Raw genomic sequence first — 144,179 nt, 5'->3', positions numbered from 1 at the left:
CACTAATAGGTGGACATGGAACAACAGACTGGTTCCAAATAGGAAAAGGAGTACATCAAGGCTGTATATTATCACCCTGCTTATTTAACTTATATGCAGAGTACATCATGAGAAACACTGGGCTGGAATAAGCACAAGCTGGAATCAAGATTGCTGGGAGAAATATCAAAAACCTCAGATATGCAGATGACACCACCCTTATGGCAGAAAGTGAAGAGGAACTAAAAAGCCTCTTGATGAAAGTGAAAGAGGAGAGTGAAAAAGTTGACTTAAAGCTCAACATTCAGAAAAAGAAGATTATGGCATCTGGTCCCAACCCTTCATGGGAAATAGATAGGGAAACAGTGGAAACAGTGTCAGACTTTATTTGGGGGGGCTCCAAAATCACTGCAGATGGTGATTGCAGCCATGAAATTAAAAGAGGCTTACTCCTTGGAAGGAAAGTTATGACCAACCTAGACAGCATATTCAAAAGCAGAGACATTACTTTGCCAACAAAGGTCTGTGTAGTCAAGGCTATGGTCTTTCCAGTAGACATGTATGGATGTTAGAGTTGGACTGTGAAGAAAGCTGAGTCCAAAGAATTGATGCTTTTGAACTGTGGTGTTGGAGAAGACTCTTGAGAGTCCCTTGGCCTGCAAGGAGATCCAACCATTCCATTCTAAAGGAGATCAGTCCTGGGTGTTCTTTGGAAGGAATGATGCCAAAGCTGAAACTCCAGTACTTTGGTCACCTCATGGGAAGAGTTGACTCATTGGATAAGACTCTGATGCTGGGAGGGACTGGGGGCAGGAGGAGAAGGGGACGACAGAGGATGAGATGGCTGGCTGGATGGCATCACCAACTAGATGGACATGAGTTTGAGTGAACTCTGGGATTTGGTGATGGACAGGGAGGCCTGGCGTGCTGCAATTCATGGGGTCGCAAAGAGTCAGACACGACTGAGCAACTGAGCTGAACTGAACTGAGTAGGTGAATATGGATCTCCTTTCAAGTACAACAAAACCACACAAACCAAGTACCTCTTCATAATGTTTTTAAAGACTTAATAGAAATTCATGAGAATTCATAAAATGAAAACAAAATTTGTGCCAAAAATTCCAGATAATGGTTAAGCAATAGCATTATCTACATCCATCAGATTTCCCACAACTTCTCTTACTCTTGTCCAAGGAACCATCAATTCAGATATAGACCATTGCAATAAACCTGCTAAGAGCTCCCCCTACTTCTTCCTTTGCCATCCTTCACAGATTATTTTCAACAGTGCAGCTCAAATAGTATTGTTAAGATATAGAGCAGATGTTGGCTCTCCTCTGCTGAAAGTTTTCAATGTCTTAACACTTAAAAACAAAAGAAACAAATGAAAACAAAACAAAAATAAAAACAGCACTAAAACCACAAAGACTCACAATTTTACATCTCTGAACTGTTTTCCTACTAAATTTCTCCTGCTTTGAATACACTAGACTATTTTGTTTATTTTTAATTTAAATTTATTTATTTTAATTGGAGGCTAATTACTTTACAATATCGTATTGGTTTTGCCTTACATTGACATGAATCCGCCATGTGTGTACATGTGTTCTCCATCCTGAACGCCCTTCCCACCTCCTTCCCCATCCCATCCCTCGGGTCATCCCAGTGGAAAAGCCATAAGCACTCTGTCTCATGCATTGAACCTGGACTGGCAATCCATTTCACATATGATAATATACATGATTCAATGCCATTCTCCCAAATCATCCCACCCTCACCTTCTGCCATAGAGGCCAAAAGACTGTTCTATACACCTGTGTCTCTTTTGCTGTCTTGCACATAGAGTTATCATTACCATCTTTCTAAATTCCATATATATGCGTTAGTATGCATATTGGAATTTTTCTTTCTGGCTTACTTTAATCTGTATAATGGGCTCCAGTTTCAACCACCTCATTAGAACTGATTCAAATGTATTCTTTTTAATGGTTGAGCAATACTCCATTGTGTATACGTACCAAAGCTTTCTTATCCATTCATCTGCTGATGGACATGTAGGTTGCTTCCATGTCCTGGCTATTATAAACAGTGCTGCAATGAACATTGGGGTACACGTGTCTCTTTCAATTCTGGTTTCCTAGGTGTGTATGCCCGTGAGTGGGATTGCTGGGTCATAAGGCAGTTCTATTTTCAGATTTTAAGGAATCTCCACACTGTTCTCCATAGTGGCTGTACTACTTTGCATTCCCACCAACAATGTAAGAGGGTTCCCTTTTCTCCACACCCTCTCCAGCATTTATTGCTTGTAGACTTTTGGATCGCAGCCATTCTGACTGGTGTGAAATGGTACCTCATTGTGGTTTTGATTTGCGTTTCTCTAATAATGAGTGATTTTGAGCATCTTTTCATGTGTTTATTAGCCATCTGTATGTCTTCTTTGGAGAAATGTCTATTTAGTTCTTTGGCCCATTTTTTGATTTTTTTTTTTTTTTCTGGAATTTAGCTGTAGGAGTTGCTTGTATATTTTTGAGATTAGTTCTTTGTCAGTTGCTTCATTTGCTATTATTTTCTCCCATTCTGAAGGCTGTCTTTTCACCTTGCTTATATTTTCCTTTGTTGTGCAGAAGCTTTTAATTTTAATTAGGTCCCATTTGTTTATTTTTGCTTTTATTTCCAATATTCTGGGAAGTGGGTCACAGAGGATCCTGCTGTGATTTATGTCAGAGAGTGTTATTCCTATGTTCTCCTCTAGGAGTTTTATAGTTTCTGGTCTTATGTTTAGATCTTTAATCCATTTTGAGTTTATTTTTGTGTATGATGTTAAAAAGTGTTCTAGTTTCATTCTTTTACAAGTGGTTGACCAATTTTCCCACCACCACTTGTTAAAGAGGTTGTCCTTTCTCCATTGTATATTCTTTTCTCCTTTGTCAAAGATATGGTGTCCATAGATGTGTGGGTTTATCTTTAGGCTTCTTACTTTGTTCCATTGATCTATATTTCTTTCTTTGTACCAGTACCATATTGTCTTGATGACTGTGGCTTTGTAGTAGAGCCTGAAGTCAGGCAGTTTGATTCCTCCAGTTCCATTCTTCTTTCTCAAGATAGCTTTGGCTATTCGAGGTTTTTTGTATTTTCAAACAAATTTTGAAATTATTTGTTCTAGCCCTGTGAAAAATACCATTGGTAGCTTGATAGGGATCGCATTGAATCTATAGATTGTTTTGTGTAGTATACTCATTTTCACTATATTAATTCTTCTGATCCATGAAAACGGTATATTTCTCCATCTATTAGTATCCTCTTTGGTTTCTTTCACCAGTGTTTTATAGTTTTCTATATATAGGTCTTTAGTTTCTTTAGGTAGATATATTCCTAAGTATTTTATTCTTTTTGTTGAAATGGTGAATGGAATTGTTTCCTTAATTTCTCTTTCTATTTTCTCATTATTAGTGTATAAGAATGCAAGGGATTTCTGTGTGTTGATTTTAAATCCTGAAACTTTACTATGTTCAATGATTAGCTCTAGCAATTTTCTGGTGGAGTCTTTAGGGTTTTCTATGTAGAGGATCATGTCATCTTCAAACAGTGAGAGTTTTACTTCTTCTTTTCCAATTTGGATTCCTTTTATTTCTTTTTCTGCTCTACCAGGGTCCAGCCCCGGTTGGATCCAGCGATTCCCTCGGGAGGACGGCGTTGGCAACTGAGAGAAATAGAGAAAGAGATAAGGAAAGAATTTTGCAGTTAAGAAAATAGAGAAGAGAAAAGAGGCTGATATTCCTTGGTTTACACAGAAAGCCAATAAAGCCTCAGCACGGGACTTGCTCTGTTCACGTAGGCCACAGGCGCCCTCTTGAATAACTGAAGGTGCCCCACCTTAGGCACCTTCTCGAGTGGGTCTTAGAAGCCCAGGCAGGAAAGTGAACACAGAGGGCCCCTGCACTCCGGGGAATCAGCCTGAAAAGGAAAAGGAAAGAGAAAGAACGACATGGGGAGAGCAAGCTTCGGTGAGCAAGGTCCACACTTTATTTCCCAAAGTAGTTTTTATATCTTAAGTTGTGCATACAGGATAATGGGGGCAGGGGGGTAAAGTCATGCAAGGTCAGCAGTCCTTGATCCTTATCGAAGCCAGGCTTTCTTTCTGCAAACTTATCATATGCAAAAGCTTTAGGTGATTTACATCATCTTCTGGCCAGGAGGCCTGTTAACATTTTATGACTCTTTCTTCAGAAAACTTATTTTTCTCTAAAGGTGATTATTCTAAAGTCAGGCGCCACCCTCTGAAAGCATTAGATAAAGTTTTATTCCTATAGGGCAAAAGTGTGGTGGGCTATAACAAGAAAAGAATTAACTCAAGGGTCCAAGGTTACAAGCATTAAAGCTACTACTTACATTTCTATATACCAACTATATTAATGCACTCCCAGGGACACAGTAGGTAAGGGATATGGAAACTTGGCAGCAAGCATTAGCTCAACAAAGAAATCCTCTACTAGTTCTATTCTAACAATTTTAACTCTCTGAGAAGCTCTACATTGTTAGAATATCTTAAGCTTCCAGTGCCTCTCGTGGTTGGGAGGCTGTGAATCTGAACAAACCTGTCAGGAAAGCTAGAAAGTCATCAGAGGCGTTTGAAATTGAAACACACCTATCATGCCCAGGAGACTTATTAACTAGAGTTTTAAGTTGATTTTCTTCAGAAAAAGGTGGTCGGGAATAGCCCCCCGTTAATGTCAGAAGAGTTGGTGAAAGTCGTGAAATAGTAAAACAGAGAGATTCTGGTTTTGGGGTAGATGCTCAGGCAGATCCAGGGTGGGGGCCCTTGAGCCCTGATTCGCCTTGCCTGTCAGGGCTCTCCCACATGACCTTGTCATGGGTGGGAAGTCCCGTGCTGGCTCCCGGCACTGCTCTAATTGCTGTGGCCAAAACTTCCAAAACTATGTTGAATAGTAATGGTGAGAGTGGGCACCATTGTCTTGTTCCTGACTTTAGGGGAAATGCTTTCAATTATTCACCACTGAGGATAATGTTTGCTGTGGATTTGTCATATATAGCTTTTATTATGTTAAGGTATGTTGCATCTATTCCTGCTTTCTGGAGAGTTTTTATAATAAATGGATGTTGGATTTTGTCAAAGACTTTCTCTGCATCTATTGAGATGATCATATGGCTTTTATTTTTCAATTTGTTAATGTGGTGTATTACATTGATTGATCTGTGGATATTGAAGAATCCTTGCATCCCTGGGATAAAGCCCACTTGGTCACGGTGTATGATCTTTTTAATGTGTTGTTGAATTCTGATTGCTAGAATTTTCTTAAGGACTTTTGCATCTATGTTCATCAGTGATATTGGCCCATAGTTTTCTTTTTTTGTGGCATCTTTGTCAGGTTTTGGTATTAGGGTGATGGTGGCCTCATAGAATGAGTTTGGAAGTTTACCTTCCTCTGCAATTTTCTGGAAGAGTTTGAGTAGAATAGGTGTTAGCTCTTTCCTAAACTTTTGGTAGAATTCAGCTGTGATGCCATCTGGACCTGGCCTTTTGTTTGCTGGAAGATATCTGATTACAGTTTCCATTCCCATGCTTGTGATGGGTCTGTTAAGATTTTCTATTTCTTCTTGGTTCAGTTTTGGAAAGTTGTACTTTTCTAAGAATTTGTCCATTTCTTCCAAGTTGTCCATTTTATTGGCATATAATTGCTGATAGTAGTCTCTTATGATCCTTTGTATTTCTGTGTTATCTGTTTTGATCATTCAATTTCATTTCTAATTTTATTGATTTGATTTTTCTCTCTTTGTTTCTTGATGAGTCTGGCTAATGGTTTGTCAATTTTATTTATCCTTTCAGAGAACCATCTTTTGGCTTTGTTGATTTTTGCTATGGTCTTTTTGCTTCCTTTGCATTTATTTTTGCAATAATTTTAAAGATTTCTTTCCTTCTACTAACACTGGGGTTCTTCATTTCTTCCTTTTCTAGTTGCTTTAGGTGGAGAGTTAGGTTATTTATTTGACTTTTTTCTTGTTTCTTGAGGTATGCCTGTATTGCTATGAACCTTCCCCTTAGCACTGCTTTTACAGTGTCCCACAGGCTGTGGGTTGTTGTGTTTTCATTTTCATTCTTTTCTATGCATATTTTGATTTCTTCTGTGATTTGTTGGTTATTCAGCAACGTGTAGTTCAGCCTCCATATGTTGGAATTTTTAATAGTTTTTCTCCTCTAATTGAGATCTAATCTTACTGCACTGTGGTCAGAAAAGATGCTTGGAATGATTTCCATTTTTTGAATTTATCAAGGTTAGATTTATGGCCCAGGATGTGATCTATCTTGAAGAAGATTCTATGTGCACTTGAGAAAAAGGTGAAATTCATTGTTTTAGGGTGAAAGTGGAGGTGATGGAATTCCAGTTGAGCTATTCCAAATCCGGAAAGATGATGCTGTGAAAGTGCTGCACTCAATATGCCAGCAAATTTGGAAAACTCAGCAGTGGCCACAGGACTGGAAAAGGTCAGTTTTCATTCCAATCCCAAAGAAAGGCAATGCCAAAGAATGCTCAAACTACCACACAATTACACTCATCTCACACGCTAGTAAGGTAATCCTCAAAATTCTCCAAGCCAGGCTTCAGCAATATGTGAACTGTGAACTTCCAGATGTTCAAGCTGGTTTTAGAAAAGGCAGAGGAACCAGAGATCAAATTGCCAACATCTGCTGGATCATGGAAAAAGCAAGAGAGTTCCAGAAAAACATCTATTTCTACCTTATTGACTATGCTAAAGCCTTTGACTGTGTGGATCACAATAAACTGTGGGAAATTCTTCAAGAGATGGGAATACCAGACCACCTGATCTGCCTCTTGAGAAATTTGTGTGCAGGTCAGGAAGCAACAGTTAGAACTGGACATGGAACAACAGACTGGTTCCAAATAGGAAAAGGAGTTCGTCAAGGCTGTATATTGTCACCCTGTTTATTTAACTTATATGCAGTGTACATAATGAAAAATGCTGAACTGGAAGAAACACAAGCTGGAATCAAGATTGCTGGGAGAAATATCAATAACCTCAGATATGCAGATGACACCACCCTTATGGCAGAAAGTGAAGAGGAACTCAAAAGCCTCTTGATGAAAGTGAAAGTGGAGAGTGAAAAAGTTGGTTTAAAGCTCAACATTCAGAAAACGAAGATCATGGCATCCGGTCCCACCACTTCATGGGGAATAGATGGGGAAACAGTGGAAACAGTGTCAGACTTTATTTTTCTGGGCTCCAAACTCACTGCAGATGGTGACTTCAGCCATGCAATTAAAAGACGCTTACTCCTTGGAAGGAAAGTTATGACCAACCTAGATAGCATATTCAAAAGCAGAGACATTACTTTGCCAACAAAGGTTCGTCCAGTCAAGGCTATGGTTTTTCCTGTGGCCATGTATAGATGTGAGAGTTGGACTGTGAAAAGGGCTGAGCACCGAAGAATTGATGTTTTTGAACTGTGGTGTTGGAGAAGACTCTTCAGAGTCCCTTGGACTGCAAAGAGATCCAGCCAATCCATTCTGAAGGAGATCAGCCCTGGGATTTCTTTGGAAGGAATGATGCTGAAGCTGAAACTCCAGTACTTTGGCCACCTCATGCGAAGAGTTGACTCATTGGAAAAGACTCTGATGCTGGGAGGGATTGGGGGCAGGATGAGAAGAGGAGGACAGAGGATGAGGTGGCTGGATGGCATCACTGACTCGATGGACATGAGTCTCAGTGAACTCCGGGAGTTGGTAATGGACACGGAGGCCTGGCATGCTGCGATTTATGGGGTCGCAAAGAGTTGGACACGACTGAGTGACTGATCTGATCTGATCTGTCCTATAGATATCAATTATGTCTAACCAGTCTATTGTTTCATTTAAAGTTTGTGTTTACTTGTTAATTTTCTGTTTAGTTCATCTATCCATAGCTGTGAGTGGGGTATTAAATCTCCCACTATTATTGTGTTATTGTTAATTTCCCCTTTAATACTTGTGAGCACATGTCTTACATATTATGGTGCTCCTATGTTGGGTGCATATATATATAATTGTTATATCGTCTTCTTGGATTGATCCTTTGATCATTATGTAGTGTCCTTCTTTGTCTCTTTTCACAGCCTTTGTTTTAAAGTCTATTTTATCTGATATTAGTATTGCTACTCCTGCTTACCTTTGGTCTCTATTTGCATGGGATATCTTTTTCCACCCCTTCATTTTCAATCTGTATGTGTCCCTTCTTTTGAGGTGGATCTCTTGTAGAAAATATATATAGAGGTCTTGTTTTTGTATCCATTCAGTCAGTCTTTGTCTTTTGGTTGTTGCATTCAACCCACTTAGGTTTAAGGTAATTATTGATAAGTATGATCCTGTTGCCATTTACTTTATTGTTTGGGGTTCGAATTTATACACCCTTTTTGTGTTTCTTGTCTAGAGAAGATCCTTTAGCATTTGTTGGAGAGCTGGTTTGGTGGTGCTGAATTCTTTCAGCTTTTGTTGTCTGTAAAGCTTTTGATTTCTCCTTCATATTTGAATGAGATCCTTCCTGGGTATAGTAATCTGAGCTGTTGGTTATTTTCTTTCATCACTTTAAGTATGTCCTGCCATTCCCTCTTGGCCTGAAGAGTTTCTATTGAAAGATCAGCTGTTATCCTTATGGGAATCCACTTGTGTGTTATTTGTTGTTTTTCCCTTGCTGCTTTTAATATTTGTTCTTTTTGTTTGATCTTTGTTAATTTGATTAATATGTCTCTTGGGGTGTTTCTCCTTGGGTTTATCCTGTTTGGGACTCTCTGGGTTTCTTGGACTTGGGTGACTATTTCCTTCCCCACAATAGGGAAGTTTTCAACTATTATCTCCTCAAGTATTTTCTCATGGTCTTTCTTTTTGTCTTCTTCTGGGACTCCTATGATTCAAATGTTGGGGTGTTTAACATTGTCCCAGAGGTCTCTGAGATTGTCCTCATTTCTTTTAATTCATTTCTTTTTTTTTTTTTTATTCTTCTCTGATGCACTCATCTCTACCATTCTATCTTTTACTTCACTAATCCTATGTTCTGTCTCTGTTATTCTACTCTTTGTTCCCTCCAGGGTGTTTTTGATCTCATTTATTACATTATTAATTATATATTGCCTCTTTTTTATTTCTTCTAGGTCCTTGTTAGACCTTTCTTGCATCTTCTCAATTCTTGTCTCCAGGCTGTTTATCTGTGTTTCCATTTTGATTTCAAGATTTTGGATTATTTTCATTATCATTATTTGGAATTCTTTCTCAGGTAGATTCCCTATCTCTTCTTCTTTTGTTTGGCTTGGTGCACATTTATTCTCTTCTTTTACTTGCTGGGTACTCCTCTGTCTCTTCATCTTGTTTATATTGCTTTGTTTTGGTGTGGACTTTCTGTATTCTGGCAGTTTGTAGAGCTCTCTTTTTTATAGAGTTTCCTCGCTGTGGGTGGGGGTTGTAAAGGTGGCTTGTCAAGGTTTCCTGGTTAGGGAAGCTTGTGTCTGTGTTCTGTTGGGTGGAGCTGGATTCCTTCTCTCTGGAGGATAATGAAGTGTCCAGTAGTGCATTTTGAGATGTCAGTGGATTTGGTGTGACTTTGAGCAGCCTGTAATTTGAAGCTCAGGCCTATGTTCCTGTGTTCCTAGAGAATTTGCATGGTATGTCTTGCTCTGGAATTTGTTGGCTCTTGGGTTTCAGTGTAGGTATGGAAGCTTTTGTTGAGCTCTTATCGATTAATGTTCCCTGGTGTCAGGAGTTCTCTGGTGTTCTCAGGTTTTGCACTTAAGCCTCCTGCTTCTGTTTTTCAGTCTTATTCTTACATTAGCCTCAAGACTTCTCCATCTGAAGGCTCCAGTGAACGAGGAACCATCTCCATGCTCCCTCACCTGCCCAGTGGCTGGAGGCCTGCATCAGCTCTTTGAACGTGGGTCTCTCCTTGGGACAGGACATGGTAGCTGGCTTCCCTAGCAGCAAGCAAGCACCCAAAAGTCACAGCCTCACTGGATGGCAAAAGACATTAGTCCACAATGATAGGGAAGGATCCTAGAAGCCAACTGCAGTAGCTGAGAGAGTTCCAGCCCAGAGATCTCTACCTGTTGGGGCTGCCCCTTCCCCCAAGGACAGAGAGCTAGCTCAGTACCTCTTTTATTTTTTTATTAATATTCTAAACGTGCTTCTACTCAGAACCTTTGCACTGGCTGTTCCTTCTGCCTATAATACTCTTCCCCCTGATATCCTCATGACTTGCTTCCTTAACAAGTTCTCAGTCTTTACTCAAATGACAGCTTTTCATTGAGGCCTTCCCTCCTGGGCACTCTGCAAAGAAAAAGAAAAAGAAAAAAACTTCCTCCCTCCATCTTCCTCTCCTACTTGTTTTCTAGAGCTTAAAGTTTATAAAATAAATCTCATCTAACACACTATGTATTGTATTTATGTGTTTTCCATCTGTCCTAATCCAGTGTAGGCTTTCCAGGTGGTGCTAGTGGTAAAAACATGCCTGCCAATGCAAGAGATCTAAGACCACGTGTGTTTGATCCCTGGGTGGGGAAGATCCCCTGTGAAGAGGGCATGGCAACCCATTCCAGTATTATTTCCTGGAAAATCCCATGGACGGAGGAACCTTTTGGGCTACAGTTCATGGGGTCGCAAAGTTGGACATGCCTAAAGTGACTGAGCACAGCACACACAATCCAGTGGAAGCTCCATGGGTGTGCAGGATCCATTCTTGTAGCACCTTTTTAAGTGAGTGACTTACCTTATTAAATGACTTACATTTTTGTTGATTAAGTCTCTCTAGTCCTCTTCAGTTTTAATATTCTGAGAACTGCTAATATTATACAAAATTGTCTTATTGAGTGAACCACTGTGTTCTGAATGATTTTAAGTGTATTAATCAGTGGTGTGCTGGTAATGCTCAACAATTCACTTTCTGGGCAGAAATGCCCTGGGTATATAGCATTTGCTAAATTCCATGATGAAAGTAAATACGGACTTTGGGTAAAATGCACACAACTGCCTCTCATGAGCTGGTATAAGCCATAAATAGCACAAAATGTATTAGCACATCTAATGGGCCCAATCACCGGAGGAGACAGGTATTAATTTTGGCCATTTTTCATATGGAGAAACTACTCCACAAAGAGCTTGAGCATGCCTCCAAGGTCACACAGGAAGTGATCTAACTTGCATATGTCTTAAGATTGAGTCCAGAGCTTATGCTGAGACAAATTCAGTTATGTTGCAGGCCTGAGACAAATTACATGAAATAAAAATAAGGTATTAAAATGAGGAAAATTATAACCATCTGTAGTATATGTATTCTATTAAGTGTCAGCCAAGAAGCTACATTAAACTTTGACTTTGAATCTTTAGAAAATATTATACCTCAGTTTCCCACAGAGACAGCCAAGGCTGTGTGCTCTGGTTAGGCTTCTCCTCAGACCCCTGATAATCATTGTTCAGTTGAGAATAATACCAAGCACTTGGCCAGATAATATTCAGCATCCTCGTACCACTTTGAAATATGTTGACAGGAACTGCAAGAAAGAAAAAAAATGCTATTTTCTAAGTTTTCTCATATTTCATTTTAGTATGATTCCTTGGTGAAATCAGAATCTGACTGAACTGGAAATAGAAAAATCTAGACCCTTCCTTAATTTCTTAAAGATAAGATACCTTGTGGAATGCATTGCTATTTTTCAACAGAGTGATAATTCTGAGTTCCGATGCAGAAATTCTGTTAGGTCCTACATGGTTTTTACTGTATAGCCATTATGCAAAAGTGAAAGTCACTCACTCATGTCTGACTCTTTGTGATTCCATGGACTATACAGTTCATGGAATTCTCCAGGCCAGAATACTGGAGTGGGTAGCCTTTCCCTTCTCCAGGGGACTTTCCCAATCCAGGGATCGAATTCAGCTCTTCTGCCTTGCAGGCAGATTCTTTACCAGCAGAACCACCAGGGAAGCCCAAGAATACTGGAATGGGTAGCCTATCCCTTCTCCAGCAGATCTTCCTGACTCAGGAATCGAACCAGGGTCTCCTGCATTGCAGGCAGATTCTTCACCAACTGAGATACTAGGGAAGCCCTTATAGTCAGTACAATCAGCCACTAAATCAATTATTCTCATTAGAAAGTAGTCTTTCTTTTATTACCATTGATTTAACTTGTTTGGAAGTCCTTATTAAGAATTCATGAGTAATATCACAACAGTTACATGGATTAGATAAACTTGCTTAACTGCCTCGAGAGCTGAAACTAGATTTTGTTTATGATACAAGATTAATTAAAAGAAAAATTGAATGCAGTATGATTTTTATTCTTACATCATGAAGCATTGAGTTACTATGCATATTATGTAGTAAAATAAGGTATTTATAATAAGTGTGAAACAAATTATTTAAATGTAAGCAAATCAAACTCAGCATTGAACAGTTAAGCAACTGCCTATTACATTATTTTAGATATTGACCTTTGGAGATTTAAAGCATTTTGAGAAAGAATCAGAGTCACCAAATTTTATTTTCAGAAGAATAAGTACTTCTAGACACCATCTGGTCAACCCATGATATTTAAAGTGAAACAGTGTTTGGAATATTGAAATCAGCCATTGAAATGACACAGAAGAATATGAAATTGTAGCTGGTATACCTTGCAGATGTGCTGTAATTTTGACTATAGTCTACTGCTGTTATAAAAACTCAGGAGTTGCAAATTTTCTTACAAAGTTCTGGACAAGAGAACCAGCTGTAACAGAAATACTGGAATGTATTTCCAGAAACAGATTTCTAGCCCTACTTCAGGTCCATTGAATCCCCATACATAAGCAAGGCCCTCCAAACCTAGGATTCAAGGATTTAAGGAGGCTACTATGAAAATCAATGGAGTAACTAACTCCTTTCACACGATAGGTTAATTTTATTGTTTCAAATGATGTGTGTGATACACATAATACACCTATATGCATGCTAAATCACTTCAGTAGTGTCTGACACTTTTTGACCCCATGGACTGTAGTCCTCCAGGCTTCCTGTCCATGGGATTCTCCAAGCAAGAATACTGGAGTGGGTTGTCATGCCCTCCTCCAGGGGATCTTCATGACCCAGGAATCTAACCTGGTTCTCTTAGGTCTCTTGCATTGGCAGGTGAGTTCTTTACCGCTAGCACCACCTGGGAAGCCCATTATTGCTATTCAGTTGCTCAGTCATGTCCAACTCTTTGTGACCCCATGGACTACAGGATGCCTGGCTTCCCTGTCCATCACCATCTCCTGGATCTTACTCAAACTCATGTCCATTGAGTTGGTGATGCCATCCAACCATCTCATCTTTGTTGTCCCCTTCTCCTCCTGCCTTCAATCTTTCCCAGCATCAGGGTCTTTTCCAATGAGTCAGTTCTTCACATCAGGTAGCCAAAGTATTGGAGTTTCAGTTTCAGCATCAGTCATTCCAATGAATATTCAAGACTGATTTCCTTTAGGATTGTCTGGTTTGATTTCCTTGCTGTCCAAGGGACTCTCATACAATCCCATACACACACATATATATGTCTTTATCGGAATAGAAATAGAATCACAGCAACATTTTAGCACTTTGTGTTTTTATAGAATGGAAAATACTGTGTGGAAAAAAAAAAAAAAAAAACACTAAAAACATTGGTCATGATAGAGAAATGTTAAACCAAAAAACTAATGGGAGCATAGGAGACTCGTTTTTTTGCTTAAAAAGTATTTTTTAAAAATTAAGATGGAGTTGTCTTTACAAATTAAAGTCTGCACAGATGTAGAGGCCTGAACTAAAATTCAAATTCCCAGTCACTCTAATGTCTTTTATGCATGCTGCTGCTGCTGCTAAGTCACTTCAGCCATGTCCAACTCTGTGCGACCCCATAGACAGAAGCACACCAGGCTCCCCCATCCCTGGGATTCTCCAGGCAAGAACACTGGAGTGGGTTGCCATTTCCTTCTCCAATGCATGAAAGTGAAAAGTGAAAGTGAAGTCACTCAGTCATGTCTGACTCATAGCGACCCCATGGACTGCAGCCTACCAGGCTCCTCCATCCATAGGATTTTCCAGGCAAGAGTACTGGAGTGGGTTGCCATTGCTTTTATGCATACTTTATTGAAATTTGAACAATAAGAGACCAACATTTGTGAAAAAAAAAAGTTTGATCAGAGTATTAGAACTCTTTTGGCAGTGTTTGTTTATATATGTCTTGCTTATATTCTAATTGTGGTGAGATCTATGATCAGAAAACAGTATCAGGAGCCACAGCCATCTAGAAGATATGTAATACAGAAAGCAACAAATGTCCACTGGTGGAATGGTATGTAAAATTTCTGATAGAACTTGTCAAATAAGTGAACAAAGGGCCTATGGAGACAGAAAACCAAATGATAGACTCGCTATGAAGCTAAGTGTTAGTGTCACTCGACATTCCAGAGACAGTCTGCAATATGTTCTGAGGCCCTGATTTGACTTTTAATGTGGATAAGAGAGTGAACTAAATTATCATTCATGGAAGTCATTAAAACTAACTTTACCCATAAATTTTTTCAGCCAGAATTTGTTGTAACATTTTCGTTATGGGACAAAACCTCGACATAGAAGAATGATGATTTTTGTCATAAGTTGGCACATTTCCCAGGGGAGAAAATAGAGAACTTGTCTCCTAAGAACTATGTCCTTCTACCCTTATCACAGAGTGAACTAGTCTTAATCCTTCACAGTAAAGGAGTCAGGACAATTTGAATTTGAATCACAGCTCTGGTGAACGTATTTTTAAGTCTGAAAAAGGGGTTTTAATTTCCTGTGCCTCAGTTTCTCTAATTGGAAAGAGAATCGAATTCTGTAATATCCATCCTCCTTAAATAGGGATGGTGAGAATTAGCAAAGATGGGATTGATATGCCCTTCAAATACAGGACACATAAGAGCAGTGTGTTATGACATGAAAACAATAGTTTATGATTAGTGGGCAAAATCATTGTTGCCTTTCTGGCACAAAATGCTTAATTTGAAAATAAAGCCAGAGAGAAAAAATATTATTTGAGTGGAAGATGTTAAAAATTGAAATGTTTTTATATTGGTGTATAAATTAACTAGAATATATGTGCATTGAATTGCTTTAAAATACAGATTGTCTTAGGTCAAAAGGGAAATAATTTTTGTGACTGTGAGAAAAATACCTTCTAACGGTGGATGTCACTCCAAAATCCATCTATTGGCTTTTTTTCCTTTTTGTTCATTAAATTATGTATTATTCTTGGCATTCAGAGACTCCACGCAGCATTATTACCCAGTCTTACCTATACTTCTAACAATATATATTTAAGGACCTTTCTACTGTGATTCCTTAGGACATTTCAGAAAGAATCATGAAAGATGGTATGTATGCCTGCTGGATATGCATATTTGCTGACAATAAGAATTGGTTCACTTAAATTTTTAAGGAGCTAGAACAATCTTAAACGAAATGTAAAATCAATACCTTGTGCATTTTTTATAGCCCATACTAGCTAAGCCAAGTATTAGAGATGAGAATTAGAGATCAAAATAGACTCAGTATATGGTGATTTCACTTTTGGTGTTAGATATCTTTTCCTAAGTGGAAGGGATGTGTTCCAGCCAACTTTTTTGTAAAATGAATTTATGTTAAGTGAATCTTCCCTTGCAATGGGCTTCCAATAGGAAATTAAACATTCATTCTACTGGTTATAAAATAACTCTTATTGACTCCTGGATATATGAAAAATCATCCTGAGGAATGCAGGAGATGTTTGAAAATTTCACTTAGATACAGAATTATTACTTTTTGATAAAAGTGGCTGTGTTGTGCATGTACAGTATCTGAGTTTCTAGGCTGGAGAGAGGTCATTTGAATTTTAATATCTTCCTTTACAATAATATTTACCCTCAAATCTAGTTTACAGTTGTACATACTATGCAAGACAGTAGTAATGCCCCAAATTCAGAATAAGCCTTGAAAAGATAACAATACTAAGATTAAAAATAAAATACAATAAGGTGCCAGTGCTTCTGGTAACATAAGAATCTGTCTCACTGATTGCCGCATTCTCTATGTAATGGCTTGTTAATTGTCTGCTCCTGTGTATATCACTAGGATATTGCAATAAATGGTGTCCCAATATCCTGCACAAGTAATACTTTCAAGACTAACGGTTGCACAGAGCTCTTTCACAGCCCCCACGCCCCACTCCCAGCACCTTAACCATATACTGGAATAGATTGCCATTTCCTGCTGCAGTTAATATCACAATACTGACAATTCTCCCTGCATTCATCCTATTACTTGAATTCCTTGACCTCTTTTAAGGTGTCTCTTGAGATCTTCTATGAGTTTCTACAGTTGGCCTGGAAGAGAGACAGTGGAAGTACTTAAGTGAAAAACTAAAATACTCCCTCCTTGCTGAGCAAGGGAAGTGTTTAAGAAAGTCTGTGCTGAGTCTACTAGTTGCCTGGCAACTGTCTGCTAAACCATTAGCCTATTAGTGGATGAAGCCTGTGTTGACTGCTCTTTTCCCAAAGTAAAGACTTGTTAAGTGGTATCATCATTAGGACACACTAGCAAAATGGTGTTTTTGAGTTTGAAAAAAGATTATCATGATGTTGAAGCTAGCAAAATATTTGAGTACCAGCTCGCTTCAGCAGGTCTGATGTGAAATCAAATTTGTTCATTAGTTAATGCTGCTTTCCGGCAAATTAGTCAAGTTAGATATTTGTCAGTTGTTAATGTATTATTTTAAGTAATGCAACTCACATGGCATATGCCTTTGAGTAATTTTCTAGCGTTTAGTAGTAGCACTGTGAAAGGTAGAATTTGAGACCAAAGTACATACATATAAAATATGTTTGTAATTAGTTTAATACTAATCAGTGTAAATTATGGCCATAATATAAAAAGTCAAAATAGCACTAAAATGCCTATAATGGAAAAGATAAGTTCCATGAACCTCCCCTTCAAAGCAACCACCTTTTCTTTTAACTCTAGATTCTTGTATTTCTTCTACATTTCTGAGTAAGAATTTTGATTGCTCTGTTTTTACTTTTCACTTGTGTATAGTGTCCTATTGACTGTTTTATGGTAGATGAGGATTTTGTTCTCTTACTGTCCTTCACCTTTCTTCTAATTTTATCAGTAGAATGAAATTTCTGTTTTGGTTAAGTTAATATTCAGTAGTTATGTTTGTTGGGATTATGTAAATATTGTTCACAGTTGAGCCACATAAGATCCTGTAATTAATTACATCTGCTTTTTTGTCCAACTTTTTGTTGTGTCACAGTATTAAATTTACATATTCTATTGGCTTAAATCTATTTAATTTTAAGTATGCCAGATCTGTAAACAGCCTTTCAATGCTGTTTCCCCAAACATTAAAACATAGGAACAGATTCAAAATTTTTTTTGCAAGGACTCCTTTCCATGGTCCCTTGTGGTCTGATCCAGGCTGGACTTATAAGGTAGGGTAGCAGCTTTCATGATCACTTCCTTGTCTTCTTATTTCTCCTGTACTGAGGCCCTATGTCTTGATTGTCTACTCTCCTCTTTTCTTAGGTCACTCCCTCGTTTTGTGGAGCTTTTCTGTGGTTGGGAGAATTCTCTGACCCCAAACATTCCTGACTCCTTATCCCCTTTGCCCACCTTGTTACAGTTATTCAATGAAATATTCATCTAGGTACTGCTAGGCAGGAATTTTCCAGATGTAATTATGGATTCAAATTAGTTGACCTGAAGATAGAGGGTAGTGGAAGCAGCTACCACTCAACCAGCTAATCAGTGTCCTGGGCCTGGAATATTCTCTAGCTAGAAGCCAGGTGCCAAAGGCTGTCACTTGGCCCCAGACTCTTCTTCTTTTTAGGAGAAACTGTTCCCCTGGGTATGAATGAACTTTCTTGTATTGCTTAAGCATATATTTCGTATGGCACTCGGCCAGCCCCACCAGGATATCTGGCCCCTATGAGTGGGAAGGGAGCAAGATCTTGGGGTACATGCAGTCCATTACTTGCAGTCACTCTCACAAGCGACCCAGCTGGCCAGTGGAGACCAGCATGCACTCCCAACGCTGCCCTTGCTGCTCTTCTTTTGAGTGTGAGGAAAGCCTCTTCCAACCAAGGCCTTATAAGTTGAGTCCTCCTTAGTGACTCCAAATCTATAGAAAACACAGTGGGCTGATGTCTACATGGACTCCAATTTCCAGTTGTGGGTATGCTTATGATTTTTGCTGTCCTCCATCTGGACAAGTCAGACCTAGTCACAAGAGCCCTTTAATTCAGAAGTTTCTTCAGCTGGTTGTAGAGAAGGGCATGAGAGATAAGAGTCATAAGATGGATTTGCGACAATGCTGTTGGCTTGAAGAGGGAGGGGATCATATGCTAAGGAATGTGAATAGCCTCTAGGAACAGCTCCTGGTGGACAGTGAACAAAAACGGTGGGTATCATACCTATGCAGCTGCAAGAAACTGATTTTTGCCAATAACCTCAATGAGCTTGAAAACAGTTTCTCCCCCAGAGCTTTCAGATCATAGATCAGTCAATCTGGAACCATGAGACCCTAATCAAGAGAACCCAGCTAACCCCAGCCCACTCCTGCTCAGACTTCTCGCCTCCAGAAATTTAAGACAATTAACAGAAGTTTTCAAGTTTCTGAGTTTGTGGTCATGTATTCTGCAACCATATGAAGCTACCAGAATGTCTTTCATCAGTTCCAGAAAAAAAAAAAAATACATCATTTCTTAAATGCCTGAGAAGAAATTTGGTATCATGTTTAATATTTTAATTTTTATTTGTCAACATGTTATATCTGAATATTCAGTTCAGTTCAGTCACTCAGTCGTGTCTGACTCTTTGACCCCATGAATTGCAGCACGCCAGGCCTCCCTGTCCATCACCACTCCTGGAGTTCACTCAGACTCATGTCCATCGAGTCAGTGATGCCATCCAGCCATCTCATCCTCTGTCATCCCCTTCTCCTCCTGCCCCCAATCCCTCCCAGCATCAGAGCCTTTTTCAATGAGTCAACTCTTCCCATGAGGTGGCCAAAGTACTGGAGTTTCAGCTTTAGCATCATTCCTTCCAAAGAAATCCCAGGGCTGATATCCTTCAGAATGGACTGCTTGGATCTCCTTGCAGTCCAAGGGACTCTCAAGAGTCTTCTCCAACACCACAGTTCAAAAGCATCAATTCTTCGGTGCCCAGCCTTCTTCACAGTCCAACTCTCACATCTATACATGACCACAGGGAAAACCATAGCCTTGACTAGACGAACCTTTGTTGGCAAAGTAATGTCTCTGTTTTTTAATATGCTATCTAGGTTGGTCATAACTTTCCTTCCAAGGAGTAAGCGTCTTTTAATTTCATGGCTGCAGTCACCATCTGCAATGATTTTGCAGCCCAAACAAATAAAGTCTGACACTGTTTCTACTGTTTCCCCATCTATTTCCCATGAAGTGATGGGACCAGACGCCATGATCTTCGTTTTCTGAATGTTGAGCTTTAAGCCAACTTTTTCACTCTCCGCTTTCACTTTCATCAAGAGGCTCTTTAGTTTCTCTTCACTTTCAGCCATAAGGGTGGTGTCATCTGCATATCTGAGGTTACTGATATTTCTCCCAGCAATCTTGATTCCAGCTTGTGTTTCTTCCAGCCCAGTGTTTCTCATGATATACTCTGCATATAATTTAAATAAGCAGGGTAGCAATATTAGACTACATCTAATATTTACATTTTATAATGGATTTCTCATATGTGAGATGAATTCTGTTTGTAATCACCTATGATATTACTAGGACACCTAGGCTGCAGTCCATGGGGTTGCTGAGGGTCAGGCACAACTGATCAACTTCACTTTCACTTTTCACTTTCATGCATTGGAGAAGGAAATGGCAACCCACTCCAGTGTTCTTGCCTGGAGAATCCCAGGGATGGGGGAGCCTGGTGTGCTCCTGTCTATGGGGTCACACAGAGTCGGACATGACTGAAGCGACTTAGCAGCAGCAGCAGTAGTAGCAGGATACTGTGATGATGTTTTCACAATGTTGATTCAACCAAAGTAGCATCAAATGTACTAAGTATTAAAACTTAAAAAATGCTAGCAGTAGCCTGCAGACTCTATGCTATGATTTTTGCATAATATAATTAATTTCAATCAATATTTAAAACTACCTGTTATATTCAAGATGCCATACACTGTGCCATGGGGACAAAAAGATGAACAAAAATGACTGTGGACTCTAGTTACTGAAATCTTGCTCTCTTCTCTTTGTTTGAATAATTAAGCAGTGTTTATTCAGAAGAAAGGACATGTGCTATATACATATACCCTTCTTACAAGTAGTTGAACACCAAAGAATCAACTTACTGCTTTAACTTTGTGGTGTTAGAGCACATTGAAGTATTTTTTTACATTACTGAATGACTTTGAGAAAATCTAGCAGTTGTCATGTTGTGGCTTCTATTTTTTAGAAAGAAATGAAAAGTGCATTAGTCCCCAGAATAAGTCAATCTCAGATAACTTTAATACATCTATTGAAAATAAACATCTTTGTGCAGGTTAAAGTTGGAGATGGTATGTGACAAACAAATGTATGAACCTGCTTAGTCAGCCATTACTCTAAGTGGAAAAGTTGTAGACCCACTTCTTTATACTCTCCCCAGTTTCAGATCTGCTCCATGAATGGTAATGCATGTTTTCAAGTATGAGTGAACTTGATTATGCAGCCCAAGATACATAATGAAACAGAAGGCTAAAGCTTAGGCTGATTCTGCCCTAACTAAAATCCATCTGTTTAGTACTCAAGCAGGATGCAATTCTGCTTTGTTTGAGTAGAGCAAGATCTATATTTGAGGCTGTTTTTTCTCCAATAATAGAAAGGCATAGGGAAATATCCTAGTAAGACTTAACGTATGTTATAAAGATGGGATTCCCAGCAAACTCCAAGTACATATTGTCTCTCAAATGTGGTCAACACAGAACTGCTACATGGGATGCTTGCTGATCTTCCCATCAACACTCAGTATATAAGCATGTATATTGAGATCCTGGAGGCACTCAAAGAAAAGCATAGTTGATTTAAAATGTTAATATCTGCTATATAGGTAAGTGATTCAGTTATATACACACACACACACACACACACACACATTCTTTTTCATATACTTTTCCATTACAGTTTATCACAGGAGACTGAATATATTTACCTTTGTTATGCAGTAGAGCCTTGTTGCTTATCCATTCTGTATATACCAGTTTGCATCTGTTAACCCCAAACTCCCAATCCATCCCTTCTCCAGCCCCTTGTCCTTGGCAGGCACCAGTCTGTTCTGTCTATGAGTCTGTTTCTGTTTCATAGATATGTTTATTTATTATATATAATACTTTGCATCTGCTGGCACCTGACTATTGATTTAATGTAAAAAGAATTGAGATTAGCAAAGATGGGCACAATAAAGGACGGAAATGCTATGGACCTAACAGAAGCAGAAGATATTAAGATGAGGTGGCAAGAATACACAGAAGAACTATACGAAAAAGATCTTCACAACTCAGATAATCACGATGGTATGATCACTCACCTAGAGCCAAACAACATGGAATGCAAAGTCAGGTGGCCTTAGGAAGCATCACTGTGAACAAAGCTAGTGGAGATGATGGAATTCCAGTTGAGCTACTTCAAATTCTAAAACATGATGTCACATGTATACCTGTGGTGGATTCATTTTGATATTTGTCAAAACTAATACAATTATGTAAAGTTTAAAAATAAAATAAAATTAAAAAAAAAAAAAAACAAAAACAAAAAAAAAAAAAACAAACAAAAAAAAATAAATAAAAAATAAAAAAATAAAACATGATGTTGTGAAAGTGCTGCACTCAATATGCCAACAAATTTGGAAAACTCAACAGTGGCCACAGGACTGGAAAAGGTCAGTTTTCATTCCAATTCCAAAGAAAGGAAATGCTAAAGAATCTTCAAACTACTGAACAGTTGCACTCATCTCACATGCTAGTAAAGTAATGCTCAAAATTCTTGAAACCAGACTTCAGCAGTAAGTGAACCATGAACTTCCAGATGTTCAAGCTGGACTTAGAAAAGGCAAAGGAACCAGAGATCAAATTGCCAACATCCGTTGGATCATCGAAAAACCAAGACAGTTCCAGAAAAATATTTACTGCTTTATTTACTATGCCAAAACCTTTGACTTTGTGGATCACAACAAACTGTGGATCACAAAAATCTGAAAGAGATGGGAATACCACTTGACCTGGATCCTGAGAAATCTGTATGCAGGTCAAGAAGCAACAGTTAGAACTGGACATAGAACAACAGACTGGGTCCAAATCGGGAAAGGAGTATGTCAAGGCTGTATATTGTCACCCTGCTTATTTAACTTATATGCAGAGTACATCATGAGAAATGTTGGGCTGGATGAAGCATAAGCTGAAATCAAGATTTCTGGGAGAAATATCAATAACCTCAGATATGCGGATGACACCTCCCTTATGGCAGAAAGCGAAGAGCTAAAGAGTCTCTTGATGAAAGTGAAAGAGGCGAGGGGAAAAGTTGGCTTAAAACTCAACATCCAGAAAACTAACATCATGGCATCTAGTCCCATCACTTCATGGCAAATAGATGAGGAAACAATGGAAACATTGACAGACTTTATTTTGGGGGGCTCCAAAATCACTGCAGATGATGATTGCAGCCATGAAATTAAAAGATGCTTGCTCCTTGGAAGAAAAGCTATGACCAATCTAGACAGCATATTAAAAAGCAGAGTCATTTCTTTGCCAACAAAGGTCCATGTAATCAAAGCTATGGTTTTTCCAGTAGTCATATATGGATGTGAGAGTTGGACTATAAAGAAAGCTGAGCACTGAAGAATTGATGCTTTTGAACTGTGGTGTCGGAGAAGTACTCTTGAGAATCCCTTGGACTGCAACGAGATCCAACCAGTCTATTCTAAAGGAAATTAGTCTGGAATATTCATTGGAAGGACTGATGCTGAAGCTGAAACTCCAATACTTTGGATACCTGATGTTAAGAACTGACTCATTTGGAAAGACCCTGATGCTGAGAAAGACTGAAGGGAGGAGAAGGGGATGACACAGGATAAGATGGTTGGATAGCATCACTGACTGGATGGACATGAGTTTGAGTACTCTCTGGGAGTTGGTGACAGACAGGGAAGCCTGGCGTGCTGCAGTCCATGGGTTGCAAAGAGTCGAACATGACTGAGCGACTGAACTGATGGGAAATTTATAGTAGATGTTTATTTAAAGTTCTGCAGTTTATCTTTTTGGATTATTGTGAAAGTGTGAAAAGTAGCTTTGAACATGCTACTTTTGGAAGTATGATTCTGATATAGATGTTATTTTTGAATAGACTGCTGTGTTTTATTATATTTGACATTTGCAAAAGGGTGTTTTGGTTAGCTATGATCACCACATTAGGATTTCCCAACACCCTGCACCAAAAGGCAAATTTATTCTGCCTATACCTACTTCTGCATAAAGTCTAGTCAATTTTGAGATCAAGCTCACTTGTGGAAAACTTCTATAGCTCCTGCTGTTTGCTCTGTATGCCAGAAGCACTTTGCTTAAGTTTCTAATAGAGCAATTGTTTCCTTCTTGCTTCTTTTCATGGTGTACATTTCTCTCAACTCTCTGAGATTGCAGGCTCCTTGAAAGCAGAGATTATGCATTAGCCACATCCAGATCCCTCATGAATGAGTCACACAGTGGAGACTCCATAAATACCCTGTTGAATTGAATCTTAAAAAGTAACCCATTCCTCCCATCAGCAAGGAATTAACAACTTGTATGTCTTGATCGAGGACCATTTGCTTTCTGAAAATGACCTAAGGTAGAAAAATGGAGGAGGCCAAGCCTATTCCTTCAGTTCAGTCACTCAGTCGTATCCGACTCTTTGCGACCCCATGGACTGCAGCATTCCAGGCTTCCTTGTCCATCACCAACTCCCAGAGCTTGTTCAAACTCATGTCCATCGAGTCAGTGATGCCATCCAACCATATCGTCCTCTCTTGTCCCCTCCTCCCGCCTTCAGTCTTTCCTAGCATCAGGGTCTTTTCTAATGAGTCATTTATTCGCATCAGGTGGTCAAAGTTTTGGAGCTTCAGCTTCAGCATCAGTCCTTCCAATGGATATTCAGGACTGATTTCCTTTAGGATGGACTAGTTGGATCTCCTTGCAGTCCAAAGGACTCTCAAGAGTCTTCTCCAACACCACAGTTCAGAAGCATCAGTTCTTCAGTGTGCAGCTTGCTTTACAGTCCAGCTCTCACATCCATACATGACTACTGGAAAACAATATGTTCATTATAGTGTGCTTCCCTGATAGCTCAATTGGTAAAGAATCCACCTGCCATGAAGGAGACCCTGGTTTAATTCCTGGATTGGGAATATCCACTGGAGAAGGGATAAGCTACCTACTCCTGTTTTCTTGGGCTTCCCTTGTGGATCAGCTGGTAACGAGTCCACCTGCAATGCGGGAAACCTGGGTTCGATTCCTGGGTTGGGAAGATCCCCTGAAGAAAGGAAAGGCTACCCACTGCAGTACTCTGGCCTGGGGAATTCCATGAATTGTATAATCCATGGGGTCGTACATGACTGAGCAACTTTCACGTTCACTTTATAGTGTGCTAAATATAGACACAGCCAAGAGATTCATGAGAATAATAAGCAAGCTCTTGAACACTTAGGTGTTTCAAAACACCTATATTTTATATTTCTTTGAATTATGGTATTTAATTGGTATCTTATGTATTACTAACCAGAATGGTATTCATATTCAGGAGTATAATATACAAAATACTTTGCAAAATCCTTAAATTCCATACGAATGAGATCTATCATTATGTCTTTGGAGGATTCGCCTCCTTAAAATCTATGCTGTTTCATGGGAAGAGGGTCCTAAAGAGGCTATTAAAAATCCCCTTAGGGGAAAGACTGTATAAAGATCCATTTGAAATGATGGCGAACAGAACAACTGACTTGGTAATTTAGGATTTTGTTTTCCTGTAACAACATTTTCAGTGAAGTGTTTATTAGCATTTCTCAGTACCTAAAGAGAAGTATCCATAGTTTTAAGAAAATGTCGTCAAAGTCGAGGGTTATAATTGAACTGATGAACTATTCAACTGTGTTGAAATTGTACTCTAATTTGCACCATAACCTTAAGCAGATCTCTTCTGAAAACAAGCAGAAAAATCACTGCACCCCTTTTTGTACAGTGCAGTTACAGTTAAATATGAAATGAAAACCGCTTGACTTATAAGGGGTATATATATTTATAAATAAAATCTGTCCTGATGCACTATTGTTTCTGCATATTTACAAAGCTTAATACATTACTTAATCCACTAAACAAAAATAAATTTAAAGTAGCTTACTATTAGAAATGTATTTCAGGACACTCCTTATAACTTAGAAAACTTAGTCATTTGTGAACTAAGCTAAAAGAAAGTGGTAAAAAATTGTTTAATTTGAAGGGAAGAGCAGCCCATCTGTGAAGATAGGAGACCTGGAAGAAACTGATCTTTATACCAGAGTTGTGCTCAGATGCTGCATTTGTGAGCCAAAGCCTGTTAAAATCACTTCATTATGAAGTGGGATAGTGATTGAAAAGCTACACAAGAGGAGAAAATGGAGCTCTAAACAGCCATGGGCCGTGCTCTACCAGAGGACAGAGGATCAAACCATTTACCAGTCAGCTACTTTTCTTGTATACCCAACTTTATATCAAATTCTAGAGACACCATGGGCTCCAGTCAATGGGGTTGCTAGGGGTCGGGCTTGACTGAGCAACTTCACTTTCACTTTTCACTTTATGCATTGGAGAAGGAAATGACAACCCACTCCAGTATTCTTGCCTGGAGAATCCCAGGGACAGAGGAACCTAGTGGGCTGCCCTCTATGGGGTCGCACAGAGTCGGACACGACTGAAGCGACTTAGCAGCAGCAGAGACACCATTTATACTTTCTTGCATTTAACACATGGAGATGTATCTTGAAAGAAGATACACATGTTGTCTTTTGTCAGGCAAGGAGAATTATACAACAAGGAGAACCTTGCATTTCAGACAGTCCAGGAAAGTCTTGACTTTAAAACTCACTCTATTATCAGATGGTATGTCCCAGTTTTTATTCAGCATATATAATAGATATAACTGAGAGTTTCTCCTTTTTATATCTTAACTGATAAGAAATGCAGAGTGCTCAAATCAGAGCCCAATTATGGTATTTAATCATTTCATATGACTAATAATATCAAGATCATTGCTTCCATTTAATTGATTTTATTCTAGCTTTATTTTTGCTTCTCCTGTTTTGCATTATGGGCAGCTTTGAAAACCACAAATCATTTTTTTGAAAGGCAATAGGGCATCATCATAAATAAATAATTTCCAGAATCCTTTGGAAAATTCTCTCAACTCTTTCCTTCTTCCCTTAGCTTCTTTAATAGGGACTGTGTACTTTAAGAGAATTCATGTTTTGTATTTTAATTTTTGTTCTAGAACTGGCTTTCTCAGACTTCAATTCATGTTTCCTGGGAGAGCTGTGGAAAAAAGAGAACCTGTAAGTTCACAATGTTATTGTTCTCCTATTTGATGTTTTTCTATAAACAAAGAAGTGTTTTCAAAGTTACTCATTTCCACTAAGGTGGGGATAAACTTCTAGATAGAAAGACAATGAAGGGATTTAAAAGTCACTGGGTAGGAAACTTTTGTACAAATATCTGTCATTGTTAAGCCAACATCCTTTTTAAAAATGTAACTGCCCCAATGAGATAGATTATATTTCTAGCCCACATACCTCCTCTGAACTTTGAGGCCATGTTTTAATGGCCTATTTAAAATATCTACATGGATGTGTCCAGAACTGCTTGTGCTTACCATTCTAGTCCATTATCCTCATGTCTCACCTGTTGTAATGCGGCAGCCTCCTAACTACTCAAGCCTCTAATTACTTTCCATACAGCAGCAGGACTGATCTCTTCAAATTGCAAATCTAACCATATCCCATTGTCATCCACAGCCTTCTCCAATTAAATATCTTCACATCATTATTTGGCTAAAAGGAAAAAAAAAAAAAAACTTTATCATGACGTCTTAAATAGCTGAGTCTGTGGCTTCCACTTACCTGTGTGGCTTCATTTTCAACTATGCTCTCCCATGATTTCTGCTGTAGCCATGCTGGCCTCCTCTCACACCCTTTTGACTGGAACAGTCTTTGCTTCACCTTCATATTAGATTTTTAGCTATCAGCTCAGTCATTACACTTCAAAAGTGCACCTTCCCTGAGTTCCAAGATGAGGTCAGATCCACTCATGACGTCAAAGCCTTCTCTTTGTGATTATTTTATCAATAGCTGTCTCTCCCTACTAGATTTTAAGCCATCATGTTGATAACTGTGTCTGTTTTTGCTCACTGTTGTGTTTCCATTGCCAAATCCAGTGCCTGGTACATAGGAGGTGTTCAGCATAACATTTGTTGGCTGAATGAATGAGGACTAATAGAAAGATGTAAACCATTCATTTGGTAATGAAATTTAATGCAATACTCCTGCTTTCTTTCTACAAACCAGCTCTCAAAAATTTGACAGTTAAGATGAAGGGGAAGAACATGCTTTAGAAGTATGGGCTTAACAAGGAAATGTGGGCGAAACATTGTGATAGGAAAGAATGGGCTTTGGATAACTCCAGGAAAATCTGCTGGGTGCTAGGTAACTTGGAGGTAGAAAGATCCAAAAGCACACATCTTTTTACAATCCTTTGGAGATTCAGCTGCTCTATTGAGGCTTGAATTCTAACTGTGTCCTTTAATAACCATATGGAATGTTTAAACTGTTGAGTAATTTGCAGTGGCTTTTTGTGCAAGTTATCGGTCCCAGACGTCAGTGGGTAAGTAAAGAACTATTTGCTTCTGTCTTAAAATGTAATTTTGAAAATGAGATTTCTAGAAACTGAAAGTGTTTTACGAATGCAAATGGAGCCTGGCTGAAGCTCTAAGACAGCAGAATTCTCAATCTCCTTGAAGGGGTATTGTCATTTTCTACAGAGAATCGAAATGCCTGGGATTAAATATGCAATGTCATTGGTGGTTAAAGTAATCTTCAGCAGAAGTCATCAAGGGAATTAACAATTAAAGATGAAACTGACTAAAGCCAGATCCATAACTCTCTGAGTGCTCCTCCTGAGGGTGGTGAAGGTGAAAATAAATTGTGATGGCCAAATATGAGGCTACATAGGCTATATTAAGAAAATGTGAGGGGAATACTTTTAACTAATAGGATCCTTCTAAAATTCATTTCTTAGTGGTGGTTTTACATTATTTTACAGTATTCTGTTTTAATCTGTAATTAGTCCTCAGGTGGCCATTATCATTAATTAAGAGAAATGGCATTGTAGTGTCACCCAGTGGGAATTGTGAAGAATTTGATTATCTTAGAATTAAAAGTAAATATGCACACTCATATTAATTTAATTTTATCATGGTTCTCCTTGAGTTAGTAGCATTTATTATTTCACTGATAAGAAAAAAGGAACTTACAGCATTTAAGTATTCTGAGATTTCTTAAAGATTGTGAATTGTTCTAAAGGTTGGTTCTATTGATAAAGAAGTTGGTAATACATTTGCAACAGACTTTGTAGAAATCGTGCAGAAGAGCAGAAGATTCTAATTAAAATGGGGATATGAAGTTGAGGTATAATTATGAAAATTGCTCTTATTAAAACATTATTATACTTAATACTACACCTTTGTAAAATACGGCTTTAAATGTTGAAGTGGAAATAATTGCTTTTTATCTTGTGAAATATTTTATTTTTCATTTATTCCTCTACACTGAAATAAATATAGCAATTAGATGACACTTGATGCTGTAACATGATGAAAATATTTCCTGTTGTTAATTTGATATTGAAGCTTGCATGGTTTTCAGGTTTTTCAGAAGTGTTTCTCTAACTCTTATTTGTGTAAATATCTGCATAGAAAATAGTGGAGAGTATCTTTGAGAATTATTGAGTATGAGTTGTGAGACATGGTTAGTAAGAGAAGTGAGCATTATAGGCTATCTGATGTGCATGAGACAAGACAACAACAGCAAAAAATAATAGAATCATTTTCAGAATAGGTAGTAATCACTACATTTTAGAATTCATTAAGGAATAATTCCAGTCGATCTCATGTTGACTAATTTTGCTTTTATTTTTGCTAGAGTAGTCAATGCTGCTGCTAGGTGACTAGTTTTCATGCTTTTCCTAGCAGAGGAAAACAAGAGGCCCTGAACATTTTTGGCCACAATAACAGACTCAGGCTACATTGACCGCAGTGGAGCCAGAAACAGGCATAATCATAACCATTTTCTTTTAACATGTACTTTATAGAGACAATGCTTTTCCCCAAGAATCACTTTATTACATACATTACAAATACATTGCAGGCCCATTTGCAGTTACATGTCTTCTCACAGTAAGTTACATTAAGTTTCTTCTCTCTACACTCCATTTCCTTCTATATATAACGTCTCACCTCCTTAGAGAAGACTATCAGTTTATTATAGCACCCTCGGGATTGTAATATATTGATATATGCTAAGATTAACAAATGTAAAGTTTGCTGTATGTTTTCACCCCCAGACAAGTGGTACATAATGATAATTAAGTTTAGCACCCCCTACCACAGACACTAGTTATTTTGCCAGAGCCTTCCTTTATTCAGGGCTCCAGGCAGCTGCTACCAATAAATAGGTGTGACTTGCTTAATAAGATGAAACCCCTTTGCACTTGTGATCTTCTACATCAGTGCTTTTAAACCTCCTTTACTCCATACAGATAAGGCTACTCAGGACTAGAGACAATGAGTCCACAGGTTAGTGGCCGCCTCTCATGCTCATGGGATCAAATAATTTTGAACCTACTTGGGAAGCTCTGATCAAGGTATTTGCATAGTTTATCAACAGGTAGGGACAACAATGGGACGGGCTGGATCTGACATCAAGCATGGTTTTCTTTCTAATATACATGCTGTGGATTTTAGTAGCTGTCTAGCTGTCTCGAATTGTTCAAAACAAGTTTACAGCATTACCAAAAACTTTTCTGAAAGACATAGATCAGATAAAAAGAGATTTTGGAGCTGACTCATCTGATATATTTATGGCAAAGCACTTCTCAAACAAAGGCTTTGTTTTTGAGACACCTGCAGATTCTCTGTTATCATATATTCTTGTCTACTCTCATGCTAATGATCCCATTATTTGCATATATTTGACTGTAAGTTGAAATTAGCTACTGAGAACCATCATCTTAAATCTGGCAGTCATATAAAATGATAGTGGTTTATAGTGATATCCACCTTGGCTTTGGAACAATATCCCTTTCAGCTGCTGTGTCGAGATGATAAGTATATTCTGCGGTTTATTAATTCTTTTTTTTAAATTTTATTTTATTTTTAAACTTTACATAATTGTATTAGTTTTGCCAAATATTAAATTGAATCCGCCACAGGTATACATGTGTCCCCCATCCTGAACCCTCCTCCCTCCTCCCTCCCCATACCATCCCTATGGATCATCCCAGTGCACTAGCCCCAAGCATCCAGTATCGTGCATCGAACCTGGACTGGCAACTCGTTTCTTACATGATATTTTACATGTTTCAATGTCATTCTCCCAAATCTTCCCACCCTCTCCCTCTCCCACAGAGTCCATAAGACTGTTCTATACATCAGTGTCTCTTTTGCTGTCTCGTACACTGGGTTATTGTTACTATCTTTCTAAATTCCATATATATGTGTTAGTATACTGTATTGATGTTTTTCCTTCTGGCTTACTTCACTCTGTATAATAGGCTCCAGTTTCATCCACCTCATTAGAACTGATTCAAATGTTTTTAATTCTGACGTGTTGACTCTCTACCCTTGTAAACAATTATTTGAAGTTAATCTTTGAAATTAATTATTTGAATCTGATACCCAAATTGGTTCAATATTATGTAATATAGGTAATATTTTTCAAATGTGTTGAAGTGCCTTTTTTTTTTTTCATTCTTCCTTGTGTTCAGCCTGCACCTCCAGTAGAGTCACCCATTGCCAGAAAGAACAAGACGTGGTGGTAATGGATTAAGATTATTATGGTAAGAAAGAAAAGAGCCAGTTTTCAGGTTAAGTTCAGTTCAGTCTCTCAGTCGTGTCCGACTCTTTGCTACCCTATGGACTGCAGCACACCAGGCCTCCCTGTCCATCACCAACGCATGGAGCTTACTCAAACTAATGTGCATCGAGTCAGTGATTCCATCCAACCATCTCATCCTCTGTCCCCTTCTCCTCCCACCTTCAATCTTTCCCAGTATCAGAGTCTTTTCAAATGAGTCAGTCCTTCGCATTAGGTGGCCAAAGTATTGGAGTTTCAGCTTCAGCGTCAGTACTTCCAGTGAATATTCAGAACTGATTTCCTTTAGGATGGACTGGTTGGATCTCCTTGCAGTCCAAGAAACTCTTAAGAGTCTTCTCCAACACCACAGTTCAAAAGCATAAATTCTTTGGCGCCCAGCCTTCTTTATGGTCCAACTCTCACATCCATGTATGACTGCTGGAAAAACCATAGCTTTGACTAGACGAACCTTTGTCAGCAAAGCAATGTCTCTTCTTTTCAATATGCTGTCTAGGTTGGTCATACCTTTTCTTCCAAGGAACAAGCATCTCTTAATTTCATGGCTGCAGTCACCATCTGCAATGATTTTGGAGACTAAAATTAAAAAAGTCTGTGACTGTTTCCATTGTTTCCCCATCTATTTGCCATGAAGTGATGGGACTGGATGCCATGAGCTTAGTTTTCTAAATGTTGAGTTTTAAACCAACTTTTTCACTCTCCTCTTTCATTTTCATCAAGAGGCTCTTTAGTTCTTCTTCACTTTCTGCCATAAGAGTGGTGTCATCTGCATATCTGAGGTCATTGATATTTCTCCCAGCAATCTTGATTCTAGCTTGTGCTTCATCCAGCCCAGCGTTTCTCATGATATACACTGCATATAAGTTAAGTAAGCAGGGTGACAATATACAGCCTTGATGTACTCCTTTCCCGATTTGGAAGCAGCCTGTTGTTCCATGTCCAGTTGTAACTGTTGCTTCCTGACCTGCATACAGATTCTCAGGATACAAGTCAAGTGATCTGGTATTCCCATTTCTTTCAGAATTTTCCATAGTTTGATGTGATCTACACAGTCAAAGTTTTTGGTGTAGTCGATAAAGCAGAAGTAGATGTTTTTCTGGAACTCTCTTGCTTTTTCCATGATCCAACGGATGTTGGCAATTTGATCTCTGGCTCTTCTGCCTTTTCTATATCCAGCTTGAACATCTGGAAGTTCTCAGTTCACGTACTGTTGAAGCCTTGCTTGGAGAATTTTGAGCATTACTTTGCTAGTGTGTGAGATGAGTGCAATTGTGTGGTAGGTTGAACATTCTTTGGCATTGCCTTTCTTTGGGATTTAATGAAAACTGACCTTTTCCAGTCCTGTGGCCAATGCTGAGTTTTCATTAGGGTTCCCAAAATAGGGTACAGTGATCCTGCAGGGGTATCTTATTATAGCTTCTTTCTCTGTATAGACACACTGCAGAGGAGAAAGAGTGTGGCATAATTCCCAGGATGGGGCACCTCAGAAAATAGCCTGCAGAAATGTATAGCATCATCAAAATGTCCCTAAACTAGTGACATCTGAGCTGCAAGGTGCCCCACAGGTGTAAGGTTGGACACGCCTGAAAATGATGTCCCAGATCTGGATTTAAGTGCCACCAACCCCACACATCCCAGAGTGAGGAAGAATCCAAGATTTCTCAGGGTCCTTAATGGTTGAGTTAACTGGTGAATTGAAGTTAGCCTGGGGTTGATTAAAATAAGCCATCAAATGCAAACGTCTTGCTGTCATAGGCTATGGACCAGCAGTTCAGGTGTCTGCATGCCGGACAACATACTGCAGGGAGGTAGCAGTCGCATTTAGGCGTGCCAATCACAGGACAGGACCAGAGGTTCCACACTTAACTGGAGACCAGCAAAGGTTCAGAGTATAGCCTACTGTCCGTGGGACCTTTCCCTACTGCTGATATGTAAACTGGATACAAATGTTGAAATAAAGAGAATGTGGTGGGCCTGCTGAGAGCAGGCAAAAGCGTCCTGATAGGGACTTTAAGTGTTAGATTAAATCCAGAACTTCGGATCTACTTCAGACAAAAGTAAAGATTCTCTTCACCTTGAAAGAAACAGACACATTCAGAAAAGAAAAAAGGTTGATTGAGGTATAACTCACATATGATCAAATTATTTTATGTATGCAATTCTTTTTTTATTTTTTTATAAATGTCTAGAGCCGTGCAACCATCATCAAATGCACAGTTGATGAAGTAAGTGTGTGATAGTGGCAGAGAAGCTGATCATTAGAAAGGAATCACCAGTCCAGGTTTGATGCAGGATAGAGAATATTTGAGGCTGATGCACTGGGATGACCCAGAGGGATGGTACGGGGAGGGAGGTGGGAGGGGGGTTCAGGATGGGGAACACATGTACACCCGTGGTGGATTCATGTTGATGTATGGCAAAACCAATACAATATTGTAAAGTAATTAGCCTCCAATTAAAATAAATAAATTTAAATAAAATTAAATTAATTAAAAGTAAAATTTTCCATTAAAAATAAGTCAATTTGGAAACATTTCAATCACTTTGTTTTATATATATATATACATATGGATATATACATAGACATAGTTATATGTACCTAATGTCAGCCATGGAAGACTGCTTCCAGGACCCCTGCAGATATGAAAATCCATGGATGCCCAAGTCCCTTATGTAAAATAGTTTAGTATTCGCACAGCCTATGCACATCCTCCTATATACCTTAAATCCTCTCTTGTTGTTTGGTAGTTACATTGTATCCAATTCTTTGCAATTCCATGGACTGCAGCATGACAGATTTCCCTGGCATACACTATCTGCCAGAATTTGCTCAAAATCATGTCCACTGAGTCAGGTGATTCTATCTAATCATCTCATCCTCTGTCATTCCCTTCTCCTTTTGCCTGCAAACTTTCCCATCATCCAGGTCTTTTCCAATAAGTCAGCTCTTCATATCTGTTGGCCAAAGTATTGGATCTTGAGCATCAGTTCATCCAATAAATATTGAGGGTTGATTTCTTTTAGGATGGACTGATTTGATCTCTTTGCATCCCAAGGGACTCTCAAGATTCTTCAACACCACAGTTCGAAAACATCAATTCTTCAGTGCTCAGCCTTCTTTATGCTCCAAAACTCACATATGTCTGTGACTTCTGGAAAAACCATAGCTTTGATTATATATACCTTTTCTGGCAAAGTGATGTCTCTGCTTTTTAATACACAGTCTAGGTTTGTCATAGATTTTTTCCCAAGGAGCAAGTGTCGTTTAATTTCATGGATATAGTCATTGTAGGCAGTGATTTGGGAGCCCAAGAAAATAAAGTCTGTCACTGTTTCAGCTTTTTCCCTGTCTTTTTGCCATGAAGTTATGGGATTGGATGCCATTATCTTGTTTTATTAATGTTGACTTTCAAGGCAGCTTCCTCATTCTCCTCTTTCACCCTCATCAAAAAGCGCTTTAGTTCCTCTTCTCTTCCTGCCATTAGAGTGATATCAACTGAATATCTGAGGATTTTGATGCTTCTCCCAGCGATCTTCATTCCAGCTTGTGATTCATCCAGCCTGGCATTTCGCATGACGTATTCAGCATATAAGTTAAGTAAGCAGGGTGCACACATCTAACACGCTAATAAAGTAATGCTCAAAATTCTCCAAGGAGCCAGGCTTCAAAAATACGTGAACCATGAACTTTCAGATGTTCAAGCTGGATTTAGAAAAGGCAGAAGAACCAGAGATCAAATCGCCAACATCCACTGGATCATAAAAAAAGCAAGACAATTCCATAAAAACATCCATTTCTGCTTTTTTGACTATGCCAAAGCCTTTGACTGTGTGGATCACAATAAACTGTGGAAAATTCTTCAAGAGATGGGAATACCAGACCACCTGATCTGCCTCTTGAGAAACCTGTATGAAGGTCAGGAAGCAACAGTTAGAACTGGACATGGAACAACAGACTGGTTCCAGATAGGAAAAGGAGTACGTCGAGGCTGTATATTGTCACTCTGCTTACTTAACTTATATGCAGAGTACATCATGAGAAACGCTGGGCTGGATGAAGCACAAGCTAGAATCAAGATTGCTGGGAGAAAAATCAATGACCTCAGATATGCAGATGACACCACTCTTATGGCAGAAAGTGAAGAAGAACTAAAGAGCCTCTTGATGAAAGTGAAAGAGGAGAGTGAATAAGTTGGCTTTAAGCTCAGCATTCAGAAAACAAAGATCATGGCATCCAGTCCCATCACTTCATGGCAAATAGATGGAGAAACAGTGAAAACAGTGGCAGACTTTATTTTGGGGGGCTCCAAAATCACTGCAGATGGTGACTGCAGCCATGAAATTAAAAGATGCTTACTCTTTGGAGAAAAGTGATAACCAACCACTGTTTCAACCCAGCTGAAACAGTTAAAGTGATGACAGCATACTCGGAGAAGGCAATGGCAACCCACTCCAGTACTCTTGCCTGGAAAATTCCATGGACAGAGGAGCCTGGTAGGCTGCAGTCCATGAGGGCGCTGAGTCAGACACGACTGAGCAACTTCACTTGCACTTTTCACTTTCATGCATTGGAGAAGGAAATGGCAACCCACTCCAGTGTTCTTGCCTGGAGAATCCCAGGGACGGGGGAGCCTGGTGGGCTGCTGTCCATGGGGTTGCACAGAGTTGGACACAACTGAAGCGACTTAGCAGCAACAGACAGCATATTAAAAAGCAGAGACGTTACTTTGCCAACAATTGTCTGTCTAGTCAAGGCTATGGTTTCTCCAGTAGTCATGTATGGATGTGAGAGTTGGACTATAAAGAAAGCTGAGCACAGAAGAATTGATGCTTTGGAACTATGGTGTTGGAGAAGACTCTTGAGAGTCCCTTGGACTTGCAAGGAGATCTAACCAGTCTATCTTAAAGGAAATCAGTTCTGAATATACATTGGAAGGACTGATGTTGAAGCTGAAACCCCAATAGTTTGGCTACCTGATGTGAAGAGCTGACTCATTGAAAAGACCCTGATGCTGGGAAAGATTGAGGGCAGGAGGAGAAGGGGATGACAGAGGATAAGATGGTTGGATGGCATCACCAATTCAATGGACATGTGCTGCAGTACATGGAGTCACAAAGAGTTGGACAAGACTGAGCAAATGAACTGAACTGAACCAAACTCTGAGTATAAGTTAAATAAGCAGTATGACAGTATACAGCCTTGACACACTCCTTTCCCAATTTGGAACCAGTCCATTGTTCCATGTCTAGTTCTAATTGTTGCTTCTTGACCTGTGTACAGGTTCTAAAGAGGTAGGTAAGGTGGTCTGCTATTCCCATCTCTTTCAGAATTTTCCACAGTTTTTTGTGATTAACACAGTCAAAGGCTTTAGCATAGTCAATGAAGTAGAAGTAGTTGCTTTTCTGGAATTCCCTTGCTTTCTCTATGATCCAGAGAATGTGGGCAATTCAATCTTTGGTTCCTCTGCCTTTTCTAAACTCAGTTTGTACATCTGGAAGTTCTTGGTTGATGTACTGCTGACAGTTAGCTTGAAAGATTTTGAGCATTACTCTGCTAGCATGTGAAATGAGCACAATTGTAGGCTAGTTTGAACATTCTTTGTCATTGTCCTTTGGGATTAGAATGAAAAGTGACCTTTTCCAGTCCTATCGCCATTGCTGAGTTTTCCAAATCTGCTCACATGTTGAGTGCAGCATTTTAATAGCATCATCTTTTAGGATTTTAAATAGCTCAGCTGGAATTCTATCACCTCCATTAGCTTTGTTCATAGTAATATTTCCTAAGGCCCACTCGACGTGACACTCCAGGATGATTATCTCTAGGTGAGTGGCCACACCATCATGGTTATCCCAGTCATTAAGATCTTTTTTTTTTTTTTTAATACTTCTGTGTATTCTTGCCACCTCTTTTTAGTATCTTTTTGCTTCTTTTAAGTCCATACCATTTCTGTCCTTTATCATGCCCATCCTTGTATGAAATGTTCCCTTGATATCCAGTTTTCTTGAAGAGATCTCTAGTCTTTCCCATTCTTTTGTTTTCCTCTATTTCTTTGCACTGTTCATTCAAGAAGGCCCTCATCTCTCCTTGCTATTCTCTCAAACTCTGTATTCACTTGGGTATATCTTTACCTTTCTCCCTTGCCTTTCATTTCTCTTCTTTCCTCAGCTATTTGTAAAGTCTCCTCAGTCAATCACTTTGCATTCTTGTATTTCTTTTTCTTTGGGATGGTTTTGGTCACTGCCTTCTGTTGTTTTTGATATTGCACCCAAGTACTGCATTTCAGATTCTTTTGTTGACTATGAAGGCTACTCCATTTCTTCTAAAGGGTTCTTATCTATCGTAGTAGATGTAATGGTCCTCTGAATTAAATTCACCCATTCCTGTCCACTTTAGTTCACTGAATCCTAAGATGTTGATATTTTATCTTGCATCCTGCCTGACCACATTCAGTTTATCTAGATTCATGGATCTAAGATTCCAGATTCCTATGCAATATTGTTCTTTACAGCATCAAACTTTACTTTCACCACCAGACACATCCACAACTGCGCATTGTTTCTGCTTTAGCCCAGTTGCTTCATTCTTTCTGGAGCTATTTCTCCACTCTTCTTCAGTAGCATATCAGACACCTTCCCACCTGGAGGACTCATCTTCCCGTGTCATATCTTTTTGCGTTTTTTACTGTCCGTGCGGTTCTCTAGGCAAAACTACTGCCTAGAGAGTAGTTTTGGAGTGGGTGGCCATTTCCTTCTCCAGTGGACCATGTTTTGTCAGAACTCTGTACTCTGACCCATCCATCTTGGGTGCCCCTGTGTGGTGTGGCTCATAGCTTCACTGAGTTACACAAGCCCCTCTGCCACCACAAGGCTGTGATCCATGAAGGGGTAAATCCTCTCTAGATCACATATAACACCTAACACAATGTAAATGAGCTCTGTATATGCTTGTAAATACTGGCACACTGTGGCGATATTGTGGGTTCACTTCCAGACTGCTGCAATAAAGTGAAGGTTAGAATACAGTGAGTCACACATATTTCTTGGTTTCCCAAAGCATGTAAAAGCTATATTTGCACTGTCCTGTAGTCTGTTAAGTATGCAATTGCACTATGCCTAACATGTACATACCATAAATTAAAAATACTAATCATCTGACAGCACAGATTTTCCATAAACCTTCAATTTGTAAAACAAACAAACAAAAAAAACATAGTATCTGTGAAGCACAATAGAATGAGGTCTGTGGGTACAGTGTAAATACTGTGGAAATAGTTGCCAGTGCACGGCCAATTCAAGTTTTGCTTTATGGAGCGTTCTGGAATTCTTTTCCCCAAGTATTTTTTGATCCATTGTTGGTTGCATCCACAAATACAGAATTTGCAGGTACAAAGGGCAAATGTAGTTATAGATATGGATCAATAATATACAATATATAGACTTGTATATGCACACAATAAGTATAGAAATAAATGTCATAATGCTCTTCTATGAGAAATGTATGTTCATTATTCTATGAATTAATTATATCATTACTTAATGATTTTTATATTAAGAGATACTGTGAACACAAAGTAGAATACAATTTTTTTTTGCTTTAAAGATTTCAAAATCTAGTGTGGGAGGCAGCCACATAATGAAATCACATTCTCGTAAGTGCTGTGATAGATGCATACCCTAGAAGGATTTTCTCTCCTTCACTCTATCTACAACCTTATAAGATGAGCCAGGTATTATTAATATTCTCCCTGTATAGATGAAGACCCTGAAGGCCACAGTGGTTACAGTAGCAAACACAGTAGGAGGAAAACCAGAAATTAAATGATTTTAGATACATTTTTTTGATCTTTTGAAAAATACTGCATTTTTTTCTTTTTTTGGTCTTAAGGATAACAGATCTTCTCCAATGGAGTGTAATTCAATAGTTTATAAAATACATGGAGTCATGCTTTACTTTTTCTTGGTAGAATTGTCATTATTGTTCAACCTACAAGAATCTATTAAATACCTACTCTGTGCCAAATGCCATGATGGGCTCATATAGCCTTCAGGATTAGCTCTTTCGCCACTGTCGTTCTTCATGGAGGGGTGTCGCCATGCAAAGATGGGGGGAGGGATTGTCCTCTTTCCTGATTAGAAGATCATTAGGAAATTTTCCAACCTATTGTAAGAAAATGTGGGTAAATGCAAAAAGCTGACTTAGAGAAAGCTTTGCTCAGATTCCAGCTTGGCCACATTCTGGTTGTGTGAAGTTCAGCAATTTGCCTTGGTTCTCTCAGACTGTTTATTGCCTTTACAATGGGTATGAGAATTCCTATTTAGCAGTGATGAATATTCAGTGTGTTGTGAAATAAAAGTGCTTTTTACAGTACCTGCCTTACAGAAAGTTACTTTGAATTATTTTTAAATAATGCAAATCTCCTGTGTTGATACATTATTGAATATTCTCAGCCCTATACCTTGTCTTAATTTAAAAAAAAATGATGATACAGTTCCTGCCTAAAGTTAGTGTACATGTAATAAATTAGGCTGAAGAAACTGAAACATAGGGGTTAAGGAACAAGTGAGCAATTACATAAGCTACTTAGATCTCAAGTTTCTATAGTTTAAAATGATCTGTTGCCGGGTGTAAGGGGGAATAGTGTTTTGGGGTTGTTGTTTTTTTTAAGCTATTTTTTGTAAAGGAGTGAAATTTGCCATCCAAGAATGTCTCTTTGACATGTAGGTTGTTTCAAGCTGCAAACAATCAAGGCCCAAAGGACTCAGGAAGAATCTTTGACCTCCCCACTAACTGCCTAAAGAGTATGGATGGAGGACCTGTTCCAGGAAGGGACCTATTCTCACATATAAGACTGTAGTATGAACTACGTATATAGACAGGGACAGACCTAGCCAAGTCTGCTTGTTAAAATTCCTCTCTGGGTCCCATTGTCTCTGCCTGGCCCAGCAAACATTTATTTACCAAACATTTGCTTTTCCATCTCCTTCTGAATTGCCTTCTCCCATTTTTGGAAGTCTCAAATCACTACCTCTTTTGTCTTTAGCTAAAGATGGTGTTTAAGGTGAGGGTTTCAGCCATTTTTTTGAGTTACTCAGTTCTCCTGGGTCTCTCCCAGGTATACACGTTTTTTAACTTTTGTGTAATTTTTTTTTTCTGTTAATCTGTCTTATGTCAATCTAATTCTTAGACCAGTTAGAAGAACCTAAAAGGGCAGAGGAATATTTCTTCCTTCCCATAGTCTTCCCTGAGATATATGCACTGAAGTCAGGAAATACAAATATCTTCTCTCATGGCTGAAGTAGCTGACTTGACATAAAACAGGCCTCCTATTCCTTCTTGGCAAGTCTAGACCCTGGGCCCTGCACTTGGGAGTAGTTGGAACTGAGATCCCTGTGCCTGGAGGATCCCAGCTGCCTCACAGTGTAGATAGAACTGCAGGTAGAGGGTGCAAGTGAGCACAGATGTTTCATTCATTCTCCCCTCTCACTGGGGAGGTTTGAGTCTGAATCTTACTAACCCATGAGATGACTGGCTCTTCCTCATGCAGAGAGAAGGTTGTGAAGAGATGGAGGAAGAGACGTGACTCCTACCTAAAGGGAGTAATTTTATAGCTGGCTGCTGGTGTGCAGGGAGAGAGAGGGAAAGGTTCACCCTCCAAACATTGAATAGGAATGTGAGGAGCACTACCTGATGGACGAGAACCACTGTGCCACACTGCTGCTCACATTGTAGCCACTGGGTTGGAAGTCTGTTATCTGGAGGGAGAAGGCATTGCTGTGAGCTGCAGAGACTGGGGACGCGTCACAGAGCTGGTCCTGTGAACTGATGAGCTGAAAGTGAAACTCGCTCAGTCGTGTCTGATTCTTTGAGACCCCATAGACTATACAGTCCATGGAATTCTCCAGGCCATAATACTGGAGTGGGTAGCCTTTCCCTTCTCCAGGGGATCTTGCCAACCCAGGGATCGAACCCAGGTCTCCCACACTGCAGGCAGATTGTTTACCAGCTGAGCCACAGAGGAAGCCCCCGATGAGCTGAACCTGGACAAAAATATCAAGAGGCATCTCCTCGCTCCTTCCCTGAGGGAATCAAGGGGCCTTTGGTGTCCCTTTCCAGTGCTAGACTTCAGAGGTTGTGTTGTGCGTTCTCTCGTGACAGTGACAGGACTGGCATACCCCTCATAATGGCAGGTGGCTAGGCCTCCCAGAATAGCTGGTGGTCCTCTCTGCCCAGGCTGCCTTTCAACTCGGGCCAATCCCATGATTAGACAGTCGGAGCTGCTTGTGATCATCGGTGCTAAACTGCTGAGCACTTCTTTCCCTCTCATGTCTTCCTGTCTCCTTTCAGTCCCCTGATCCTTAACTAGAATAGCAGAAGGCTGGGAGGGGAGGCAGGGGGAGGCGGTGCCTCCCTGCCCATTTCTCAGTGCGACAAGTTACAGAGGAGGGCTGGCTGAGACACACAGGGGGCTCTCCTATTGTTTCTGTCCAGGCGATCAGAGCTGGGTCTCAGCTAGGAAACCGAGTGGCAGGCTGGCATGCTCAACCCTTCAAGGTCTGATTCACATCGTGCCTTTCCCAGACTGGGAACAGAAGGGAACTGATGTCGTTTGTTGCTGTTAACTGTTTTCATCTTTTAAAAATAGATATGAAAGAGGTGGGTAAGCATAGCATAAGGATGCTGCTGAATGCCCAGAAAGCAAAACTGTACCAAAGGCCCTAGCACCGTGAAGTGGGGCCTGCTGCACCAGGAGTGTGGCTGATCTGCGATGGGCCTCCGGGTTCTGCAGGTGCATATGTAGATCGTGTCCACATCAGAGTGTCGGCTGCCTAGAGCAGACGCACTGCAGAGAGCTTTCACCTTCTATGCTGGCACATGTGGGAAACTCTGCCTTGAAAGTGCAGATATTACTGGTGCCCTGACAGTTTCTGCTCTTCACTGCTAATTAGGCAATCTGTGTGAATGCTGGAGATGTGACTTTCAGTTCTGCCAGCGCCTGTGCCACTGCCTATACATTCAAATGAAGGAGCAATGCCACTGTCATGGAGGCAGTTTTAAATGCAAGGCCCCAGAAAGATGCATTCCCTACTGATTGCTGCCTGGAAGTCTCTCTCTCCATGGTGCATGAAGCTGTTACTTTAAAGTTGCTTGCTTCCTAGATGAGCATGGCTCCTCATCCTGCATGAAGGGAGAAATTACTATTTTGCTGTTCCTTGCTCACTTCAATGTGAGGTACACAGCCTTTTTTTTTTTTCCATCTCCTCTCAGGAAATGTGTTAAAATATCTAACTCCTTTCCCTCGGCATCCCTCCATAAAAGTATATTTAGCTCTTTGTAATTCATTGCCCATGCTGATGAAGAGATATTTTTTCTTGCAGCATCTCATTCATTGAAGGCAAACCTGCCTTTAGATTCCTGCTATGTTATAAAAATTAGGACTTTCTAATACTTCCAGTAACCCAGAGATCAGTGGGCATCACCAAGACATTGGGTGCATGATAAATGGACATGAACTCTTATGATATATCTTCTTGTCATCTGACACCCTTTCTAAGACTTTTGCCAGTCAGTGGAGAATGTCCCTTCTCATGTGCAGCATTGATGTTGGGATTCTGCTTCTAGGAGTCCTGTCTTTCTATTCCCTCCTAGAATCAACTCAAATGTGACTCATGGATGTTTTTTCCAGCAAAGAAGCCAGAAACTCTTTGAAAAGCTAGTAGACTTGATGCAGAATTTTGAAATTATAGACGTATGGAGGAGGAATTTGCATTTTTAAAGTGTTCACAGTGTCAAGTTCAACAGTAGACATTCCTACTCTGAAAATGTGCCCTGGCCACCCTTCTCTGGGTGTTCATCAACACTCTTCTCCCATGTTGCCTCTAACCTCACACCACTGTGCCACCCCCACCCCTGCTGCTTTCTCCTTCTCTCCCCTCCTACTTCTCACCTCCCCACCTCCATCCATAATTGCTCTGAGAACTTCAGATTCTTACCTTCTCTTATGCAGATTTGTTTGTCTCTCCAGGCTTGATCATCAAGCCTGCATCTCTAAGATCCACAAAAATATTCAGAAGCATAAAATGTATTTCTATTTGATAGGTTCCATCTTCCTGGGAGGGAATTTGTGGTTATAAAGGTTAGATTTTGTTTTTGTTTTGCTATTGTGATCCCTTTAATTCATTCACCAATATTTACTTGATGCTTACTATGTAGCGGATATGAAGGAAGCACTTGTTTCTGTGATAAATTTGCATCTGTAGTTCATTTCAGTCACTCAGTCATGTCCAACTCTTTGAGATCCCGTGGACTGCAGCACGCCAGGCTTCCCTGTCCATTACCAACTCCCAGGGCTTGCTCAAACTCGTGTCCATTGAGTCGGTGATGCCATCCAACCATCTCATCCTCTGTTGTCCCCTTCTCCTCCTGCCTTCAATCTTTCCTGGCATCAAGGTCTTTTCCAATGAGTCAGTTCTTTGCATCAGGTGGCCAAAGTACTGGAGTTTCAGCTTCAGCATCAGTCCTTCCAATGAATATTCAGGACTAATTTCCTTGAGGATTGACTGGTTTGATCTCCTTGCAGTCCAAGGGACTCTCAAGAATCTTCTCCAATACCACAGTTCAAAATCATCTGTAGTAGGAGGCAGTATAACATAGTAGAGGAAAGACTTGGAACCAGAATCAGAGGAACTTGATTCTGGTTCTGATATGTTCATCCCTCTACACTAGATACAGCAGGATATTCAGTACAGGGGATACCGAAATTATTTAGACCTCTGCTCTGCAGATAGTGAAGTGGACAGTCATGGGGATAAAATCCTCTGATTCAATCCTGTGAAAGTTGAGATTCTGCTATATAACAACTGTGGAGCTTCAAGCAATTATCTAGGTCTCCATTTCTCCATCTTAAACTGAAGATCCTGCTAGTGTGTGCTTCAAATGTTGTGAGGATTAAGTGAAAAGGTCAACAGAGCTTGGCACATAAGTGGAAGCTCAGAGAGGGAAAGTGACTTGCTCACAACCACATGCTTGGAAATTCTCATGCAACTTACCAGGTTTTAGGGATAAACAGCATGTGGTGAGAACAGAGGGGGAAAGTGGCATCAAGGATAGCATTACCCTTGAGACAGCATTTACAAGTAAAACTTGGAGAAAAACTGAGAGTTTGTTGGCAGGTGAACCTGAGAACAATGTCCTGGTAAGTTGTCATCCCTAGACTGTAAACTGCAAGGGAGCGCATGGAGCTGAATAAGGTGGGAAAGGCTGATAGTACTGGCTCCACTGTACTAGCAAGGATGCTCCACCTACTTTAACAAAAAATCCTAAAACTTCCATCAGCTTTCTTAATAAAGCTTTCATTCTCACTCATTTTCAAGTCCAGCTGTGTTAGCAGGATTAAGGGTGTGTCCTTCTTTAGGTAGACATTCAAAGATCCAGATTATTCCACACAGACACTAACAACTCCTAGGGCATCAGTGACATTCACTTTAATCTCTGCATCTGGCCAGGAGCTGAAAGTTAAATGAAGGCTTGGAGGATTGTGTGGGAGACTTTAAAGGCCACTGGAAGTTTGCCTGCAATGGAATGAGATCTAACTCCAAGAGAGGTTGGCAAATGTACTTAGCCTCCTGGAAGGAAGCACAAGGACAGTTTGATGAACACCTATTATTATCTTTGCCACACCTCCTTATTTCTGCAGTCTTATTATGTATGTGAACCTCTCCAAGCCTCAGTTTCATCTGAAGATGAGCAGAAGCAAACACATGACCCAGTGTTGCTGGGAGAAGTAGAACATTATCTATGAACATACTTTTAGAATGCCAGTCATTGTGTTGGGTGATTATTGTTATATAAAGGCAGCTGGAAACCAAGGATGATGTTTGCAACAGTATTTCTGAAGAAATTCAGAGTTGGATTTTCTGTTACTGGTTCCTGAAACAGTGGATGAAAGATGAAAGAGTAGCATTCAAATCCTATAGGAAGCTAAGCCAGTGAAGCCCATGTGTATTATGGATTGTAGAGAGAATGAGAGAGATCATTTGCAGTCTTTCTCAATCATGAACATCTCTGCCCAGCTTTTGGCAGGAGAGAAGACAGATCAAGAGTGGGCTTCTTAGGATAAACCAAGAAACAGTTGGCAGTACCAAGGGGGTGATGTGTTAGGAAGGTTTTTCTGAGTTTCTGACTGTCAAAAATACACAAACTAAGTAAAAACTGTCAGTGCAAGGTCAGAAGAGGTCTTTACTTTCTCCTCCCTGACTTACAATCAGATTTCAAGCCCTGAGCATTTCCTGTGTAGAAATTTTGGAGTGCCACTGCAAGGGGCACTGACCCAAGGGAGATGTGTATAACCTAATTTCAAACAGAGGAGTCTGACTGGTAATAAATGGCAGTCAAATTCTTATTTGTTTTCTTTTGTATCAGAGCCTATGTTTACTTTTGACTAGTGAAGAGTTCTACTCAAGTTCAGGTTTTTTCAAATCACATCCACTGGCAGAAATCAAAGCAACAGAGGAAAGTTATTCAGTGGAGGATTTAGTAAAACTGGTGGATATTTACTGTCTGTTGTCAAAAATGGATGGATCGGTTTTATTTTTGTTCACACTCAGTATTTCTTGTTATTAATAAGAAACTGTTGCCACCCCAAATAAATTAAATCAAGATTGAATGTACAGTTTCTTTGCAAACAATAAAATTGTTATTTTAGAAGTTATTAAACCTTTGAAGTCAATGCCATTTTGTCAGGATTTTAACATTGATTAGGAAATAACCTAATGAATCATTTTGAAGAATACTGTTTATTTTTAGCTCTGACTAACAAGAGTGCTTGACAGCAGCAAGTTGAATTAGTGTGGCAAACTGCCACAACTATGTGAATTTATGTTAAATGCTTTCTTTCAGTGTTTTCATATTTGGTGCTAATAAAGAAAATTAAGAATCTGAGTACATTCGGGTTGGCCTCTCAACATGTTGAAAACAGCTTCAGGTTCAAGATGTGTTGGGACTTCAGCAGTCCCTCCAGGGTTATTAAAAACTATTCTGATGGAGGATGATACCGTGAGTCTGAACTCACAAAGGCACACAAAGTTGTCCCAGACACATGAGAACACCTGCTTGTCCAGTGAAATCTCAGTCTGGGTCACCCCCTTTTTCATTGTATGTATGTTTAAAACAAGTTCCCTCAGCCTTCCATCTTAAAGATACTGGGTTGCTTTTTTTTCCAAGTAAAGTTCTGAATTGTTTCCACTGGTACACTCTTTAAAGCTCTCAGCTTGTATTTTTTCCTTTTTTTTTTTTTTTTTTTGGCCACATGTGAGATCTTAGTTCCCTGATTAGGAATCAAACCCAGGCTCTTGGCAATGAGAACATGAAGTCCTAATTATTGGACCGCCAAGGAAATCCCTGTCATTTTTTATAAACTGTGATACTTTTAACTTGTAGATATCAATCTGTCTCTAATACCAACAAGCAACCTTTTAGATACTTTATTTACCCACCTATATACCTATGTGACTTTGCACACTTGTAACTCTCTATAAATGGCTTGTGAATGGAATTTCTATATCTAAGTTAATGCTTTATTATAATCAATATCATGTTTCTCTACTTTCTGGCATGCACGATGCAAATAGGGTGACTGAGTAGATGTGGTCTTAATCTCTCACCTATAGGTAGAAACCAACCTGTTCTTCTAAAGTGACTGCTAAATTGCATGACATGTAGAAAGATAGGATTGCAGGACAGGAAATGTACTATAACTATCAATTCTTTCAGAAGTATAGGACAGGTAAAAGAATAAAAGTTTGTTATTTGTGAATGTCCCTTCAGCATATACGGCATCTTACCTTAATGTCAGATGGTATGGCTATTAGCAGAAGTAGGTATAACTGTGAACATGATTAAGAGCCATTGTCTCTCAGGTCACTGTCAAAGTCTTATAGAGTACATACTTTGGTATTGTGTTTCTTAAAGAAGACCTCTTCAAATGTGTAAATTTTGGGTCCCACAAACCTGAATTCACTTCTGGTAATGAGACCCATTTCACAGATAAGAAAGGATAAAATGTCAGGTTGAATCCAGAATTCTAGAGCATTATAATGAGAAGAAATGGAAATAAAACCCACCCCTGAGGATTCTTGGTTTCTAGGAAAGAGAATCTGTATCAAATCTTTTGGTTCAGAGTTAAATTTAATCTGAAAGCCTATCATGTTCCATTGCCATTGGGACAGTGTAATCTGTTTGGAAAATATATTTTGAAACATTAATAGGTTGCTTAACTGCAAAAATTATTTAAAGCACAATGGGGTGTGCAAAATAATTATAAAAATGTTTAAATGTCCTATGTTTTTTTAAGAAATGTGCTTCATTTTTTTACCTACACACAGAAAAAGAAGACATGAAAATTTCCTGGGTGCCTAGAGAGTCTGATTGTTTTATTTACATATGTATGAATTTAAAAAAAAAAAAACAACAAGGTCCATTTCATCTTATGCAAGCCACTGAACTCAAAAATCTCCTGTGAGAATTTTAATGAGTTAATTTTCTGTAGACAGTTTTGATCTGACTTTTGATTTTCTAGCTTAGACTTTTGAAGACAATTCAGAAAGTTGTTCTAAGTGAAATTCACCATATCTGTGTTAAAGGATAAAGAGTGGAGGGTGGATGTATGGCTGAAAACTTACAAAGACTTTAGTGTTAGTCGTTTCTAGATGCCTCTCCATGTACAGAGAAGCCTGGTAGGCTACAGTCCATGAGATCACAAGAGTCGGAGACAACTTAATGACTAAACCACCACCAACTCTGTGTAACACAGCAACACTGGATAATGATTCATTGTGCTCAGTGACCACTAACATACTCTTCGATTTAACAGTATTTACTTCTTTCACTATTTTGTCAGACTACCACTTAAAGAAGAAGTGCAGTGATCTGAGTAATGAAAATACTAAACTTATAGATGACTTAGTGTCATAAAACTTCTGAAAGAGTACTGGATGTCACTAAATTTGCCTTAAACAAGGAGCCAGCAGACCTGCAGTCAAGGTCAGATTCAGAACCCTCAATATCCTAGGACAAGTCACGTGACTTTTCTGACTTTTCATTCTTCATATTTAAGAACAAGTATATATTATTCCTAACCTTTTATCTTCAAGGCTTTTGTTAATATCAAATGAGTAAAGGAAACGAACAGCACACACAAATGTGAGTTAAAAAATGATGTGGCTGGAGACATTTCAAAAATATGAAAATGTGGATATTTTGAGCATTTTTTTCTAATATTTAAGTTATAAGACATGCATATACTATAGTTCAAATATTAATTGATTGCCCATTTATTCAACTAACATTTATTTAGCACTGGCTGTGGGTTGGGCACCATGCAAAGCATTCAGGGTTCCATGACTCATCTATATCACACATCATCTTTAGTGGAAAGACAGCTAAGGAAGAACATGTGTGAATTGCATATTTATTTTCCAAGAGGAGAATGTGAGCATATGTCCATAATTTTATAATTCATAGCGATGGCTTCTAACAGAAACAATTATCAGTAATTTCTTTGTATTTCCCCATTTTGTATACATACACTTGGTCCTACCTAACTGGGCAAAGGAGTTCTAGATTGTGAGCTCCTTGGGAATGAAGATTTTATTTTAGTATACATATATATGTGTGTGTGTATATATATATTTCACCAAATGTATATACATATATGTGCTGTTCTTAGTCATTCAGTCATGTCCAACTCTTTCAGACCCCATTGACTGTAGTCCACCAGGCTCCTCTGTCCATGGGAATTCTCCAGACAAGAATACTAGAGTGGGTTGCCATACTCTCCTCCAGGGGATTTTCCCAACCAATGTCTCCTACATTGCAGGTGGATTCTTTACCATCTGAGTGCACCAGGAAGTCCAAGAATTGTGGAGTGTGTAGCCTATCCCTTCTCTAAGAGATCTTCCCAACTCAGGAATCGAACCGAGGTCCCCTGCATTGCAGGTGGATTCTTTACCAGCTGAGCTACCGGGGAAGCATATATATAATCAAATGCGCAGAGAAGTCCTAGTAATAATAGTAGTCCAATAAAAAGTCAACTTTCATGTTTAAAAGAACACTTGTTCAGGTAACATGTTATTTTTACATGCTATTATCTTTGCCAGAAAGGTTTAGTCCTTGATATATTTTAGCCAAAGGAGATTTTCTAAAATCTGTTACATTATTCCCATTTCAATCCTATCTAACCATTTCCGAACAGTATGTTTGAGTGTGGTCATTTGTTCTCTGAAGATCTCCAATGTTTCCTGTTTATAGGGATGTGGATGACTTGTTTAGTATAGAATGTGGATGACTTGTTTATTATAGAAGTGAATAGAGAGCATAGAAATCCATGGTGCTTCTATTTAGTAACTCCTGGAGGAGGAAATGACAACCCACTCCAGTATTTTTGCCTAGAGAGGAGCCTGGCAGGCTACAGACCATGGGGTCACAAAAAGTCGGACACGACTGAATGACTAATACTCTATTTAGTAAAAATAGAGAGAGAAGTCATTTCAGGGTTTATTTAGCACTAAATTGCAATGCCTGAATATTTTAATGATAAATAACATGAGATAAAATGAAAGGAATGGAAGGAGGGTAAGAAATGAAGGGAAGGAGGAAGAAAGAGAGAGCAGAGGAAGGAAGGAAGGTGAAGATGTGGAGATATGATACAGTTCCATGAAACTGTAAAAATGTAAAAAATTCTCCTGCCTTTGAATTTTTATACTAGCTCAAAGAGATATTTCCGTGAATTCAGAGAACTTCATATCTAAAAATTAGTCTCAGTTGATTGCTAAATCCTGCTAAGAATAGAGTAGGTTAATAATTTATAAACCATCATCAGGACAGGCCCTTACTATTTATAAATTATTTAAAACTCTATTTGCCTTGTGTGCCTGTTTATTCAATCAATTTAATTCTTACATAGTTCTGCTTAAAACTTACTCAGCCAGTTGACAGTTAATCATTTTCTATCATTCGTCTGAGTTGGAGATTTTTAGTGAGATGCTTTCATTCATTCAACAAATATTTTTGATCACTTGTACTTCTGATTGCTTAGCATATAGAAGAGGAACAAAATTAAAAAAAAAATCCCTGTCCTCATGTGGGTTATTTACTATTGGGGGGAGGCCAATCAGACAGCAAAATGTTTAAAATGTCATATGAAGACAAATGCTGTAGCACAGGTAAAGCAAAAGGAAGGAGATATGGGGAGTTGGTGGCAGGGAGGTGATCTGATTTCATGTAGGATGACCAGCGAAGGCTCCTTTGTTATCACCTTTGAACAGACACTTGATGGAAGTGTGGGATTGATACATGCAAGTATTTTTAGTAAGAATGTTCCAGGTGGAGGGAACAGCAAGGATTAAGACCCTAAAGTGAGAGGGTGCTTGAAATTTTGAAGATAAGAAACAGAGTAGGCCAGTCTGGCTGGAGCTTATTGGCAGGAGGGAGAAGAGAGGACGTGAAGTTGGGGTGGATGGTGTAAATGCTGTGGAAATATTTGCCAGTGCAATAGATTCAAGTTTTACTTTTTTGGAACTTTCTGGAATTTTTTGTTCCCGAATATTTTTGATCCATGGTTGGTTGAATCTGCAGATGCAGAACTTGTGGATACAGAGAGTCAACCGTGGTTATAGATACATATATAGTTTTTATACATATAAGGCTTCAGTCCATGGGGTCGTGAAGCGTCAGACATGACTGAGGAACTTCACTTTGACTTTTCACTTTCATGCATTGGAGAAGGAAATGGCAACCCACTCCAGTGTTCTTGCCTGGAGAATCCCAGGGATGGCAGAGCCTGGTGGGCTGCCATCTATGGGGTCGTACAGAGTCGGACACGACTGAAGTGCCTTAGCAGCAGCAGCAGCAGCAGTAGCAGCAGCAGCATATGTATATATACAGTTATATATGTATATGCATGATAAATGTGTAAACATAATGTTCTATAAGAACAGTGTTCACTTATTATTTTATGAATTATATCACTAATATAGGTCATTGTAAGGGCTTTCTCTTTATTGAATGAAAGGGCAAGCCATCAGAGGGTTTGGAACAAAGGAGTTGTTTGAAACAAAGATAAGATCTGATCAGACCTTACTTTTCACTGGAATGATTCTGGGTGCTTCATTCAGGGAGGCAAGGGTTGATGTAGTGGAGAGGCTATTTCAAGAGATGATGGTGACTTGGACCAGTATGATAGCTGAGAGGGAATGAAAAAAATGTATTCAATATATGAGTTGGAAGTTTTTGCCCTATGGAAATGAAAATATAGTTGCTATCTACTGAAATATGTAAGGAGGACCAGTTTTCTGACATATTGCAGGAGAGTGAGAATGTAAACTGGTAGCCATCATGTTAAGGTTCAAATATCTAAAATTTTATAAATGGATTCTCTATTAATCTTACTATTATGTTCATGCATATGTAATTATGGTTTCAGACCATAATTTTAAATCATTATAACTAGGCGGAAACACACATTTATTAATCAAAATAGGAACCATTATAATTAACACATTTTTTCCAACAAGAAATAAGTTTATTCCTGTAGCATAAAAAATCTGTGCTTTGGAATTTGACAAACTCTTGGAAAGCATTATCTGCCTCCTGCTGGATATGGAAGCATTTTGTCTGCAAAAAGTTGTCAAGATGCTTGAGAAAGTGGTCATTGGTTGTTGAGAGGTCAGGTGAATATGATGAATGAGGCAAAACTCCATAGCCCAATTCATTCAACTTTTAAAGTATTGGTTGCGTGGGTGTTGCCATGGAGAAGAATCAGGCCCTTTCTGTTGACCAATGCCAGCTGCAGGTGTTGCAGTTTTTGGTGCATCTCATCAATTTGCTGAACATATTTCTAAGATGTAATGGTTTCGCTGGGATTCAGAAAGCTTTAGTGGATCAGACAGGCAGCAGACCACCAAACAGTGACCATGACTTTTGGTGCAAGTTCGGCTTTGGGAAGTGCTTTGGAGTTTCTCCAACTACTGAGCTGGTCATTACCAATTGTACAAAATCCACTTTTTGTCATACATCACAATCCGACCAAGAAATGGTTTGTTGTTGTCGCATAGAATAAGAGAAGACACTTCAAAATGACAATTTTTTTGATTTTCCGTCAGCTCATGAGGCACCCACTTATTGAGCTTTTTCATCTTTCCACTTTGCTTCAAATGCCAAATGACCATAAAATGGTTGACGCTGAGTTCTTCAGGAACTTCTCGTGTAGTTGTAAGAGGACCAGCTTAGATGATTGCTCTCAGTTGGTCGTTGTCAACTTCTGAGGGCTGGCCTCTGCACTCCTCATCTTCAAGGCTCTTGTCTCCTTTGCAGATTTCTTGAACCACCACTGCACTGTATGTTCCTTAGTAGTTCCTGGGCCAAATGTGTTGTAGATGTTGCAAGTTGTCTCCATTGCTTTACAGTCCGTCTTGAATTCGAATAAGAAAAATGCTCAAATTTGCTTTTCATCTAACATCAATTCCTTGGCCTAAAATAAATATAAAATACACAGCAAGTAATCAGTCATTAGCAAAAATCATAAAGCAAAAAATGCACGTTAAAATGACATATAATCACATTTATTTAGAAAGTATTCCAATATTAAATGGTAAGTTTCAGCAATGCAAAAGACCGTGATTACTTTTGCACCAACCTAATACAAGTCCTGTATTATGGAACATGAATGTTCTATTAACCTACGAAGATTCAAATCATTATTTCTTCATAATATTAAATGTTTACTATGAAAAGGTTTAGGCCAAATTTTTTATTATATTTGTTTTTCTCCTTTGCATATAGAATTTAAAAAATGTCCTCATTTTAACTTTGGCAGTAATTCTAAAGTGAACGGAGAAGGCAATGGCAACCTGCTCCAGTACTCTTGCCTGAAAAGTCCCATGGATGGAGGAGCCTGGTAGGCTGTAGTCCATGGGGTTGCGAAGAGTCGGACACGACTGAGTGACTTCACTTTTCACTTTCGTGCATTGGAGAAGGAAATGGCAACTCACTCCAGTGTTCTTGCCTGGAGAATCCCAAGGATGGTGGAGCCTGGTGAGCTGCTGTCTATGGAGTCGCACAGAGTCAGACACGACTGAAGTAACTTAGCAGCAGCAGCAGCTACAGTGAAACTAAAATTTGCCCAGTCATGTCTGACTCTTTTGTGACCCATGGACTGTAGCCTACCAGACTCGCCTCTCCATGGAATTCTCCAGACCAGAATACTGGAGTGGGTAGCTTGTCCCTTCTTCAGGGAATCTTCCCAACTCAGGGATCAAATCCAGGTTTCCTGTATTGCAGACGGATTCTTTACCATTTGAGCCACCAGGGAAGCCCAAGAAAACTGGCGTGGGTAGCTTGTCCCTTCTCCAGGGATCAAACCAGGGTCTCCTGCATTGCAGGCAGATTCTTTACCAGCTGAGTTACCAGGGAAGCCAACATAATTCAAAGGATTCTTTCAGTTCTGAAATGGTATAAAACACTCAAACTTCATTTATATTTGTGTTCTTCTTTTTTTTTTTTTTTGCTACTGTATTTACTTTTGCTATTTGCGTTTTATTATCTATCTCAGGAAGTCCCATAAATATGTATTAAAATATTCTCAAGTAATATCACTATGCAGAGGTAACCATTGTTTTCTTTTATATTCTTTCTGATCACTCTATAACTCACTCACAACTCACTCTCATATAGTGTACAGTTATTACATAATAATAACCAGGAACTCTGTGTGTGTGTGTGTGTGTGTGTGTGTGTTAAGTTGCTTCAGTAATGTCTGAGTCTTTGCAACCCCATGGACTGTAGCCTGCCAGGCTCCTCTGTCCATGGGATTCTCCAAACAAGAATACTGGAGTGGGTTGCTATGCCCTCCTTCAGGGGATCTTCCTGAACCCAGGGATGAAACTCTCATCTCTTATGTCTCCTACATTGGCAGGCAGGTTCTTTACAACTCGAACCACCTGGGAAGCCCTAACCAGGAACTGTACTAAGTGCTTTATGTAGGCTGGCTCATTTAAGCCACATAGCAACCTTTAAGGGGTTTCCCTGGTGACTCAGTGATAAAGAAACCACCTGCTGATGCAACAGACATGAGCTTGATCCCTGGGTCAGGAAGACCCCTTGGAGAAGGAAATGGCAACCCACTCCAGTATTCTAACCTGAAAAATCTGATGGACAGAGGAACCTGGTGGACTACAATCCATACAGTTCCAAAAAAGTCAGATGTGACTTAGTGACTAAACAACAACCCTTTATCAGTCAGTGTTTTTACTTGCAAAAAGCAAAGACAAACTACCTAGTTCATATTTTTTAAAAACAGTTTATTAAAGTATGTAAGCTCATTTAACCACTTTTGTTATCATTGACAGGCTTCTCATTTAAGGTAAAATTATTTTTAACACTGCTAAAGATACAGCATAATATTTTGCTAGCAAAATAAATATGACAATAGATTATCTCAGTTAATTTGAAAAATTGAAATCACCCTATTTTTGAACATGTGATGCCTGAATCAACTTGTGATCAAATTCATTTTGTCTGATATTATTACTGTGAACCATCTTATCAAAATAAATTTGATCATGCATTATGTAAAAAAGTATGTAAGCTTAAAGATTCTCCAGAAATGTTAGAGAATCAAATCAGAGTACTGCACAGACAGGGCAAAACCTAAAATTGCAGCATTTGTTTCATCTGGGGAAAACATCAGCCTTGTCCCCAGTAGTCACGGACGATGCATTTTGTACCCCCAGTTTTCCTCCAATGGGCAATTGGTATTACCACTCAAATGTTTGGATCTGCTTTCTGAGGAAACCCATTGATGGTGAACTTTCCCTAAAGACAGGAACTATATCAAGTATTCTGGACAACCAAAAATACAAACTTCTATACCAGTTTACCTCTTAGGGTCTCTGATAACAGCATATTAATTTCTTACACATTTAGAACCCCAGGTAGCAACAACACAAGTGATAGAGACTAACATAATACAACTAGCCCTCAATAAGCCAATAAATGAAAAAGCAAAGCCTGATTCACTCTCTCTCCAAGAGGGTGATCTAAATACTCATCAATTTTTCAAGTTTGGGCTACTGTGCTCTGATCTCTAGGTGATTTTCATTTCCCCTGTGATTTTGTCACAATCTATCTCAATGAACTAAACTGAGAAAGCTCCAGCAACAAACCTTTTTGAAATAGCTAGGAAAAGGGAAAGGATGACTACAAAAAATAATTGATATATCCAAGCACAACAAGACCCTACATGGAATCTGCACTGCCACATGTGGTTGCAACTGCCTCCAGTATTCACGGGCATCAGTTGTTGCTGTTGTTCAGTCACTCAATCAGGTCTGACTCTTTGTGACCCGTGGACTGCAGCAGGCCAGGCTTCCCTGTCCATCACCAAATCCCAGGGCTTGCTCAAACTCATGTCCATCGAGATGGTGATGCCATCCAACCATCTCATTCTCTATTGTCCCCTTCTCCTCCCGCTTTCAATCTTTCCCAGCATCAGGGTCTTTTCCAATGAGGCCATTCTTTGCATCAGGTGGCCAAAGTAGTGGAGTTTCAGCCTCAGCATCAGTGCAACCAATGTATATTCAGGATTGATTTCCTTTAGTATTGACTGAATTGATCTTGCAGTCCAAGGGACTCTCAAGAGTCTTCTCCAACACCATAGTTCAAAAGCATAAATTCTTCCGTGCTCAGCCTTCTTTATGGTCCAACTCACCTATCCATATATCACTACTGGAAAAACGATAGCTTTGACGAGATGGACATTTGTCAGCAAAGTAATGTGTCTGCTTTTTAACACACTGTCTAGGTTTGTCATAGCTTTCCTTCCAAAGAGCAAGAGTCTTTTAATTTCATGGCTGCAGTCACCACCTGCAGGGATTTTGGAGCCCAAGAAAAAGTCTGTCACTGTTCCCATTGTTTCCCCATCTATTTACCATGAAGTAATGGGACCAGATGCCATGATCTTTGTTTTATGAATGTTGAATTTTAAGCCAGCTTTTTCACTGTCTTCTTTCACCTTCATCAAGAGGCTCTTTAGTTCTTCTTTTTCTGCCATAAGGGTGGTGTCATCTGCAAAACCAACTTATGATATTTCCCCCAGCAATCTTGATTCCAGCTTGTGCTTTATCCAGCCCGACATTTCACATGATGTACTCTACTTATAAGTTAAATAAGCAGGGTGACAATATACAGCCTTGACATATTCCTTTCCCAATTTGGAAGCAGTCTGTTGTTCCATGTCTAGTTCTAACAGTTGCTTCTTGACCTGCATACAGGTTTCACAGCAGGGAGGTAAAGTGGTCTCGTATTCCCATCTCCTTCAGAATTTTCCACAGTTTGTTGTGACACACAGTCAAAGGCTTTAATGTAGTCAATGAAGTAGATGGTTTTCTGTAAGTCTCTTGCTTTCTCCATGATCCCATGAATGCTGGCAATCTAATCTCCGATTCCTCTGTCTTTTCTAAATCCAGCTTGAATATCTCGAAGTTCTCAGATCATGTACTGTTGAAGCCTGGCTTGGAGAATTTTGAGCATTATTTTGCTAGCATGTGAAATGAGTACAATTGTGTGGTAGTTTGAACATTCTTTGGCATTGCTCTTCTTTGGGATTGGAATGAAAATTGACCTTTTCCCATCCTATGGCTACTGCTGAGTTCCAAATTTGTTGGCATATTGAGTGCAGCATTTTCACAGCACCATCTTTTAGGATTTGAAATAGCTCAGCTGGAGTCCTATCACCTCCACTAGCTTTGTTCATAGTGAAGCTTTCTAAGGCCCAGTTGACTTCACACTCCAAGATGTCTAGCTCTAGGTGAGTGATCACACCACCATTGTTATCTTGGTCATTTAGATCTTTTCTGTATAGTTCTTCTGTGTATTCTTGCCACCATTTCTTAGTATCTTCTGCTTCTATTAGGTCCATACAATTTCTGTCGTTTATTGTGCTCATCTTTGCATGAAATGTTCCCTTGGGATCTCTAATTTTCTTGAAGAGATCTCTAGTCTTTCCCATTCTGTTGTTTTCCTCTATTTCTTGGCATTGATCACTGAGGAAGACTTTATCTCTTCTTGCTATTCTTTGGGACTCTGCATTCAGATGGGTATATCTTTCCTCTTCTCCTTTTCCCTTTGGCTTCTCTTCTTTTCTCAGCTATTTTTAAGGCCTTCTCAGACAACAATTTACCTCTTTGCATTTCTTTTTCTTGGGGATGATTTTGGTCACTGCCTCCTGTACAATATTACATACCTTCGTCCATTGTTCTTCACGCACTCTATCAGATCTAATCCCTTGAATCTATTTGTCACTTCCACTATATAATCATAAGGGATTTGATTTAGGTCATATCTGAATGACTTAGTGGTTTTCCCTACTTTTTTCAATTTATTTTGCAATCAGGAATTCATGACCTGAACCACAGTCAGCTACCCAGTCTTGTTTTTGCTGACTGTATAGAAATTCTTGATATTTGGCTGCAGAGAGTATAATCAATGCAATTTCGGTATTGACCATCTAGTGATGTTCATGTGTAGAGTCGTCTCTTGTGTTGTTGCAAGAGGGTGTTTGCTATGACCAATGTGTTATCTTGGCAAAACTCTGTTAGCCTTTGTCCTGCTTCATTTTGTACTCCAAGGCCAAAATTGCCTATTACTCCAGGTATCTCTTGACTTCCTACTTTTGCATTCCAGTCCCCTATGATGAATTGAACATTCTTTTTTGGTGTTAGTTCTAGAAAGTCTTGTAGGTCTTCATAGAACGATTCAACTTCAGCTTCTTTGGCATTAATGGTTGGGGCATAGACTTGGGTTACTGTGATATTGAATCGTTTGCCTTGGAAACAAACAGATCTTTCTGTTGTTTTTGAGATTGCACCTAAGTACTCCATTTCAAACTCTTTTGTTGACTATGAGGACTACTCCATTTCTTGTAAGGGATTCTTGCCCACAGTAGTAGATATAATGATCATCTGATTGAAATTCGCCCATTCTGGTCCATTTTAGTTCACTGATTCCTAAAATTTATTAGGTTACTAAACAAATGCCAAAATGAATAAACAGTGTGGTGGAGTGATTGATATTTCTAGCTCTGGGTGTGGCACTTTTTCTATGACCTTGGGTAAATTACTTAATTTTTCTTGATTCTCAGTTTCTTAATTTGTAAAATGGTAATACCACTAATATATCTAGTTCACAGGACTACTGTTGGGATCATATGAGATAACACAGGTGCTCTTTGTACATGTAACTGCTTCTGAGTTAAATTTCAGTATGAGTACATCTGATTATCTGACAGGTTCCAAGGGGGACTGTGGTTGGCTGGTTTTGTTGGTACAAAGGAAATACAAGAGAGGCAGTAGCCAAACCAGCAGTACTGTGGCACAGTCTCAGCAGAGAGCTTGTGATATTTTTTATAGGATACACAACTCAGGATTCCTTCAACAGCAAAAGGAGGCTATGACTATGAAAAATAAGAAAACCAAAGAAAACTAATTTTCTTGTGGAAATGAAAAAGGTGCACTTTATATTTTACCTGTATTGTATTTGTATTGCATGTATTGGTGAAGCAATATGGCAATGGTGACACATTGACATAATATAACCATTGGAATAGTTATGTCTAGAAGTTGCTAAACATCTATTGTGATATAGGTGCTATACTAGAGACTTTACATACATAATTTTCTGTAAATTGTGGAACAGTTTTTGAAGGACATGAAATTGAAGATCAAAAACTCTTTAAGTATTTTGCCCCCAAATACAGGATTTTCAATGGCTGGCTAACTTCTGTATTGTCATGCTAAGTTAGGCACTTGCAGAACAGACAGGTAATCTCTACTTTTTGCCACAGTGCATTCCTATAAACTGCAAAGAAAGCAATTCATTGTAAATTGAGTTATATTTTCCCAAAGGAACAGTGCTGGTATTGGAGGTTGTACTCTTAATCAGTAATTTGCCACTTAATACATCATATATATATATATATATATATATATATATATATATATATGACCAACAGTATCTAAGAACAAAGATACTATGACCATAAAGTTTGCCACGTCTAATAGGTATTAATTATATATGCGATGATCAATGATATTGCTTCTTTTTTTCTGAACCTAGGGTCTTGAAGAATATTTTTAATGACTTTTACTTTGCAAGGAGCTCTCATAGGGTGAAAAACTAAATCCCCTTTTCTCTCTTAATAAAAGTCCCTTTTGTGTCTAGAGTTACTTGGGTTTAATTCCATGGATGATTCTCTTTAAAAATTGCTATCACAGCATTTAGTATTTTTTAATATTCAGTTCAGTTCAGTCGCTCAGTCGTGTCTGAATCTTTGCAACCCCATGAATCACAGCACGCCAGGCCTCCCTGTCCATCACCAACTCCCAGAGTTCACTCAGACTCACATCCATCGAGTCAGTGATGCCATCCAGCCATCTCATCCTGTTGTCCTCTTCTCCTCCTGCCCCCAATCCCTCCCAGCATTAGAGTCTTTTCCAATGAGTCAACTCTTCACATGAGGTGGCCAAAGTACTGGAGTTTCAGCTTTAGCATCATTCCTTCCAAAGAAATCCCAGGGCTGATCTCCTTCGGAATGGACTGGTTGGATCTCCTTGCAGTCCAAGGGACTCTCAAGAGTCATATTAGAGGAACAAAAAAGAAAAAAAAAAAAACTTATCTTTTTAAATTATTTAAATATAGTTAATTTATAATATATTAATTTATGCTGTATAGCAAAGTGATTCGATTATATATATATATATATATATTCATTTTTGTATTTTCCATTACAGCTCATCAAAGCTTATTAAATATAGGTAGTTTTGGGTATGGACATCTTAAAAACATTAAGTAAACACACACATATAATTTTTGAAAAGAGTGCCAGGAACACATAATGAGGAAAAGACAATCTCTTCAAATAAATTAAAAGTGAAAGTGTTAGTCACTCAGTCCTCTCCAACTCTTAGTGACACTATGGACTATAGCCCGTCAGGCTCCTCTGTCCATGGAATTCTCCAGACAAGAATACTGGAGTAGGGGAGGAGCCAAGATGGCGGAGGAGTAGGATGGGGAGAACACTTTCTCCTCCACAAATTCATCAAAAGAGCATTTAAACGTCGAGTAAATTCCACAAAACAACTTCTGAATGCCGGCAGAGGACATCAGGCACCCAGAAAAGCAACCCAACTCTTCGAAAGGAGGTAGGAAAAAATATTAAAGACAAAAAAAAAGAGACAAAAGAGGGAGGGACGGAGTTCCGTCCCAGGAAAGGAATCTTAAAAAGAGAGAAGTTTCCAAACACCAGGAAACCTTCTCACTGCCGAATCTGTGCCGAGCTTTGGAAGCACAGAGGGCAACATAACAGGGAGAAAAAATAAATAAACAATTAAAACTCGCAGATTGCGAGCCCTACGGTAACTCCCCCAGCAGAGAAGCAGCACAGACGCCTGCATCCGCCATTAGCAAGCGGGGGCTGGGCAGGGAGGCGCGGCGTGGGCTGCATCGCTGAGAGTAAGAATCTGGCCTGAATACCCTGAGCGCTATCTGAATGAAATAATTTGGGCTAACAAACCATACTGTGGGATATCTACCACGCGAAAAGCCAGCCCCAACCTAAGACCGCCAGGCCCGCGCACGGAACAAAGGACTGAACAGAGATAGCCGGCTGCAGACCTTCCCCCTCCAGTGACAGGCAGCCAGAGCCGGAAGGGGGCAATCGCAGCCCCAGAGAGACATTATCTATAAAACTGCAAGCAGGCTTCTTTGCTAACTAAAACTTCTTGGGGGTCTGGACGGTCAACATCTGCCTGAGAAGGTGCGCCGGTTTTACACCCAGATAACCGAGTGGCGGGGAGGCGATAAGTCGCAGCATTGGCGCTTGCCAAACACCTCATCACCTGAGCTGCTCGGACCTGGGAAGAGCACAAAACGCAGGCCCAGCTGAGTCTGCGCCTCTGAGGACTACCCGAGTGCCTGAACCTGAGCTGCTTGGACCTGGGAGGTGCATGCTGCCCAGGGCCGGCCTTGGATTGTTCCCGGCGGAACAACCTAGAGTCCGAGCAGTGTGGACAGGGAGGCTACATGCGCCGTGAGCGGAGGCAGACCCAGGGTGGCTGAGGCACTGCGAGCCCACGCCAGTGTTATTTGTTTGCAGTACCCCTCCCTCCCTCCCCACAGCAGGACTGAACAAGTAAGCCTAAAAAAAAAAAAAAAAAGTGTCCTCCACCGTGCCCTTCGTGTCAGGGCGGAAACCAGATACTGAAGAGACTAGCAAACAGAAAAAGATATAACAGAGGGAAACGCCTTGGAAGCTACAGGCAATAGATCAAAACCCTGTGGTTACTACAGACTACATAGGAAGGGGCCTATAGATCTTGAGAAATATAAGTCTGACCAAGGAACTAGCCAAAAATGAACTGAACCCACAACACCCACAAAAAAACCAAGAAAGTCCTAGATATATTTTTATTATTTTTACGATCATTCTTTCTTTTTTTTAATTAAAAAAAAATTTTTTAAGTCCTCTATTGTTCCTTTAATTTTCACTTTTATAACCTATTACTTTGCAAAAAAAAAAAAAAAAAAAAGAACCTATTTTTTTCTTCTCCAGCAAACTTCATATATATATATTTTATAATTTTTGACCTTGCTTTTTTGTTTTTGTTTTTGTTTTTTTCTTCTTTTCTTTAACATTGTATTATTGAAATTCCAAACTCTACTCTAGATTTTTAACTTTCGCTTTTTGGTGTATGTTATCAATTTTGTACCTATAGTTTTTTTTTATATAATTTGTGTGACTTTTTTTTTTTCTTCTTCTCTGTTTCTTTCTCTTCTTCTTTTATATAACATTGTATATATGAAATTCCAAACTCTACTCTAGATTTTTAACTTATGCGTTTTGGCATTTGATAATCAATTTTGTACCTGTATTTTCTTTATAATTTTTGTGACATTGTTTGTATTTGTTTGTTTGTTTTCTCTCTTTATTTTTCTTCTTTTTTTTTTTTAACATTGTATTTTTGAAATTCCAAACTCTACTCTAGATTTTTAATTTTTGCTTTCTGGTATTAGTTATCAATTGTGTACCTGTACTTTCTTTATAATTTTCACGACCTTGTTTGTTTTTGTTTGTTCGTTTTTTTTCTCTTTCTTTTCCTTCTTCTTTTCTTTAACATCGTATTTTTGAAATTCCAAACTCTACTCTAGATTTTTAATTTTTGCTTTTTGGTATTAGTTATCAATTTTGTACCTGTACTTTCTTTATAATTTTCGCGACCTTGTTTGTTTTTGTTTGTTCGTTTTTTCTCTCTTTCTTTTCCTTCTTCTTTTCTTTAACATCGTATTTTTGAAATTCCAAACTCTACTCTAGATTTTTAATTTTTGCTTTTATGTATTTGTTACCAATTTTGTACCTTTAAGGACCCAATCTTCAGGACCCATTTTTCACTAGGGAGCGAGATTACTGGCTTGAGTGCTCTCTCTCGCTTTGGACTCTCCTTTTTCTCCACCAGGTCGCCTGTGTCTCCTCCCTAACCCCTCTCTACTCTACCCAACTCTGTGAATTTCTGTGTGTTCCAGACGGTGGAGAACACTTAGGGAACTGATTACTGGCTGGATCTGTCTCCCTCCTTTTCATTCCCCCCTTTTATCCTTCTGGCCACCTCTGTCACCTTCCTTCTCCTTCTCTTCTCTGTATAACTCCGTGAACATCTCTGAGTGGTCCAGTTGTGGAGTGCACATAAGGAAGTGACTACTGGCTAGCCCACTCTCTCCACTATTGATTCACCTCATCTCATTTGGGTCACCTCTAACTCCCCCCTCCCTCTTCTCTTCTCCATGTAACCCTGTGAACCTCTCTGAGTGACCCTCACCGTAGAGAAAATTTTCATCTTTAATGTAGATGTTTTATCAATGGTGCTGTATAGAAGGAGAAGTTTTGAAACTACTGTAAAAATAAGACCGATAACCGGAAGCAGGAGACTTAAGTCCAAACCCTGACTCCAGGGAACTCCTGACTCCAGGGAACATTAATTGGCAGGAGCTCATCAAATGCCTCCATACCGACACTGAAACCAAGCACCACACAAGGGCCAATAATTTCCAGGGCAAGACATACCAAGCAAATTCTCCAGCAACAAAGGAACACAGCCCTGAGCTTCAAGATACAGGCTGCCCAAAGTCACCCCAAAACTATAGACATCTCATAACTCATTACTGGACATTTCACTGCACTCCAGAGAGAAGAAATACAGCTCCACCCACCAGAACACCGACACAAGCTTCCCTAACCAGGAAACCTTGACAAGCCACCTGTACAAACCCACACACAGTGAGGAAACGCCACAATAAAGAGAACTCCACAAACTGCCAGAATACAGAAAGGACACCCCACACTCAGCAATTTAAACAAGATGAAGAGACAGAGGAATACTCAGCAGATAAAGGAACAGGATAAATGCCCACCAAACCAAACAAAAGAGGAAGAGATAGGGAATCTACCTGATAAAGAATTCTGAATAATAATAGTGAAATTGATCCAAAATCTTGAAGCTAAAATGGAATCACAGATAAATAGCCTGGAGACAAGGATTGAGAAGATGCAAGAAAGGTTTAACAAGGACCTAGAAGAAATAAAAAAAAGTCAATATATAATGAATAATGCAATAAATGAAATTTAAAACACTCTGGAGGCAACAAATAGTAGAATAACAGAGGTAGAAGATAGGATTAGTGAATTAGAAGATAGAATGGTAGAAATAAATGAATCAGAGAGGATAAAAGAAAAATGAATTAAAAGAAATGAGGACAATCTCAGAGACCTCCAGGACAATATTAAACGCTACAACATTCGAATCATAGGGGTTCCAGAAGAAGAAGACAAAAAGAAAGACCATGAGAAAATACTTGAGGAGATAATAGTGGAAAACTTCCCTAAAATGGGGAAGGAAATAATCACCCAAGTCCAAGAAACCCAGAGAGTCCCAAACAGGATAAACCCAAGGAGAAACACCCCAAGACACATATTAATCAAATTCACAAGTTCAAACACAAAGAACAAATATTAAAAGCAGCAAGGGAAAAACAACAAATAACACACAAGGGAATTCCCATAAGGATAACAGCTGATCTTTCAATAGAAACTCTTCAAGCCAGGAGGGAATGGCAAGACATACTTAAAATGATGAAAGAAAATAACCTACAGCCCAGATTATTGTACCCAGCAAGGATCTCATTCAAGTATGAAGGAGAAATCAAAAGCTTTTCAGACAAGCAAAAGCTGAGAGAATTCTGCACCACCAAACCAGCTCTCCAACAAATACTAAAGGATATTCTCTAGACAGGAAACACAAAAACAGTGTATAAACTCGAACCCAAAACAATAAAGTAAATGGCAACGGGATCATACTTATCAGTAATTACCTTAAATGTAAATGGGTTGAATGCCCCAACCAAAAGACAAAGACTGGCTGAATGGATACAAAAACAAGACCCCTACATATGTTGTCTACAAGAGACCCACCTCAAAACAGGGGACACATACAGACTGAAAGTGAAGGGCTGGAAAAAGATTTTCCATGCAAATAGGGACCAAAAGAAATCAGGAGTAGCAATACTCATATCAGATAAAATAGACTTTAAAACAAAGGCTGTGAAAAGAGACAAAGAAGGTCACTACATAATGATCAAAGGATCAATCCAAGAAGAAGATATAACAATTATAAATATATATGCACCCAACACGGGAGCACCACAGTACGTAAGACAAATGCTAACAAGTATGAAAGGAGAAATTAACAATAACACAATAATAGTGGGAGACTTTAATACCCCACTTACACCTATGGATAGATCAACTAAACAGAAAATTAACAAGGAAACACAAACTTTAAATGATACAATAGATCAGTTAGACCTAATTGATATCTATAGGACATTTCATCCCAAAACAATGAATTTCACCTTTTTCTCAAGCGCACATGGAACCTTCTCCAGGATAGATCACATCCTGGGCCATAAAGCTAGCCTTGGTAAATTCAAAAAAAATATAAATCATTCCAAGCATCTTTTCTGACCACAGTGCAGTAAGATTAGATCTCAATTACAGGAGAAAAACTATTAAAAATTCCAATATATGGAGGCTGAACAACACGCTGCTGAATAACCAACAAATCACAGAAGAAATCAAAAAAGAAATCAAAATTTGCATAGACACGAATGACAATGAAAACACAACAACCCAAAACCTGTGGGACATGGTAAAAGCAGTCCTAAGGGGAAAGTTCAGAGCAATACAGGCACACCTCAAGAGACAAGAAAAAAGTCAAATAAATAACCTAACTCTACACCTAAAGCAACTAGAAAAGGAAGAAATGAAGAACCCCAGGGTTAGTAGAAGGAAAGAAATCTTAAAAATTAGAGCAGAAATAAATGCAAAAGAAACAAAAGAGACCATAGCAAAAATCAACAAAACCAAAAGCTGGTTCTTTGAAAGGATAAATAAAATTGACAAACCATTAGCCAGACTCATCAAGAAACAAAGGGAGAAAAATCAAATCAACAAAATTAGAAACGAAAATGGAGAGATCACAACAGACAACACAGAAATACAAAGGATCATAAGAGACTACTATCAACAATTATATGCCAATAAAATGGACAACGTGGAAGAAATGGACAAATTCTTAGAAAAGTACAACTTTCCAAAACTGGACCAGGAAGCAATAGAAAATCTTAACAGACCCATCACAAGCATGGAAATTGAAACTGTAATCAAAAATCTTCCAGCAAACAAAAGCCCCGGTCCAGACGGCTTCACAGCTGAATTCTACCAAAAATTTAGAGAAGAGCTAACACCTATCCTGCTCAAACTCTTCCAGAAAATTGCAGAGGAAGGTAAACTTCCAAACTCATTCTATGAGGCCACCATCACCCTAATACCAAAACCTGACAAAGATCCCACAAAAAAAGAAAACTACAGGCCAATATCACTGATGAACATAGATGCAAAAATCCTTAACAAAATTCTAGCAATCAGAATCCAACAACACATTAAAAAGATCATACACCATGACCAAGTGGGCTTTATCCCAGGGATGCAAGGATTCTTCAATATCCACAAATCAATCAATGTAATACACCACATTAACAAATTGAAAAATAAAAACCATATGATTATCTCAATAGATGCAGAGAAAGCCTTTGACAAAATTCAACATCCATTTATGATAAAAACTCTCCAGAAAGCAGGAATAGAAGGAACATACCTCAACATAATAAAAGCTATATATGACAAACCCACAGCAAACATTATCCTCAATGGTGAAAAATTGAAAGCATTTCCTCTAAAGTCAGGAACAAGACAAGGGTGCCCACTTTCACCATTACTATTCAACATAGTTTTGGAAGTTTTGGCCACAGCAATCAGAGCAGAAAAAGAAATAAAAGGAATCCAAATTGGAAAAGAAGAAGTAAAACTCTCACTATTTGCAGATGACATGATCCTCTACATAGAAAACCCTAAAGACTCCACCAGAAAATTACTAGAAATAATCAATGACTATAGTAAAGTTGCAGGATATAAAATCAACACACAGAAATCCCTTGCATTCCTATACACTAATAATGAGAAAACAGAAAGAGAAATTAAGGAAACAATTCCATTCACCATTGCAACGGAAAGAATAAAATACTTAGGAATATATCTACCTAAAGAAACTAAAGACCTATATATAGAAAACTATAAAACACTGGTGAAAGAAATCAAAGAGGACACTAATAGATGGAGAAATATACCATGTTCATGGATTGGAAGAATCAATATAGTGAAAATGAGTATACTACCCAAAGCAATTTATAGATTCAATGCAATCCCTATCAAGCTACCAACAGTATTCTTCACAGAGCTAGAACAAATAATTTCACAATTTGTATGGAAATACAAAAAACCTCGAATAGCCAAAGCAATCTTGAGAAAGAAGAATGGAACTGGAGGAATCAACCTACCTGACTTCAGGCTCTACTACAAAGCCACAGTTATCAAGACAGTATGGTACAGGCACAAAGACAGAAATATTGATCAATGGAATAAAATAGAAAGCCCAGAGATAAATCCACACACATATGGACACCTTATCTTTGACAAAGGAGGCAAGAATATACAATGGATTAAAGACAATCTCTTTAACAAGTGGTGCTGGGAAATCTGGTCAACCACTTGTACAGATGTATAGAACAGTCTTTTGGACTCTTTGGTGGGGGGATGCTTTGGGAGAATGGCATTAAAACATGTATAATATCATATAAGAAACGAATTGCCAGTTCAGGTTTGATGTAGGATACAGGAAGCTTGAAGCTGGTGCACTGGGATTACCCAGAGGGATGGCCTGGGGAGAGAGGTGGGAGGGGGGTTCAGGATGGGGAACACATGTACACCCGTGGCAGATACATGTTTATGTACGGAAAACCAATACAATATTGCAAAGTAAAAAAAATAATAATAATAATAAATAAATTTAAAAAAAAAGAATGAAACTAGACCACTTTCTAACACCATACACAAAAATAAACTCAAAATGGATTAAAGATCTAAACGTAAGACCAGAAACTATAAAACTCCTAGAGGAGAACATAGGCAAAACACTCTCCGACATACATCACAGCAGGGTCCTCTATGACCCACCTCCCAGAATATTGGAAATAAAAGCAAAAATAAACAAATGGGACCTAATTAACCTTAAAAGCTTCTGCACATCAAAGGAAACTATTAGCAAGGTGAAAAGACAGCCTTCAGAATGGGAGAAAATAATAGCAAATGAAGCAACTGACAAACAACTAATCTCAAAAATATACAAGCAACTCCTACAGCTCAACTCCAGAAAAATAAACGACCCAATCAAAAAATGGGCCAAAGAACTAAATAGACATTTCTCCAAAGAAGACATACAGATGGCTAACAAACACATGAAAAGATGCTCAACATCACTCATTATCAGAGAAATGCAAATCAAAACCACTATGAGGTACCATTTCACACCAGTCAGAATGGCTGTGATCCAAAAGTCTACAAATAATAAATGCTGGAGAGGGTGTGGAGAAAAGGGAACCCTCTTACACTGTTGGTGGGAATGCAAATTAGTACAGCCACTATGGAGAACAGTGTGGAGATTCCTTCAAAAACTGGAAATAGAACTGCCTTATGATCCAGCAATCCCACTGCTGGGCATACACACTGAGGAAACCAGAAGGGAAAGAGACACGTGTACCCCAATGTTCATCGCAGCACTGTTTATAATAGCCAGGACATGGAAGCAACCTAGATGTCCATCAGCAGATGAATGGATAAGAAAACAGTGGTACATATACACAATGGAGTATTATTCAGCCATTAAAAAGAATACATTTGAATCAGTTCTAATGAGGTGGATGAAACTGGAGCCTATTATACAGAGTGAAGTAAGCCAAAAGGAAAAACATAAATACAGTATACTAACACATATATATGGAATTTAGAAAGATGGTAACAATAACCCAGTGTACGAGACAGCAAAAGAGACACTGATGTATAGAACAGTCTTATGGACTCTGTGGGAGAGGGAGAGGGTGGGAAGATTTGGGAGAATGGCATTGAAACATGTAAAATATCATGTAAGAAACGAGTTGCAAGTCCAGGTTCGATGCACGATACTGGATGCTTGGGGCTAGTGCACTGGGACGACCCAGAGGGATGGTATGGGGAGGGAGGAGGGAGGAGGGTTCAGGATGGTGAACACATGTATACCTGTGGCAGATTCATTTTGATATTTGGCAAAACTAATACAATTATGTAAAGTTTAAAAATAAAATAAAATTAGAAAAAAAAAAAAGAATACTGGAGTAGGTTGCTGTTCCCTTCTCCAGGGGATTTTCCAAACCCAGGGATTTAATGCAGGTTTCCTGCATTGCAGGCAGATTCTTTACCATCTGAGCCACCTTCCCCAGTCTTCAAATAAATAGTTTTGGTAAAATTGGATATTTGGATGCAGAAGAAAAATATAGTGGTCCAATTTCCTACACTACTCACAAAAGAAACCTCAAAATAGATTAAAGCCTTATATGTAAGATGTGAAACTAAATCTAGAAGAAAATATAGGGGAAAATCTCCTTGATGTTGGTCTTGGCAATGATTTTTTGGTTGTAGCACCAAAAGCATAAGGAGCAAAAGCAAAAATTAAAAAAAAAAAATGCTACTACATCAAACTAAACATCTTCTGTACAGCAAAGGAAACAACAGAATGAAAAGGCAACCTATGGAATGGGAGGAAATATTTGCAAACAATGTATTGAAAAGGGATTAATATCCAGAATATATAAGGAACTCATACAGCTCCATAGCAAAATAAATAAAAATGAGCAAAGGACCTCAATAGATGTTTTCTCAAATAAGATGAACAAATGGTCAACAAGCATATGAAAAGATGCTTAATATCGCTTATCATTCAGTTCGTTTCAGTTCAGTCACTCAGTTGTGTTCTACTCTTTGCGACCCCATGGACTGCAGTACACCAGGCCTCCCTGTTCATTGCCAACTCCCAAAGTTTACACAAACTCATGTCCTTTGAGTTGATGATGCCACCCAACCATCTCATTCTCTGACATCACCTTCTGCTCCTGCCTTCAATCTTTCCCAGCATCAGGGTCTTTTCCATTGAGTCAGTTCTTCGCATCAGGTGGCCAAGGTATTGGAGCTTCAGCTTCAGCATCAGTCCTTCCAAGGAATATTCAGGACTGGTTTCCTTTAGGATTGACTGGTTTGATCTCCTTGCAGTCCAAGGGACTCCCCAAAATCTTCTCCAACACCACATTTCAAAAGAATCAATACTTTGGCTCTCAGCTTTCTTTACGGTCATGACTACTGGAAAAACCATAGCCTTGACTAGACAGACCTTTGTTGACAAAGCAATGTCTCTGTTTTTTAATATGCTTTCTAGGTTTGTCATAGCTTTTTTCTAAGGAGAACGTGTCTTTTAATTTCATGGCTGCAAGTCACCATCTGCAGGGATTCTGGAGCTCAAAAAATTAAAGCCTGTCCCAGTTTCCACAGTTTCCCCATTTATTTGCCATGAAGTGATAGGACCAGAAGCCGTGAACTTAGTTTTCTGAATGTTGAGCTTTAAGTCAACCTTTTCACTCTCCTCTTTCACTTTCATCAAGAGCCTCTATAGTTCTTCTTCACTTTCTGCCATAAGGGTGTTGTCATCTGCATATCTGAGGTTATTCATATTTCTCCCAGCAATCTTGATTCCAGCTTCTGCTTCATGCACCCCAGAGTTTCTCAGATTGTATTATGCATATAAGTTAAATAAGCAGGGTGACAAAATACAACCTTGACATACTCCTTTCCCTATTTAGAACCAGTCTGTTGTTCCATGTCCAGTTCTACCCATTGCTTCCTGACCTGCATACAGATTTATCAGGACGCAGGGCAGGTGGTCTGGTATTCCCATCTCTTTCAGAATTTTCCACAGTTTGTTGTGATACACACAGTCAAAGGCTTTGGCATAGACAATAAAGCAGAAATAGATGTGTGTTGTTTTTTTTTTTTTTTTTTTTTTGGAACTCTCCTGCTTTTTCGATGATCCAAATGATGTTACCAATTTCATTTCTGGTTCCTCTACCTTTTCTAAATCCAGATTGAACATCTGGAAGTTCACAGTTCACGTACTGTTGAAGCCTGGCTTGGAAAATTTTGAGCATTACTTTACTAGCATGTGAGATGAGTGCAATTGTGTGGTAGTTTGGACATTTTTTGGCATTGCCTTTCCTTGGGATTGGAATGAAAATTGACCTTTTTCCAGTTCCATGGCCACTGCTGTGTTTTGCAAATTTGCTGGCATATTGAAAGCAGAACTTTCACAGCATCATCTTCTAGGATTGAACATAGCTCAACTGGAATTCCATCACCTCCACTAACTTTGTTTGTAGTGATACTTCCTAAGGCCCACTTTGCTTCACATTCCAGGATGTCTAGCTCTAGGTGAGTGACCACACCATCATGATTATCTGGGTCATGAAGATCTTTTTTGTATAGTTCTTCTGTGTATTCTTGCCACCACTTCTTAATATCTTCTGCTTCTGTTAGGTCCATACCATTTCTGTCCTTTATTGTGCCCATCTTTGAATGAAATATTCCCTTGGTATCTCTAATTATCTTGAAGAGATCTCTAGTCTTTCCCATTCTATTCTTTTCCTCTATTTCTTTGCACTGATCACTGAGGAAGGCTTTCTTATCTCTCCTTGTTATTATTTGGATCTTTGCATTCAAGTGCGTATATCTTTCCTTTTCTCCTTTGTTTTTTGCTTCTCTTTCCACAGCTATTTGTAAGGCCTCTTTAGACAGTCATTTTGCTTTTTTACATTTCTTTTTCTCTGGAATGGTATTGATCCCTGTTTCCTAAAAATGTCACGAACCTCCATCCATAGTTCATCAGACTCTCTGTCTATGAGATCTAATCCCTTGAATCCATTTCTCACTTCAACTTATCACTTATCATTGGGAAAATGCAAATCAAAAACAAGAGCTGTGAGTTCACTCATCATAGGATGGTTATCATAAAAAAATAACAAAAATAAAAGGAAATTCAGGTCAGTTCAGTTGCTCAGTTGTGTCCGAATCTTTGCCATCCCATGACTCGCAGCATGCCAGACCTCCCTGTCCGTCACCAACTCCAGGAGTTCACGCAAATTCATGTCCATCGAGTCAGTGATGCCATCCTGCCATCTCATCCTCTGTCGTCCCCTTCTCCTCCTTTCCCCAATCCCTCCCAGCATCAGAGTCTTTTCCAATGAGTCAATTCTTCCCATGAGGTGGCCAAAGTATTGGAGTTTCAGCTTTAGCATCAGTCCTTCCAAAAAATCCCAAGGCTGATCTCCTTCAGAATGGATGGCTGGATCTCCTTGCAGTCCAAGGGACTCTCAAGAGTCTTCTCCAACACCACAGTTCAAAAGCATCAATTCTTCGGTGCTCAGCTTTCTTCACAGTCCAATTCTCACATCCATACATGACCACAGGAAAAACCATAGCCTTTAGTAGACAGACCTATGTTGGCAAAGTAATGTCTCTGCTTTTGAATATGCTATCTCGGTTGGTCATAACTTTTCTTCCAAGGAGTAACCCTCTTTTAATTTCATGGCTGCAGTCACCATCTGCAGTGATTTTGGAGCCCAAAAAATAGAATCTGACGCTGTTTCCCATCTATTTCCCATGAAGTGATGGGACCAGATGTGATGATCTTTGTTTTCTGAATGTTGAGCTTTAAGCCAACTTTTTCACTCTCCTCTTTCACTTTCATCAAGAGACTTTTTAGTTCCTATTCACTTTCTGCCTTAAGGATGGTGTCATCTGCATATCTGAGGTTATTGATAATTCTCCCGGCAATCTTGATTCCAGCATCTGTTTCTTCCAGTCCAGTGTTTCTCATGATGCCCTCTGAATATAAGTTATATAAGCAGGGTGACAATATACAGCCTTAATGTACTCCTTTTCCTATTGGGAACTGGTCTGTTGTTCCATGAACAGTTCTAACTGTTGCTTCGTGACCTACATATAGGTTTCTCAAGAGGCAGGTCAGGTGGTCTGGTATTCCCATCTCTTTCAGAATTTTCCACAGTTTATTGTGATCCACACAGCCAAAGGCTTTGGCATAGTCAAGAAAGCAGAAATAGATGTTTTTCTGGAACTCTCTTGCTTTTTCGATGATCCAGGGGATGTTGGCAATTTGATCTCTGGTTCCTCTGCCTTTTCTAAAACCAGCTTGAACAACTGGAAGTTCACGGTTCACGTATTGCTGAAGCCTGGCTTGGAGAATTTTGAGCATTACTTTACTAGCGTGTGAGATGAGTGCAATTGTGTGGTAGTTTGAGCATTCTTTGGCATTGCCTTTCTTTGGGATTGGTTCCAAAGAATAGCAAGGAGAGATAAGAAAGCCTTCCTCAGTGATCAACGCAAAGAAATAGAGGAAAACAACAGAATGGGAAAGACCAGAGAGATCTTCAAGAAAATTAGAGATACCAAGGGAACATTTCATACAAAAATGGGCTCAATAAAGGACAGAAATGGTATGGAACTAACAGAAGCAGAAGATATTAAGAAGAGGTGGCAAGAATACACAGAAGAACTGTAAAAAAAGATCTTCAATACCAAGATAATCAAGATGGTGTGATCAGTCACCTAGAGCCAGACATCCTGGAATGTGTATTCAAGCGGGCCTGACTATGCTTCACTATGAACAAAGCTAGTGGAGGTGATGGAATTCCAGTTGAGCTATTTCAAATCCTGAAAGATAATGCTGTGAAAGTGCTGCACTCAATATGCCATCAAATTTGGACAACTCAGCAGTGGCCACAGGACTGTAAAAGGTCGGTTTTCATTCCAATTCCAAAGAAAGGCAAATTGGAAGTGGTCAAATAGGAGATGGAAATAGTGAATGTCAACATTCTAGGAATCAACGAAGTAAAATGGACTGGAATAGGTGAATTTAACTCAGATGACCATTATATCTACTACTGAGGGCAGGAATCCCTTAGAAGAAATGGAGTAACCATCATGGTCAACAAAAGAGTCCGAAATGCAGTACTTGGATGTAATCTCATAACCACAGAATGATCTCTGTTCGTTTCCAAGGCAAACCATTCAATATCACAGTAATCTAAGTCTATGCCCCAACCAGTAACGCTGATGAAGCTGAAGTTGAATGGTTATATGAAGTCCTACAAGACCTTTTAAAACTAACACCCAAAAGACATGTCCTTTTCATTACAGGGGACTGGAATGCAAAAGTAAGAAGTCAAGAAACACCTGGGGTAATAGGCAAATTTGGCCTTGGAATACGGAATGAAGCAGGGCCAAGTCTAATAGACTTTTGCCAAGAGAACGCACTGTTCATAACAAACACCCTCTTCCAACAACACAAGAGAAGACTCTACACATGGACATCACCAGATAGTCAACACCGAAATCATATTGATTATATTATTTGCAGTGAAAGTTGGGGAAACTCTATATAGTCACCAAAAGCAATACAGGGAGCGGACTGTGGCTGAGATCATGAACTACTTACTGCCAAATTTAGACTTAAATTGAAGAAAGTAGGGAAAACCACTAGATCATTCAGGTATGACCTAAATCAAATTCCTTATGATTATACAGTGGAAGTGAGAAATAGATTTAAGGGACTAGATCTGATAGATAGAGTGTCTGATGAACTATGGATGGAGGTTCATGACATTGTACAAGAGACAGGGATCAAGACCATCCCCATGGAAAAGAATAGCAAAAAAAGCAAAATGGCTGTCTGGGGAGGCCTTAAAAATAGCTGTGAAAAGAAGAGAAGTGAAAAGCAAAAGAGAAAAGGTAAGATATAAACATCTGAATGCAGAGTTCCAAACAATAGCAAGGAGAGATAAAAAAGCCTTCCTCAGTGATCAATGCAAAGAAATAGAGGAAAACAACAGAATGGGAAAGACTAGAGATCTCTTCAAGATAATTAGAGATACCAAGAGAACATTTTTTGCAAAGAAGGGCTCAATAAAGGACAGAAATGGTATGGGCCTAACAGAAGCAGAAGATACTAAGAAGAGGTGGCAAGAATACACAGAAGAACTGTATAAAAAAAATCTCATGACCGAGATAATCACAGTGGTGTGATCAGTCACCTAGAGCCAGACATCCTGGAATGTGAAGTCAAGCGGGCCTTAGAAAGGATCACTACGAACAAAGCTAGAGGCGGTGATGGAATTCCAGTTGAGCTATTTCAAATCCTGAAAGATGATGCTGTGAAAGTGCTACATTCAATATAGCAGCAAATTTGGAAAACTCAGCAGTGGCCATAGGACTGGAAAAGGTCAGTTTTCATTCCAATCCCAAAGAAATGCAATGCTAAAGAATGCTCAAACTACCACACAATTGTACTCATCTTACTCGCTAGTAATGTCCAAAATTCTCTAAGCCAGGCTTCAGCAATATGTGAACTGTTAACTTACAGATGTTCAAGCTGGTTTTAGAAAATGCAGAGGAATCAGAGATCAAATTGCCAACATCCCCTGGATCATCGAAAAAGCAAGAGAGTTCCAGAAAAACATCTATTTCTGCTTTCTTGACTATGCCAAAGCCTTTGACTGTGTGGATCACAATAAACTGTGGAAAATTCTGAAAGAGATGGGAATACCAGACCACCTGACCTGCCTCTTGAGAAACCTATATGTAGGTCAGGAAGCAACAGTTAGAACTGTTCATGGAACAACAGACTGGTTCCAAATAAGGAAATGAGTATGTCAAGGCTGTATATGGTCACCTTGCTGATTTAACGTATATGCAGAGTATATCATGAGAAACGGTGGGCTGGATGAAGCACAAGCTGGAATCAAGATTGCCGGGAGAATTATCAATAACCTCAGATATGCAGATGACACCACCCTTATGGCAGAAAGTGAATAGAAACTATAAAGCCTCTTGATGAAAGTGAAAGAGGCGAGTGAAAAAGTTGGCTTAAAGCTCAACATTCAGAAAACTAAGATCATGGCATCTCTTTCCATGACTTCATGGGAAATAGATGGGGAAACTGGAAACAGTGTCAGACTTTATTTTTGGGGGGCTCCAAAATCACTGCAAATGGTGATTGCAGCCATGAAATTAAAGGACACTTACTCCTTGGAAGAAAAGTTATGACCAACCTAGATAGCATATTCAAAAGCAGAGACATTACTTTGCCAACAAAAGTGCATCTAGTCAAGGCTATGTCTTTTTCAGTGATCATGTATGGATGTGAGAGTTGGACTGTGAAGAAAGCTGAGGGCCAAAGAATTGATGCTTTTGAACTGTGGTGTTGGAGAAGACTGTTTAGAGTCCCTTGGACTGCAAGGAGATCCAACCCGTCAATTCTAAAGAGATCAGCCCTGGGATTTCTTTGGAAGGACTGATGCTAAAGCTGAAACTCCAATACTTTGGCCACCTGATGAGAAGAGTTAACTCATTGGAAAAGACTCTGATGCTGGGAGCAATTAGGGGCAGGAGGAGAAGGGGATGACAGAGGATGAAATGGCTCAATGGCATCACTGACTCGATGGACGTGAGTCTGAGTGAACTCCTGGAGTTGGTGATGGACAGGGAGGTCTGGCATGCTGCAGTTCATGGGGTTGCAAAGAGTCGGATACGACTGAGTGACTGAACTGAACTGAACTGAAGTGTTGGTGAGGGTATGGAGAAAAAGGAACCTTTGTGCCCTGTTGGATGGGAATGTAAATTGGTACAGCTACTATGGAAAACAGTATAGAAGCTTTCTCAAAAAACAACTCATATGATCCAGCAATCCTTCTTCGGCATACATATATTCAAGGAAAATGAAATCAACACTTCAAGGAGATTTCTGTACTCCCATATTTGTTGTAGCATTATTCGCAATAGCCAAGATATGGCAGTGAATGTCGCTCAGTCATGTCTGACTCTTTGTGATCCCATGGACTCTACAGTCCATGGAGTTCTCCAGGCCAGAGTACTGGAGTGAGTTGCCTTTCCATTCTCCAGGGGATCTTCGCAACCCGGGGATGGAACGCAGGTATCCTACATTACAGGCAGATTTTTTACCAGCCGAGCCAAAAGGGAACCCAAGAATACTGGAGTGGGTAGCCTATCCCTTCTCCAGGGGATCTTCCTGACCCAGGAATCAAACCGGGGTCTTCTGTAATGCAGGTGGATTCTTTACCAACTGAGTTATGAGTGAAGCCCAAGAGATGGAAACAACCTATATAATAAAGAAAATATCAAAGACACACAAAAACATACATGCATTGGAATATTATTCAGCTTTAACAGGGAGATACTGACACTTACAAAATATGGATGAATCTGGAGGACATTATACTGAGTGAAACCAGGCAGTCACAGAAAGAAAAAAGCTGCATGATCTCACTTATATATGGAATCTAAAATGTGGAGTCTTTAAGTCTTAAAGATCTCTCAGATGACTTTGATGGAGAAGGCAATGGCACCCCATTCCAGTACTCTTGCCTGGAAAATCCCGTGGATGGAGGAGCCTGGTAGGCTGCAGTCCATGGGGTCGCTAAGAGTCGGACACGACTGAGTGACTTCACTTTCACTTTTCACTTTCATGCATTGGAGAAGGAAATGGCAACCCACTCCAGTGTTCTTGCCTGGAGAATCACAGGGATGGGTGGGCTGCCATCTCTGGGATTGCACAGAGTCGGACACGACTGAAGCGACTTAGCAGCAGCAGCAGCAGCAGATGACTTTGAAGTGATCAACATAACAAAGCTTGATTAGACTCTATTGCTGTTAGTATCTGCTAATTCCCCCAAAATATGTGAAAAAGTTATAAATCTGGAGAGGACTGTAGAGAATGCTGAATGCAGTGAAGTCCTGTACTGAGTGAGTATTCAAGCCCCTTGTCGTTAGTTGCTCAATCGTGTCCGACTATTTGCAACCCCATGGACTGTAACACGCCAGGCTTCACCATCCTTCACCATCTCCTGGAGCTTGCTCAAATGCATGTCCATCAAGCCCTTAGGGGTGCTTTACAAATTACAACTTTCTTAAGCCCAGAACCTGGTATTATGACTTAATAGATGAAGTATGGCTACGAGGAGTCTGTATGTTAAAAATATCCCTGGAATATTAATTAATAGCTAAGATTGAGAATTTTTGAACCAGTCACATTTCTTATTTTACAAATTAGAAACATGTAATAGAAAGAGGAACATTGAGGTCACAAAATAGGAACTTTAATAAAGTTATGATACTTAATCGTTTGCTCTTTCCATACTTTTGTTGTGTTTTTTACTTGCTAAGTTGAGTCCAACTCTTTATGACCCCATGGACAGCAGCACACCACACTTCTCTGTCCTTCACGATGTCCCAGAGTTTTCTTGGACTCATGTCCATTGAGTTGATATTGCCATCCATCCATTTCATCCTCTGGTGCCCACTTCTCCTCCTGCCCTCAGTCTTTCCCAGCATCAGGATCTTTTCCAATGAGTCAGGTCTTCCCATTAGGTGGCCAAAATATTGGAGCTTTGGCTTCAGCATTAGTCCTTCGAATGAATGTGTCATGGCTTTTCTTCCAAGGACCAAGTGTCTTAGTTTCATGGCTGCAGTCATCATCCGCAGTGATTTTGGAGCCCAAGAAAATAAAACCTGTCACTGCTTTCACTTTTTCCCCTTCTTTTTGCCACAAAGTGATGGGACCAGATATCATGATATTAGTTTTTTGAATGTTGAGTTTTAAGCCAACTTTCTCAGTCTCTTCTGTCACCCTCATCAAGAGACTCTAGTTCTTTGCTTTCTGCTATTAGAGTGCTATCATCTGCATACCTAAGGTTGTTGATATTTCTCCCGGCAGTCTTGATTCCAGCTTTTAATTCATCCAGCCAGCATTTTGCAAGATGTACTCTGCATATGTTAAATAAGCAGGATGACAGTGTACAGCCTGGACATTCTCCTTTCCCAATTTTGAACCAGTCCATTGTTTCATGTCCAGGTCTAATTGTTGCTTCTTGACCTACATACAAGTTTCTCAGTAGGCAGGTCAGGTGGTCTGGTATTCCCATCTCTTTCAGAATTTTCCACAGTTTTTTGTGATCTACACCATCAAAGGCTTTGGCATAGTCGATAAAGCAGAAGTAGATGTTTTTCTGGAATTCTTTTGTTTTTCTATGACCCAACAGTTGTTGTCAATTTAATCTCTGGTATTTCTACCTTTTCTAAATCCAGCTTGTACATCTGGAAGTTCTCAGTTCACATACTGTTGAAGTCTAGCTTGAAGGATTTTGAGCATTACCTTGCTAGCATCTGAAATGAGCACAATTGTATGGTAGTTCTTACATTCTTTGACATTGCCCTTCTTTGTGATTGGAATGAAAACCAATCTCTTCCTGTCTTCTGGCCATTGCTAACTTTTCCAAATTTGCTGACATATTGAGTACAGCACTTTGACAGCATACCATATGACAAAAGAAGCTACTAGAAGTGGTGCTACTTTCTGTAGTTCAGGACCATTTCAGGGGATGCCCTGGCAGTGCTGAACTCATGTTTATGTTCTCTTGGATATGATGTGGGTCATTTACCAGAGACCATATTATAGAGTGTCACATTGCTTGCTTTTTAGTATTGTTAATTCACCTGAGCTAGGCTGCCACATCCAAGTAGAGGGAAATGACAAGGAGAATCCAGATATAAAGCCTAGAAAGTCAGGAACAGCAAGAGGCTTGAAGGCGAGGGCTGGAGGCATTTTTGAATATTTCTGTGGTACTTCCATTAAGATCTTATGTTTCTAGTCATAGCCAGTGAGAGAGGAATCCTTTGATGGTCAAGGCACTGAAATAGGGGGTCATCTTATAGCCTCAATTCCTTTGTACTCAAGGATATAGTAGCTTTATATGTACAGCTACTAAGATACAAAGTTCATTAGCAGAACGTTGCTCTCATGACTAAAGATATCTACCTGATAACTATAATATAAATATTAAGATAAACCATTTTAATAAGATCATATTCAACTCAAAACTTGAGAACGGTTTTAGATCTGCTATTACAAACAACAATTTCATGCACAGAGAAATCTTTTCCATTTTTAGTTTTGGTCAAAATCCTTCCATGGTAATTTTTTTTGTTTACAACTTGACTAAAGCCTTCATAAAGAACTGATTGTACTATTTAATTAATTATGAAATGTTTAAAAGACTAGGGAATGGGAATGGTGAGAGATGATTGTAATCATGAATTTGCCATGAACCAGTCCTGTGAACTTTCAAAAGTCCCTTTTCTCCAGGCTGGTCCCGTTAAGAGATGGTCTCAAGGGGCCTTTCCACAGTGAGAGCCAAAGAGTACAAAAGGTATGGGGCAGAAATAAAAATAAGATAGCAGGGTGCATCCGTGAGGGGAATGGTATAACCCAGGAATGATCCTCATGCATCTTTGGGAATCCGGAATACAATGAATAGGTAACATACGCCTTTGTTTCTCCTTATCTATTTTCTGTGTCCCCCAACCCCAAATATCTTTCCCTTTCTATTTTTGCCATTTTAATGTTATATATCTTAAATCAAGCTTTATCCCATGAATTATAATAAGATTTAGCCAGAGTTCATAAATTTCAAGTTAAAGATATAGGAAGTTGTTAAGATTTGTGATAAGTTTCATTGATGATTTCCAGTCCTCCATTTCATGATGGTATGAAAGAAAACCGTCTTAAACTTTTGAAATAATCCAAGCCTTGCACTCACTGAAATGATGTGTAATCACAGTTAAACATGACAAGCTATTTTGTTTCCTTCTCATAAGCTCTGGTTGCAGCATTACTATTTACAATCTTACTGTTAAATCTTTTGTTCCAAAGTTGATTATTTTTCATGGGTGGCTAGTGGTAGGGATGGGGATGTTGAGAGCAGTGAAAAACATTGCATTTTCTTAAAGTTCAAGTTTCTATGAAAATTTGAGAGCATTCCTGGGGAGACAAAACAGAAATTAGGAACCCTGATAATTCTTCCAGAGCAATGATTTCTCTTTGGTGAAAGGCATTGTGAGACTTTACTCAGAGCAGCATTTTAAGCACAATTGAATGCATGTATAATTTTTGAACCCTTCATTTAAAAAGCATTTGAAAGCCAAAGAACAGAAATCTAAAGGAAATGCTTATTAAAAAACCTTCTATCATATTTTATACTCTAATAGTTATGTATCTTGAAACACGGAGTCTTTAATGTGGTACTCTCAAGCCATTGTTCAGGAAACAAATGTTTACTGGGTGGTACATTGGCAAAAACAGATTTTGGAATCAGAACACACTAGATTAGAATCCCTTTGCCCTGTTTAGCTATACCAATTTGGGGAATTCAATAAACCTTTGGCTTTCTTACTTGATTTTGGGGAAGATAGAATGAATATATGTAAAAGAACTTTATGAAGACTACAGGTTACAAGATCAAGGGAAAGTATTATTAGCCAGTCAGCTCCTCTAACCTGCCTTCACGAGGCAAAATCTCTGACATGATCACCAATGTTCTCTGGAGAAGGTTGCTATGATTATGACTGGACTTCCCAGGTAAAGAATCCATCTGCCAATGCAGGAGACATAGGTTTGGTCCCTAGGTCAGGAAGATCCCTGGAGAAGGAAATGGCAACCCACTCCAGTATTCTTACCTGAAAAAATCCCATGGACAGAGGATCCTGGTGGGCTATAGTCCATAGATATAGATAGATAACCAAGGACCATAGGGTCACAAAGAGTTGGACACAACTGAGAGACTAAACAACAGTGATTATGATTGAGGTAGATGATTTCTTCAAACCATATTCTGTGGAGAGTATGGCACAGATTAGTTACTTGGCACAGTTTTGTTTTAGACACTTCTTGGCTTATAGGTGTTTGGAATGAAAGAACATTTTCTACTTCCTCTTTTACTTTCATACATGAGTTGCTGTTCAGAATAATTCTGTACTCAGCAAACAATCAGAGAAGGCAATGGCAACTCACTCCAGTACTCTTGCCTGGAAAATCTCATGGATGGAGGAGCCTGGTAGGCTGCAGTCCCTGGGTTCGCTGCGAGTCAGACATGACTGAGCAGCTTTGCTTTCACTTTTCACTTTCATGCATTGGAGAAGGAAACGGCAACCCATTCCAGCGTTCTTGCCTGGAGAATCCCAGGGACGGGGGAGCCTGATGGTCTGCTGTCTATGGGGTCTCACAGAGTCGGACATGACTGAAGTGACTTAGCAGCAGCAGCAGCAAACAATCAGGACCTTGACAGGTGATACAGATAGGGTGCTCATTGGTGAATGACAGCTACTGGCTCAACTTCTTCAGCATGCAGTTTGTAAACAGCTCAAGCCTTGAACTTGTGAAATATTTCCATTCATTTGCCCCGTATAGTGTTTCCTTTTTTTCTTTTCTGTTAAATGCTTGTGATTTGGCTTTTACATCATTTCAGTAAAATTCAATTTAGTGCCATCAAATTCATCAGGCAAGCACTGATGTGGAAAATATCAAAGATTTTCCCCAAAGCCACTGTCAAACAGTACCTTCAACTGGGCATGAATTCATTCATTCATTTATTTTTTAAATTGAAGTATAGTTGCTTTACAGTGTTGTGTAAATTTCAGGTGTACAGCAAAGTGATTCAGTTATAGGTACACATATATATCTATTCTTTCAGGTTATATTCCCTTATAAGTTATTACAAAATATTGCATATAGTTCCCTTTGTTATACAGTAGGTCCTTGTTGGTTATCTATTCAGCTGGGCATTTAGAAGTGGGGTCAAATGGGTTTGGGGCCCTTTCCTTTGCATAGACATTCTCAGTCAGCTGGAGCTTTTGGTCTGTTCCTCACCATATGGGATGGTCCACCTTGCCCTTGTTACAGATGATGATCCAGGCATTGAGAAATTGCAGCCTTTCCTTTTATCAGCCCTAGAGAGCTGGCTGCTATGACTGCCCACTCAGATATGATTTTCATATATTCTTTATCATTTCTTTCTTATAGGAAAAGTGCTTTTGACATTAATTTTTAAGCTAGCTGTGGTTTTTCAAAAACATTTCCCTCCCCAAATCCATTGAATGCCAGTAATAAATCTCTTAGTGGCCAAGAAATCCAGTCTTACAATTCTTAAGTCTGTCTTAAGTCACTGTGCAATAATGCCACTAATTTAAATACTCTTGGGCAGTTCCCTGTAACATACCCAGATTTAACAGATACATTTTGTCTGATATATTTTGTCTGACAGCCATTTTAGCAGAATGGCTGTGAGAAATAAGAAAGGCACTAAACAAGCGACATTCTTTGGTAGCACCTTATATAGATCAGGGACCTTGTTAATCATTATGTTTATCTAATCCTTAAAAGTTAAACACTGGTATTTCAATTGATCAAAGGAGGCAAAAGAAGAAGGATCATTCACTACTGTGTGCAAAATTGTAGAGTAAGGATTCACACTCAGGTCAGGCCCCAGTGCCCAAGAATTGGCCCCAGCAATGAGTTTGTCCTGGCCTCTTCCTGCCCTGTCTTTTCTGTCCCATCTTTATCACTTAATTCAAAGTTAAACTGTAGTTTTTCTACTTATTTTTTCCTGTTTTATTTTTTTCAAGTTAGTGCACAGTGAAAGTCATATTCCTTACATCCTTTTGAAAAAGATGTGATTCCAATTTCCCGATGCATGAACTAAATTTATTAAAAAATAAAATAAAAATCTTCCCCATGTCTTTATAGTGAGAAAGCACTGTAATTAAGACAGTGGTTGCAATTCCCAGTCCAGTAGTCAAACAGATAGATATCTCATAACTTTGGCATTCCATTTTGTTTTTCACTGTACTTAAATAATTCTTATTGACATTCACAAATTTATAATGAGGGCAATTTAAAAATATAATTAGCTCAGAGCAGGATTCCACAAGATCAGCCCTTCATGCATGAGCTGAATGACCTGTTCACATATAGAGAAATATGCCAGTGCCCATCTCAGAAGGGCAAACTTGCAGACTCAACGCTCCTCACGCTGCCAGTACTGAGAGACAAAACTCCTGTGTGATGGTCTTTAAGCTGAATCCTACAAACAGAGACAAAAGGATGAGAAATTGATAACTCCTGCAAAGGGAAGGGAAGTACAACTCCTATTCCCACCACTCTATTATAGATTCTCATTATTTTTAGAGTTTTTTTTTTTTAAGATTTTTTTAATGTGGACTTTTTTTTTTTTTTTTGGTCTGTTTGAATTTGTTACACTACTGTTTCTGTTTTATGGGATGTTTGTTTGTTTTGAACACAAGTTATGTGGGACTTTAGCTCCCTGGCCAGGGATTGAACCTGCACCACCTGCACGGGAAGGTGAAGTCCTACCCACTGGCCCACTAGGGAAGTCCCTGGAGTTGTTTTTATTCAACCCACACTACGTTCCAGACATCACACTCAGGGTTTTGTTACATTCTCTAAGTGGACTTCTGTTCAGTTCAGTTCAGTTCAGTCTCTCAGTCATGTCTGACTCTTTGCGACCCCATGGACTGCAGAACACCAAACTTCCCTGTCCATCTGCAACTCCCAGAGTTTACCAAAACTAATGTCCATTGAGTCCGTGATGCCATCCAACCATCTCATCCTCTGTCATGCCCTTCTCCTCCTGCCCTCAATCTATCCCAGTATCAGGATCTTTTCAAATGAGTCAGCCCTTCACATTAGGTGGCCAAAGTATTGGAGTTTCAGCTTCAACATCAGTCCTTCCAATGAACACTCAAGACTGATCTCCTTTAGGATGGACTGGCTGGATCTCCTGGCAGTCCAGGAAAATCTCAAGAGTCTTCTCCAACACCACAGTTCAAAAGCATCAGTTCTTCGGTGCTTAGCTTTCTTTGTAGTCCAACTCTCACATCCATACAGGACTACTGGGAAAACCATAGTCTTAACTAGACAGACTTTTGTTGACAAAGTAATGTCTTTGCCTTTTAATTTGCTGTCTAGGTTGGTCATAACTTTCCTTCCAAGGAGTAAGCGTCTTTTAATTTCATGACTGCAGTCACCATCTGCAGTGATTTTGGAGTCCCAAAAAATAGTCAGCCACTGTTTCCACTGTTTCCCCATCTATTTGCCATTAAGTGATGGAACCAGATGCCATGATCTTAGTTTTCCTAATGTTGAGCTTTAAGCCAACTTTTTCACTTTCCTCTTTCATTTTCATCAAGGGAGTCTTTAGTTCTTCTTCACTTTCTGCCATAGTTATCTGCATATCTGAGGTTATTGATATTTCTCCTGGCAATCTTGATTCCAGCTTGTGCTTCATCCAGCCCAGCGTTTCTCATGATGTACTCGGCATAAAAGTTAAATAAGCAGGGTGACAATATACAGCCTCGACATACTCCTTTTCCTATTTGGAACCAGGCTCTTGTTCCATGTCCACTTCTAACTGTTGCTTCCTGACCTGCATACAGATTTCTCAAGAGGCAGGTCAGGTGGTCTGGTATTCCCATCTCTTTCAGAATTTTCCACAGTTATTGTGATCCACACAGTCAAAGGCTTTGGCATAGTCAAGAAAGCAGAAATAGATGTTTTTTTTTTTTTTTTTTCTGGAACTCTCTTGGTTTTTCAGTGATCCAATGGGTGTTGGCAATTTGATCTCTGGTTCCTCTGCCTTTTCTAAATCCAGCTTGAACATTTGGAATTTCATGGTTCATGTATTTCTGAAGCCTGGCTTGGAGAATTTTGAGCATTACTTTACTAGTGTTGGAGATGAGTGCAATTGTGTGGTAGTTTGAGCATTCTTTGGCATTGCCTTTCTTTGGGATTGGAATTGAAACTGACCTTTTCTAGTCCTGTGGCCACTGCTGAGTTTTCCAATTTGCTGACATATTGAGTGCAACACTTTCACAGCATCATCTTTTAGGATTTAAAGTAGCTCAACTGGAATTCCATCACCTTCGCTAGCTTTGTTCATAGCGATGCTTCCTAAGGCCCATTTGGCTTCAAATTCCAGGATGTCTGGCTCTAGGTGAGTGATCACACTATCGTGATTATCTGGGTCATGAAGATATTTTTCGCATAGTTCTGTGTATTCTTGCCACCTCATCTTAGTATCCTCTGCTTCTGTTAGGTCCATGCCATTTCTGTCCTTTATTGAGCCCATCTTTGCATGAAAGTTTCCCTTGGTATCTCCTCAGAAGTGGCCTTCTGAGGGGACATTATTAACCTCTTTTTTTTTTTTTTTTTTGATTCAGTAATTCTACATGCTGAAGCTTGTGTATTTGTCATTCATAAAGAATCACCCAGCTAGCATATGGCTGAAGTGGTATGCACAATCCCTCCTTCTGACTCTGAAGTCCATGGGCTTGTTGCCAGACTGTTGCTGTACCATCACAATAAAGGAGAGAAAGAGCTGGATGCCCCTGCCAGGCCCAGCTTCTTAGGCTAAAGGAAGAGAAGCTCAGAGCCCTGTAGAAGTGTGCTTACAATTTTTATTTTCAAATCCATTCCATGTTAGTTGGTAAACACCCACAGATATTCTATGCTTGTTTTATACTACTTGGAATATCATAAGTTAAAGTTTAAAATATTTTGATTTTTTTTTTAAGAGAAAACAGTTCTGTTTCTGGAAAGAAAATGGAGAATTGCCTGTGAGTTTCAAAGGGTCATTCCTAATGTGAATTATACTGCAATAAAAATATTAAATATCAAGGATTTACTGTAAAGCACAAGGAACTATATTCAGTACTTTATTATACCTTATAATAGAAAAGAATCTGAAAAAAAAAAACTATGTATAACTGAATCACTTTGCTGTACTCCTGAAATTCACAATGTTGAAAATCAAATATACTTAAGTAAAAGTTAATTAAATATAAATAGGTCATTCCTATGAAAACACACATAACCAGGCCCTGAGTATTTTCACTGATTTTTGCATATGACTTTTGAGGAAAGGCTTGTCAATCTCAGTAGGTAAGGAAAATAATATTCTGTCATATTCCATTAGCCATAGATACGTGATTGTTAAGTTCACATTATATTAAAATTTTAAATAAGTAATGTCAATTAATGTGAGCTAGTCTAGTGAGCTAGTCTAGTCACACACACTTATTTATTTGTAAGTGTTCCTTATATTTTAAAAATAGTCACCAATTTCTTTTTAAACATGTTATGAATATTTGCCTCAATTCCCATGTAGCTGTAATCTTTGCTTATGGTTGTTAGTGCTTGTTCATTTGCTTTTTGATTCCTCTTGCTGAAATTTTTAACTATTTTGAAGTCACAACTATTTATCTTTTTCTGTATTAAATATGTCTTACATGTTAATCTTCTAAAGGTCTTCTTCATCCATCCAAACATTCTAATAAAACCATGCACTAATATGTTCTTGTACTTTAGTGGCTTAACATTTAACATAAAATTTAATAGCTTTAGTAAAAGTATGTTTAATTAAAATAAAATTATATGTAATAAAATTTCACATAAAATTTAATCTGTTTAGAAAATCGATACATGATAATTTTGAAACATTCAAACAATATAGAAAAGTATGATGAAGAAAGTAAAAAGAGCCCAAAATTAATAGAATTAAAAATTTACAATATGTAGAAAAATGTCTTTTCAGATGTATTCTTAGTCATACATACTCAAAGTCTGAATGTGTGTATGTGTGTGTGCATGAGTGTGTGTATTGCTTTATACACTCTATGCATTCTGCTATTCTCACTCCATAATAACAATATGTTGTAGTGCCCTTTTTGTGTCAATTGATATAATTATTCCTCATTATCATCAATGACTTCACAGGGCACCATTTAATGGATTTACTATAATAGTTTATTAACCATCTGTTTCGAATTTCTCATTATTTAAACAATTGTTCAACTAAATCATTTGTGAGCCTATGTGTGTACCAATGCCAAATTGTCATATAATTTCATTGTGATACATTTCTAGACTCAGAATTGTTGAACCAAAGATTATTTCAATTTAAAATCTTGATGTATATTTCTAAACAGTCACTATAAATATTGAACAGTTTTCACTTCTAACATCTGCTTAATCATTGTAAATCTGATACTCAGAAGCTTATATCTCATTAAAAATATATCTAAATGCCAGAGTAGATAGGACACACATTCCAAGTATAAAATTAGATAAAGTTCTCAGTTTAATTTGCCAAGAATACAAGATTTTATTTGAAGTGAAACGGCCACCCAAAATGGGAACAGATGTAGCGTATTTTGATCTTTTTTTTTTTTTTTTTTGCTTCATGCAGTTCCCAGTTATACTTTCTGGGCAGGTTTGCATCTTGCCTGGTTCATGAATTTCTAGACTTTCACTGCCCTTTTATATACCCAGTGTTTGTAATCCCATTGCAGAGGAACTGACAAAAAAATCTATCCCCTACCTTTTTTGGGTATGTGTACACACTTTTTAAACCAAAATTCATATCAGAAAAGGCATGTTCTTACTCCATTGGTGGTGAAGGTGATGTTGGGGTACTTGAAAATTTGGAGCAAGACCTAGATGCTGCTGCTAAGTCACTTCAGTCATGTCCGACTCTGTGAGATCCCATAGATGGAAGCCCACCAGGGTCCCCCATCCCTGGATTCTCCAGGCAAGAACACTGGAGTGGGTTGCCATTTCCTTCTCCAATGTGTGAAAGTGAAAAGTGAAAAGGAAGTCTCAGAGAGTATCCGACCACCAGCGACCCCATGGACTTCAGCCTACCAGGCTCCGCCGTCCATGGGATTTTCCAGGCAAGAGTACTAGAGTGGGGTGCCATTGCCTTCTCCAAAGACCTAGATATTCCTAAACAATATCGGGTTCTATCTTCCTGGTATACCTTGGGCAACAGACACATAAACAGTATTGTATGCAGAGAAAAAAAAAAAAAAACATAAATTCTTGAAATAGTAGAGTGTGTTGGTATCACACAACATTGTCAGGCCAGCAAGTGTGTTTGTACACAATCATGTTATGGCTCCAAGCTTTTCACTGCTGGAGCTATATAAAGTATGAGTCCAAAAGTTTTCATAAAAGGAGAGTTGGAAAGACTGTAGTCTATTTTAGAGGGTTTTTTTTTTCCCCCCCAACAGGCAATCAGGAACTACTGGGTTGGCCAAAAATTTCATTTGGGATATGGAAAAAAGCCCAAATGAACTTTTTGGCCAACCAAATACTGCTAGTTTTAAGCAATGCAGTGATATGCGTAGATTTGAACTGCAAACAACTCTGGAATTTTGTGGAGACTGATTTAGAGGAGAATGCATGGCAATGGCACCCCACTCCAGTACTTCTGCCTGGAAAATCCCATGGATGGAGGAGCCTGGTAGGCTGCAGTCCATGGGGTTGCTAAGAGTCGGACACGACTGAGCGACTTCACTTTCGCTTTTCACTTTCATGCATTGGAGAAGGAAATGGCAACCCACTCCAGTGTTCTTGCCTGGAGAATCCCAGGGACGGGGGAGCCTGGTGGGCTGCCGTCTATGGGGTCGCACAGAGTCGGACACGACTGAAGTGACTTAGCAGCATGTAACAAAGAAGGTCAAGTGAGGAGGCTATTGAAAAAATACTTGCAAGAATTGATGGTGGACTGAAGTAGCTCATTAATAGGAAAATGAAAATACACTTTGTTCATTTATTTTTTTTTTTATTTAAATTGAAGGATAATTGCTTTAAAATGTTGGGTTCATTTCTGCCATATATCAACATGCATTAGCTAAAGGTGTACATATGTTGGGAGAAAATAAACTTTGAAGAGGTAAAATTGACAGGACTTGGTAAAAGATTTTATGAATGAAGGAGGGAGCAACTGTCAAGTATTCATATGTTGAATAGGGAGAATAGGATTTAACACAGGTTTTAATATAATCAAGAGCATACTGATGAGGTGATAGGGTGACAGGGATATTGAAGGTATATGCAGAAATGGTTATTATAATTTAAAACCAAAAGTAATTTGAGTACAGAGCAAAGAAAATATATCAAAAATCAGGGACATGAAAAGAAAGGATCTGTAGTCCTGGAAGGTTGTTGAAATTGTATTTCTAGAGGCAGTAAGGTGGAAAGATAGGAAGTGATGGTCAGATTGTCAGATGCTTGAAATTTCTTAGTAGATTATGAGGGGGGGTGGTTAATGGTTATGGTGGTTACTAGGTACAGTTATGACCATAGGAATGAGTGAGTGAAGTAGAATGGTGGACATTGGAAGAAAGGAGGGTAAGGAACTAAGATCTCAGAGTGTTGGGAGAATTTTCTGTGGGAATATTGAAGTCCCCAAGAATCAAGACAGGAGTAGGGAGTGCAAGGCCCAAAATGGCATGGGGCAGAGTTCTGAAGGAGTGACAATTCTTATAGTACTAAAAGCTTGAAAGACAATGGTGTATCCCCTGTGCACAACCTAGATGGGCAGGTTTACTCATATATCACATAATGAGTTCATCCCTGGGTCACAGATAAATGAAATAGGGATGGACACTGTAGACTCTCCTTATTGGAGGCTGTTTTGTAGCCCAGTTACCGAGTCAGTCATTAGTGGGGGAGTCAAGTTTAAGACTCATGTAGATTTGCGGGTTAAAGCTTCAGTTCTGGGATATTCTCATTGATCAATTGATGTGTGTTTGCTGAGAATTGAGCAGAAAAGGCATGTCAGAGAGAAACAGGAGAATGAAGTAACACACACACACACACATACACTCAAATAGACACAGAAAAATAATTGTCTGGATTCCAAATTCCCATGAGTCTTTTTTATATTCTGTGAAATTCTCATATGTCCTTACAATACATCTCTTATTCATTTGAGCTGATTTGATTGGATCCTCTTCATACAGCCACACTTAAGCTCTAAGAGAGCAGCTATGATTTAGTCATTCATTCAGTAAGCATTTAATGAGCACTTAGTAAGAGACTGGACTGTTGGAAACAGTATGAGCAAATACAAATGTGGGCAAGATATATTCCCAACCAATAGGGAAATCAACAATAGAGAAAAAAATATGATTAAAGTACAGTTTAATTAACGAGTGCTAAACTAAAAGTTGGTGCTGAATATCATGACCTCAGCTGGCAAGGATTCAGTATGTTATTTGAATCTGAAAGATCTGGTAAAATCAGAGAAATCTGGTAGAGTCATATCAAAGAAGACTTGATGTGTAAATGTGCCTTTAAAAGTGAGTAGATACACACAAAGTTAAATAGAAGGTATACACTTGAGAAGCTTAGGCAAAGCGAGAATGTGATACAAGCAGAAAGAATGTTTCAAGAAGGTAGGTGTCAGTCAGACTGACCATAACAGAGAGGTTAAGAAATAAAATATCTGAAGGCTTATATTACATTACTGGCGCAAAGTTGATTAACTTTAGTAACCTTAGTTGGACAGATTTCAGTATAGTGGTGAGAACAAAATCAGATTGGAATGCCTTGGCAGGATGTGGTATATAAGGAACTGGAGAGAATCAACAAAATTTTAAAAATTGCCTTTGAAGGTCAAAAGAGTCATTGCTGAATGGAGAAGTGGAATCATAGGATTTTTTTTTTAAGATGCAAAAACTGAGTACATTAGAATGAGACAAAATAGGATGTATATCAGTGTGTATAGGAAAAATAGTAAATGACATCATGACAAAGACTTTCCTTGAAAAGGTTTAGATTTGTGCATAGATATGTTAAGTGAAGTGAAGTTGCTCAGTCGTGTCTGACTCTTTTGTGACCCCATAGACTGTAGCCTACCAGGCTCCTCCATCCATGGAATTTTCCAGGCAATAGTACTGGAGTGGGTTGCCATTTCCTTCTCCAGGGGATCTTCCTGACCCAGGGATCAAACCCAGGTCTCCTGCATTGCAAACAGACACTCTACTGTCTGAGCCACCTAAGGAAGTAGCTTAGAAATGTTAAACGTGGCTTTATTTGGAATACCCCCAAAGCAAATGAACCTAAAAGTCCCCAAGTAAATAATGAAAAACTTGAATAATATTTCCATAAGTTTTGGGTGGATTATTATGACCCATTTTAAAATAACATTTAACAATAGAAATGATAAAAAATAAAATTTCTCAAAACTTAATCTTAAGTCAAAAACAAAGTGCGATACAATACAGAAAGCATATGAACTGTGATTTTTATTATTCAAATACACACAAATACTGGAAGAAGACTGAAAACACATAAGAGCAATTGTTGAGCAGTTATCTTGGACAGTGTGATTATTGGTGATTTTAGTTTTCTTTCTAAAGAGGTTTTTGTGAAACCCTCCATTTTTAACTTGCAGTGATAAGAATGTGTTATTTTTAGTCAGAAGGAAACAAATGTTGTTGTATACTAGATGGGTGGAGCATACTGTATACATGTCTAGGAGACACAGAGATGTGCTTTTAACTCTTGGACATTCTCCCATTAATTTATTATATAATCAGCATCTCCCTACCCAAAATGCATGCTCTACGTCTTTAAACTCTTTAATATTGCACATAAACAAGCTTTCAATGCTTACTCTTTTGTGTGTGTGTGTGTGCACGTGCATGTGTTTAGATGATGGAAACATATGTCAAGACCTTTCTTTACTGAAATAATTTCATATCTAGTTTAATATTTCAATCCTGTATTCAGAGACTAGTATATTTAGAATCATTTCCAATGACGCCATGGAAACTATTCCATGTTATGTCAATTACTGGTGAGTGTGTGGGCAAAAACAGAGCCTTGGTGACTGATTGGGACTTCTTCCTTCTTTATAAAAAAAAAATCTTGAAGGGTTCCAATTTGCTGCTATTAATGATGCAAGTGAGCTTAATTTATAACTCTACTAAGAGCAGAGAAAGATTTTCTTTAGTGTGGATGGCAAAAGCAGTGAAAATCATGACACCAAGATATTACCTTCCCATTGTATTCTCAAAGTATTTCAGCTTCTTCTTTTGAGAAATAATTTGAGGTGAAAATCCCCACTATTAACATTTAATGTAGTGAGCTTCCCTGAAATATCTTATTGTGTGCAAGCCTTTAATTTAACTTAAAGCCTCTGTGTGAGTACTTTCAGGGTCACATGCTGTCTCCAGCACCACCTGGTCATATAGGGAAGTCCTTTACAACTGCTGCAGGTTTGGGGTTGAAAGCAAATGCTGTGCTTTAACCTGAAATTATTAGCTTGTGAATTACCTACACATTGCTCTGAAATCCAAGAGGCCATCTATTGTGGGTGGCCCTGATATTGACCAGATCAGTGATCTAATATTACAGTCTATTTCTCGATAGTCCTGATGACAGCTCAGGATTGTCTGTCTTTCTATGATATAGCAGAAAGAGAGAGAGAGAAAGGAATAGCTCATGATGAACTTTCACAAAGTGCATTAAGGATAAACTGTTTTGTTCAATTGTGCTGTTTGAGTCAGTTATTTAATAGCAGGCTCCAAAAATTTAAATTTAAGCATCAGCAAGTCCATAAAAGATAAACCAGAATGAATTACAGAAATTGAAAAAATACACTTATTTCTTCCAAATACTCTTTAAAATCACGATCATTGTTACATTTCAAACAAAATCAACACCAAACAAACAAAACTATCAAAAGTCAATATAAAAGGTACTGTGTGAAACTACTGCAAAGGCATACCAGGTCTGGGCAAGTTGGCACAACAAGTGCACATTTTAACCCACCTTCTTCACACCAAGCATATGCAAGGACAGATAAAATATAAGAAAGCAAAACCAAAAATAACAAAAAATCCAATTTGAAAGCACTATGGTATCTGTAGGAACCAAAGGAACAACAGATAAAGAGGATGCTAGTATGGGCTGGAGCTGCAGCTCGGTTGGGTTCTGTGTAAACAGGCAAGTACAATCAGGGGTTGTGTTAGAAACTAAAAGTCCTTCTTTAAAGAAAGGGTACCAGAGGAAAGTTCATTGCTGGAAGCTAGGCCCTAAGTTGGTACTCCCCATGTTTTTTAATTGAGAAAATGTTTAGACTTATGAGACTTAGAGGGAACTAAGAACTATGGAATCCAAAGTACAAAGATAGACCTTTGTGATCAGAGACTGACATTATTCAATTGGTGGCTCTGCGACTGTCTGATCTGTGGCTAATGATTAACATCATAAGTAAGACTAGGTCTGGGTGGGACCCAGTTTGGTGGATGCAGCTAAATAAACATGAGGCAGAGTTTATTACAGGGAAATTGTGTGTGTGTGTGTGTTTGAGAGAGAGATTGAAGAGGAAGAGAATGAGAAAATAAATCACTCCCACTAAAAATGAGCCTGCACACCAAAATTCTAAAACACAATGAAAAATATTTCTTATAAAGGCAGAGGAAAGAAAAACAATATTAAGAATATTTATTATAAATGAAATCAATTGTGTGAAGCAATATAAAAAACTCTATAAAAAGAGTATGTTTAAAGAAAGGAAAATTACAGACCAATATCCACAATATAATTTCTCTGTCATCCATCCACAAATATCATTAAGACAATCTCAAAGGACAATAAGGTGTGGGAATTCTTCTCTTACCTATCAACAGTTATTTTAAAAGCATGGTAATTAAGACAATGTGGTATTGGTGTAGATTACAGATAGGCAGGTGGAACAGAAGAGCCTAGAAACAGACCCACTTATATATGGAAACTTAATGTATGAAAGATGGCAATGCAGTTTCCGGGGATAGAATAGATTATGCTGGAAAACTGGTCACCCATATGGAAAAAAATAAAATTAGATTATGCATCACACCAGGCACAAAAATAAATCCAGGTGGATTTAAGAACTGAATGTGAAAATCAAAACTGCAACACTTTTAGAATATAATGAAGAGTGGTTCAATGACTGCAGGATAAGAAAGCATACATTAAAAAAAAAAACAGAAAAAATACAAAGACAATAATTCTATATGGCTTATGTTATATTTAAAAGCTTTGGTAAAGGTCTCATAAACAGTGCAAAGACAAAAGCAAGCTTGAGAAATTTTATTTGCAACATGTATTGCTGAAGAAGGATTAATATATAGAATTTGTAAAAAGTGACCATTAAAAAAAGAAAAAGTAATGGTTAGATTATGATAATACATCAACTGTAAAACTCTTCAGCTATTAAATAATAAAACAGGTCTATATTTTCTGATAAGGAAATACATCTAAGAAATGTTAATAGTGGGAATAAGTCTCAGGGCAATGTGCATAGTATGCTGCTCTTTGAATATACATATGTATTTGAATATCTATACATATTGAATGTATCATAATATATATAGCATCTTTATTAGACTATCTTATATATTCATAAACTACTCTAATAAACAAAAAACATTACTTGGCCCCAGGAATGGAATTGTGCAAAAATTAAAAACTTTGACAATAACAAGGGCTATAAATTGGAAATTTCATATACAGCCAGTGGGAACAGAAATTGACATTACCCAGTTTGGAGCAATTTTACAGTTTGTAGTAAAATTGAGTATATATTCTTTGTCCCAGAAATTGTACTCTAAATACATACCTAGAAGAGTAGTTCTCAAAGTGTGGTCCTGAGACCCCTCTCAGCTGGAGTTGAGGTTGTCTTTGAGATTCTTTTTTTTTTTTTTTTTGGTTTTAATTTTATTTTATTTTTAAATTTACATAATTGTATCAGTTTTGCCAAACATCTTTGAGATTCTTTCAGAGAGTCAGCAAGGAAAAGGTTATTTTTGTAATATTACTAAGATATTGTCTTTTTTTCACTGTTGGTTTTTGTACTCATGGAGTAAAATCAATAGCGGCATATAAGAATGAGTCAAGACAGTGGTACCACAATGTACTAGAAGACACTGTATTTCTCTTGGTCACATAAAATGGGAGGAAAAAAAGACAAAAAGCAAGCAAGTCTTACCTGATGATATGTCTTTAATGGAGAAGTAAAATTTAGTGATTTTTTAAAATCTTGAACAAAGCAGTGAAATTTAGAGATTTTGTTAAATCTTGAATCTTGAGTGCAGGTGTTATAAAATGTTGGTGACAAAATGAGAAATTTCACATCAAGCACAAGTGCTGCATACAAAAATAATAATGTGGTTTTGAGAAAAAGCACTTCTCTGATTGCTTGAGTTACAAACTAAGGTAGCTGCTTTCATTGGTGGACTGCCATTTTTACTGACAGACCAACTGGCAGACAAATCATTGTTATTCAGAGTTGGAATTTTGGCAACAGTTTCTCAGAAATGAATTGAGTCCATCACATCAAGGAACATAAGCAACAGTATTTGTTGCCAATGATAATCTTTGAAAATTCAAGAGAAAATCGAAATTTTGGAAAATCCGTATCAACTTTGTGAGCCTGATGACTTCCCAATACTTAATAGACTTTCTGAATGAGATTGGTAGTAAAAGTGAGCAAAAAAAACAAAAAAGTGCCTTTTTATATTCCATGAATGAGAAGTGTCAATGTTTGGAAGATCTGTCTCACTCAGTGAACTACCATTTTCTAAATGACCAATGCACAGTGTCACAAATTAGGCACCAGTAAAGGATCCACAGCATAAAATAAACCAATGGAATTTAATGCAAGTGAATATGAATGATTCATCATATTTGGTTACAAATTCCACATTGCAAATAATCTTTAAGAAGCCACCATCTTCTGAGTTTTGACATAGTATCAAATAGAAATTCTACAATTATCCAGCACACACCTTTCTTTGCATAGTTGATTTCTGTGTGTGGCTGGATTTTATTGATATACTTCAACTAAAACATTTCATTCCAGGTAGAATAATGAAGTAGATATAAAAAATCCAGATGTCTTTTTGTCTTTTTTTAAGCTACACTTTCAGACACAGTGTGTCTTAACACAATTTCACTCTACTCACTACGTATTTTGTTTTGAAGATAGAAGTTATAATTCATAGACGTGTCATTTAGGCTACTGGATTAATATTGTTATATTTAATAAAAAATGAACAATTTCTTAATTGTCACATCTAAACACTAAACATTAGGAGATACAACTTGTATTTACACATTAATATGAAGAATGGCTCAAACAGTAAAAAAAATCTGCCTGCAATGCAGGAGACATGGGTTCAATCCCTGGGTCAGAAAGATTCCCTGGAGAAGAGAGTGGCAACCCGCTCCAGTGTTCTTGCTTGGGAAATCCCATGGACAGAGGAGCCCAGTGGGCTATAGTCCATGGGGTTGCAGAGTCGGACACGACTGAGTGACTAATACAAACACAAACACACACACACACACAAAGAATGTAAGTAACTGAACACTGGATTCCTGATATAGAGATAAGGAAAGGCAAATGTGTGGTGCATTTGAAAAGTGGCAGGGAGGCCAGTGTGACTGTCACAGAGTAAGCAGGGGAGAGAGTGTGGAGCTGAGATCAGTATGGCAGGCAAGAGTTGTGTTGTGGAGATAACTGTCCCAAAGGAAAGTGTCTCTGTAAATGTGTGTGACCCAGTTTTATGCTACGAATATTACACTGAACATTCTGCCTGTAGCCATTCAGAGGACATTGCACCTTACCCTTCAGTCAGATTGGGTGGTTAGTAGGGCTGTAATCCCAGTAACCGAAGATGGGGAAACAGTGGAAACAGTGGCTAACTTTACTTTTCTGGGCTCCAAAATCACTGCAGATGGTGATTGCAGCCGTGAAATTAAAAGATGCTTACTCCTTGGAAGAAAATTTATGACCAACCTAGACAGCAAATTAAAAAGCAGAGACATTACTTTGTCAACAAAGGTCCGTCTAGTCAAGGCTATGGTTTTTCCAGTAGTCATGTATGGATGTGAGAGTTGGACTGTGAAGAAAGCTGAGCACCAAAGAATTGATGCTTTTAAACTGTGGTGTTGGAGAAGAATCTTGAGAGTCCCTTGGACTTCAAGGAGATCCAACCAGTCCAACCTAAAAGAGATCAGTCCTGGGTGTTCATTGGTAGGAGTGATGTTGAAGCTGAAACTCCAATACTTTGGCCGCCTGATGTGAAGAGCTGACTCATTTAAAAAGACCAGGATGCTGGGAAAGATTGAGGGCAGGAGAAGGGGACGACAGAGGATGAGATGGTTGGATGGCATCACCAACTCAATGGACATGGGTTTGGGTGGACTCCAGGAGTTGGTGATGGACAAGGAGGCCTGGTGTACTGCGGTTCATGGGGTCGCAAAGAGTCAGACACGACTGAGCAACTGAACTGAACTGAATCCCAAAACTGAAAGTCAAGGTGAGGGCAAAGACCCTCTTCCCTTGGGCTTTCCCACTCAGACACTGTCACAGGAAAGGAGATAGAGCCAGTATGCAGGAGGCATGCTCCACACACATAGGCCGGGTCATAGCATGGCCTAGAGGGAGTTTAGCCCCTTCTGTTTGATGCCAGATGAAACTGATATTTGCATGTGTCTGTGAAAAGCACTGACTTGAGCAGTTCATTGGGAAGATAATCTGTATAAATGTCTCAGTCTTTAGTAAGTCTTTCACCAGGCCAAATTCTAGGCTATTTCAACTTTGAGAGCATAGAGCAAAGGAAATGTGTAGTCAGATGTGATGTCTCATTTATATTAACATTATAAGTAATTATCATATTATGCAATTTTCCAAATAAATTATCACTTGACTTCATCAGTTTTACACTCCCATCTTGTTATGTGATACCTTAACCTATGTAGGTAGGCCCATACAGAATGGATGGATGGATGAAGAATGAATGAATATGAAGACTAGAGACAGCTTGGCCAATATGACATAAAGATGGAGAATTTTAGAGAAAAGTGTTGAGTGAGAAAAGGTCAGTGAGACTTTTAAGAAAATGTATGTCCAGTATTCAGTTCTGGGTTAGTGATCTTGGGGTAGGAGGTCTCTTCTGTATGTCTGAGTGCTGTGAAAATAGAACAACTTAACAGCCTATATGGCCCTGTCGGAGGATGACTGTGATAGGCTGGTAAAAGGAACTGTGCTTTGCTCTGTGGTCACCTCTCTGCGATCACTCTTGAGAACTAAATTGTCAGTAGGAAGACAGTAGACCAGAGGTCCCAGCCAGTATATTTGGGAGGGGTGTGCAGAAATAGCTGCCATATAGAAATAATTCACTTATAAATACATTTCATTCTTGTCATTAATTATTGCAGATGCTGCTGCTCCTCTCAAATAAGATTAGATGGAAAACACTTTAGAAGGTGGAAGAGTGTTAGCATCATTGCTACATATTCGTTGGTTTTAAATTATATTTGCAGATTCTTTGCTACTCATCTCTTTAAGAAGTGACACTGAGTTCACTTTGTGTATGGGCTGAACTTTATAACTTGCTTTCAGTGAGGAGATTCTGGCAGAAGTGTCACTTCCATTGATTACAAAAGGACTGTAGATTTTTTTCTGGGTTCTCTGTCTGTCTCTCTCACCACTTCTACCCTTCTTTTCTGCTCGGTGAGGAACTGAGGCCACATAAGTGAGCTTGAGACTGTATCCTTTAGTCCCAGTAAAGCCCATCTCACCTCCTCACTTGCAATTTTGAGAGATATTCTGAGCTAGAACCACCTAGCTAAGCTATTCTTGAATTCTTGACCCATATAAACTATGAAATAACAATTTTTGTTTGCTTTAAGTTTGCAAGATAGAAATAATTTATTACCCATCACTACATAACTTATACACATATGATTATTCTAGATTACAGAGGATAAACTGAAATCCCCAGAGGTCGGTGGATGTTTCCCTGAACATGAAGCTGTAAATGATCAGAATTGACATTCAAGCCCTAGTCTTTTGACTCCTAGTTCATCACCCCTTCCATTGTATCAGACTACCACCAGTCATGTGTAAGTAAAACATTTCTTATATTTCCAGACCTGGAATATATCATTCTAAAAGCATTATTGACTCTTAATCAGAAATAAGAAGATAAAGATCAATGATTTAATTGTTCTCTGTATATGTTAAACAAAAATAGCAACTCTAAAACTCTGAAAACCAATTATTATAACCAAAAACCAGCAAGGAACTTTAGGGATATCTACCTGCAGTTTTACTACTCTAGACAGAAAATTAGAGAAATTTACTGACAAATGCCATAGCTTGACTAAAAGAGGGAGCAAGGACTCAGACTTAAGTCACCTGGATAAAGGGAGCATTTTTGAATTGTGATATTAATGTACAAACTTGGTTCCCGGAGGACAGTGGCTTACAAGTTCATATAAATGACGCTTGACACAATGACTGCCATGGAGACTTGAAACTCTTACCTGACCTCTTACTAGATGAACAATGCTCTTTATTCCTTCTGTAAAACACTGATTGACACTCAAATGCACACTGAAAACACAGCAGATAGCTTCCTACTTGGACACATCTGGATCTACCTGTTGAGTTTCATGCTTACCAAGAATCATTATGTTTGTTTCCAAACCTCTTTATGTCAAGGGTACCTTACTACTGTTTAACAGTTTTATTTAATTGAATATTATATAAGTGAATCAGTAGGAATTTTAAATGAGATCTATCTTTTTTCTGTGAAATATAAATTAAATGATTCGAGAAGAGTTGATAGAGGTGTGTTGCTAATTTTATTGTAACGGTTTTAGAATTAGGTGTGGGGGAGAGATTGGACAAAATAAAATAAAAATCTATAAGCATTCTGTACCTTGATTCCTTCATGTGTGTCCTCACACTTATGCTACATTTCAAAAAAAAAAAAAAAGTGAAAGAGATAATGCCATACCATGTGGCGTATATAATAATGACCATGAGAAAGTGAAATCAGAGGACCCACACTCAATGTTAAGGTCTTAACCCTACATCAAGAAAATAATTTATATGGTTTCATATTAAATTATCTAAGGTATGTATGTCATTTTTAAATTATTTCCAGTTTCAACCAAGGTTTTCAATTAATCACAAGGGTGGTTGATACAATTGGTCACCAGTGTATCAGGTAATAAGGCTTTTGACTCCAGTACTCTTGCCTGGAAAAATCCCATGGGTGGAGGATCCTGGTAGGCTGCAGTTCATGGGGTCACTAAGAGTTGGACATGACTGAGCGACTTCAATTTCACTTTTCACTTTTATGCATTGGAGAAGGAAACAGCAACCCACTCCAGTGTCCTTGCCTGGAGAATCACAGGGACGGCAGAGCCTGGTGGGCTGCCATCTATGGGGTTGCACAGAGTCCGAAACAACTGAAGTGACTTAGCAGCAGCAGCAGCTATAGTAGAGTGTTAGTGTTGAATGAATGAATGGGAATTTACATAGGATAGGTAAAACAAAGCACCTTACAGACTCAAGGCCGTTTTCAGTTTATTTGAAAAATGTGTCAGCACTATTTAATGTACCCCTAAATATCAACCCTATTTTCCATTATTGTGTACTTAGAAGACGTTTGAAGTGAACATAAAGAACTTCCAAGCCTCTCCTTGTTTCGTGTCACACTTATCTCCCTCCTTGACAGAACAGATTTCTTTCTTTGGGTGTCTTGTGAAAGTTCTCTCTTGGCAGCTCGAGCTGAGTGGCTTCCATGCTGGGTGAGAGTTTGCAGGCAGCCTATTTTCCCAGTGTCATCCACAATGTGATAGTGGTTTCTGACAAAGGAGTTTCCAGGGCTGCTAGGCAACCATTACTGATGGCTAAAAATAGGGAGCAGCCATCATATTACGGGACTCGGGAAGCTTAAGGAGCTTTTGTAAGCCAATAACTCTGGTAGATAATTACTATCGGATTCTACTGTTGAAATGGATTAAAAATACATTGTGAAAAAAAATAAATTGTATGTGAATCTAGTCATTTGTACAGCAAAAGCAGTTCCTCAAAGCTTTGTTTGCATTGATTTATTTTCATGTGAATTCAGTTTAAAAATACTTGTTGTCTTTGATCTGGGTAGACACTGTCTTCATGTGAGCTTATTTCCTTGAATTAAAGACATGTAATTGTGTGACAGCATACAAATATAGAACATGGGCTTGGAACTTTCCTCTGAATGGACCATCCATCAATTTCTCCAGAGTTTCAGCTTTACATATCACCACTACAGCAGGATTTATCTTCCTCTGCATTTTTAACGTTTTGCATTCATTCATTTAACATTAATTGCCTGTCTTTACCATCATTCTTATATCTCTCCATCATCTGTTATGCTCTTGTTCTTCTCATTTATTTATCCCCCTAGCTCTATTACTCTGCAAATGCCCATCTCCATCAACTCTTGATATCTGTTATCCATATAGTATCATTATTACCTTCGCCTCCTCCTCATTCAGCCACATTATTGTGTGGGGGTTTTAATGACCACCCTTCCTAAACGTGAATGTCCATCCCTTTCTGACCCTTTGATTTTTTGTAAAAAGAATATTTCTTTGTAGTATCTGACACTCTCACAATAATGTCTAACTCTGTCTAACTCAGTAAGGACAGGGATCACATGTTTCCTTTTGCTCACTGTTGTCTCCACTGTGTAATAGAGTAACTGGCATTTAAGAGTCACCCAATGAATATTTGTTGAATGAATGCAGAAATGTCTGCATGTATTTGTATCCTCATCCATTTCAGTCTCCTTCACACCATCACCTCATCGGGTTCTCTCATCACCATCTTTATGTTGTCAGTTATCATTCCGACAGACTGTCTATCAGACTCTCTATTCATCATCCCGACTATTCATCTGTCCATTTCTACTCCTAGACCTCCCTATCTGTATCTGAGCAACCATCTAACATCTTACTAATTAATATAAGATCTTTTTGTCTATCATCCTTGTATCTCTGTCAATTCTTCTGTCACTCAGTGATCCATCATTCTCCATCATTCCTTCCTACCTAAATTACATTATGTATCATTTCAACATAAAATGATAGGTGTGTATAATTTTTAGTGAAAACCAAAAAGAAGGATTACAGAGAATTTAAACATCTTTCTTCCTTTTATTTTTATAGGAATGCAAATATATGAACTCAGCAAATAAAAAGAAGAGAAAAACAGCATCTTAAGTGGTGCCTGCCACTCCATTTAATGAATACAGTCTATAAATGGAACTTGAGATAGCTGTTGTACCCAGTAATTTTTAATGAGATTACAAAGTATAAAAACAGGTATTATTCATATGACATGGCCTTAAAACACCAGCCAACTATTTCTTGTGCAGCTCACCCAAAGCAACAGCAATCTGTTCCAAATTTAGAAGAAAAATGACTGTTAGATATATTGAGAGACAGCAGAGTGATTTATATTACAGCATTTTCCTATGAGAATGTCAAGTTTCACTTTGACTGTTGATAATTTTAGCCTTATAACCTGCCTTTTGGAACCTAACCTCCATGTAAAGTGTGATTCCACCATAGCCATTATTCATAGGGCAGAAAGTAAAGCTTAAGCTTCATTTTGAAGGGTGATTTGAATTTTTTCAGAAAGAAAAGGCAAGAGTGGTCAAGGATGAGGGATGACAAACCACTCTCCAGGTTTATTGAACTGAATGTCTCAAGCACATGTGCATCTCCCTGCCAGCTGTTGATCTCTGTCATTGGTTGCCTAGTAGAGTATTATAGTCTTGCCTCGGTAACTGTTGGGTTGGCCCCAAAATTCATTATGTCATCTTTCCATAACATCTTATGCAAAAACCCAAACAAACTCTTGGGCCAACCCAATATAAGGCATTGGTTCCAGGACCTCCCTATGGATACTTGACTCCATGAATGCTCAAATCCCTTATATAAGATGGTGTATTATTTGCATGTAACCTATGCACATCCTCCTGTTTACTTGAAATCATCCTTAGATTACATATACCTAGTACAGTAAATGTCATGTAAATAGCTGTAAATATGGCATCTGGTCCCATCACTTCATGGGAAATAAATGGGGAAACAGTGGAAACAGTGTCAGACTTTATTTTGGGGGCTCCAAAATCACTGAAGATGGTGATTACAGACATGAAATTAAAAGACGCTTACTCCTTGGAAGGAAAGTTATGAGCAACCTAGATAGCATATTGAAAAGCAGAGACATTACTTTGCCAACAAAGGTCCGTATAGTCAAGGCTATGGTTTTTCCAGTGGTCATGTATGGATGTGAGAGTTGGACTGTGAAGAAAGCTGAGCACTGAAGAATCGATGCTTTTGAACTGTGGTGTTGGAGAAAAGCTGAAACTCCAGTACTTTGGCCACCTCATGCGAAGAGTTGACGCATTGAAAAAGACCCTGATGCTGGGAGGGACTGGGGGCAGGAGGAGAAGGGGACAACAGAGGATGAGATGGCTGGATGGCATCACCGACTCGATGGACGTGAGTTTGAGTGAACTCCGGGAGTTGGTGATGGACAGGGAGGCCTGGCGTGCTGCGATTCATGGGGTCGCAAAGAGTTGGACACGACTGAGTGACTGAACTGAACTGAACTGATAATGTAAATGGTATGTAAATAGTTGTATAGCAAATTCAGGTTTTACTTTTTGAAACTTTCTGAATTTTTTTTAAATATTTTAAAGTCTGTGGTTGGTTGAATCCATGGATGCAGAACCCATGGATACAGAGAGTTGATTGTGGGTTAATCTACCAAAGTAATCCTTGAATAGGATAAATATTGAAGAGTACAATATAATAAAAATAAATAATTCCTTTGTCTTATTTATCAACTTCAGACATTGTCTAAAACTGTTTTAAGAAGCAATTTGCATGCAGATTAAAACAAGGACAATGGAGCCAGCTTGTCTAAATTTGAATATAGCTTCACCACTCACTAGATGAGTGATCATGAATGGGTTATTTAGCACTCTATGCTCATTTTTTCATCTGCAAAATAAGAATAAAAATAGCATTGTCCCTAGATCATTATGAGAATTAAATGATTTAATATATGTGAAGCCCTTAAAACAGTAGCTAGTACAGTCTTGTTGATGTTATTGTCATTTACTTGCTTTTACATTTTGGAATTTTAGCTTACTTACATCATCATTCATCTTTTCTGTCTCCCTCCTCCCATTGTGGTTCTATCATATCATCGGCAACTTTAAGCAACATTAACTACTTCATTTCTCTTGATTCCCCTCTTTTCAGATGAGGAAATCAGTGGGTTCACCCTCCCTTCCATCTTGTTTAACTTTCAGTGTCAGTTCCATTTTGATCTTTACCTTCTCAAAGTTGATAATGGTCTTAGTCTGATCTGTAAGCATGATTAACATTTTGGTGGTTTGTCCAAAACTCTAAAATGGAAAAAAAAAGCATAATAAAGATCAATTAACATTGGCAATGTAAATGGTGGCCACTTCAGAGATGAGCAATATGCTTAAAACCACATTCCTGTCTCCAGGTCCAATGTCACAACCACTTAGCTATACAAAGGAGAGTGTTTCAAGAATCAATTTCAGTTAGATGCTCCTTTTCCATAAACCACATTGATTTTACCATGACCTCAAATTTTTCTAAGACAGCTTTTACTGTATTGAGTCTATCAGTTCTTTCCACATCCCAGAATCTTCCATTCTGAATCCCCTGTCCTCACACTCCCAGCTGGACTGCTGATTCTGTAGGACACCTGAATAACTGCTATCCTGGAATTTCCCTTACTGTTTGACTAGATCCTATTTTCTTTTTCTTCTCAGTTTACACCTTTTGTGTTATCCCTAAAGTACATTCCCAAGTAACATTCTGAAATAGATGAGATGCAAACTTTGAAGTCCTTGCTGCCTGAAAAGTTCTATATTCTGTCTTCATTTTCAGAGTCTGGTCAGCATAAAATTTCACACACACACACTTTCCTTTCAAAACTGTGAAACATTTCTTTATTGGCTTCTAGCACCCAGCATAACTGATGACAATTTTGATATTAATCTGACACTTATTCTTTTGTACGTGGCTCAGTCCTTATGCAACCCCACCCAATCTCTCAGGAAGATTTTATGTTTTTTAATTTTCATTGCAGTTATATAGTTTTACAATTATATTCATAGGAAATAGTCTTAATTTTCTCGTATTGTTCTGCACCCTTTGATCTGAAGATTTGTGTATTTTTGCTTTGGGAAATTCTTTTCTATTATTTACTGGATATTTTGTACTCATAGACTCCCTGTTCTCCCTTTGCAGAACTTCTATTAGCCATGATTTGAAACTATGAGATAAATTCTTTTTTTAATGTTTCCCTCATGTTTTTCTCCTTATTTTGTTCTTTTTTTTTTTTTTATCTGCTTACATTTATCTTTGTTTTTGATGAAATTTAGTTGGGAAAAGATAGGCAGATGAATTTGACATGTAGGGTTAGGCTGACTTCCAACTGTTGAGATAATTGGAAAAGATAAAAATCTAGAGGAGCCCTCATATTATTAAAAGGGGTCTCAAACACTGACTTTGCAGACTATATTTTTAAGAGAGACTACCTTTGATTGAATCAATCTGTGGAGCAATTTATGCCCAAGGACATTGTTGAGAACAGTTGAGCAATCAGCCAGTGATTAGTAGAGTTTACCAGCAGGAAGCAGTTAAGGAAAGAGACAAAAGAGCTCTGCAGCAAACATTTCATCCCAGGGAGAACATGGGCATACTTAAGACTGTGTATCCTCAAGTGCAGCATCGGGGCTTCTCATTCCTAGAGACGATATGCTCTTCATTAAAATAAACTCTGCCAGTCATTAACCAAATTACAAAGCAAATAACAAAATGCCCTGGAGAAGACAGACCAGTATCCAGAGTTGCTACAACATTTTATTTAGAATGTCCATGTTAGAAGAAAGATTACAAGACATGCAAAGAAACAGGAAAGTATGAGCCATCCACTGGAAAAAAGAAAATTCAGGAACCAGAAACTCTTCACCAGGACAAATAGATGTCAGATTTAACAGGAAAAGTCTTCAAAGTAACTATTAGAAATGTATTCAAAGAATGAAGAAACACTGATTAGGAAGTAATGGAAAATATGACAGCAAAGTCACATCAAATCAAAAGCATTAATAAACAGAAATTATATAAAAGAACAAATGGAAATTCTTTAGTTGAAAGTACAGTAACTGAAATTTTAAAAAACATCACTAGAAGAGCTCAACAGTAGGTTTAAGTGGGGGAAGAAAGAATTAATGATTCTGAAGATAAACCAATAGAGACTATGCAATCTGAACAACAAAGAGAAGGGATAAATGAAGACATTTTAAAAAATACACCTCAGAGAAATGTATGGCACCATTAAGCACAACAATATGGATTTTACTGGCTAGTTTTACCAGTCAACTTGGCTAGACTTTAGTACCAAGTTACTCATTCAGACAGTCATCTAACTGTTGCTGTGAAAGTATTTTGTAAACATGATTAACATATGTCATCAGTTGTCCTTAAATAGAAATTACCCTCAATAATGTGGGTGGATATAATCCAATAAACTTCTAGGACTTAAGAGCAAAAACCTACATTTACTTAGAATAAATTCTGCTTCAACACTGCAAAACAGGTCTGGTCTGAGATTCAACAAGAAGTAGGGGAAGCACACCTGTGTTGGGCTAAGGAAGTGACTGCAAATTGTAACTCAAAATCATAGGAAAAAAATGATGAGATCAAGAAATGGTAGAAATGAAAGTTAAGAATGCACAACTTACAATTGTTTGCTTATTTTCATTGTTGTGTCTGAGCTTCTTTAAAACACAAAATTATATAAAGCAATAATTCTAACAATGTAATGTTATACAATGGTTACTACATATATAGATGCAATATGCTTAATGATAATATCACAAAAAGGGAGAGAGAAAGTAGAGATATAAGTGTATAATCTCTATATCACAGTGGCAAAAGTATAAATCTTAAGCAGATTCTGATAATTTAAGATTGGCAATGGTAAGCTCTAAAGCAACCAAGAAGGAAATCACTTTTAAAAGAGTCAAAAATTAAATGAATTAGGGGGACGGTCCTAAGATGGCAGAGAAATAGGACAGGGAGACCACTTTCTCCCCAACAAATTCATCAAAAGAACATTTGAACGCTGAGTAAATTCCACAAAACAACTTCTGAATGTAGGCAGAGGACATCAGGCACCCAGAAAAGCAGCCCATTGTCTTCTAAAGGAGGTAGGAAAAAATATAAAAGATAAATAGAGAGACAAAAGAGGTAGGGACAGAAAAAAAAAAAGAGGTAGGGACAGAGCTCGGTCCCGGGAAAGGAGTCTTAAAAAAGAGAAGTTTCAAAAAAAAAAAAAAAAAGAGAGAAGTTTCCAAACACCAGGAAACACTCTCACTGCTGAGTCTATGGTGAGCCTTGGAACCACAGAGGGCAACATAACCAGGAGGAAAAATAAATAAGTAATTAAAACCCACAGATTACGTACCCAGTGGTAACTCCCCTGGGGGAGAAGCAGCGCAAACGCCTGCATCCACCACTAGCAAGTGGGGCTGGGCAGGGAGGCGTGGGCTTCAGTGCTTAGGGTAAGGACCAGGCCTGAATTCCCCAAGGGCAATCTGAGGAAACTAACTTGGGATAGCAAACCAGACTGTGGGATAGCTACCACATGAAAAGCCCTAACCTAAGACACCTTCAGGCCTGCTCACAGAACAAAGGACTGAGCAGAGCTAGCCTGCTGCAGGCTGGCCCATCCACCTCCAGTGACAGGCAGGCAAGGGCAGCCAGAGACGGAAGGGGGCAGTCATGGCCCCAGAGAGGCATTATCTACCAAACTGAAAGCAGGCTTCATTGCTAACCAAGATTTCTTGGGATTCTGGACAGTCAATATCTGCCTGAGAAGGTGTGCTGGTTGTACGCCCAGAAAACCGAGTGGCAGGGATGGGGGAGGTGATAAGTCGCAGCGACCGCACTCGCCAAACACTTGGTCACCTGACCTGCTTGGACCTGAGAAGGGCACCAAACGCAGGCCCAACCAAGTCTGCGCCTTTGAGGAGTACCCAAGTACCTGAACCTGAGCAGCTCAGACCTGGGAAATGCATACAACCCAGGACCAGCTTCAGACAGTTCCTGGCAGAGCAACCTAGAGCCTAAGCATTGTAGACAGGGAAAGCACACATGCCGTGAGTGAGGGCAAACCCAGTGTGGCCGAGACACTGTGAGCACACACCAGTGTTATTTGTTTGCAGTGTCCCTCCCTCCCCACAGCACGACTGAGCAAGTGAGCCTAAAAAAGTGTGCACCACCGCCCCCTGTGTCAGGGTGGAAATTAGATACTGAAGAGACCAGCAAGCAGAAGAAGCTAAACCAGAGGGAACCTCCCTGGAAGTGACAGGAGCAATAGATTAAAACCCTGCAGTTAGTACCAACTACATAGGAAGGGGCCTATAGATCTTGAGAAATATAAGCTGGATCAAGGAACTATCTGAAATGAACTGACCCCACACTGCCCACAAAAACACCAGAGAAAGCCTGAAATATATTTTTACTATTTTTACTATCATGCTTTAATTTTTTTTTTTTTATTTTTAAGTCCTCAATTGCTCCTTTAATTTTCACTTTTATATTCTACTATTACTTTGCAAAAATAAAAAGAGAGACCCTATTTTTAAAGCAAATATCATGCATATTTATTTTATAATTTTTGTGACTTTTTTATTTTTCTTTAATATTGAATTTTTGAAAATCCAACCTCTACTCCAGATTTTTAATCTTTTCTTTTTGGTATTTGTTATCAATTTTGTACCTTTAAGAACCCAGTCTTCAGTACCCATTTTTACTTGGGAGCGAGATTACTGGCTTAACTGCTCTCTCCCCCTTTGGACTCTCCTTTTTATCCACCAGGTCGCCTCTATCTCCTCCCTCCCCTTCTCTTCTCTACCCAACTCTGTGAATCTCGTTGTGTGTTCTGGACAGTGGACAACACTTAGGGAACTGATTACTGGCTGGATCTGTCTCTCTCCTTTTGATTCCCCCCTTTATCCTACTGGCCACCTCTGTCTCCTTCCTCCCTCTTCTCTTCTCTGTATAACTCCGTGAACATCTCTCAGCAGTCCAGACTGTGGAGCGAACATAAGTAAGTGATTACTGGCTAGCTTGCTCTCTCCTCTTTTGTTTCCACCTCATCTCATCCTGGTCACCTCTATCTCCCTGATCCCTTTTCTCTTCTCCACGTAACTCTGTGAACATCTCTGGGTGTCCCTCACTGTGGAGAAACTTTTCATCTTTAACCTAGATGTTTTATCAATGGTACTGTATAGATGGAGAAAGCTTGAGGCTATATAAAATAAGACTGAAAACCAGAAGCAGGAGGCTTAAATCCAAATCCTGAGAACACCAGAGAACTCCTGACTCCAGGGAACATTAACCAACAGGAGCTCATCAAACACCTCCATACCTACACTGAAACCAAGCACCACCCAAGGGCCAACAAGTTCCAGAGCAAGACATACCATGCAACTTCTCCAGCAACACAGGAACATAGAGCTGAGCTTCAATATACAGGCTGGCCAAAGTCACTCCAAACCCATTTACATCTCATAACTCATTACTGGACACTTCATTGCACTCCAGAGAGAAGAAATTCAGCTCCACCTACCAGAACACCGACACAAGCTTCGCTAAACAGGAAACCTTGGCAAGCCACTAGTACAACCCCACCCACAGTGAGTAAACTCCACAATAAAGAGAACTCCACAAAGTGCCAGAATATAGAAAGGCCACCCCAAACACAGCAATATAAACAAGATGAAGAGACAGAGGAATACCCACCAGGTAAAGGAACAGGATAAATGTCCACCAAACAAATCAAAAGAGGAAGAGATAGGGAATCTACCTGATAAAGAATTCCAAAAAAAAAAAAAAGAATTCCAAACAATGATAGTGAAAATGATCCAAAATCTTGGAAACAAAATGGAATCACAGATGAATAGCCTGTAGACAAGGATTGAGAAGATGCAGGAAAAGTTTAACAAGGACCTAGAAGAAATAAAAAAAAGAGTCAATATATAATGAATAATGCAATAAATGATATCAAAAACACTCTGGAGGGAACAAATAGAATAATGGAGGCAGAAGATAGGATTAGTGAGGCAGAAGATAGAATGATAGAAATAAATGAATCAGAGAAGAAAAAAGAAAAACAAAAAACGAATTAAAAGAAATGAGGACAATCTCAGATATCCCTGGGACAATGTTAAACGCCCCAACATTCAAATCATAAGAGTCCAAGAAGAAGAAGACAAAAAGAAAGATCATGAGAAAATACTTGAGGAGATAATAGTGTAAAACTTCACTAAAATGGGGAAGGAAATAATCGGAAATAAGCACCCAAGTCCAAGAACCCTAGAGAGTCCCAAACAGGATAAACCCAAGGCGAAACACCCCAAGAGACATATTAATCAAATTAACAAAGATCAAACACAAAGAAAAAATATTAAAAGCAGCAAGGGAAAAACAGCAAATAACACACAAGTGGATTTGCATAAGGATAGCAGCTGATCTTTCAATAGAAACTCTTCAGGCCAGGAGGGAATGGCAAGACATACTTGAAGTGATGAAAGAAAATAACCGACAGCCCAAATTACTGTACCCAGGAAGGATCTCATTCAAATATGAAGGAGAAATCAAAAGCTTTACAGACAAGCACAAGCTGAGAGAATTCAGCACCACGAAACCAGCTCTCCAACAAATGCTAAAGGATCTTCTCTAGACAGGAAACACAAAAAGGGAATATAAACTCAAACCCAAAACAATAAAGTAAATGGCAATGGGATCATACTTATCAATAATTACCTTAAACGTAAATGGGTTGAATGCCCCAACCAAAAGACAAAGACTGGCTGAATGGATAAAAAAAACAAAACCCCTATACATGTTGTCTACAAGAGACCCAACTCAAAACACATACAGACTGAAATTGAAGGGCTGGAAAAAGATATTCCATGCAAATAGAGACCAAAAGAAAGCGGGAGTAGCAATATTCATAGCAGGTAAAATAGACTTTAAAACAAAGGCTTTGAAAAGAGACAAAGAAGAACACTACATAATGATCAAAGGATCAATACAATAAGAAGATATAACAATTATAAATATATATGCACCCAACATAGGAGCATCACAATATGTAAGACAAATGCTAACAAGTATGAAAGGGGAAATTAACAATAACACAATAATAGTGGGAGACTTTAATACCCCACTCACACCTATGGATAGATCAACTAAATATAAAATTAACAAGGAAACACAAACTTTAAATGATACAATAGAACAGTTAGACCTAATTGATATCTATAGGACATTTCACCCCAAAACAATGAATTTCACCTTTTTCTCAAGTGCACACAGAACTTTCTCCAAGATAGATCACATCCTGGGCCATAAACCTAACCTTGATAAATTCAAAAAATGGAAATCATTCCAAGTATCTTTTCTGACTACAATGCAGTAAGATCTTAATTACAGGAGAAAAACTATTAAAAATTCCAACATATGGAGGCTGAACATAACGTTGCTGAATAACCAACGAATCACAGAAGAAATCAAAAAAGAAATCAAAATGCATAGAAATGAATCAAAATGAAAACACAACAACCCAAAACCTGTTGGAAACTGTAAACGCAATGCCAAGGGGAAAGTTCATAGCAATACAGCATACCTCAAGAAAGAAGAAAAAAGGCAATTAAATAACCTAACTCTACACCCAAAGCAACTAGAAAAGGAAGAAATGAAGAACCCCAGGGTTAGTAGAAGGAAAGAAATCTAAAAATTAGGGCAAAAATAAATGCAAAAGAAACAAAAGAGACCATAGCAAAAATCAACAAAACCAAAAGCTGGTTCTTTGAGAAGATAAATAAAATTGACAAACCATTAGCCAGACTCATCAAGAAACCAAGGGAGAAAAATCAAATCAGTAAAATTAGAAATGAAAATGGAGAGATCACAACAGACAACACAGAAATACAAAGGATCATAAGAGACTACTATCAGCAATTATATGCCAATAAAATGGACAACTTGGAAGAATGGACAAATTCTTAGAAAAGTACAACTTTCCAAAACTGAACCAGGAAGAAATAGAAAATCTTAACAGACTCATCACAAGCACAGAAATGGAAACTGTAATAAAAATCTTCCAGCAAACAAAAGCCCAGGTCCAGACGACTTCACAGCTGAATTCTACCAAAAATTTAGAGAAGAGCTAACACCTATCCTGCTCAAACTCTTACAGAAAATTGCAGAGGAAGGTAAACTTCCAAAGTCATTCTATGAGGCCACCATCACCCTAATACCAAAACCGGAAAAAGATGCCACAAAAAAAAAAAAAAAAGAAAGAAAACTACAGGCCAATATCACTGATGAACATAGATGCAAAAATCCTTAACAAAATTCTAGCAATCAGAATCCAACAACACATTACAAAGATCATACATCATGACCAAGTGGGCTTTATTCCAGGGATGCAAGGATTTTTCAATATCCACAAATCAAACAATGTAATACACCACATTAAAAAATTGAAAAATAAAAGCCATATGATTATCTCAATACATGCAGAGAAAGCCTTTGACAAAATTCAACATCCATTTATGATCAAAACCCATCCAGAAAGGAAGAATAGAAGGAACATACCTCAACATAGTAAAAGCTATATATGACAAGCCCACAGCAAGCATTATCCTCAATGATGAAAAATTGAAAGCATTTCCTCTAAAGTCAGGCACAGGACAAGGGTGCCCATTTTCATCATTACTATTCAACATAATTTTGGAAGTTTTGGCCACAACAATCAGAGCAGGAAAAGAAATAAAAGGAATCCAAATTGGAAAAGAAGAAGGAAAACTCTCACTGTTTGCAGATGGCATGATCCTCTACATAGAAAACCCTGAAGACTCCACCAGAAATTACTAGAGCTAATCAATGAATATAGTAAAGTTGCAGGATATAAAATCGACACAAAGAAATCCCTTGCATTCCTATACACTAATAATGAGAAAACAGAAAGAGAAATTAAGGAAACAATTCCATTCACCATTGCAATGAAAAGAATAAAATACTTAGGAGTATATCTACCTAAAGAAACTAAAGACCTATATATAACTATAAAACACTGGTGAAAGAAATCAAAGAGGGCACTAATAGATGGAGAAATATACCGTGTTCATGGATCAGAAGAATCAATATAGTGAAAATGAGTATACTACCCAAAGCAATCTATAGATTCAATGCAATCCCTATCAAGCTACCAACAGTATTTTTCACAGAGCTAAAACAAATAATTTCACAATTTGTATGGAAATACAAAAAACCTTGATTAGCCAAAGCCATCTTGAGAAAGAAGAATGGAACTGGAGGAATCAACCTGCCTGACTTCAGGCTCTATTACAAAGCCACAGTCATCAAGAGAGTATGGTACTGGCACAAAGACACAAATATAGATCAATGAAACAAAATAGGAAGCCTAGAGATAAACCCACACACTTATGGACACCTTATCTTTGACAAAGGAGGCAAGAATATACAATGGATTAAAGACAATCTCTTTAACAAGTGGTGCTGGGAAAACTGGTCAACCACTTGTGAAACTAGAACACTTTCTAACACCATACACAAAAATAAACTCAAAATGGATTAAAGATCTCAATGTAAGACCAGAAACTATAAAACTCCTAGAGGAGAATATAGGCAAAACACTCTCCGACATAAATCACAGCAGGATCCTCTATGACCCACCTCCTAGAATATTGAAAATAAAAGAAAAATAAACAAATGGGACCTAATTAAACTTAAAAGTTTCTGCAAAACAAAGGAAACTATAAGCAAGGTGGAGAGACAGCCTTCAGAATGGGAGAAAATAATAGCAAAAGAAACAACTAACAAAGTATTAATCTCAAAAATACACAAGCAACTCCTGCACCTCAATCCCAGAAAAATAAATGACCCCATCAAAAAATGGGACAAAGAACTAAACAGACATTTCCCCAAAGAAGACATACAGATGGCTAACAAACACATGAAAAGATGCTCAACATCACTCATTATCAGAGAAAAGCAAATCAAAGCCACAATGAGGTACCATCTCACACCAATCAGAATGGCTGCTATCCAAAAATCTACAAGCAATAAATGCTGGAGAGAATGTGCAGACAAGGGAAACCTCTTACACTGTTGGTGGGAATGCAAACTAGTATAGCCACTATGGAGAACAGTGTGGAGATTCCTTAAAAACCTAAAAAGAGAACTGCCATATGACCCAGCAATCCCACTGCTGGCCATACACACCGAGGAAGCCAGAATTGAAAGAGACACGTGTACCCCAATGTTCATCGCAGCACTGTTTATAATAGCCAGGACATGGAAGCAACCTAGATGAGCATCAGCAGACGAATGGATAAGAAAGCTGTGGTACATATACACAATGGAGTATTACTCAGCCATTAAAAATAATACATTTGAATCAGTTCTAAGGAGGTGGATGAAACTGGAGCCTATTATACAGAGTAAAGTAAGCCAGAAAGAAAAACACCAATACAGTATACTAACGCATATATATGGAATTTAGAAGGATAGTAGCGATAACCCTGTATGCGAGACAGCAAAAGAGGCATAGATGTATAGAACAGTCTTTTGGACTCTGTGGGAGAGGGAGAGGGTGAGATGATTTGGGAGAATGGCATTGAAACATGTATAATATCATATATGAAACAAATCACCAGTCCAGGTTCCATGCATGACACAGGGTGCTTGGGGCTGGTGCACTGGGATGACCCAGAGGGATGGTATGGGGAAGGATGTGGGAGGGGGGTTCAGGATGAGGAAAACGTGTACACCCGTGCTAGATTCATGTTGATGTATGGCAAAACCAATACAATATTGTAAAGTAATTAGCCTCCAATTAAAATAAATAAATTTTTATTAAAAAATAAAAAATTAAATAAATTAACGTGCTACATTAGTCTCATCTTACCTCACTTTTTCAACACTGTACTAAAAGTTCTAGCAAATTCAATGTGACAAGAAAAGGGAATAAAATATATACAGATTGCAAAGGAAGAAATAAAACTGTTCACAGATGACATTATAATCCATTCAATATGTAGAAAATGTGAAAGACTTGATTTTATATTAAAATAAAACCTTTTTGGAACTAAGTAGTTATGGCTGGTTGCAGATACAATGCTAGTGTCAGCTAGTCAGTCACTTTTTTTAAATTGAGAGATATTCAATGTTTATGGATAGGAAGACCCAATATTGTCAAGATTTCAATTATTTCCAATTTGATTCAAAAAGTCAATGCAATCTCAGTCAACATCCCAGTAAATGATTTTGTGGATGTCAGCAAACTGATTCAAAAGTCTATTCTAAGGTATTCAAACAGAGCACTGAAGAAAAACAAAGTTGTAGGACAGACATTACCTGAGTTAAGACTTACAGAAATCTGTCGAGACAGTGTGGTATTGGCAGAAGAATAGACAAATAGATCAGTGAAACAGAATAGAGAGCCCAGATATAGACCCACATAAATATAGTCAACTGATGTTTGACAAGACTGGGAGCTGACTGTGGCTCAGATCATGAACTTTTTATTGCCAAATTCAGACTGAAGTTGAATAAAGTGGAGAAAACCACTAAACCATTCAGATATGACCTAAATCAAATCCCTTATGACTATATAGTGGAAGTAAGAAATAGATTTAAGGGACTAGATCTGATAGAGTGCCTGATGCACTATGGATGGAGGTTCGTGACATTGTACAGGAGACAGGAATTAAGATCACCAGTCCAGGTTAGATGTATGATACAGCATGCTCAGGGCTGGTACACTGGGATAACCCAGAGGGATGGTATGGGGAGGGAGGTGGGAGCGGGGATCAGGATGGGGAACACATGTACACACATGGTGGATTCATGTTGATGTATGGCAAAACCAATGCAATATTACAAAGTAATTAGCCTCCAATTAAAATAAATACATTTATATTAAAAAAAAAAAAAACTAAAAAAAAGACCATCCCCAAGAAAAAGAAATGCAAAAAAGCAAAATGGCTGTCTGAGGAGGCCTTACATATAGCTGTGAAAAAAAGGGAAGAGAAAAGCAAAGGAGAAAAGAAAAGATACACCCATTTGAATGCAGAGTTCCAAAGATTAACAAGGAGATATAAGAAAGCTTTCCTCAGCGATCAATGCAAAGAAATAGAGAAAAACAATAGAATGGGAAAGACTTAAGATCTCTTCAAGAAAATTAAAGATACAAAGGGACCATTTCATGCAAATATGGGCACAATAAAGACAGAAATGTTAGGGACCTAACAGAAGCAGACGATATTAAGAAGAGGTGGCAATACACAGAAGAAATATACAAAAAAGGTCTTCAAGACCCAGATAATCACGATGGTGTGATGACTCACCTAGAGCCAGACATCCTGGAATGTGAAGTCAAGTGGGCCTTAGAAAGCATCGCTACAAACAAAGCTAATGGAGGTGATAGAATTCCAGTTGAGCCATTTCAAATCCTGAAAGATGATGCTATGAAAGTGCGGCACTCAATATGTCAGAAAATTTGGAAAACTCAGCAGTGGCCACAGGACTGGAAAAGGTCAGTTTTCATTCCAATCCCAAAGAAAGGCAATGCCAAAAAATGCTCAAACTACCGCACAATTGCACTCATCTCACACTCTATTAAAATAATGCTCAAAATTCTCCAAGCCAAGCTTCAGCAATACATGAAACGGGAACTTCCAGATGTTCAAGCTGGTTTTAGAAAAGGCAGAGGAACCAGAGATCAAACTGCCAACATCCTCTGGACCATCAAAAAAGCAAGAGAGTTCCAGAAAAACATCTATTTTTGCTTTGTCAACTATGCCAAAGCCTTTGACCGTGTGGATCGCAATAACTGTGGAAAATTCTGAAAGAGATGAGAATACCAGACCACCTGACCTGCCTCTTGAGAAACCTGTATGAAGGTCAGGAAGCAACAGTTAGAACTGGACATGGAACAACAGACTGGTTCCAGATAGGAAAAGGAGTATATCAAGGCTGTATATTGTCACCCTACTTATTTAACTGATATGCAGAGTACATCATAAGAAACGCTGGGCTGGAAGAAGCACAAGCTGGAATCAAGATTGCTGGGAGAAATATCAATAACCTCAGATATACAGATGACACAACCCTTATGGCAGAAAGTTAAGAGGAACTAAAAAGCCTCTTGATGAAAGTGAAAGAGAAGAGTGAAACAGTTGGCTTAAAGCTCAACATTCAGAAAACGAAGATCATGGCATCTGGTCCCATCATTTCATGGGAAATAGATGGGGAAACAGTGGAAACAGTGGCTGACTTTTTTCTGAGCTCCAAAATCACTGCAGATGGTGACTGCAGCCATGAAATTAAAAGACGGTTACTCCTTGAAAGGAAAGTTATAACCACCCTAGACAGCATATTAAAAAGCAGAGACATTACTTCGTCAACAAAGGTCCATCTAGTCAAGGCTATGGTTTTTCCAGTGGTCATGTATGGATGTGAGAGTTGGACTATAAAGAAAGCTGAGTGCTGAAAAATTTCTGCTTTTGAACTGTGGTATTGAAGAAGACTCTTGAGAGTCCCTTGGACTGCAAGGAAATCCAACCAGTCCATCCTGAAGGAGATCAGTCCTGGTTGTTCATTGGTAGGACTGATATTGAAGCTGAAACTCCAATATTTTGGCAACCTGATGCGAAGAGCTGACTCATTTGAAAAGACCCTCATGCTGGGAAAGATTGAGAGCAGGAGGAGAAGGGGACTACAGAGGATAACATGGTTGGATGGCATCACTGAGTCAATGGACATGGGTTTGGGTGGACTTTGGGAGTTGGTGATGGACAGGGATGCCTGGCGTTCTGTGGTTCATGGGGTCGCAAAGAGTTGGACATGACTGAATGACTGAACTGAACTGATCTTTGACAAAGGAGTAAAAATAATACAATGGAGCAAACATAAGACATTCACAGGCAAAGAAGTTAAGCTAGACATAGATCTTACATGCAAATGTACTCAAAATGGATCACAGACCTAAATGTAAAATTCAAATCTGTGAAACTCCTACATTATAAAATAGGAGAAAACTTAGAACCACAAGAAACCTGTAATGTTTATACTGATACCAAAAACAGTATGCTTTAAAAGGAATATTATTAGAGATAAGGACATTTTGTAATAACATAAAAAATGATTCCATGTGACAGGTATGACAATTTTAATCACATACACATCTAAAAACAGAAACGTAGAATACATGAAACAAAACTGACAGAAATAAAGTGTAAGGTAGATGATTCAACAATAATAGTTGAAGACTTCAGGACTCTATTTTCATTAATGGGTAATGACCTAACAGCCAGTTAGGTCACAAAGTCGTGTCTGACCCTTTGTGATCCCATGGACTAGAGCATGCCGGGCTCCCCTGTCCTTCACTATCTTCTAGAGTTTGCTCAAATTTATCTATTGAGTCGATGATGCCATCCAACCATCGCACCCTCCGCTGCCCACTTCTCCTTTTGTCTTCAATCTGTCCCAGCATCAGGGTGTTTTCCAAAGCCAAAAAAGACCTAGGTAAGCCAACTTGACATAGATACATAGAACGGTCTACTACATAACAGCAAAAAGGTCATTATTCTTGAGTGAACATGAAACATTCTGCAGGATAGACCATGCTTTTGCCATAAAACAAAACTTAATAAATTTAAATGGCTAATAATGCTAACAATGTATGTCCTCTGCCCACTCTAATTTATTGAAATTGCGATTTAATAACAAAAAGAAATTTGAAACAGTAATCAGTATATGGAAATAGAACAGCACACTCTTCAGGAACCAGTCAGCCAAAGAAGGAAAGCAAAAGGAAATTAGTTCTTGGAGATGAATGAAAATACACAGCATACTAAATTTTATAGAGTGCCTCTAAAGCAGTACATAGAGGGAAATTTGTAGCTGTAAAGGCCTATATTTTCAAAACTGTAACATCTCGAATCAGTATTGTAATTTTTCACCTTAAGACAGTGGAAAAGAAAGAATAAACCTAAAGCAAACAGATGGAAGAAGAAAATAATGATTAGATTCCAAAAATTAATGACATACAGAATAGAAAAACAATAGAAAAAATAAATGAATCTTTCTGCATGTTGGGTGCATCTGTTCCTCATACTTTTTAATTCTCTTGTTTTCAGATACAAATACCACAGATCATATCCTTTGTACCTGGATTTCTATGTCCTAATTTTGTCAGGAATTGAACTTGGCAGACAGGTTTTCTCATTGAATATAGGTCCTCTGCATATTTTCTAGGCTATGGCTTCCTCTGCTTTGTGTCATCAGTCCTTTATCTGCTTACCATCTTCTAGATATTTGTTGAATCACTTCTTTTTCTTGATTCCCTTCCCATTTCATTTGCTGTTGTCATTAAAAAAAATCCTTTCTTATTAATTTATTGGTCTTCTAGGAAGGAAAATAGATAAATGCACATAATTGCCATTTTTAGCTTGAAGTCCTAACAGTTAATCTTATGTTGTATCACCACAGAATGAGTATTCATCAATTTCAGGAGCATAAGTTAGTGACTTCTGTTTTAAATATGAGCATATACTTAATTTCAGGCATGGTTGTATTAGTTAACCTGTTGTTTCTACTTCTGATACATCTGTGACCAGGAAAGAAATTTTCATAACTGCAGCACTGAAATGGATTAAAGCCTGCATATGCTTGAGAGATGTGTTCATGTTACTGCATTGAGTTTTCCACCACATATGGTATAGAATTTAAATGTTAAACATTTATTTCTCTTATTAAGACGTTACATGTTTAAATGTTGAAATTTAAAGAGTTGATTTCTTTTTTAAAATCACACATTCTAAATTAGGGAATTCTAAACTGTAACTATGCCACTAGTATTTTTCATATGATAGAATTTTACATAAAATATTTTTTGTATTTTTATATGAATGTATCTATTTACATCTTAAGGTTCTTAGGTAAAAAATGTCAAATGAGAATTAATATGTTTACTTTTGGGCTTGAATATCAACCTAATTTTATTTTGCAAAAAAAAGCAGTACCATATTGTGTTAGTATTGATCACATTTACACAGTTATAAATATAGTATTTCCCATATCTACAGCTCAAAATTCACTCATTTAAAGGATCTGAAAATGTAATTTCTGCTATACTAAAAAAGTACATTCAACTATAAATCTTCTTTGCTCCAATGGTGACAGCAAAAATCTCCCACCTGCCATATGGTCAAACAAATTTGCTATGTATTATCATCAACAAAATAATAATATCAAAGAAGAAACAGTCAATAGTGGTTTATTAGTTAGTATTAACAAATATACAGTCTGCAAACTCAATGCATAATGCCCCATAAGTATAAATATGTATCACCATATTGACAAAAGCTATGTAATCAAAGACTCTTAAACTTGGTTATTCATCTGGTAAATGTTAGAAGGCCAATATAAAGAATTATGATATTAAATTTCAGAAATGCAGAAATGTCTAATTTTTGGTATGTGATCATTTAAATTGTCTTTAATTATCATAAAAATTGATTTACATCTCTCCATCACTGATTCTTTTACCTGGGAGAAAGCTTAAGATGAAAAGCCAAAACACTGAACTTTAACACCATTTCTGGCCCTAATTAGTATGACTTTTATCTGATTTTTTTTTTTTTTTTTGCTTAATTTATTTAACTTTACCTGAGTTTTGGATTTCATATCTATTAAGTAAAAATGTAATGACTAGTCTCTCTAAGCCTAGAAAGATATCGAATGATTCCATGTGATGCCTTATAGGAAAGGACTTTGAAAATTATCATTTCTAATCTGGCAAAACTTAGTGGAAGTGTAGGCATTTCCAAGTTATAAATATGCAGGGAAAGGCTTACTTATAGGAAAAGACATCCTTCCAGTGTCATATATCTAGCTTCAGTGAAGTTTAAGAATCTAAAATTTAATTACTTATATTTATATGAATGGCTCATTATATAGCTTGAAGGTAAAAACCATTAATCTTATCTTTATTTCAAGATAATACCCAATCAAGGAGATAATCTCACAGTTTCACTACTACCTTTACCATTAAGTATATTATCTCCAGGTGGGAAAGTGAGGATGTGGAAGTTTGAATTAAAATGTCAAGGAAATTTTTGTTGTCATCCTTGCTCTCTGTGTACTAGAAAGCAGATTAAATTTGAGTTATCTCTAGAGAATGAAGTCTAAAGCCAGACAACTCTAGTCCTGAGTCTTGGCTCTCCAATTTATCATTGACACCCCACTTGTTTCCTCATCTGAAAAGCAGGGACAATAACTACCACAGAAAGCTGTTATGGGAATTATATGAGTTATTGCATAGGAAGCATTTAGTATACAAAGGTCTAGGAGCTAGTGACTGTTCAATAAATGTGACCCATTTCTATATTAAGATAAAACCAACAACATAAAAAATACTAAACCATGTCACCAAAACCATTATTGCTCTGCAAAATGGGTACTCATGGATTTCAGTTCGGGCACTTCTGTTAAGTAGCTGTGTACTGTTTCCTGAATTGTAGGTTGTGAATAATTACACTTAACTTTGCATACATGTTCAGTCGTGTCTGACTCTTTACGACCCCATGGACTATAGAGTGCCAGGCTCCTCTGTCCATGGAATTTTCCAGGCAAGAATATTGGAGTTGTTTGCCATTTCCTCCTCCAGGTTATCTTCCCAAACCAGAAATTAAACCAGGAAGATTCTTTAACACTGAGCCACTGGGGAAGCCCTTATAAAGCATGGTAGCAAGAAAGGCGCCTGGCTTTTAATCACAGAGATTTACACTTTCATGGTACTTTGAGACAAGACAGTTAATTAGACAATACAATGCCAGGTACACAAAATTGGGAATTTCTCCTACTTTTCCTGCCATCTTTCCTGTTCTGTCTTCTGACTTTTACTCTTATTCCCTCTGCCCCTCAAATCTTGACTTTCAGCCCCCAATAGTTATTTTTGGCTTTTAAAATATATACTCTACCTATAGTTTTTGAATTTATTGATTTTGATTCTCTCTGTGTCTTTCAAACTCTTTGACACCTTAAGTTCTTGAAGGCACTACTCCAGTCAGATATGGTCTAGACACTGCCCCACTCCCCAACCATGGAGCCCCCAGGTGCTGTCTTAGCTCTCATCTGTCTAATGGGGCAGAACGAATAGGTGGTTTGTTGTTTCCTCCTACAATATCAGTTCTCATTGTATACTAGGATAGTTCCCAAGCATGGCTGTGTACCAAAAAGCACATTTAGGGGGGGAAGTCCTAAGATGGAGGAGGAATAGCATGGGGAGACCACTTTCTCCCCCACAAATTCATCAAAAGAGCATTTGAATGCTGAGCAAATTTCACAAAACAACTTCTGAATGCTGGCAGAGGACATCAGGCACCCAGAAAGGCAGCCAATTCTCTTCAAAAAGGGACAGGACAAAATATATAAAAGATGAAAAGAGAGACAAAAGAGGTAGGGAAAGAGATCCATCCTGGGAAGGGAGTCTTTAAAAAGAGAGAAGTTTCCAAACATCAGGAAACACTCTCACCAGCGGGTCTGTGGCGAGTCTTGGAATCTCAGAGGGCAACATAACTAGAAGGAAAAATAAATAAATAAAACCCACAGATTACGTGCCTAAAGGCAATTCCCAGCAAAGAAGCAGCACAGACCCTCGCATCCACCACTAGCAAGCGGGGGCTGAACAGGGAGGTGCAGGGTGCATTGCTTAGGGTAAGGACTGGGCCTGAATGCCCCAAGGGCAATCTAAGGGAACTAATGTGAGACAGCAACTCACACTGTGGGATAGCTAGAGAGAAAGAAAAAGAAAGAGAGAGAGAGAAAGAGAACTATCCGGCGGAAAGCCCTATCCTGACACTGCCAGGCCCGCTCATAGAACAAAGAACTGAGCAGAGCTAACCTGCTGTGGACCGGCCCACCCCCCACTGGAGACAGGCAGGCAGGGGCAGCCAGAGCCAGAAAGGGGCACTTGCGGCCCCAGAGAGGCATCCTCTACAAAACTGCAAGCAGGCTCCGTTGCTAACCAAGAGTTCTTGGGATTCTGGATGGTTGACATCTGCTGGGAGGGTCACAGCCAGAGATTAGCCCTCCAGAAGAGACACACAGCACACCTGAGAAGGCATGCCTGTTGTACACCCAGAAAACCGAGCAGCTGGAATTGGGGGGGGGGGGCAATAAGATGGACTCTCCCACCTGGGGGTGACTATGCTCACCAAGCACCTGGTCACCTGAGCTGCTCAGACCTGGGAAGGGCACAAAACGCAGGCCCAACTGAGTCTGCACATTTGTAGATTACACAAGAATGTGAACCTGAGTGACTTAGACCTGGGAAGTGCAGGCAACCCAGGGCCTGCTTCAGACAGTTCCTGGCAGAGCAACCTAGAGCCTGAGAAGTATAGACCATGAAAGTATACACGCTGTGAGTGGGACAAATCCAGTTTGGCTGAAACACTGCGAGCACTCCCCACACACACCAATAATATTTGTTTGCAGTGTTCCTCCCTCCCCACATCACGATTGAACAAGTGAGCCTAAAAATGTGACCACCATTGCCCCATTGTGTCAGGGCGGAAATTAGACACTGAAGAGACCAGCAAACAGAAGAAGCTAAAATAAACAGAGGGAACCACATTGGAAGTAACAGGTGCACTAGATTAAAACCCTGTAGTTAGCAATGACTACATAGGAAGGGGCCTACAAATCTTGAGAAGAAGCATGAGAGGGATCAAGGAACTATCTGAAAATGAACTGACCCCACACTGTCCACAACAGCTCCAGAGAAATTCCTAGATAATTTTTTTTTTTAGATAATTTTACTATTATCATTTTTTTTAATTTTTAAATTTAAGTCCTCTATTATTCCTTTAATTTTCATTTTTATAACCTACAATTACCCTGAAAAAAGGACTCTATTTTTAAAGCAAGCTTCATATGTATATTTTACAATTTTTGTGACTTTAGTCTTTTTTTTAATATTGTATTTTTGAGAATCTAACTTCTACTCTAGAGTTTTAATCTTTGCTTTGTGGTATTTGTTAGCAATTTTGTAGCTTTAAGAACACAATCTTCAGTACCCATTTTCACTTGGGAGTGAGATCACTGGCTTGATTGCCCTCTCCTCCCTTTGAATCTCCTTTTTTCTCCACCAGATCGCCTCTGTCTCCTCCCTCACCCTTCTCTTCTCTACCCAACTCTGTGAATCTCTTTGTGTGTTCCTGGCTGTGGAGAACACTTAGGGAACTGATTACTGGCTGGATCTGCCCCTATCCTTTTGATTCCCACTTTTCTCCTCCAGGCCACCTCTGTCTCCTTACTTCCTCTTCTCTTCTCTGTGTAACTCTGTGAACATCTCTGAGGGGTCCAGACTGTGGAGAGCACATAGGGAAGTGATTACTGGCTAGCATGCTCTCTACCGTTTTGATCACCCCTCTTCTCCCCCTGGTCACCTCTATCTACCTGCTCTCTTACTCTTCTCCATGTAACTCTGTGAACCTCTCCAGGTGTCCCTCACTGTGGAGAAACTGTTCATCATTAACCTAGATGTTTTATCATTGGTGCTGTATAGATGGAGAAGTCTTGAGGATACAGTAAGAATAAGACTGAAAACAAGAGACAGGAGGCTTAAGTCCAAAACCTGAGAACATCAGAGAACTCCTAACTCCAGGGAACATTAATCGATAATACATCATCAAAAACCTACATACCTCCACTGAAACCAAACACCACCCGAGAGCCAACAAGTTCCAGAGCAAGACATAGCACGTAAATTCTCCAGCAATGCAGGAACATAGCCTTGAGCTTCAATATACAGGCTGCCCAAAGTCACACCAAACCCACTGACATCTCAAAATTCATTACTGGACACTTCATTGCACTCCAGAGAGAAGAAATCCAGCTCTACCTTCCAGAACACCAACACAACCTTCCCTAACCAGGAAACCTTGACAAGCCACCTGTCCAACCCCACCCACAGTGAGGAACCTCCACAATAAAGAGGAACCACAAACTGACAGAATATGGAAAGGCCACCCCAAACACAGCAACATAAACAAGATGAAAAGGCAGAGAAATACTCAGCAGATAAAGGAAAAGGATAAATGCCCACCAAACCAAAACAGAAGAGGAAGCGATAGGGAATCTACCTGATAAAGAGGTCCAAATAATGATAGTGAAAATGATCCAAAATCTTGAAAAGAAAATCAAGTTACAGATAAAAAGCCTGGAGACAAGGATTGAGAAGATGCAAGAAATGTTTAACGAAGACCTAGAAGAAACAAAAGACTCAATATATAATGAAACATGCAATCAATGAGATCAAAAACACCCTGGAGTGAACCAGCAGTAGAATAATGGAGGCAGAATATAGGATAAATGAGGTGGAAGATAGAATGGTAGAAATAAATGAAGCAAGGAGGAAAAAAGAAAAAGAATTAAAAGAAATGTAAACAACCTCAGAGACCTCTGGGACAATGTTAAACACCCCAACATTCAAATCATAGGAGTCCCAGAAGAAGAAGACAAAAAGAAAGATCATGAGAAAGTACTTGAGGAGATAATAGTGTAAAACTTCCCTAAAATTGGGAAGGAAATAGTCACCCAAGTCCAAGAAACCCAGAGAGTCCCAAACAGGATAAACCCAAGGTGAAACTCCCCAAGACACATATTAATCAAATTAACAAAGGTCAAACACAAAGAACAAATATTAAAAGCAGCAAGGGAAAAACTAACAAACAAAAATCAAACAAACAAACACACAAGGGGATTCCCATAAGGATAATAGCTGATCTTTCAATAGAAACTCTTCAGGCCAGAAGGGAATGGCAGGACATACTTAAAATGATGAAAGAGAAAACCCTACAACCCAGATTACTGTACCCAGCAAGTATCTCATTCAAATATGAAGGAGAAATCAAAAGCTTTACAGACAAGCACAAGCTGAATTCAGCACCACCAAACCAGCTCTCCAACAAATGCTAAAGGATCTTCTCTAGACAGGAAACACAGAAAGGGTGTATAAACTCAAACGCAAAACAATAAAGTAAATGGCAATGGCATCATACTTATCAATAATTACCTTAAAAGTAAATGGGTTGAATGCCACAACCAAAAGACAAAGACTAACAGAATAGATACAAACACAAGACTCCTATACATGTTGTCTACAAGAGACGCACCTCAAAACAAGGGACACATACAGACGGAAAGTGAAGGGCTGTAAAAATATTCCACCCCAATAGAGACCAAAAGACAGCAGGAGTAGCAATACTCATTTCAGATAAAATAGACTTTAAAATAATGGCTGTGAAAAGAGACAGAGAGGGACACTACATAATGATCAAAGGATCAATCCAAGAAGAAGATATCACAATTATAAATATATATGCACCAAACACAGGAGCACCACAACATGTAAGGCAGATGCTAACAAGTATGAAAGTGGAAATTGACAATAACACAATAATAGAGAGAAACTTTAATACCCCACTCACACCTATGGATAGATCAACTAAACAGAAAATTAACAAGGAAACACAAACTTTAAATAATACAATGGACCAGTTATATCAACTTGATATCCATAGGACATTTCACCCCAAAACAATGAATTTCACCTTAATCTCAAGTGCACATGGAAGCTTCTCCAGGATAGATCACATCCTGGGCCATAGGTCTAGCCTTCAGTTCAGTTGAGTTCAGTCACTCAGTCGTGTCCGAATCACTGCGACCCCATGAAAAGCAGCATGCCAGGCCTCCCTGTCCATCACCAACTCCCAGAGTTCACTCAAACTCACGTACATTGAGTTGGTGATGCCATCCAGCCATCCCATCCTCTGTCGTCCCCTTCTCCTTCTGCCCCCAATCCCTCCCAGCATCAGAGTCTTTTCCAAATAGTCAACTCTTCGCATGAGGTGGCCAAAGTATTGGAGTTTCAGCCTCACCATCAGTCCTTCCAATGAACACCCAGGACTGATTTCCTTTAGGATGGACTGGTTGGATCTCCTTGCAGTCCAAGGGACTCTCAAGAGTCTTCTCCAACACCACAGTTCAAAAGCATCAATTCTTCGGCACTCAGCTTTCTTCACAGTCCAACTCTCACATCCATACATGACCACTGGAAAAACCATAGCCTTGATTAGATGGACCTTTGTTGGCAAAGTAATATCTCTGCTTTTGAATATGCTATCTAGGTTGGTCATAACTTTCCTTCCAAGGAGTAAGCGTCTTTTAATTTCATGGCTGCAATCACCATCTGCAGTGACTTTGGAGCCCCCCAAAAATAATGTCTGACACTGTTTTCCCATTTATTTCCCATGAAGTGATGGGACCAGATGCCATGATCTTTGTTTTCTGAATGTTGAGCCTTAAGCCAACTTTTTAACTCTCCTCTTTCACTTTCATCAAGAGACTTTTTAGTTCCTCTTCACTTTCTGCCATAAGGGTGGTGTCATCTACATATGTGAGGCTATTGATATTTCTCACAGCAATCTTATTCCAGCTTGTGTTTCTTTCAGCCCAGCGTTTCTGATGATGTACTCTGCATGTAAGTTAAATAAGCCTTGATGTACTCCTTTTCCTATTTGGAATCAGTCTGTTGTTCCATGTCCAGTTCTAACTGTTGCTTCCTGACCTGCATATAGGTTTCTCAAGAGGCAGATCAGGTGGTCTGGTATTCCCATCTCTTTCAGAATTTTCCACAGTTTATTGTGATCCACACAGTCAAAGGCTTTGGCATAGTCAAGAAAGCAGAAATAGATATTTTTCTGGAACTCTCTTGCTTCTTCCATGATCCAGCAGATGTTGGCAATTTGATCTCTGGTTCCTCTGCCTTTACTAAAACCAGCTTGAACATCTGGAAGTTTGCATTTCACGTATTGCTGAAGCCTGGCTTGGAGAATTTTGAGCATTACTTTACTAGCGTGTGAGATGAGTGCAATTGTGCAGTAGTTTGACAATTCTTTGGCATGCCTTTCTTTGGGATTGGAATGAAAACTGACCTTTTCCAGTCCTGTGGCCATTGCTGAATTGTCCAAAGTTGCTGGCATATTGAGTGCAGCACTTTCACGGCATCATCTTTCAGGATTTGAAATAGCTCAACTGGAATTCCATCACCTCCACTAGCTTTGTTCATAGTGATGCTTTCTAAGGCCCGCTTGACTTCACATTCCAGAATGTCTGGCTCTAGGTGTGTGATTAGACCATCATGATTATCTGGGTCGTGAAGCTCTTTTTTGTACAGTTCTTCTGTGTATTCTTGCCACCTGTTCTTAATATCTTCTGCTTCTGTTAGGTCCATACCAGTTCTGTCCTTTATCAAGCCCATCTTTGCATGAAATGTTCCCTTGGTATCTCTAATTTTCTTGAAGAGCTCTCTAGTCTTCCCCATCCTGTTGTTTTCCTCTATTTCTTTACATTGATCACTGAGGAAGGCTTTCTTATCTCTCCTTGCTATTCTTTGGAACTGTTCATGCAGATGCTTATAGCTTTCCTTTTTTCCTTTGCTTTTCACTTCTCTTCTTTTCAAAACTATTTTTAAGGTGTCCTCAGACAGCCATTTTGCTTTTTTGCATTTCTGTACCATGGGGATTGTTTTGATGCTTGTCTCCTGTACAATGTCATGAACCTCCGTACATAGTTCATTAGGCACTGTTTGTCAGATCTAGTCTCTTAAATCTATTTCTCACTTCCACTGTATAATCATAAAGGATTTGATTTAGATTATACCTGAATGGTCTAGTGGTTTTCCCTACTTTCTTCAAATTCAGTCTGAATTTGGCAATAAGGAGTTCATGATCCGAGCAACAGTCAGCACCCTGTCTTTTCTTTCCTTAATATATAGGGCTTTGGCATCTTTGGTTGCAAAGAATATAATCAATCTGATTTATGTGTTGACCATCTGGTGATGTCCATGTATAGAGTCTTCTCTTGTGTTGTTGGAAGAGGGTGTTTGCTATGACCAGTGCGTTCTCTTGGCAAAACACTATTAGTCTTTGCCCTCCTCCATTCCGTACTCCAAGGCCTAATTTGCCTGTTACTCCAGGTGTTTCTTGACTTCCTACTTTTGCATTCCAGTCCCCTATAATGAAAAGGACATCTTTTTGGGTGTTAGTTCTAAAAGGTCTTGTAGGTCTTCATAGAACCGTTCAACTTCAGCTTCTTCAGCATTACTGGTTGGGGCATAGACTTGGATTACTGTGATATTGAATGGTTTGCCTTGGAAACGAACAGAGATCATTCTGTCATTTTTGAGATTGCATCCAAGTACTGCATTTTGGACTCTTTTGTTGACCATGATGGCTACTCCATTTCTTCTAAGGGATTCCTGCCCACAGTAGTAGATATAATGGTCATCTGAATTAAATTCATCCATTCCAGTCCATTTTAGCTCTCTGATTCCTAGAATGTTGACGTTCACTCTTGCCATCTCCTGTTTGACCACTTCCAGTTTGCCTTGATTCATGGACCTGACATTCCAGGTTCCTATGCAATATTGGTCTTTACAGCATCAGACCTTGCTTCCATCACCAGTCACATCCACAACTGGGTATTGTTTTTGCTTTGGCTCCATCCCTTTATTCTTTCTAGACTTATTTCTCCACTGATCTCCAGTAGCATATTGGGCACCTAATGACCTGGGGAGTTCCCCTTTCAATACCCTATCATTTTGGCTTTTCATACTGTTCATGGGGTTCTCAAGGCAAGAATACTGAAGTGTTTTGCCATTCCGTTCTCCCGTGGACCACATTCTGTCAGCCCTCTCCACCATAACCCGTCCGTCTTGTGTGGCCCCTCAGGGCATGGCTTAGTTTCATTGAGTTAGACAAGTCCATGTGTTCAGATTGACTAGTTTTCTGTGATTATGGTTTCAGTGTGTCTGCTCTCTGATGCCCTCTAGCAACACCTAATGCCTTACTTGGTTTTCTCTTACCTTGGACATGGGGTATCTCTTCACGGCTGCTCCAGCAAAGTGCAGCCACTGCTCCTTACCTTAGACTAGGGGTATCTCCTCACGGCCACCCCTCCTGACCTTGAACGTGGAGTAGCTCCTCTAGGCCCTCCTGTGCCTGTGCATCTGCCATTCCTTGGACGTGGGGTTGGTCCTCTCGGCTGCCTCCCCTGACCTCGAGCATGTGGTAGCCCCTCTTGGCCGCTGCCCTGACCTCGGGCATGGGGTAGCACCTCTCAGCCGCCTCCCTGACCTCCGGCATGTGGTAGCCCGTCTCGGCCGCTGCCCCTGACCTCGGACATGGGATAGCTCTTCTCGGCTGCTCCTGTGCCAACGCAGCCTGGCACTCTCATTTGAAATCATTCCAAGCATCCTTTTTGACCACAATGCAGTAAGATTATATCTCAAGTACAGGAGAAAAACTATTAAAAATTCCAACATATGGAGGCTGAACAACATACTGCTGAATAACCAACAAATCACAGCAAAACTCAAAGAAGAAATTAAAATATGCATAGAAATGAATGAAAATGAAAACACAGCAACCCAAAACTTATGGGACACTGTAAAAGCAGTGCTAAGGGGAAGGTTCATAGCAATACAGGCTTACCTCAAGAAACAAAAAATAAGTCAACTAAATAACCTAACTCTACACCCAAAGCAACTAGAAAAGGAAGAAATGAAGAACCCCCAGGGTTAATAGAAGGAAATAAATCTAAAAATTGGGGCAGAAATAAATGCAAAATGAACAGAAGATTAAAAATCAACAAATCCAAAAGCTGGTTCTTTGAGAAGATAAATAAAATTCACAAACCATTAGCCAGAGTCATCAAGAAACAAAGGGAGAAGAATCAAGCAAAATTAGAAATGAAAATGGAGAAATCACAACAGTCAACACAGAAATACAGGACATCATAAGAGACTATATCAGCAACTATATGCCAATAAAATGGACAACTTGGAAGAAATGGACAAATTCATAGAAAAGTATAACTTTCCAAAACTGAACCAAGAAGAAATAGAAAATCTTAACACCCCCATCACAAGCACAGGAATTGAAACGGTAATCAGAAATCTTCCAGCAAACAAAAGCCCAGGTCCAGACGGCTTCACACCTGAATTCTACCAAAAATTTAAAGAAGAGCTAACACCTGTCCTACTCAAACTCTTCCATAAAATTGCAGAAGAAGGTCAACTTACAAACTCATTCTATGAGGCCACCATCACCCTAGTACCAAAACCAGACAAAGATGCCACAAAAAAAAAAAAAAAAAAAACAAACTACAGGCCAATATCACTGATAAACATAGACGCAAAAATCCTTAACAAAATTCTAGAAAACAGAATCCAACAACATATTAAAAAGATCATGACCAAGTGGGCTTTATCCCAGGGATGCAAGGATTTTTCAATATCCACAAATCAATCAATGTAATATACCACATTAAAAAATTGAAAGATAAAAACCATATGATTATCTCAATAGATGCAGAGAAAGCCTTTGACAAAATTCAACACCCATTTATGATAAAAAGACCTCCAGAAAGCAGGAATAGAAGGAACATAACTCAACATAATAGAAGCTATATATGACAAACCCACAGCAAATATTATCTTCAATGGTGAAAATTTGAAAGCTTTTCCCCTAAAGTCAGGAACAAGACAAGTGTGCCCACTGTAACCACTACTATTCAATAGAGTTTTGGAACTTTTGGCCACAGCAATCAGAGCAGAAAAAGAAATACTGCTAAGTCACTTCAGTTGTATCCGACTCTGTGCGACCCCAAAGATGGCAGCCCACCAGGCTCCTCCGTCCCTGGGATTCCCCAGGCAAGAACACTGGGGTGGGTTGCCATTTCCTTCTCCAATGCATGAAAGTGAAAAGTGAAAGTTAAGTCGCTCAGTCGTGTCCGACTCTTAGCGACCCCGACTGGAGCCTACCAGGCTCCTCCGTCCATGGGATTCTCCAGGCAAGAGTACTGGAGTGGGTTGCCATTGCCTTCTCCAAAAAAGAAATAAAAGGAATCCAAATTGGAAGAGAAGAAGAAAAACTCTCACTGTTTGCAGATGACATGATCCTCTACATAGAAAGCCCTAAAGACTCCACCAGAAAATTACTAGAGCTAATCAATGAATATAGTAAAGTATCAGGATATAAAATTAACACACAGAAATCTCTTGCATTCCTATACACTAACAATGAGAAAACAGAAATGGAAATTAAGGAAACAATCCCATTTACCATTGCAATGAAAAGAATAAAATACTTAGGAATATATCTACCTAAATAAACAAAAGACCTATATATAGAAAACTATAAAACACTTATGTTGGAAAGCAAAGAGGACACAAATAGATGGAGAAATATACCATGTTCATGGATTGGAAGAATCAATATATTGAAAATGAGTATACTACCCAAAGCAATCTATAGATTCAATGCAATCCATATAAAGCTACCAACGGTATTTTTCACAGAGCTAGAACAAATAATTTCACAATTTGTTTTCCAATACAAAAAACCTCGATCAGCCAAAGCAATCTTGAGAAAGAAGAATGAACTGGAGGAATCAACCTGCCTGACTTCAGGCTATATTACAAAGCTACAGTCATCAAGACTGTACAGTACTGGCACAAAGATAGAAATATAGATTAATGGAACAAAATAGAAATCCCAGAGATAAATCCACTCACCTATGGATACCTTATCTTCAACAAAGGAGGCAAGAATATACAATGGAGAAAAGACAATCTCTTTAACAAGTGGTGCTGGGAAAACTGGTCAACCACTTGTAAAAGAATAAAGCTAGAACACTTTCTAACATCATGCACAAAAATAAACTCAAAATGGATTAAAGATCTAAATGTAAGACTAGAAACTGTAAAACTCCTAGAGGAAAACATAGGCAAAACACTTTCCGACATCAGTCACAGCAGGATCCTCTACAACCCACCTCCCAGAGTATTACAAATAAAAGCAAAAATAAACAAATGGGACCTAATTAACCTTAAAATCTTTTGCACATGAAGGAAACTAGGAGCAAGGTGAAGAGACAGCCTTCAGAATGGGAGAAAATAATAGCAAATGAAGCAATTGACAAAGAATTAATCTCATAAACATACAAGCAACTCCTGCAGCTCAATTCCAGAAAAATAAATGACCCAATCAAAAAATGGGCCAAAGAACTAAACAGACATTTCCCCAAAGAGGACATACAGATGGCTAACAAACACATGAAAAGAAGCTCAACATCACTCATTATCAGATAAATGCAAATCAAAACCACAATGAGGTACCATCTCACGCCAGTCAAAATGGGTGCTATCCAAAAGTCTACAAGCAATAAGTGCTGGAGAGGGTGTGGAGAAAAGGGAACCCTCTTGCACTGTTGGTAGGCATGCAAACTAGTACAGCCACTATGGAGAACAGTGTGGATATTCCTTAAAAACCTGGAAATAGAACTGCCATATGACCCAGCAATCCCACTGCTGGCCATACACAGTGAGGAAACCAAAATTGAAAGAGACACGTGTACCCCAATGTTCATTGCAGCACTGTTTATAATAGCCAGGACATGGAAGCAACCTAGATGTCCATCAGGAGAGAAATGGATATGAAAGCTGTGGTATATATACACAATGGAATATTACTCAGCCATTAAAAGGAATACATTTGAATCAGTTCTAATGAGGTGGATGAAACTGGAGCCTATTTTACAGAGTGAAGAAGCCAGAAGGAGAAATACCAATACAGTATACTACCATATATATATATATATATATATATATATATATATATGGAATTTAGAAAGGTGGTAATGATAATCCTGTATGCAAGACAGTAAAAGAGACACAGATGTATAGAACAGTCTTTTGGACTCTGTGGGAGAGGGCAAGGGTGGCATGATTTGGGAAAATAGCGTTGAAACATGTATATTATCATATGTGAAAAGGATTGCCAGTCCAGGTTCGATGCATGAGACAGGGTGCTTGGGGCTGGTGCACTGCGATGACCCAGAGGGATGGGATGAGGAAGTAGGTTGGAGCGGGGTCAGCATAGGGAACACATGTACACCCATGGCAGATGCATGTCAATCTATGGCAAAACCACTACAATTTTGTAAAGTAATTAGCCTCCAATTAAAATAAATAAATACATATTAAAAAAAACATAAATCACACTTAGAAAGATTGTTCTTTGTTTTTTAACTGTAAATTGCCAGATTTCATTCCAAACTTGGTGAAATAAAATCTGTATGAGTGGGAGCTAAGGTGAGTCTGTACTTTAAACTATTTCCTCTAGTATTTCTTGTGCCACCAGCCTAACATCAGGCCATACAATTGTGTTTGTATGGAGTTGACATTATGCTATTCTACCCTAAAATAAAAGGCATGAGAGTATGAATTTTTTTGTATTCATTATTAAATACCCTATAAAAAGTACAGTGTCTGTCATGTCTCTGTCTTTCAATAAGTAGTGGAATGAAGGAAAGAAAGGATTAATAAATTTAGTACCAAGATCACTATAAGGCATGTGGAGAGAACAGAAAACTCAGCCTGGTATGTAAGGAAAATAACTGAGTCACCAGTATCCAATTACTTGTCAAGTATTGGATTGACCAAAGAGTTCATTTGTGTTTTCCATAAGATGGCTCTAGTAACACTTAGATGAATTTCTTAAGGAGCCGCCAGGAACATTTGTTCTAAAGTGGCTGGAAATCAGATCTTAGGAGACTAGAAGAGTAGTTTGTTTCCTGGAACTTTTCATATTACTGCTTCATTCAAGAGGAAATCTCAGAAACTAACTGTGACGTTGGCTGTCTAACAAAGACTATCATGAATACCCAGTCTATACTGTGCACGTAACCAAGATTATCATGAGGAAATCATTTCTTTACATTTGCATATCAAATCTACTACATTTAATGTGTTGGTGATTAAAAATACGGTTTTTATTATGACCATTGGAGACATTTTTTCTCCTTTAGTATTATGCTTGCTCTTTTGGGCTAGCCATAATTTTAGACTCTCAAGACAATTACTTATAGCCACAAATCATGCATGATTTCTAATTCAACCTCTAAACAGACTCCATTTCTAGTATCACATAGAAGAATACCATTCTCTGATGACTTCTGTAATTACTGTGAAAAATACTTTTCAAACCCATCCTTGTCCCATAAACCAGATCAAGTAGGGCTGATTGATCATATAACAATCAGTGTCATCTCTTCTTTTTTGCCTACCATGTTCAGAAATGGCAGGTTAGTATACAGAAGCTTAACATAATTATGGTTGGCTGCAAAACACTGGTGATCAATGTCAACTGCAGCAAGTGTAGTCACAAAGGTCTTACATTCTTTTTTTTATGCAGTTGCTTAAGCTTTTAAGAGATTTGTGTTTTGTGTTTTATTTTTTCCTAGGTATATAAGAAAACAAGACCTTCTTTGGTGAACCCTTTACATTTAGTCATATTTGTTTCTCCCTGACAGGCAATTTTTTTTTCTATTTTGAAAGTATTTTCTATTAACCATGGAATAGACTCATATGGTCATGTGCTTCTTACCACCCTCATAATATTCCTTTTTTTTTCTACAGCTAAACCTATTCTTCAATAAGATACTTAGTATGAAATCATTTGTTCCCTTTCTTCCTAAGTCTAAAATTGACTTCTTCATTATTCTAAATGAGTTTTGATAATAATCTCTTCATGAGATCATTCCAAATGCATTATTGGTATAGTTCACAGATCCTAAATATCCATGAAAATCATTTTCCAAAATTAGAAAGATGGAGATGGAGGTTGGTACATGGCCTCTATAGGTTATAAATGCCTTTTGGCAAAAATATATAATTGAGAAGAGTAGTTTCCAGAGAGAGAAGCTGTTTTTGGTTTTGATTACAGTAACAGAAGCCTGTAAATAATTCTGCCTATTAAATGATATGAATTATTGTGTATTTACTTTCTAGCTTCATAATTTTGGTACATATTATATAACTCATATCTATATATAGCCATCCAGCCCTGTTTTGGACTTTTGTTCTAGTAATTTAATCAAGAGCCAATTTGTCTAAAATAGTCATGCAGAAATTAAATGGAACCACATATTCCCCTACTTTGTCTCAAGCTTCAAAAGGCTGCACAGTGCAATGGCCCTAACCACATGTTTGAAACTCTTTACCTGTCTCTTCAAACTCAATGTACAAGAAATCTCAGTTAACATATTTCCATGATCCCAACCCCAGATAACCTATCTCCTCCTGTACCTGCCTATGTTATCATATTTTGTCCCTAAGAAGTGGAAGTAAAGAAAGATGAAAGACATTGCTTGTCTTTATGTGTTTCAGTCCTGTAAGATAGAGCCTCTTCATCCAAGGAGAGCCCAGAGTGGACCCAGAGCTACTAGGTTTAATTAAAATATAAATGAACTTATTTCATGTTTTTAGTTTACACTATCATTTTCAGAAGCTCACTTAACATCTCCATACAGAAGGAGACATTGCAAATATTCTGAAGGAAATCATCTTACTGAAATGAGTGCACAACCATTACTGAACCCCATACCCATAACAAAAAATGGTGATGAAAAACTTGGAGATAACATCACATTTTTCCTTCAAGATTTCCAAGGTCTGGTAGAAACGACATGAGTTGGAGAGCTATTTCCTCTTATATCCTTTTCAATCCTTTCTTTGTGTCTCCTCTCTTCACAGCATGTTTGCTCCAAGTGTCTTCTTCATATGTTTGGCATTTGCATACACTGATTTCTGGAATATTTTACCAGGCCAATCTGTTGACGCCAATGGATGGTTGCCATGCCCACAGCTGACTGCAGAAGCCAGCTTCTCTTTGGAACAAGAGCCCAGATTTGGCTACTCAGGCTAATAATTTAGGTACAGCTAAATGACTACCACCTTTTTGCAGGTGGAAAGATAAACACACGTCTCTTGAATGTCAAATGCTGAGGCTGGGTCAGGTTTCTGGTGAAATCTCCTTTACTGTGAAACTGAGCTGGTGAGGCTCATGTCTTTTTCCTCTCGGCTCCCAGTAAAGCCCTTGGTGAAACTCCTCCTATGGCACCAAGATTGCCTGGACAATAGGATAAGCTCTTTTTGCCCCTATCAGAGGACTGCTGACTTTTGTCTGATCAACAGGATAAATTGCATTTTCTGTTCATAGATTAAATCACCCTAGTCACTTAATTGAATCAAAGGAGTACATCAAGGCTGTATATTGTCACCCTGCTCATTTAACTTATATGCAGAGAACATCATGAAAAACGCTGGGCTGGAAGAAGCACAAGCTGGAATCAAGATTGCCAGGGAAAATATCAGTAACCTCAGATATGCAGATGACACCACCCTTATGGCAAAAAGTGAAGAGAAACTCAAAAGCCTCTTGATGAAAGTGAAAGTGGAGAGTGAAAAAGTTGGCTTAAAGCTCAACATTCAGAAAATGAAGATCATGGCATCTGGTCCCATCACTTCATGGGAAATAGATGGGGAAACAGTGGAAACAGTGTCAGACTTTATTTTGGGGGGCTTCAAAATCACTGAAGATGGTGACTGCAGCCATGAAATTAAAAGATGCTTACTCCTTGGAAGAAAAGTTATGACCAACCTAGATAGCATATTCAAAAGCAGAGACATTACTTTGCCAACAAAGGTCCATCTAATCAATGCTATGGTATTTCCTGTGGTCATGTATGAATGTGAGAGTTGGACTGTGAAGAAAGCTGAGCACCAAAGAATTGATGCTTTTGAACTGTGATGTTGGAGAAGACTCCTGAGAGTCCCTTGGACTGCAAGGAGATCCAACCAGTCCATTCTAAAGGTGATCAGCCCTGGGATTTCTTTGGAAGGAATGATGCTAAAGCTGAAACTCCAGTACTTTGGCCACCTCATGCGAAGAGCTGACTCATTGGAAAAGACTCTGATTCTGGGAGGGATTGGGGGCAGGAGGAAAAGGGGCGACAGAGGATGAGATGGCTGGATCACAACACTGACTCAATGGACGTGAGTTTGAGTGAACTCTGAGAGTTGGTGTTGGACAGGGAGGACTGGCATGCTGAGATTCATGGGGTCGCAAAGAGTTGGACACAACTGAGCGACTGAACTGAACTGAACTGAACTCCTTCGTGAACATGTTTGTTTACCTGACTTAAAAACATACACTATTTTGAAGGTGTTATGGGCTTAACTTCTTTGTGCCTGCTATAAGTTAGTACCTAGCAAAGACATTAGTATCCTTATTCTTGGAGAGTGTGTCCCACCGTTCCTGTTCTTCATGTATCTCCATGATTAAATTCTTTCAAATACAGTTCTGCGTATGAATGAGGAAGAACACAGTCCTCCAACACTTGATAGGATGTGCTTCTGGTCCTTTGAGATTTGGTAGTTGTTATTTCCAAATGCTAACATATTTCAAGAAGGAGAATGGTGTTTAAAACCAATGCTGGAGAGAAAAATGTAGTTTATGTTCTTTGGGGTTCATCCAGGAAACTGAAAAAGGTTGGTATCATTTTTTTAATATCTTCATTCCTTTCAATCTGCCAAAGTATGTCAAGGGACTAATTTTTTCCTTGTTTGATATTTTGGTCTATGTGCCACATCCTATCAGACATTTCAAGTAGATATTCAAATGGACAAAGTGTCATAACGCATAATATCTGCTTTGCACACAGCCTCTTATGTGCCATTATAACTATGAACAAAGCCTACTATTTTCTGACTTGGTTTACTTCCCTTTAAAAGTGCAACTAGAGTATAGAGATGTCTCTGGTATTATGAGACGGAGTTTATTGTTATTTTCAAAAAATACTGAAAGGATCCCCAAGGAGAAGAACGATTAGACTCTTAGAAAAGACTAGAGGGCATAGTAGTACAGAAGCTCATTTGTTAATTTACCTAACAAGTATTTGTCAAGTCCATGTTACTGCCAGTCATATAGATATTTTCATTGTGTTGACACAATGGCACATATAAGGAAGTAATGTTCAGGTTCTCTGTATTTCTAAAGCTCCAGAAGAGGACCCAATTGCTAAATACATTTCTTACTTTAAAAACTAAAAAAAAAAAAAAAAAAAAAAAAAACCATTTAAATAACATTTGGCTCAGATGGTAAAGAATCCACCTGCAATGCGAGAGACCTGGGTTTGATCCCTGGGTTGGGAAAATCACCTGGAAAAGGGAATGGCAATCCATTCCAGTATTCTTGCCTGGAGAATGCCCATGGACAGAGGAGCCAGGTGGGCTACAGTCTATGGGGTCGCAAAGAGTTGGACACTAAGCACAAGCAAGTTATAGACACAGGGGTTTCAGGTCAGTAAAAAAAAAAATTATCTGAATAAGGGGAAAATAGAGCTGTTAAAAGGAAACAAACAAACAAAAAAACCCAATGGACTTATCTGTCCATTGTATGGGGGGAAGTGTATCTGTCATCAATTGGCATTCTAGTTCAGAAGCCATATTTTAAGAGTCTGATGGAGTTAATTTCATATTAGGTGGAAAGTTGGATTACATGGTGACTCCCAACTGATTCTATTTATGTCTGTGACTGATCCTGTATTGGCAGCTCTGCTGTCTTCTCCTGGATGTCTTGGAGCAAACCATGGCACTTCTCTGAAATCTTACCAGAGAAAACACATAGACACTAACAACAAATAAAAAAATTTACAGAATGTTTGGTTGAAGAAATAAAGAATTATTTATGTGATTACAAAATTTCTCTTTAAAATTCATATTAGATATCTTTTTGCCACCAGAAAAGTCCATTTGACTCCAGCCATTGAGTTTTTTCCCAGACTCTTTCTTCAAGTGCCCCTTACTCTTAATCTTGCCTTTTTCCCCAAAGTTCCAATACTAATTCCTTGATCTTCCACAATCTGTATTTATGTTTATGTTTTAAAGGTACAGTTGTTAAGGGTCATAAAGCACTTTCAGTTCTTACTTTCCATCAGATCAGATTAGATCAGTCGCTCAGTCGTGTCTGACTCTTTGCGACCCCATGAATCGCAGCACGCCAGGCCTCCCTGTCCATCACCAACTCCCAGAGTTCACTCAGACTCACGTCCATCGAGTCAGTGATGCCATCCAGCCATCTCATCCTCTGTCGTCCCCTTCTGCTCCTGCCCCCCAATCCCTCCCAGCATCAGAGTCTTTTCCAATGAGTCAACTCTTCCCATGAGGTGGCCAAAGTACTGGAGTTTCAGCTTTAGCATCATTCCTTCCAAAGAAATCCCAGGGCTGATCTCCTTTAGAATGGACTGGTTGGATCTCCTTGTAATCCAAGGGACCCTCGAGAGTCTTCTCCAACACCACAGTTCAAAAGCATCAATTCTTTGGCGCTCAGCCTTCCTCACAGTCCAACTCTCACATCCATACATGACCACAGGAAAAACCATAGCCTTGACTAGACGAACCTTTGTTGGCAAAGTAATGTCTCTGCTTTTGAATATGCTGTCTAGGTTGGTCATAACTTTCCTTCCAAGGAGTAAGCATCTTTTAATTTCATGTCTGCAGTCACCATCTGCAGTGATTTTGGAGCCCAGAAAAATAAAGTCTGACACTGTTTCCACTGTTTCCCCATCTATTTCCCATGAAGTGATGGGACCAGATGCCATGATCTTCATTTTCTGAATGTTGAGCTTTAAGCCAACTTTTTCACTCTCCACTTTCACTTTCATCAAGAGGCTTTTGAGTTCCTCTTCACTTTCTGCCATACCTATCAGTTATTACTTCCTTCAAGGAAATAATCATCTGTTAGTTGTCAGGATCCATTCTTGAAGATGCGTATGAACAATAAAACACATATTTCTTCTGCCATAGAAGAACCATTTTGCACAGTGCCTAGCACACGGTAGCCACTCAACAAAGAATAACAGCTATTATTGTTCTATTTTATTTGTGTGTTCATTAAAAATACTTATTGTATGGTTACCATGGGCTTACTAGCACTCCTCTAAACACTGACCATGACTATGATAAATGAAACTTCTGTCCTTATTGTTATTACATTCCAGTGAAAGGAAATATAAGAGAGGTCCATGCTATGATAAAGTAACTAGGCAACAAGTACTAAGAAACACAATAAATCAAGATAAGGGGATCAATAGAGATGTAGTTGATTCTTTCAAATATGGTTATCAGGAAAAACTTTGAGAATCATATGGGCCATGTGGAATATCTTCAAGAGAGGTAGCCAGAAAACTCTCTAAATCTAAACAACTAATAGCAATAATTCAGTTTACCCAGAATAAAGTATCTTTAAATTAAAATGTCCATAGAGAACAGACTTGTGGTTGCCAAGGGGGAGGGGGTTGGGGGAAGGATGGAGTGGGAGGTTGAGGTTAGCAAATATAAGCTTTTATTCATAGGATGGGTAAAAAATAAAGTCCTACTGCATAGTACAGAGTACAGTATTTAATATATTATAATAAACCATAATGGAAAAGAATATAAAGAAGGATGCATATATATATGTGTAGAATGGTATCACTTTGCTATACAGCAGCCGGTAACTCAATGTTGTAAGTCAACTATAACTCAATAGAAACGACTGTCCAGTCTTGAATTATATATATAGACATATGAGTGTGTGTGTGTGTGTGTGACAGTCACTCAGTCATGTCCAACTCTTTGCAACCCCATGGCTGTAGCCCACCAGGCTCCTCTGCCCATGGGATTCTCCAGACAAAAATACTGGAGTGGGTTGCTATTTGTTTCTCCAATATAGACACATATTCATATATATATATATATATATATATATATATATATATGTGTGTGTGTGTGTGTGTGTGTGTGTGTGTATTTTTAAATAGTTTTATTTATTTTTGGCTGTGATGATCTTCATTGTTACATGGACTTTTCTCTAGTTGTGGCGAATGGGGGCTACTCTCTAATTGCGGTGCATGGACTTCTCATTACGGTGGCTTCTCTTGTTGCAGAGCACGGGCTCAAGGGCTCACAGGCTTCCATAGCTGCAGCATGTGGGCTCAGTAGTTGTGATTCCCAGGTTCTAGAACACAGGCTCAATAGTTGTGGCACACAGGCTTAGCCATTCCAAGGCATATGGGATCTTCCTGGATCAGGGGTTGAACCCAGATCTCCTACATTGGCAGGCAGATTCTTTACCACTGAGCCACCAGGGAAGCCCCATAAACATGTATTTTTAAAAGATCACATGGTCTTCACACCAGAATTTGTAGCACCAGTATTTGTAGCACCTCACCACATACTCTGATAAAGATCCCTTATGTCAAATTTCTGAATGTCAGAAATAAGCATGAGGTTGGGATGGATTCTGCCCAGTACAATTAATATTGCCTCTTTGATTTCAGGCTAAGATATGCTCGAGCAGGGGAACACAATAACTATCACAACAACCACATGTGGGGGAAAAAAAAAGAGAGAGAGAGAGAGAGACACGTATACTGGTTAACCACATGTGGGGGAAAAAAAAAGAGAGAGAGAGAGAGAGAGACACGTATACTGGTTGTTGGAGATGTCACCCAATGCCCTCTCCCGAGATAATGCTTTGAACTGGTTTGGGCTCTTCTTTATTGGATGTGTGTGTTGATGTAGCCGTGTTTTCTTAGACAAATCATCTAGAATGTACTGGAGCTGAATTATTTAGGTCATCTCTATAAACCATCCCCAACTACTTCAAGGGTATTAAAATAACAGAATTGGAGATTTAGAGTTTGACCCAAAGCTAGCTCATATCAAATATGCAATATCATCCAGAAGTAAAAACCTTAGTCACATGAAGCTACAGTACAGCTGCCCAGCTTTTTCTTGCAAGCTTGGGTCCAGCTAATTGACTAACTGTGAATACTTGAAACTGAGTAAATGCGGAAGCAATTAAAATGCAAACTCTGCAAACTCGTGTTCATCTGTAAGGGCTTGAGGCAAGGGAGTGCAGTTGATGTTTTGGAGCAGGAGTTGCCAGATTCATCAAATAAAAATATGAGGTTCCCTGTTAAATTTGAATCTCAGATAAAGGACGAATGACTTCTTAGTATGTGTATATCCAAGATACTACCCGGGGCATACTTATGATAAAAAGTATTTTTTGTTTATCTGACATTCAGATTTAACTGGTATCCTGTATTTTATGTGGAAACCCTCCTCACAACCACTGGTGTTTGATAGACGAAGCTGAGCAAAGGTGGGCAGTAGAGTGAAATTCTAGAGCCCTGGGGTCAAACAAGCTTAAGTCTAGAGATGTGAAGTCTGTAAACCAGGTCCAGGCCTGATGATAGTGGTGTGGTCACTTAGTTTCAAGCACTGTGTGTATTCCTTCATATGCATTATCTGATTTCATCCTCACAAAAATTCTTCCACCATTGTAACATTATAGGGAAAAGAGACCCTTTCCTTAGATTTAACTTATCTTTCCTTATAAGTAAAAGTTGAAGAGCTAGTGAATGATAGAGATTTGGAAACCAGACAGTCTCACTCCAGAGTCCAGGCTCCTCATCCTGAGGCAGTGCCCTCCAATTTGTTAACAAGTCACTGAATGGCTGGTTTCAAGTTCTAGTCCTTTTGATCTGTGGAAGAAATGATAAGGCCTTAAAGTAATTTGATGCTTAAGGCTCTCTAATAAGACTGTTTATAATCTTCT

At 38.7% G+C, this 144,179-nt stretch overlaps 1 pseudogene; it reads right to left on the bottom strand.

Annotated features, from left to right (window-relative positions):
* Positions 1-51,712: 51,712 nt before the first annotated feature.
* LOC139181471 (histone-lysine N-methyltransferase SETMAR-like) lies at positions 51,713-130,814 on the bottom strand (annotated as a pseudogene).
* Between the last annotated feature and the right edge of the window lie 13,365 nt (positions 130,815-144,179).

Source organism: Bos indicus, chromosome X, assembly GCF_029378745.1.
Source record: "Bos indicus isolate NIAB-ARS_2022 breed Sahiwal x Tharparkar chromosome X, NIAB-ARS_B.indTharparkar_mat_pri_1.0, whole genome shotgun sequence".
In the NCBI taxonomy this organism is placed as follows: Eukaryota; Metazoa; Chordata; class Mammalia; order Artiodactyla; family Bovidae; genus Bos; species Bos indicus.
Note: the sequence above shows the minus strand (reverse complement) of the source record. Positions and strands in the feature narration are given on the sequence as shown.